Genomic DNA, 144179 nt, shown 5'->3' with positions numbered 1-144179 from the left:
TTTGACAGGTTGATCAAGTACAGTGTCTACACAACTAGCCCCACTAGCCCACTCCTCACCTGATGAATCTGTTGGAGACATAGTAGATTCGTCTGTAGAACTTTCCTTCTTCTTTTCTCTCCAGCTGGTTCTTGTGGACTTGGTTTCAATCTTGTCCTTGGATTTGAAGATAGGACGGGCTCGCCTAGAGTCCACTCTGCCAAAGAGGCTATGTGCCCGGCAGTGGGGACTCCAGGGAGCCCACCCCAAACCAGGGAAAAACCGGATGAAAAAACCCTGGTAGATCTTGATATGGATGGCAGTTGTTGCAGTCTGTAGAGAAATCCAGTAAGAGTGAAGGCAAGAGTATTATTGCCTACAAGTACCAGAAGGCACTGGTTGTTGTCGTAGTAGGCGATTGCCTGTTGTCCGGGTAGAGGTCCAGCTGGCGTGCGGATAACACGTGGATATAGTGGTACACAAGGAAAGGACTGTGTGTCAGGAACACACCGCTCCAACGGTAGACACCGCTCACAGAAAACAATGAAAGCTGGGGACCCGCCCAGCACGGGAGAGAGTGCAGCAGTAGCAGGAAGGGCTGAGAGAGATGCAAACAGGTTACGGCGACAGACGCCGCACAAGCGGAGAGGAAAGTAGCCCAGAACGGAAGGAGGCAAGGAGCCGTTCAAGTAGGAAGCAACCCACTAACAAACGACCAACAAGGTAGGCAGAAACCGGGAAGGGAACACAAGAGGGAGCGTAAGCAAACTTACTCGCGGGAACAAAATAAGGAAGTTACAACGCACAGGTGCTTCTCAACTGCTGGTCTTTAAGGTGGCTAATACTGGAAGACTAGAACATGCTGTGCGTTGCATGGAATAATTCAGTCCTTCTTCCATATCGACCATCTCCTCCATACTTTCCATGGGTGATATGTGACAGTATGACCCCTTCTCAGTAGACATCCTCCTGGTTTTCCCGGGTGCAGTCGATGGAACTTCTGAATGAGACGAGGTGCTGATATATGTCTAATAGGTTCCCAAGAGCTCTCAGACATTGGGTACCCCTTCCATAGTACCAGATACTGCAAGGTGCCATTCTTGTACCTGGAATCAAGGAGTCTGGAGACTTCGTATTCCTTGGTGCTTTCTTTCTGCTGGAATCGGATTGTCTTTTTTTATTTTTATTTTGTGTAAGTCCTCTGTGTATTCTTTCAGTAATGAGGTGTGAAATACCAGATGGATTCTTTGTAGATTGGCTGGCAGAGCCAAGCGAAAGGCTACCGGATTGATTTTAGCCGTGATCCGGAAGGGTCCAATGTAACGGGGAGAGAACTTGCCTCAGTGTATCCACCTGTGTAGGTATTTGGTTGACAACCATACTTTGGTACCAATTTCCCATTCAGGGTTGGGTTGTCTCTTGAGATCCGCCCACCTTTTGCTCTTATGAAGTGCCATCTCAAGGTTGGCTCGTGTCTTCCTGTGAAGATCTTGCAGAGTATTCATGAGCAGATCAACGGAGGGTACATTAGAAGAATTCTGACCAAACAGAGGTAGGTGTCGGGGATGGAATCCATAGGTGCATGAGAAGGGACTCATGCCTGTAGAGGAATGTCTGATGGTGTTGTATGAAAATTCTGCCATGGCCAGAAGCTGATACCAATCACTCTGTTCTTGATTACAAAAACACCTGATGTACTGTTCTAAAGTGGCATTGAGACGTTCGGTTTGTCCATTGCTTTCCGGATGAAACCCAGACGAAAGGGATCTTTTTATTCCTAGAGATTTGCATAGAACAGTCCAAAATTTTGATGTGAATTGTGAGCCGCAATCTGATACTATGGTCTGGGGTAGCCTGTGTAATCTGACCACGTCTCCTCAAGAAATCCTCTGCAGTAATGCCTGCTGTGGGTAACCCTTTTAAGGGTGAGAAATGAGCCAATTTGCTGAATGAATCGACCGTGACCATGATGGCTGAGTACCCGTTAGAAACGGGTAAGTCTACAATGAAATCAGTGGAGATGTGTTGCCACGGACCTTCTGGAGGGGTTTCCTGCTGTAGAAGACCCAGGGGTTAGCAATATGCGTACTTATTCTGTGCACATACAGGACATGAGACGACGTAGTTCCTGACATCTTTTGCCATCGTGGGCCACCAGAATTGTCTAGAAACCAATGTCTAAAGTGGCATTTTGTCCCTTGTGTCCTGCTAATGGTACGTCATGACACCAGGCCATTGCTTGTTCTTGTAAGTCGGTCGTAGGCAGAAACAACGAACCTTCTTTGAATAACAGTTCTCCCCTTTGAGTCATACCCTTGTTTAGAAGGTCCTTTTCTTTTCTCTGGGCGGATTGTACTTGTTGCAGAAAAGTGTTCAGGGTATTAACAAACCGCTTCCCTGCTAAAAGAATCTCCTGACCCTGATAACCTCCACAGTCTCCTTGATTGCATGAGAGAGCATCAGCAAGAGGGTTGTCCTTTCCTGGTAAGTATGTCAGAACAAAGTCGAACTGAGAGAAAAAATAGGCCCATCTGGCATGTCTGGAATTCCGACATTCCATCTTCTGGAGTACCTTCAGATTTTGGTGGTCAGTACGAACCTGAAAAGGATGAATGGTTCCTTGTAATAGATGTCTCCATTCTTCGCATGCTTGCCTAATAGCCAGGAGTTCTCTTTCCAAGACAGAGTAATTTTGTTCACTTGGGCTAAGCGTACGAGAGTAGTAGGCGATGGGGTGTTCCAATCCATCCTCCTTCCTTTGTAGTAGTGCTGCCCCAATTGCACCGCCTGAAGCATCGGTCTCCACAATGAAAGGTAAGGACTGGTCTGGTTGTCTCAATATGGGAGCAGTCACAAAAGCTGTCTTAAGTCTTTGGAAAACTTGTTCTGTCGTTTGGTCCCAAATAAATGTAACACCCTTCTTTAAGAGATTAGTAATGGGCAGGATGATTTCTGAAAAGTTGGGTATAAATTTACGGTAAAAGTTGGCAAGACCTAAAAATCTCTGTATGTCCTTTACTGATGTGGGTACCGGCCATTGAGCTATTGCTTGTGTTTTGGAGGGGTCCATTTGCACACTGTCTGCTGAGAGTATAAACCCTAAGTAAGGTACGGTTGTAGCTTCAAAGACACACTTCTCGGGTTTTGCCAACAGACTGTTCATTCTCAACCTGTGTAGTACCTCCTGAAGATGTTGGCGGTGTTCTTCCAGAGTGTTGGAAAAAATGAGAATATCATCCAAATACACGACAACCGAAGAATATAAGACATCCGCAAATATTTTTTCCATAAAACGTTGGAACTGGGAGGGTGTGTTCACTAAACCAAAGGTCATAACTCTGTACTCTTAATGTCCAAGAGGTGTTCTAAAAGCCGTCTTCCACTCGTCTCCTTCACAGATTCTCAGAAGATGATACGCTCCCCTAAGATCTAATTTGGGGAAAATTCGGGCTCCTTGGACAGCCTCTATAATGTCTTTCATCAATGGCATGGGATACCAGTCTTTTATGGTTAGACTTTAAGTCCTCGGTAATCGATACATGGTCTTAATTCTGTCGTCCCTTTCTTTGAAATAAAGAAAAGGGATGCCCCTGCCGATGAGGTGGATTCATGGATTAGTCCTTTCTTTAGATTTGTGGCTAAGTATTCCTTGAGGGCCTCCTTTTCAGCTAGTGATAAAGGGAACATTCTTCCAAACGGTACTTCTGCGTCTGGAACCACTTTGATCTTGCAATCCTCCTTTCGGTGAGGTGGAAGATTCCGTGGTTGAGTGTCTAAAAACACATCAGTATATTCTTGGTATTGGTCAGGTATCAAGCTGACACTGTTTATGGATCTGTGTACCATTGTTTGTAATTTCAACTTTGCAGGTTCTGGAATCAAACAATGTTGACAGCAGTAATGGGATTGAAATTCAACCGAGTTCCAACACCAGTCTATGCTTGGGTTGTGTCTTCGAAGCCATGGTATGCCCAAGATAATAGGAAAATGTGCTGCTCTTATCAAATCAAAGGATAGATGTTCATGGTGATTGGACATCTGCAGCTTTAATTCCTGTGTCTCTCGACTGATGGGTCCGGAGGTTAACTGGGTACCATCAACCTGTCAGTCTAGAAATCTAATTCGAGACCGCAAACGTATTTTGGTGGCCGTGGGCCAACCGTCTCATGCACGATACGACAGAATATAGGTTTTCAAGTGTTCTAATGAACAGCCATTTTGATGTAACAAGAATCGCCATTTTGTTTTATAACCATTGCTCATTGCTTTCTGTTCCTATTGCTTCGCAGTATATTTTTCGCTTACACTGCTCGACTGAGGAACAATGCTGTTCCAGGGCCGAGAGGATAACAAGAGTTTCACTGAAACACAAACGTAGGCAGCGCCAGGAAGAATGCCCGGCTCCCTCAATGTAGCCTTGAAGCAGAGCCGCAGGGCATTTAATCATTTCACAGCTGCCAGCCAGTCTCGTTATATGGTAGAATATCTTAGAATAATACCGCTAAAGGCTTGAATTATGCTTTTCTAACGGCCCCCCTTTGCTGAGCACGCTAAGAGCATGTCGGCTCCCAGCACGCGAATAGCACCTGATAGATAGCAAGTTCCGGAATGTAACCCCCTATGCATGTAGCTCGCTTCCAAGAACAGAAGCGCCATGTTCTATTCAATAACCGAAAGATGCCTACGCACTCACAAATTGCAAATTGTTACTAGAATAGATGTTTCAAGGTGTCATAGTGGCCGGAGATGTCCATCGTCACACCAAGTTCAAAGAAACCCAATGAAGAGGGGTGTTAACCATGACATAGCTGACTGTTTGATATGCATTTTGTATATATGTAACTGATGTACGTAATTCGCTCTCTTGCGTCCCACGAGGTCTAGAGATACACGTCGCGGGGCGTTGAGACAGAGTTGGCCAACTGAGACTTTTGCTTTGCAATAAAACCCTAGCTTTGGGAATACAACCTCGTGTCTGGCGTCTCTATCGTGTGTGGTGACTCGCCTTGTTTCCATAGATGTCAGGGTCCCCTAGGGGCCCCTTTCAAGATGGCGCCCGATTAGGGACCCTCCCCCACTTGTTCCTTCACGTAACGTTGTAATTGAGAAAGGCAGAGGACAGCGAGGTCGGGACGATTGAGCCGGGATCAAGAGGTGTTCGGGGCGCCCTGTAAAAGTGATGAGAGGCTCCTTTGCAGATCTGCACACATCTGATCCCTGATCGACGTGCCTGGCTAGAGAACAAGGAGGCGAGGGTCCCGTAACGAGGCGGAAGACAAGAAACGCAGACACAACGTCCTTTGGTGCGTCAGTATACAGACAACTTGATTTATCAGGTGAGTCATTCCCCGATTCATAGCATCCTGATATTGGTTGAGAGTTGACTTTGCAAAATCAAACGCCCTAGGTAAGGTTGATTAACCAATGGGAAGGTTGAAACATGCCTGGGGTGTTGTCCACCTTAGCAGGGTTTTTCCGCTGTGGTAGACACTCTTTGGAAGATGGCCAAATTGTACCACCTGGGGGAACGCCGGCGTATGAGATGCATGTGAAGTATGGAGTGGGTGCGATAATATTCTGCGAGACTTGGCATAGGCAAACCAGAAAGCAACAAGACCACCAGTGGCCGATTAATGGTAGTTTTGAGATGGCGAGGATGGATAACTTGGAAAGGGTGTTGATAAGAAAGAAAGCGCGCCCTGCGGCATTTGAAACTATTAAAGACTGGAGAAAGGAAGCAATGCTCCGATTTAAAAGCAGATCAAAGCATGCGCGCAGGCATAAATCAAAAGGTGAGGTAGCGGAAGAAAAAGAAGAGGTGGAGTGGACTGAGAGTCTAAGAAGGGCAGGCAGGCGTGACCAGTTGAATATAGAAAAGATATACCCACAACGAGAATTACACATGACAGATGAATTGATAGAAAATATATTGACTCATACAAAACAAGGCCCAAGATCAGAAGAAAAACCAGATACGTTAGTAACTATTGCCCAGACCCCGCCCGTAGCTCAAGCTCCCCCTCCGGTAGCTCAAGCCCTCCCACAGCCACAGACCGCGCATGTAACACTTCCTACTAGCCAACCAGGCCCACAACAGACACTCGCTGTTCCCATTGTCCCATCCGCACCTTCCGCCTTAGACATAGACTCGGTACCCTCCGTTCCTCCCCGGGTTGAAGTTGAAACCGCGGGGGCAAGAGGTGGGACTGACCAACGGCAGTGCACAAGGGTAACCCGCAGCGCAATCAGCAAGGAGAGGAAGGTGGAATTGTAGCAACATGCAGAGATGTATATAGATGGGAATGATGGGACGGCAACATTGGCTTCGATATATGACTTTCGTAGAAGCAACGAAAGACAGGTAGTGTTGGAGTGCATGGGTGAATATTTGGTGGAGAGATGGAAACAGTTAATTGGGAAATTACCACCACATTGTTAGATCTGAATGCATTCGCACGCTGTAGGGAGAGGGATGAAGAAGTAAGAGAACATGTGTATAGACTTTTTGAGTTAAAGGATGAATTAGATAATGACTATGCCGAAATGGTTACTGCACCCGGATATAGGAGTAAAGATATTGGGAGAAATAGGAAGGAAACTGTAGAGCCATATATACAGCGACGACATTCGATGTCATCAGTACAAAGGGGCGACAAGTTAAAAGTATGTATGCGAGAAGCGTCTAGATGGATGTCAGATCCTAGTATCTCCACAATGGAGATACACAAGATATTTAATGAATATTCCATGCCTATGAAAAGAAAAGCGCTACAATCGATGGTTGAACACTTATTAGATAAAGATATAAAAAACGATAAGGCCAGCCCGCCTGAAATAATGGCAGTATTTAGGAGAGCATTAGAACGAGGAACAGGAGAAAAAGCCCTATCATTGGATCTGGGAATATTGTTGCATCTAAGAGAAGGGGGAGGGACGGTAAGTGGGGCATTCCCTATGAGAGAGGTCCCACCTACCTTTGTGCCCAAAGTGGAGGTTCCCGCAGCGGGCAATGTAGCGGCGCAGGTAACACCAGCCCATTACACCACCCAATACGTGCATGTCCCCTTTTCCAGACAAGAGGTGAACAACATAAAGCAGACGATTCCAGATATAAGAAAGAATCCTGCAGGGTTTTACAAGGAAATAGAGTCCTGCCTACAGTCATCCGTGCTTACCATGGGTGATATAGACCTAATATTCCCGGTGATCCTGCCAGCAGATATATGGAAACAAATAAGGAAGGTAGATGACACAACTGCCTTTGGCGCCACATGGGCAGATTTGATGATAGAGGATAGGAATAAAGCGGTTGGAGGAGCACCAGGACCGAACCTGGTGGCATTACCAGCACTTATAGTGCAGAAGTTAAAAACAATTGTTCCAGAGAAAAGAATCCAATGGGACAAACTGACTGCATGTGTACAAGGCAAAGATGAGTTGGCTACAGATTATTTTAATAGATTTGAAGAAACATTCACAGACTTCAGCAGGCAGGATGTGGGTTCAGAAGCAGGGAAGAGGTTATTTGTTGACAAATATGTGAGGGGGTTAAGACTTCCAATTCAGGATCTAATAATGACATCAGAGAGTGCATGGCAAGCAAAAACGTTGGGCGAAGTACTGTGCATGGCCCAATATTATGAGCGCAGAGTGACTGCAGGAAAAGAAAAAGAAGAGAGGGATAGGGTAAATCTAAAGACACGGGTATTAATGCAGCAATTAGTAGGACATAATAGAGGGCGAGGGAACGCACAAGTGAGGAGTATTTCGAATATGTATGGGGGAACAGTGGGGCCAAATCAGTGTGCATATTGTAAAGAGGAAGGACATTGGCGAGCGCAATGCCTGCATTTACAGAACAGAAATGGGTCTGGTCAAAGGAGACAGCATAGAGGACACCCAGGAGCGAATGGACCAAATAGGAATAGTATGCAGCAGCATCATAATAATGGAGGTAATCAAAACCAAGGCCAAAACCAAAATGCCCCAAATCAGAGTCAGGGACAGCAAAATCAACAATATGGAACTCAGAATGGGGGAAATAGAGGAAAGAGTGGAAATGTCTTTGAATCACAGCCAAACACGTATTACAGTAATAGTAATGATTACACATCGGACGATGGGCCTCATTACGACCCCGGCGCTAAACCATGGTGCTATTAGCACCATGGTCCATGCCGGGGTCCGCCATGGTGAATGGCGGAATTACCGCCCCATTCCAAGGTTGGCGGGGCGGTAATTCCCCATTCACCATGGCCCCTTCCCCATTCCCATTTTTGGCCCATAGAGCTCAGTGGGAATGGGGAAGGCGCTAATTACGGCACCGTAAATTACGGTGCCGTAATTAGCTCCTAGGTCCCGTTGCAGTTTGGTTTTTTAACGCCTGCTAAAAGCAGGCATTAAAGTGCTACCCGCAAAGGGACCTCGTAATCAGGCGTTAAGGGTTTAACGGCGCCGACACCTTTTACGGCGCCGTAACCCCTTAACGCCTGGGTTGTAATGAGGCCCGATGTGTTATTTCCCCAATAGGACAGCCCAGGACAGGGATCGGAACCAGTGTCTAATCCCGTGAATCAGAGAGGACCCTACGTAGAAATGAGAGTCGGGAATGAGGAACACCGCTTTCTTGTAGATACAGGAGCACAGAAGTGTTCAATAGACCATCACTTGGTTCCGAATATACCACTGTCAGGGCAAAAGAATATTTCTGTAGGGTTCGCAGGTACACCAGTCATAAACCCAGTGTCCAAATCAGTCCCAGTTACCATAGGACCATTCACTGAACATTGTCCTTTCCTTCTAACAGAAAATTGTGGAGAAAATTTGTTGGGATTGAATTTGTTGAAAAAACTAGGTTCTGTTATACATTGCACGGCAGACGGAGTGTTTCTAACGATATGGCCACACGATGCCCCTGTGTCAGAATTCATGTCCGAAACATTACCAGGGGAACTAAGTAAAGTACCAACCTGTATATGGGCAATGCATGACAACAATGTGGGATGTTTAAAGATAGAGCCAGTAAAGATTATTTTAAAAGAAGGTGTTACCCTACCGCAAATACCCCAATACAAAATTTTGGTTGAAGGTGAGAAAGGATTGAAGAGTATTGTTACCGATTTGGTGAAATTAGGGGTAATAGAGGAAATCACAGCAGTACATGTAACAGCCCGATTCTTCTGGTTTATAAAAAAGGAGGTAATGAGGTACCATACCGTTTCATAATTGATCTACACGCATTAAACAAGGTAGTACATCCGCAATTTCCTTTAGTGCCAGACGTCACTACAATATTGACAATGATACCTGTTTCAGCAGAATATTTTAGTGTAATAGATTTGAAGAATGCATTCTTTAGTATTCCAGTCGACAAGGAGAGTAGATACTTGTTCGCGTTCACATTAGGAGGACGATCATTTACATTTACACGGATTCCACAAGGTTACACGGAAAGTCCAAGTATTTACAGTAGAGTATTAAAAGAGCAGCTAGACATGCTGGAATTACCCGTGGGTTGTGTACTTTTGCAATACATAGACGATTTATTACTAGCTGCAGACACAGAGGAGATTTGTAAAGAAAGCACTGTATTACTACTGTCACACCCAGCGGCACATGGCCATAAAGCTAGTTTGAAGAAATTTCAGTATAATCGAAAGGAGGTAGTTTATTTGGGCTACCTACTTTCGAAAGGAGGGAGAAGACTAACGCCAGAACGCATAGAAAGTATTTCTTGTATGCCTATTCCAAAGACACAAAAAGAAGTCAGAGCCATAATAGGCATGGCTTCATATTGCCGACAATGGATTTGTTAATTTTGCGTTGATTGTGAAGCCATTAGTGAATTTGACTAGAAAGGATGCGGTTATGCCTTTGCAGTGGGATGAGGAATGTCAGAGAGCATTTGATGGATTGAAAACTGCATTATGCTCGGCTCCAGTTTTGGGTACGCCGAACTATAAGAACATTTTCAGACTATTTGTGTGTGGAAATGAAGGATGTGCATTGGCGGTTTTGACACAGGAACAAGGTGGAAGAAATAGGCCGTGTGGCTATTTTTCATCTGCGCTGGACCCTGTAGTCGCGCACTACCACAATGTTTGCAATCTGTCACGGCGGCTGCTGCGTCAGTGAAACAAACGGAAGGGATAGTATTGGGGCACACTTTAATTCTGATGGTGCCACATGCCATAGACGTTCTATTAAATAGGACACAGACGCAACACCTCACCTCTGCTAGATTGACAAGATATGAGATTATCTTATTTGCGCCCCATATCCAAATTATGAGGTGTAGCGCTTTAAATCCTGCAGAACTAATGCCATTAACCATAAAAAAAATTGGGAAGAATGAATCACCCCCCCCACGATTGCTTAATGGTCACTGAGGAAGAAACGAAGGGGAGAGTTGATTTAAGTGATATTCCACAGAAAGAGCCGGATGGAGAGTTATTTTGTGACGGCTCATGTTTTAAATTACCAGATGGCACGACAACTGCCACATACGCTATAACTACCCTAGAGAGTGTTGTAGAAAGTAAAAGAATCCCCTATAATTCAGTACAAGCTGCGGAAATAATAGCAGTAACCAGAGCATCCGAGATTTTTGAAAATGTGAACGTGAATATATATACTGACAGTCAGTACACGTTTGGAGTGGTTCATAACTTTGGACGACTCTGGGCTGAGAGAGGGTTTCTGACATCACATGGTGACAGAATTCAACATGGCCATTTGATTGTACGATTACTGTCTGCACTCACGTTTCCAAAGTGCCTAGCAATAGTGAAATGCGAGGCACATAAAAAAGTAACATGCAAAATAGGAGAGGGAAACGCGTTTGCAGACAGGATTGCGAAACAAACTGCCACTGATTTAAATACCAAGATGATGACGGTTCAGACAGAGGAAGTACCCTGTATGATAGAAGATGGAGCTGCGACTGTCAAAGAAATGCAGGCCGAGGCTACTGCCAATGAAATACAGGGATGGGCAGAGGGATCTGCTGAGTTGGATTTGGAGGGTTGTTGGGTGGACAAGGGAACTAGAAACTGGATGTTGCCAAATTCATATGTGACTGCAATGGTCACAATGGCCCACAGTCCTACGCACATCTGTGCCAAGAAAATGATACAGCACCTTTCTACAGTATGGCAGAATGCAAACATAAAAAAGAATGCAGAAATGTTGGTGCAGAACTCTATCACATGTTTACAACACAATGTAGGAAAGGGAACAGTGACACCAACTTAAAATACGTCTTGGTGGTAATCTGTGCATTCAGTAAGTGGGTGGAGGCATATCCTTTAAAAGACTGCACAGCGATGAGTACGGCAAAAGTAATGTTGAAGGAGTATTTTTCCAGATTTGGCTTGCCCCGTGTCCTATGGTCCGATAACGGACCACATTTTGCGGGTGCAGTGGTGTTGCAGATATGTGCAGGTCTCCAGATTGATAAGAGAGTCCACAGTTCAAGGCATCCGAGTTCTGCCGGTCTTGTGGAGAGGCACAACGGGATACTTAAATCAAAGATTAGCAAGATTTGTGCAGGAAGCAAGTTGAGTTGGGTGGAGGCATTACCAATAGCACTATTATGCATACGTACGCCTGTACAGGCTAAAACGGGGCTCTTCCCATACAAGATCATAATGGGGAGGCCAGCAAATGTATGGTGCGCACCTCAGCCAAAACAACTCAGTGAGATAGAACATCCTGTGCTTAGTACTTATTGTGGCCTTTTAATGCAGAAATTGCGTTTGAATCATCAGCAGGTGCAGGAGGCATTACCCGTGCGGTATACCTGTCCGGGGCACGCGCTGGAGCCAGGAGACTGGGTGCTGCTAAAAAACTTCGAAAGAAAGTCATCATTAGCACCCAAGTGGCGCGGGCCCTATCAAGTACTTTTGGCGACGCAAACGGCAATCCGGGTGGATGGAAGGAAGTCGTGGATCCATGCCACCCATGCCAAGAAGATTCCAACTGCACTGAAAGTCTTGACTGACACCGATGACTGGAAAGAGACAGCGGTCGCAGAGACAAAAGAAACTGTTGCCAGTGTGCAGCCACCTGATCTGCCAGAACATGAAGTGAAACTCGAAACAAAGCCTGAGACGATTGCCAAAGAGGGGGAAGGGCAAAGAGTGCCCCAACGTTGCCCAGCAGAATCGACATCACTGCTGACCGACGTAAAATCTGCCTTGCAAATACCAGCAGAAACAAATCGTGTACCCCTTTGGTGCCCACCAGCACTTGCCAGCACGCCAAAGACTGAATCTGCATTATTGGCGTGGCGCACACCAGCACCTGCAGAAGCGCTGCATGCTGACTTCAAGCCTGAATCTGAAAGTGCACCGGCACTGTTCACGGATCATACGATACCAGGAGCAAGGCGATACAACCTGCGGCCTCGGAAGACAAAGTGATCTGCATTCTTTTTTTTTTTTGGTGTTTATGTCAACCTCTGGTTCAGCTCATGGACGGAGACGGAACCAGGGGTGTAGAGGAGAGAAGCGTGAGAATTGTGCAAGTCGGACAATTCAAGACTTGCGGCTCCTCGGTGTGATCATAAAAGTACATGTGTCCGGAACCAGAGCGGACAAGCTGGGCGCACATGGTACCATGGCAAGTGAGATAATTGATTAACAGTACATGTGTCCGGAACAAGAGCGGACAAGCTGGGCGCGCATGATACTGAGGCGAAAACTGATCAAAGGTCCTCTGAGCTGTATAAAAAGGGACAAGGGATCTCGCCTAAAAACAAATAATCGAATCCAGGCTAAAAAAAAAGGACAGGCAAAACTGAACTGGGAGAATTCCATCGAACTTATAGACATCAGAGCAAACGCGACGAAGAGAGATATCCACAACGAACTGTGATAAGGAAGAAGAAGGACGACGAGAAACATGCCGGGACCGGTTCCAGCCTCCTCCTGCACCAGCACTGCTGAAAATGAGTCTGTTATAAAAACTATAACTTTAAGAAAAACGCATGGTAAAACAAATTGTATGCTGACACTAACGATAATGATGTGCTTTATGAGCGTGGTAGCACCAATATCAACAGCCCTAATATTATGGTGGGTAGAAACAATACACCCATTAGTAAATGTTTTTACCAATAATTAATATATCCACTACCGAAAGCTTGGTCCAGGTGATCACTTATACCCTACCCCCAATGGAAGAAAAACACAGGGAAGGTTTTGGGAATAATACATTATTATTAATCATGAACTTGACACATGCAATCCTGAACATGTACAGCCATTACCATTAAGTTCTGCATGTAGTACATCTTTAGGTGCAATGTTCTATGGGAAGTGGAATAAGAGTAATATGGGTCAATTAGACAGAACCAACATGAATGAGTTTGAGGAGATAATAATGAAGCCTGTGGGTTGTTCCATTTTCCATAAAACACAAGTAATAACCCCAGAGCCCACGAGGAAAAGCACACGTAAAATAACACGACAAAATAGACGAGATAGATTGTCCCCTCCAGAAAAACATCTGTAATGACGTTTTGTGTAAGAACAGAAGGGAACAAAGATGCGATTCCCCCATCTTACACCGTGAATTATAGCCCAAGAACCGTCCCGTTTTGCCTGAAAAAGAAAGGATCTTTTTCGGTCGGAAAATATACTGGTTGTATGAATATGGTGGTACTAAAATGGGGAATAGAACCAGTATAGGTAGGTGATCCAGTTTATTTTATATGTGGAGAGAAAGCATACCCTTGGTTGCCCAGAAACTGGGGAGGTACATGTTATCTTGGGCTATTGTTCCCAGGAGTATTCCTCTTGGAAACAGCAGCAATGGCCAAATTATCCAGAACCATAGTCAAAAGGACTGAAGAAGGTGTTTTAATAGCAACTGATGTAGCAAAATCATTTGTTCCATTCTTAGGACAGACAGTGACAGATAGTGAACTCCTATAATATAAGGCAATTATCCAGAATCCTAAAGAATACAATGAACACAACAACAGATATATTATTCAACATGACGTTGGAAGAAAGAGGAATCAGGTTAATGACGCTGCAAAATAGAATGGCTCTCGATGTAATCGTGGTTGATCGTGGGGGAATTTGCAAAATAGTGGGATCAGCATGTTGCGTTTATGTCGATGACTATTCCCCCACGATCTTTGAAGCAATAAAGAAAATGCGCATTCTAAGCTCTGAACTCCCCACGGGAGAAGGGAGCTGGGAAATAGGATCTTGGTTTTGGGGAATCCTACGATATTGGGGATGGAAGCTGATCTTGATACTAGTAGTGGTGTTCGGAATATTCCTAACGTGTTGTTGTTGTATACATTGTTTACCCAGAGTTTGTGCAGAGGTAACTGAGGGATGTACGGAAGGATGCATGCAAATGATAACAAAGAAAAAACAACCTCATGATCGAACTAGCCCAGACCCAAATGAGATGAGAGTAATGAAAGAGTTGATGGCAATAGATATTACTGAAGGCAATGATGATCACGATAGCATATGAGACTCAGACATAAGTACTTCAGATTCATCATCACTAGAGGAGGTTTCAATAAATAGATGAGACGTTTGGCATACTGCCAAAGGAGGGTTTGTCAGTCTAGAAATCTAATTCGAGACCGCAAACGTATTTTGGTGGCCGTGGGCCAACCGTCTCATGCACGATACGACAGAATATAGGTTTTCGAGTGTTCTAATTAACAGCCATTTTGATGTAACAAGAATCGCCATTTTGTTTTCTAACCATTGCTCATTGCTTTCTGTTCCTATTGCTTCGCAGTATATTTTTCGCTTACACTGCTCGACTGAGGAACAATGCTGTCTGTATATGAAAAGGACAAGGCCACAGGGCCGAGAGGATAACAAGAGTTTCACTGAAACACAAACGTAGGCAGCGCCAGGAAGAATGCCCGGCTCCCTCAATGTAGCCTTGAAGCAGAGCCGCAGGGCATTTAATCATTTCACAGCTGCCAGCCAGTCTCGTTATATGGTAGAATAGGTTAGAATAATACAGCTAAAGGCTTGAATTATGCTTTTCTAACGGCCCCCCTTTGCTGAGCCCGCTAAGAGCATGTCGGCTCCCAGGACGCGAATAGCACCTGATAGATAGCAAGGTCCGGAATGTAACCCCCTCTGCATGTAGCTCGCTTCCAAGAACAGAAGCGCCATGTTCTACTCAATAACCAAAAGATGCCTAAGCACTCACAAATTGCGAATTGTTACTAGAATAGATGTTTGAAGGTGTCATGGTGGCCGGAGATGTCCATCGTCACACCAAGTTCAAAGAAACCCAATGAAGAGGGATGTTAACCATGACATAGCTGATTGTTTGATATGCATTTTGTATATATGTAACTGATGTACGTAATTCGCTCTCTTGCGTCCCATGAGGTCTAGAGATACACGTCGCGGGGCGTTGAGACCGAGTTGGCCAACTGAGACTTTTGCTTTGCAATAAAACCCTAGCTTTGGGAATACAACCGCGTGTCTGGCGTCTCTATCGTGTGTGGTGACTCGCCTTGTTTCCATAGATGTCAGGGTCCCCTAGGGGCCCCTTTCAAACCCCGTCAACTGGGATAGGTTGTATCTTGGAGCGCCTTGGTATCTGATGCTCCAGGGCCCACTTATCGTCCACAAAGTTACCAGCTGCCCCACAATCCAACATGGCTAGACATTCAACAGGATTTCCAATGTTCCAGTCAATAAGAATCTTGATCACCATTAGACTGTTGCTGTCAATTACAGCGGGTTGAGCTAATGCACAGGGATTAATTGTACTTACCCCTTCCTTTTCCCTGTTCAAGGTCGGGGTCTTTAGTTTCCCTGTCTTCTGGGAGGTACCTCGGCACAGTCCCGTAACAAATGAGTATTGGAGCCACAGTACATGCACAGCCCGAGATCTTTGCGTCTCTTTCGTTCGCATGCAGTAAGCGGTCCTCTTGCTGTTCCAATCTGCATAGGTTCTTCAGTTGGAGTCTTTTCAGGTGTCAGGGGTAGGCTAGGTAGGGCAGAAAAAGAACGGGGTCTCTTTTTCTCTGCTCTTCATTCGGTCATACGGTGGTCTATCTGCAAAACCAAGGCCACTAGTTCCTGGAAAGACACAGGCCTGGCCACTCTTGCCAATTCGTCTTTTAAGTCTTCATGCAGACCGTGACGGAAAATGGCGTGTTGAGACATCTCCGGCCATCCGGCTTTGGTTGCTACTTTCTGAAAGTTGGTGACATATGTCTGTAGGTCCAAGGTTCCTTGACGAATGTCCAGTAGATTCTCAAAAGTTCAATAGAAGACTTCGGGTCTTTCGAATCTTGTTTTCAAATGTGTTACAAAGTTGCCATAGTTGTTTAAGGCTGGATCTGAAGCAGTCACCAAGGGAGTTGCCCAGGACAGGGCGTTACCTACCATATTGGAAATCAGAAATCCCACCTTAGCCCTGTCCAGCTCATATGTTTTAGGGCGAAAGGTAAAATGTATTGTACTAGCATCGAGGAATTCCTTCACCTTTTTTGGGTTGCCATCAAATTTTCCACAATGTAGGGAAATGGGAGGTAAGTCTCCCTTGGTGTCTTCTCTCTGTTGAACTTGCTGTCTCAAAGCGGCGTTATCCACTCTGAGGTTTTGCATTTCCACAGTTAGAGCCTGTATGGCATTGGCCATTTCCTGATATTGCTCGAGGCTAGCCATCTTCTTCTGGCATTGCAATCTCTCAGTTTTGACAGGTTGATCAAGTACAGTGTCTACACAACTAGCCCCACTAGCCCACTCCTCACCTGATGAATCTGTTGGAGACGCAGTAGATTTGTCTGTAGAACTTTCCTTCTTTTCTCTCCGGGTGGTTCTTGTGGACTTGGTTTCGATCTTGTTCTTGGATTTGAAGATAGAAGGACGGGCTCGCCTAGAGTCCACTCTGCTAAAGAGGCTATATGTCCGGCAGCGGGGAGTCCAGGGAGCCCACCCCAAACCAGGGAAAAACCGGATGAAAAAACCCTGGTAGATCTTGATATGGATACTAGTTGATGCAGTCCGTAGAGAAATCCAGTAAGAGTGAAGGCAAGAGTAGTATTGCCTACAACTACCAGAAGGCACTGGTTGTTGTCATAGTAGGCGATTGCCTGTTGTCCGGGTAGAGGTCCAGCTGCCATGCGAATAACACGTGGATATAGTCGTACACAAGGAAAGGACTGTGTGTCGGGAACACACCACTCCAACGGTAGACACCGCTCACAGAAAACAATGAAAGCTGGGGACCCGCCCAGCGCGGGAGAGAGTACAGCAGTAGCAGGAAGGGCTGAGAGAGATGCAAACAGGTTACGGGGACAGATGCCGCACAAGCGGAGAGGAAAGTAGTCCAGAACGGAAGGAGGCAAGGAGCCGTTCGAGTGGGAAGCAACCCACTAACAAACGACCAACAAGGTAGGCAGAAACCAGGAAGGGAACACAAGAGGGAGGGTAAGCAAACTTACTCACAGGAACAAAGTAAGGAAGTTGCAACGCACAGGTGCTTCTCATCTGCTGGTCTTTAAGGCGGCTAATCCTGGAAGACTAGAACACGCTGAGCGTTGCATGGAATAATTCAGTCCTTCTTCCTTATCGACCATCTCCTCCATACTTTCCATGGGTGATATGTGACACAGTGTGACAGTCCAGGATTTTCCGCAAAGTACTGCACTTACCACTTTCAAGACATGGAAAGTAAAAATATTGTGAGTTCGTTGGTGGTGCAGGTGTCCGAATGTTCATCATCTGTGGCCATGTAGAAACATGGTTTCATAAAATCAATTCAACTTCTGCAATGCAGGGGAATGGGAATAGCCCTGATAACCACTGATAGGCAAGTTTCAATAGCGAAGGCCATGCGAGAGCAGTTTCCACACATTCAGCATCAATTTGATGTATGGCACGTTGCAAAATCAATCAATAAAAATATTACAGCTGCTGGGAAAAAAGAAGGGTTTGGAAAACCTTATAAGATGGTGTCGATCCATCAGCAACCATCTTTGGTGGAGCTCCAAAACTTGTGATGGATCTTTAGAAATTCTACTTGAGAAATGGCGTTCATTGATGCACCATTGTTCCAATGTACACTCATGGACAGAAAACCAACATTTCCGCGAATGTGCACATGGACCTTTGTTGAGGGAGGAGGAATGGAAGAAATGGTTGGTGCCATGTTCACCTCCACACAAAGCACTTGAAAATATTGTCTACGATAAAATGCTTTCAAGAGACCTGAAGGGACTCATAGAATTCTGTCACACTGGAGATTTAGAGGTGTTCCATAATATGTGCCTAAAGTACAGGCCCAAAAGGTTTCACTTCGGCATAGATGGTATGGAGGCTAGAACAAGACTAGCTGTACTTGCCCATAATGACAACTCAGGGAGGGAACAAGCGAAAACTTCCGGAACATTCGGGATGCTTCGTTGCCTCAAGGCCTTTACAAAACGAGGCAAGCAATGGGTGGCCAAGCCAATATACGAGGAAATGGATTTTGAATTTGTCAAAGATCTGACATTGACTGTGTTGGCCAAGCATACTCATGGACTGGATGCTGATTTTGTTCACAGGGCACATACAATGCCACAAAACATTGCAAACAAGCCTTGTCCTCCAAAAACAGAACTTGTCGAAAGGTAGACTTCTAGATTCAGATGATTTGTAGCTCTCTTTAAAATGCGCTCACAGTAAAATGTTTCAGGTGTTCGCACCTTGAAACACTTGTGTACAGGCGCATTAGAAATGTCATATCATAAATGCCATATCATAACATTTGAACTCGAAAGAAAGTATAATTGAATATTACATCCCAAGGTACAACTCCCCTATGATAAATGTCTTATCCCTCATCAGAGTTACTGGTTTATACTGTGCCTAGTATCTGAGTTTCACTAGAACGTACACATATATTGTCCAGTTCATTCTAGTATGTGATTTCTTACAGAATACAAAAAAATATCATGAACGTTCTCTGAATACAGAGTGAATGTTGGTGCCTTTGGAAAGACCTAGAGAGAACCAGTGCTCTAGACACAGTAAGTATCTGGGTGACGGTGAGATAATTGGAGCCACACTGCTCCTGGATAGCTGACAGACAGTTGGAGACATTCAATGTTGGCCGGGCTATCCTGCGCTCCCCACGTATTCTCACCCTTCTGACGCCAAGGGAACTCCCTTCTCGAATAGTGGGAATCAATTCTTCATCGCGTCATGCCCCTTCCTGACTTGACACAGGCTTCCCAAGAAGACACACTTTTTGATTCAGCGGCATGATTGTGCACTTTCACCAGCTACTGCAATGTTCAGAACAAGTTGACACACTGCTCGGGTCTGGGCTATGTCACCTTGCTCGAATGATGGTTACAGAGAGGGCTAACTCAGGTGTGCAAGGGAGTATGGACGGACATGCATGAATTAGAGTAAGCGCTACACAATTGAAAGCTGTCCCATTTTGCGCTCACCCCACAGTGAACAACCCTCTAGTGAAAGAGGGCAAGAGATAGCTAACAAGGATAACACTGTTTAAATGTACAGAATACAAAAAAAATCACAGAAGTTCTCTGAATACAGAGTGAATGTTGGTGCATTTCGAAAGGCCACAGCGCCAGTAATGACATCACACACAGTGTCTAAACATGCACTGTTGATTGGTAAGACAGTGTACATAACAGTATTACATAGGGGATGGAAGGCTACAATTGGTTTTTTGCTCAGCTGTCTGTATATTACAGCGTGTGTAGGCTTGGCTCATCTCTCCATGTAGCGAAGGTAAGGTCTATCTAACTCTCAGAAGTAACATTGTGAAAAGTATGATAATGCTAGAGCTGCCTACTAAATCAACACGGAATGCGCTTGGTGGCATGAAACAGTTCTGGACGAGGGTGAGGTGGGTTTATATACTATTTCCTTTGAGGGCTTATATATACCCATGCGTTGCAGCAACACACACCATTCGGGAATGTTCACATGTTACGTGGCGCAACATATTTTTACATGGATGTTTGAAACTGTCCCTCCTGTTCTGAAACACTGGTAGGTATCATTGCCTTGTACGTTTTTTATTTTCTGCATTCTTTTTCATAATCGAAACCTAAACGTCTCTGCCTTCGAACAGGACAAGTGCCTTTTTGTTATTTGGCCTTGAACACTAGTCAGCAACTGCTCAAAGGACGCAAGTTGTGGGATAGCCACAAAAAATGACAACATTTACTATATGGAGAGTGCACATTCCAAAGTTAGTTTACACTTGTGCGATACATTGTACAGAGCAGTTGCTCATCGACAAAACATGACAATGGAATTTCCAGAAATTATGTAAATTCAAATTTACATAAAATTATTATTAGGATTAAAAACGACTAAGGTGCTGTATACATAATAACTAATTAAACAAACACCACCCGTATGCAGGGTAGTGATATCTAAACCGCTTTGTCCCACGGAACATCCTGTTGTATCCTAGAGTTTCATAAAGTCGGTGCAGGGGGCGGAGGGGTAAATATTGTCCGTGTGCACTGGGATCGCTTTTCAATCAGTAATCTTGCCAGCTTCGTTATAACGACATCTGTCTGTGGTTCAACCTAAAAGGTTGCTATCTTTATTGTTCTTTTTCTCCATATGGTTCTCCATCCCATTGAGAGCTATGCCCGCTCAATTTGTACGCATCTCTTGGTCTCAAGTACTACACCATGTTTTCATGCGTGTGTTCAATATGTGTGGTTTGTGCTTAGGATTAGGTTTCAAACAGTTATGAGTTATATGGTAACTTGTTATATTAGAGTACAGAACGGCTACTGAAATGTATTTTTATTGTGTTATGTTTGCATATATTTTGTACCGTACTGCCAGTGCCATAGTTTCCAGGCACCAGCTGATGGATTCTTCAATCAACATTTGAAGATTACCATAAAGTGTGTTTCTTGAATCAGCGTTATGTCGGATGCCTGACATGGACCGATCTGTCCTTTGGCGGTTCAGGCAAAAAGGAGCAACCTGTCGGCATTCCTGATGTGCAGAAGCAAAAGCGTTGAACTTGAAAGTTCAAAGAATCAATTTCTTCTCCCACACGGACCACCAAGTGGGTCATTCAAATGTTTTGCTGCTGTACCATATGGAAACACAAGGACACACAAGAATACACAAGAATTATCGTTCATCGTAATCTGCGTATCTTGAGAGTCATGCGATGTTCGTTAGTTCTAACTTACATGGAGAAAAAAATATTGTTCATTTCGTGGACTTTATAATCTCTTATGAACGTTCTTTGAAAAATGAAAGCACTTGTTACATTGCAGACTATTGATGTATTCTTAAAAAATTCTATATTCAAATGTTATTTAGGGCAAGACAGAGAAGGTACGCTCTGTGTGAGGATGTCTGTGTTTATGGTCCTGTTTCTGCGTGTGTGGGTGATGACATGGCACGTTGGGCTATGCTGGCCATGAACGTAATGAAAATAGGTGGATCAGATCGTTCTGACAAATGATGTCAGCTTCAGGGGCGGGTGATCAGTATTATTGCCGCAAGGGCAACTGAAATTAGGGCGATCGATCCACAGATAAGATTAGCAAAGATGGCCACGTCCAACACGTTTTTCCATGTGTAAAGGTGAGGAAAACTAAGGTGAGATGCATAGGAAAAAATGTTATGATCGATCCCAGTATGCTTAACACGACATGCCCGAACGATTGGGACAATAACATCTTTCAGCACACTTCCCCTTTAAGTGAAAAAAGGAAGATTACAAATAGGATATTGCTTCTCGAAGTTTGGTTGAGGTGTAAACACGTCAGTAGCCTTCTAATTACATGGCATGTGTCTGATCCCAAGAAAAAACAAGAGTATCAATCGACTACACCTCCCTTCTAGCACAATACTATTCGCAACATGGACAGAGGACACTGTTGCACAATTTAATTATACATGCACTGGACCAGACTCTCACACCATGTCATGAATTCAAAATGTTGTAATATTGTTTCTCTTAAAACAAAATCATCATTTCAAACCTAAAAACGGATCGTGTGAACCAGACACGATCTGTAAGCAATAGTTCTAGGGGGTTAGAAAAGGTGCCCAAAAAATGAGTACATAAAACAAATATAAACATAAACAATGTGGGTGTCTCTACTCTTGTGCAAACTCAGTTGAAAACACAATTAGTTACATAATGGTCCGTCCACTCGTATGCTCCAACACTAATACTATATGTAAGAGTAGAACTCCCAATGTACATGTCATTTCCTACATTCAGAAATAGAAAATCAATGGACAGTGACGCCATTCAATAATGGTGCCTAAAAATGCCTGTCCATGTTAATGCTCTAACCTTCACTTGTGAGTTTTGGTGCTCGGACTGAGAAATGACCAGAAAAAATGGTTCAATGTAGAGCTTTCATATCGAGATCATATACACTCTGTTGTATGAGATAGCTGATAGCATAGCTTATTGAATTAGTGTGCCTGCTGAACAGACTTGTATGCAACCTGAAAGTCATAGATCCACACCCCAGCAGGCTTACCCAGGCTTGGTGGACAACAGTAGTATTTACAAAATACCATGATTTGTACCTCCAGCTGCATTATAGGATCAAGGGAATATATCTGCAATAGTATTCCGAGGGAATACTGTGGGATATGGATCCATACCTATTACAAACTACATTTTCAACCTGAAAGTCCACCCTCTTTTTCCTCCACCTCCGTGATTGAATTGAAATTGCCATGCTGTATGTACACTGAGGGACTGACCAATTGGGAAATGCCAAAGTTATTTTTATTGAATTGGTTCAATATAATGAAATTATGACAAATAATATAAGGACCAGAACAGAAGAAACGGAGCAAAAACAATACTATAACAGCAAGAACATTTTTTGATAGACCATGAAGCGGTTCATAGTAACAGTCAAGCAAAATGTGAACATTGCCAGTCAAAATCAGGTCCTTCCGTTATAAAAGTTTAGATGATACAAACGTGGTGTGGGAAGGTTTAAAAAATTAGAAAAGACAAAAAGTGTGATAAATACATGGAAATATTTCCATGTACGTTAGTATTCCTCTGGTTGTAAACAGTGAGCGTAGAATAGACTGTGTGGGATACAGCCAGAGAGGGCTGCGCATGATCTGATATGGCATTTATAAGGTGCCTATACACAAGTGCTTCAAGGCGTGATTAGGCAAGGGGTAGGCTAGGTAGGGCAGAAAAAGAACGGGGTCTCATTTTCTCTGCTCTTCATTCGGTCATACGGTGGTCTATCTGCAAAACCAAGGCCACTAGTTCCTGGAAAGATGCAGGCCTGGCCACTCTTGCCAATTCGTCTTTTAAGTCTTCATGCAGACCGTGACGGAAAATGGCGTGTTGAGCCATCTCTGGCCATCCGGCTTTGGTTGCTACTTTCTGAAAGTTGGTGACATATGTCTGTAGGTCCAAGGTTCCTTGACGAATGTCCAGTAGATTCTCAAAAGTTGAATAGAAGACTTCTGGTCTTTCGAATCTTGTTTTCAAATGTGTTACAAAGTTGCCATAGTTGTTTAAGGCTGGATCTGAAGCGGTCACCAAGGGAGTTGCCCAGGACAGGGCGTTACCTACCATATTGGAAATCAGAAATCCCACCTTAGCCCTGTCCAGCTCATATGTTTTAGGGCGAAAGGTAAAATGTATTGTACTAGCATCGAGGAATTCCTTCACCTTTTTTGGGTTGCCATCAAATTTTCCACAATGTAGGGAAATGGGAGGTAAGTCTCCCTTGGTGTCTTCTCTCTGTTGAACTTGCTGTCTCAAAGCGGCGTTATCCACTCTGAGGTTTTGCATTTCCACAGTTAGAGCCTGTATGGCATTGGCCATTTCCTGATATTGCTCGAGGCTAGCCATCTTCTTCTGGCATTGCAATCTCTCAGTTTTGACAGGTTGATCAAGTACAGTGTCTACACAACTAGCCCCACTAGCCCACTCCTCACCTGATGAATCTGTTGGAGACGCAGTAGATTTGTCTGTAGAACTTTCCTTCTTTTCTCTCCAGGTGGTTCTTGTGGACTTGGTTTCGATCTTGTTCTTGGATTTGAAGATAGAAGGACGGGCTCGCCTAGAGTCCACTCTGCTAAAGAGGCTATATGTCCGGCAGCGGGGAGTCCAGGGAGCCCACCCCAAACCAGGGAAAAACCGGATGAAAAAACCCTGGTAGATCTTGATATGGATGCTAGTTGATGCAGTCCGTAGAGAAATCCAGTAAGAGTGAAGGCAAGAGTAGTATTGCCTACAACTACCAGAAGGCACTGGTTGTTGTCATAGTAGGCGATTGCCTGTTGTCCGGGTAGAGGTCCAGCTGCCATGCGGATAACACGTAGATATAGTCGTACACAAGGAAAGGACTGTGTGTCGGGAATACACCACTCCAACGGTAGACACCGCTCACAGAAAACAATGAAAGCTGGGGACCCGCCCAGCGCGGGAGAGAGTACAGCAGTAGCAGGAAGGGCTGAGAGAGATGCAAACAGGTTACGGGGACAGATGCCGCACAAGCGGAGAGGAAAGTAGTCCAGAACGGAAGGAGGCAAGGAGCCGTTCGAGTGGGAAGCAACCCACTAACAAACGACCAACAAGGTAGGCAGAAACCAGGAAGGGAACACAAGAGGGAGCGTAAGCAAACTTACTCACAGGAACAAAGTAAGGAAGTTGCAACGCACAGGTGCTTCTCATCTGCTGGTCTTTAAGGCGGCTAATCCTGGAAGACTAGAACACGCTGAGCGTTGCATGGAATAATTCAGTCCTTCTTCCATATCGACCATCTCCTCCATACTTTCCATGGGTGATATGTGACACAGTGTGACAGTCCAGGATTTTCCGCAAAGTACTGCACTTACCACTTTCAAGACATGGAAAGTAAAAATATTGTGAGTTCGTTGGTGGTGCAGGTGTCCGAATGTTCATCATCTGTGGCCATGTAGAAACATGGTTTCATAAAATCAATTCAACTTCTGCAATCCAGGGGAATGGGAATAGCCCTGATAACCACTGATAGGCAAGTTTCAATAGCGAAGGCCATGCGAGAGCAGTTTCCACACATTCAGCATCAATTTGATGTATGGCACGTTGCAAAATCAATCAATAAAAATATTACAGCTGCTGGGAAAAAAGAAGGGTTTGGAAAACCTTATAAGATGGTGTCCATCCATCAGCAACCATCTTTGGTGGAGCTCCAAAACTTGTGATGGATCTTTAGAAATTCTACTTGAGAAATGGCGTTCATTGATGCACCATTGTTCCAATGTACACTCATGGACAGAAAACCAACATTTCCGCGAATGTGCACATGGACCTTTGTTGAGGGAGGATGAATGGAAGAAATGGTTGGTGCCATGTTCACCTCCACACAAAGCACTTGAAAAGATTGTCTACGATAAAATGCTTTCAAGAGACCTGAAGGGACTCATAGAATTCTGTCACACTGGAGATTTAGAGGTGTTCCATAATATGTGCCTAAAGTACAGGCCCAAAAGGTTTCACTTCGGCATAGATGGTATGGAGGCTAGAACAAGACTAGCTGTACTTGCCCATAATGACAACTCAGGGAGGGAACAAGCGAAAACTTCCGGAACATTCGGGATGCTTCGTTGCCTCAAGGCCTTTACAAAACGAGGCAATCAATGGGTGGCCAAGCCAATATACGTGGAAATGGATTTTGAATTTGTCAAAGATCTGACATTGACTGTGTTGGCCAAGCATACTCATGGACTGCATGCTGATTTTGTTCACAGGGCACATACAATGCCACAAAACATTGCAAACAAGCCTTGTCCTCCAAAAACAGAACTTGTCGAAAGGTTGACTTCTAGATTCAGATGATTTGTAGCTCTCTTTAAAATGCGCTCACAGTAAAATGTTTCAGGTGTTCGCACCTTGAAACACTTGTGTACAGGCGCATTAGAAATGTCATATCATAAATGCCATATCATAACATTTGAACTCGAAAGAAAGTATAATTGAATATTACATCCCAAGGTACAACTCCCCTATGATAAATGTCTTATCCCTCATCAGAGTTACTGGTTTATACTGTGCCTAGTATCTGAGTTTCGCTAGAATGTACACATATATTGTCCAGTTCATTCTAGTATGTGATTTCTTACAGAATACAAAAAAATATCATGAACGTTCTCTGAATACAGAGTGAATGTTGGTGCCTTTGGAAAGACCTAGAGAGAACCAGTGCTCTAGACACAGTAAGTATCTGGGTGATGGTGAGATAATTGGAGCCACACTGCTCCTGGATAGCTGACAGACAGTTGGAGACATTCAATGTTGGCCGGGCTATCCTGCGCTCCCCACGTATTCTCACCCTTCTGACGCCAAGGGAACTCCCTTCTCGAATAGTGGGAATCAATTCTTCATCGCGTCATGCTCCTTCCTGACTTGACACAGGCTTCCCAAGAAGACACACTTTTTGATTCAGCGGCATGATTGTGCACTTTCACCAGCTACTGCAATGTTCAGAACAAGTTGACACACTGCTCGGGTCTGGGCTATGTCACCTTGCTCGCATGATGGTTACAGAGAGGGCTGACTCAGGTGTGCAAGGGAGTATGGACGGACATGCATGAATTAGAGTAAGCGCTACGCAATTGAAAGCTGTCCCATTATGCGCTCACCCCACAGTGAACAACCCTCTAGTGAAAGAGGGCAAGAGATAGCTAACAAGGATAACACTGTTTAAATGTACAGAATACAAAAAAAATCACAGAAGTTCTCTGAATACAGAGTGAATGTTGGTGCATTTCGAAAGGCCACAGCGCCAGTAATGACATCACACACAGTGTCTAAACATGCACTGTTGATTGGTAAGACAGTGTACATAACAGTATTACATAGGGGATGGAAGGCTACAATTGGTTTTTTGCTCAGCTGTCTGTATATTACAGCGTGTGTAGGCTTGGCTCATCTCTCCATGTAGCGAAGGTAAGGTCTATCTAACTCTCAGAAGTAACATTGTGAAAAGTATGATAATGCTAGAGCTGACTACTAAATCAACACGGAATGCGCTTGGTGGCATGAAACAGTTCTGGACGAGGGTGAGGTGGGTTTATATACTATTTCCTTTGAGGGCTTATATATACCCATGCGTTGCAGCAACACACACCATTCGGGAATGTTCACATGTTACGTGGCGCAACATATTTTTACATGGATGTTTGAAACTGTCCCTCCTGTTCTGAAACACTGGTAGGCATCATTGCCTTGTACGTTTTTTATTTTCTGCATTCTTTTTCATAATCGAAACCTAAACGTCTCTGCCTTCGAACAGGACAAGTGCCTTTTTGTTATTTGGCCTTGAACACTAGTCAGCAACTGCTCAAAGGACGCAAGTTGTGGGATAGCCACAAAAAATGACAACATTTACTATATGGAGAGTGCACATTCCAAAGTTAGTTTACACTTGTGCGATACATTGTACAGAGCAGTTGCTCATCGACAAAACATGACAATGGAATTTCCAGAAATTATGTAAATTCAAATTTACATAAAATTATTATTAGGATTAAAAACGACTAAGGTGCTGTATACATAATAACTAATTAAACAAACACCACCCGTATGCAGGGTAGTGATATCTAAACCGCTTTGTCCCACGGAACATCCTGTTGTATCCTAGAGTTTCATAAAGTCGATGCAGGGGGCGGAGGGGTAAATATTGTCCGTGTGCACTGGGATCGCTTTTCAATCAGTAATCTTGCCAGCTTCGTTATAACGACATCTGTCTGTGGTTCAACCTAAAAGGTTGCTATCTTTATTGTTCTTTTTCTCTATATGGTTCTCCATCCCATTGAGAGCTATGCCCGCTCAATTTGTACGCATCTCTTGGTCTCAAGTACTACACCATGTTTTCATGCGTGTGTTCAATATGTGTGGTTTGTGCTTAGGATTAGGTTTCAAACAGTTATGAGTTATATGGTAACTTGTTATATTAGAGTACAGAACGGCTACTGAAATGTATTTTTATTGTGTTATGTTTGCATATATTTTGTACTGTACTGCCAGTGCCATAGTTTCCAGGCACCAGCTGATGGATTCTTCAATCAACATTTGAAGATTACCATAAAGTGTGTTTCTTGAATCAGCGTTATGTCGGATGCCTGACATGGACCGATCTGTCCTTTGGCGGTTCAGGCAAAAAGGAGCAACCTGTCGGCATTCCTGATGTGCAGAAGCAAAAGCGTTGAACTTGAAAGTTCAAAGAATCAATTTCTTCTCCCACACGGACCACCAAGTGGGTCATTCAAATGTTTTGCTGCTGTACCATATGGAAACACAAGGACACACAAGAATACACAAGAATTATCGTTCATCGTAATCTGCGTATCTTGAGAGTCATGCGATGTTCGTTAGTTCTAACTTACATGGAGAAAAAAATATTGTTCATTTCGTGGACTTTATAATCTCTTATGAACGTTCTTTGAAAAATGAAAGCACTTGTTACATTGCAGACTATTGATGTATTCTTAAAAAATTCTATATTCAAATGTTATTTAGGGCAAGACAGAGAAGGTACGCTCTGTGTGAGGATGTCTGTGTTTATGGTCCTGTTTCTGCGTGTGTGGGTGATGACATGGCACGTTGGGCTATGCTGGCCATGAACGTAATGAAAATAGGTGGATCAGATCGTTCTGACAAATGATGTCAGCTTCAGGGGCGGGTGATCAGTATTATTGCCGCAAGGGCAACTGAAATTAGGGCGATCGATCCACAGATAAGATTAGCAAAGATGGCCACGTCCAACACGTTTTTCCATGTGTAAAGGTGAGGAAAACTAAGGTGAGATGCATAGGAAAAAATGTTATGATCGATCCCAGTATGCTTAACACGACATGCCCGAACGATTGGGACAATAACATCTTTCAGCGCACTTCTCCTTTAAGTGAAAAAAGGAAGATTACAAATAGGATATTGCTTCTCGAAGTTTGGTTGAGGTGTAAACACGTCAGTAGCCTTCTAATTACATGGCATGTGTCTGATCCCAAGAAAAAACAAGAGTATCAACCGACTACACCTCTCTTCTAGCACAATACTATTCGCAACATGGACAGAGGACACTGTTGCACAATTTAATTATACATGCACTGGACCAGACTCTCACACCATGTCATGAATTCAAAATGTTGTAATATTGTTTCTCTTAAAACAAAATCATCATTTCAAACCTAAAAACGGATCGTGTGAACCAGACACGATCTGTAAGCAATAGTTCTAGGGGGTTAGTAAAGGTGCCCAAAAAATGAGTACATAAAACAAATATAAACATAAACAATGTGGGTGTCTCTACTCTTGTGCAAACTCAGTTGAAAACACAATTAGTTACATAATGGTCCGTCCACTCGTATGCTCCAACACTAATACTATATGTAAGAGTAGAACTCCCAATGTACATGTCATTTCCTACATTCAGAAACAGAAAATCAATGGACAGTGACGCCATTCAGTAATGGTGCCTAAAAATGCCTGTCCATGTTAATGCTCTAACCTTCACTTGTGAGTTTTGGTGCTCGGACTGAGAAATGACCAGAAAAAATGGTTCAATGTAGAGCTTTCACATCGAGATCATATACACTCTGTTGTATGAGATAGCTGATAGCATAGCTTATTGAATTAGTGTGCCTGCTGAACAAACTTGTATGCAACCTGAAAGTCATAGATCCACACCGCAGCAGGCTTACCCAGGCTTGGTGGACAACAGTAGTATTTACAAAATACCATGATTTGTACCTCCAGCTGCATTATAGGATCAAGGGAATATATCTGCAATAGTATTCCGAGGGAATACTGTGGGAAATGGATCCATACCTATTACAAACTACATTTTCAACCTGAAAGTCCACCCTCTTTTTCCTCCACCTCCGTGATTGAATTGAAATTGCCATGCTGTATGTACACTGAGGGACTGACCAATTGGGAAATGCCAAAGTTATTTTTATTGAATTGGTTCAATATAATGAAATGATGACAAATAATATAAGGACCAGAACAGAAGAAACGGAGCAAAAACAATACTATAACAGCAAGAACATTTTTTGATAGACCATGAAGCTGTTCATAGTAACAGTCAAGCAAAATGTGAACACTGCCCGTCAAAATCAGGTCCTTCCGTTATAAAAGTTTAGAACATACAAACGTGGTGTGGGCATGTTTAAAAAATTGGAAAAGACAAAAAGTGTGATAAATACATGGAAATATTTCCATGTACGTTAGTATTCCTCTGGTTGTAAACAGTGAGCGTAGAATAGACTGTGTGGGATACAGCCAGAGAGGGCTGCGCATGATCTGATATGGCATTTATAAGGTGCCTATATACAAGTGCTTCAAGGCGCGATTAGGCAAGGGAGGCGAAACAGAGTGAGACAAAGACAACGACCTTAGTAGGCCTAGTGACATTGCGATCGCGCAAGTACAGGGGTTAGGGGTGGGGAAAAGTGCCAGGGGAAGGGGAGGATGGGAGAGTGCCATACAAGGGATCAAAAACAACAAGTAGTGCGGCCAGCAGGTGGCAAGTGCGAGGGTTAAAGTCCAATAATTGCAGGTAAGGGGACTGTAGGGTTGCAGATGCAGACCCAAGTGCAAGGGTTGCCAGGAGGCAGTGCGGGTGTGCAACTGGACGCTCAGGGACCTCGGCCCGAATTCAGAGGGTAGCCAGGTGACCAGTGCAGTGTAAGACAAGAGATCAGCAGGGGAGAGGAAGAGAAGGCAGAAGCAAAGAGGAAGTCTTGAGGTGCTTCCGGAACTGGAGATGGTTCTACTCAAGTTTCAGAGAGGCAATGAGGCTGTTCCAGAGGGCGATACCAGCCGAAGAAAGAGATCTACCCCCAACTCGTTGCTTGGAGAACCGACTGACCCTGAGGGAGTTGACTGTGGAGGAACGAAGAGCTCGAGTAGGAAGATATTTCTGAAGAGAGAGTTGGAGGTATTCTGGTCCCAGGCCCCAGAAAGCCTTGTGGACAATGCAGAGGGTCTTGAACTTGATCCTTGCAGCCACTGGGAGCCAATGGAGAGATTTCAGGGCTGGAGAGCTGGGATCCCTGTGAGGCCAAGGACAGTCTTGCAGTCCTGTTCTGGATGATCTGTAGAGGGCAGAGAATAGAGGCAGGCAGATTTCAAAGGAGGCTGTTGCAGTAGTCCAGCCTAGAGAGAACCAGAGCTCTGGAGGCAGTGAGCTTCTGGAGGAAGGTAAGGAAAGGAAGAATACCTCTGAGGAGGTGCAGTTGGTAGTTTGATTTCTTAGAGACGTCAGAGATGTGCGGAGAGAAGGGGTCAGGCAGAAGAGGGTTTTTTTCAGTGTAGAAAACACAAATGCATGATCCACTTTTACAGATAATGTGCTCATGAACATGAAGAGAACTACAAGAAACACAAATGCTGATTTAATAGCGCCTTTTTCCAAGTATAGGCCTGACTTTATTTTAAAAATAACTATTCAGCTTCATATTTGGCTTCGGCTGAATATGTGACGAACTATACAGTATTTGGCTGAATAGTAAATATGTTAACTGGTACACCCATAAAAATAACAAATGTACATTTTGATCTGTCCTACCGCTCCACCTCACAAATAAATGAGACTGTACAATGCGTAAACATTTCATGCATGTTTTTTTATACCTTCATTACTTGCATCCTGAAAGCATCAAGTGACATCAACCATTCCACACCACAGCCCCTCTCCCAAAGTTCCCCTGACATAACTATCCTGTACTTTTACCAAACATATGAATTACTTTCTGTTGGAGATATTTATGTGGTAACAGTTCATTTGGGGAGTTGCCTTCCCCTCCCAATGAAGAGCGCCACACCAATTGAGAATATTTGGATTTTTGCCCAACTATGCTTTTGACTCATATACTGCCAAAGTGCACCAACCCCTTCCATAATATAGAATCCAAGAACTAGGCCGATGTCCAGAAAGAATATAGATTTATTAATAATTAAATACAACCATAATCACAGTATGGTAATCGAAATAAAAGCACCTTAATACGTGGCACAAAACCTTTCCTTCCTAACAAAACTTCACTTTACAGACAAATTGAAAACAGTTCATTTAAGATATGAAAAATACCAGATTCTGTAATACAAAAACACTTACATTTTACATTTTTACTTTCCATTCCCATCTGTTAATATGTAAAAAGAAAACCCAGGTATAAACAATACTTCAAAGACTTGGGTCACTCATGAGGATCCCTTAATGTAAGGATCGTTAATGCAGCCACCTAGAACCTGACCGTACCATTGTACTTTTCAGTAAACTTTGTATGGGGTTTAATTTAAATGCAATGTAGCACTCTTTTATTGGGCAAATAAATACAGATGCACAGCGCTCTTAACTTTTCAGCTCCCTATGCGCTTTCCCTTTTAGCAACATCCTGACACAACAACATTAACAGAATATTTTCAACAGATGATGAAACCCTTTTCCTTTGCCACTATGCAATTGAAATGTTCCTATTCAATTTGGAGTACCTTGTACCCTGTGTCTCTAGAGTATGCTTTTAAACCAGCAATGTCCACTTTGCTTAACCATGAAGATACTTTTCTGAACAGCACTGAGCCAGATATTCAGTTTACCATTTGGAACCCCTCTGCTTTCAGACAGGGTCCAGGGATTGGTGAACAGTTGGGAATTTTAAATGCACCCCTCCCCTTAAGGGGATTTTCTGTTTGGCAAGAATAATGTAGGGATACCCAATTACTTTAAAAGACTATGGGACTCATTATAAATTTGCCGGTTCTGGAAATTATGTGCTGTTAATAACATTTACCTGCACTTTTCCGGACTGGAAAACGACAAGTTTGGCAGTGGGATAGCCCGAGTTACCTCCAGCCAAGAGCTGGTATTATAATCGGTACTGGAAATGCCAGCAATCCCCCCATGGGGTCCTATGCACTCCATGGAATGGGGATTAAACTACCATTCCCGGCAACTGCAATCTGCCGGTAATTCCAGCAGATCAGGCACTGTAATGTTATTACTGGTTGCTGGTATCCTAGCGGTAATACTGCCAGGATACTGGCAAACCTATAAAGAGTCCCTAGATCTTTATCATCACTTGGGTAGATGTTGGGGATTTGAATTTCCCCAAAATCACTTCAGTGTACATTATGTATGTGGGAATTCATTTCCTTATTTATTAGTAAGAAAATGCTAGGGATCTACTTTTGTATGCCCATCCAATTAATATGGGGAAGGTATTAATTAAGGTTTTATTCATGATTTCAGTGGCTTTTGCTTTCAGAGCCCGGGAGACTCAAAGCGAAAGCCACTACAATTATAAGTACAACATATTTGTATTTATGATTTCCATGGTTTTCTAACCATGGCAATCATAAATACAACAATGTTGTATTAATAAAAGCACTTCTCTGCCCTCCGGCACTAATGAAGTAAAAGTTGCTGTAATAAAAGCTACTGTCATGATTCCTGCCCCTCATGTCCCCAGCCCTCCAAGATGTCAGGCTGGAGCCAGGCCACAATCACCTACATGGCCCTCAAGGGCCTCTCCATCCCTCCAAAGACCCACTTGGAGTCAGACTTGGCGCTTGTGGCACCAGACTCACTCACTCCCGTAGGATAACATTGGGGATTGGACTTGTAGTGCATTGATGGGGACAAGATGGATGCCCCCACATATTTCGGTTATGTGCAGTCTAGTCTTTTGGGTGTGGTTCAGCCCAGAGACACCTGGGATACCCAGAGACTATTTAAGCCATGCCCAGGCTGAGAAACATGCTTTGTGTTTTCTGCACCTGCAACGTGACACTCACCGTGTTCGGATCGGTCTCCAGTAGGCCTGCATCTTTCTTCTGCGCTCAGCTCCTGCAAGAACAAGAACACTGTTAGGAACAGCCTTACCTTGCAGCGCTTCTGCCCATCATTCATCGCTTCTTCTGTACTGCAGGCATCTTTGGCGGTGTCATTCCCATCCCGGCATGCCGCTTCCTAAGGAAAAGGGAAAAGAACAGAAAAAAAGGCATTAGGAAGCATTCAGCAAATCTTTGCTTATTTTTAAAGACTGTATGAGCTTCAAACGCTTACCTGAATCCCAGCTGCGCTGGAGGAACTCTGTCTCCGGAACTTCTCATCCATCTGCAAGAGGGAAAAGACACTCCAGGTTAGCGTGGAAACATCTAGAGGCGCCGCATACCGCGCTTAGTCACCGCATTTCTTCTTCATAACCGGCCACGCTGAAAATGTCGCGCCACCTAAAAGACACAGAAAAACAACTCAGTTCAATACAAATACGAAAGGGTCGAATCCTCGAATCGATTGGCGAGCAAAAGAATTGGCCTTTCCCGAGACTTGCGCCCACACATGTTATCGCCAAGAGAAACAACCAATAGACACCAGAACCTCCACGCTTGAGTCTGTGGCAATCAGCACCCTGCCAGGTGAATACCAGGACTTTCAAGATGTCTTTCAGAAAGAACAGGCTAATACCCTGCCACCGCATAGACCATACGATTGCCAAATCGACCTGATACCCGGCGCACAAATCCTTTGTGGGCGAATTTACGCACTCAGGGAACCAGAAAACCAGCACCTGAAGGCCTATCTTGACCAATACCCGGCCAATGGGTTCACCCGTCCCTCGAAGTCTCCAGCAGCCAGTCCTCTATTCTTCGTACCGAAAAAGGAGGGGGACTTGAGAATGTGCATCGACTATCGCGCACTGAACCAGATTACCGTAAAAAAATGCTACCCCCTGCCACTGATCCCTGAATTGCTTGATCAAGTCAAAGATGCCCAAATCTACACAAAACTAGACCTGAGGGGGGCATATCACCTTGTTCGCGTAAAACAGGGGGACGAATGGAAAACCGCTTTTTGCACCAAATACGGCTTGTACGAATATCAAGTAATGCCCTTTGGCCTTTGCAGTGCGCCTGCAGCATTTCAATACTTCATGAATGATGTCCTACGGGAATTGATTGATGTCTGTGCTCTAGTGTACATCGACGATATTCTAGTATATTCCGCATCAAAGCAGGACCACGTTAAACACGTCCGATCCGTATTGGAGAAACTCTGTCAACACCAGCTCTACGCCAAGCTCGAAAAGTGCTCATTCCACGTCTCCGAGGTGGAATTCCTGGGCTTTATTCTCAGCCCGAATGGAATCCGAATGGATGTACACAAGGTAGCTGCTATCCTGAAGTGGCCATCCCCAAATTCATTCAAGGGGGTTCAAAGTATGCAGGGTTTTGCAAACTAAACTTCTACTGCCAGTTCATCCCAGGATTTTTGCAAATCGTGCATCCCATCATGTCATTGCTAAGGAAAACCAACAAAACGTTCCAGTGGACAACAGAAGCCGAGGAAGCTTTCCAGGAACTCAAAGCAAGATTCACATCTGCCCCAATCTTACGGCACCCTCGCCCTGATCTTCCATACCTGGTGGAACGGAGGCCTCAAGCATGGCTATGGGAGCCGTCCTCTTACAAAAGGACCCCGAACAGGCCAGTTACACCCTGTTGTCAAGGAGTCCCCCCCCTTCTCACCTGAGTCCGATCTTTGCTGGATTTCTTTGTTGATGCCTTCTTGCGGACGGATTGGGTCTTGAATAAGGCTGCATGAGTCTCTTCCGACTCCAGTGTGCGTTCAAAGTTCTGGGATGCAACGATCCAGGAATCCGGGAAAGTAAGAGGGTGCACTACACAGCACACAAGTCCAGGAAGTAAGAGGGAAAGGAGAGGGACTAGGAATGGAGTTTAGAAGGGACAGAATCAGGGAAAACAATACCGCGAGCTACGGAGCACACGTCTGGTCGCTACTTCGCAATAGCATTGAGACGCGTAGAGCCGCAGGGGGCGTAGTCTATTAATAGAATACGCTATGTCCAACGTGTGGAGCGAGGAAGGTGTTTCACGCTGGACGGCCATGTTGGGAGTACCAGGGAGTGTAAGCCCCGCTGAGACAAGGACCAGGAAGTCCAAAAGGGGCGCGTTCTGTAGGTCATGACAGCATGCCTCCTCCGAAGACCCGTTCCTCCAGGTTTGCCCGGGTGTATGAGGTGAAATTTTCTGATCAGTCAAGGGGTCTTGAGATTAGAAAGTGTTTCCCAGGTTCTTTCACTAGGAGGATATCCCTTCCATTCAACCAGGTATTCAAGCTGACCCCGTTTATAACTGGAGTTGCATATTCTGGACACTTCATATTCCAGTTGGTTGTTGACTAGTAGAGGAGGGGGTCTGCAGGATTTCCGGGAGGATTGGATGTAGGGTTTTAATAAGGACGTGTGAAAAACTGGGTGAATTTTCTTCCAGGAGTCTGGTAGTTTGATCCGGTATGAGACTGGATTTATAATTTCTTTGATGGGAAATGGACCATAGTTCCGAGGGGCCAATTTGTTTGGCAGTAGATGTCGGGGTAGTAATTTCGAGGACAACCAGACTTGATCACCAATTGCATAAGAAGGCCCTGGTCAGCTTTTGGAATCTGCATATCTCTTAGTCTGTGTTCTGGCCTTCTCTAAGTTTTCTTTGGCCTCCTGGTGTACGTTGATGAGGGTTTCGATCCAGGAGTCGACAGTAGGTACCGGCGTGGGATGAGAGAGAACAGAGGGTAGAACCGATGGATGGAAACCATGTCTACAATAAAAGGGACTGGTCTTAAGTGCTGAATGATCAGAATTGTTGCAGGCAAATTCAGCCACGGGTATCAGGAGCGACCAGTCATCCTGAACCTTGGTGGCGAAACATCGAAGATACTGTTCCAGGGTCTGATTAGCACGTTCTGTGGCCCCGTTGGTTTGGGGATGATAACCTGATGAGAGGGCTCGTTGGATTCCCAAAATGCGACAGAGATGTTTCCAGAATTCTGAGACGCATTGAGGTCCTCGATCAGAAATGATCTTGGAAGGAAGTCCATGCAGACGGAATATGTGTTCCAGAAAGATTCCAGCAAGTTCGAACGAGGATGGTAACTTACACAGGGGTGTAAAATGAGCCATATGAGTGAACAAGTCAATGGTAACCATGATGGTCGTGTATCCTCGGGAAGGTGGTAATTCCACAATGAAGTCTGTAGCAATGAATTCCCATGGCCTTGTTGGCTGTGTAGGTTGCAGTAGAAGACCCGCCGGTCTCTTGTTATCATGTTTATGTTGACCACCAAAACTGTCTTTGTATGAGGCGGTGAGTGTTGGTTATGCCACGATGTCCGGAGTGAAAGGTATCATGACAGAGGTTTATTATTCTTTGTTGTAATTTCTGTGTGGGAATGACCAGTGCATTGTCCTTAAATAAATATCCTTCCTTGACTCTTAGATTCCATTGATTCTTCCTTGAAATATCCTTCCACAGATCAGAGGATTGGGTTTGCACTTGAATTTCTTCCAGGAGATTGACTGCTTGAGCTACAAAGATCGTTTGGGGAAACATCTTAGGGTAGGCCTTATCTTCAGTAGTTACATAGTCAGGACGTCCAGATAAGGTGCTGGAGGAACTCTGTCTCCGGAACTTCTCATCCATCTGCAAGAGGGAAAAGACACTTCAGGTTAGTGTGGAAACATCCAGAGGCTCCGGCTACCGCGCTTACTCACTGCATTTTTTCTTCATAACTGGCATCTACGCTGAAAACGTTGCGGCACCTAAAATACACAGAAAAAGAACTCAGTGTCATGATGCCTACCCCCAGGCATCCGGACCAAGCCCATCAGCCCCGGGAAAAGGCATCTAGACATTTAGTAAAACCTCAGCAGCCTCGGCAAGGGGCTATCTGGGTTCAGTCCTGGCATCCCTTAGGCGCCAGGCTCATAGTAGAAATCAGTCCTGGCGCCTAAGGCGCCAGGCTCATAGTCATACATACCTCAAGGCATACCATGCTGCAAATGACTCCAAACCAACATGAAGCCTGAAAGGGACTATTTTTCTACAGGGACTATTTTTTACTCGGGTGTGGTTCTAGGGACTTCTTACCTGGGACTACTTCTGAGGCTATTTAAACCACGCCCGACCAGCAACACAGGTTTCGCGTTATTCTGCATCCAGCAGCGTAACGCTCACCGTGCCTGCAGCCTGCATCCAGTCTTCTGCCACGCCCGGCTTGAATCCGGAGCTCCTAAAACAAAGAGGAAAGAAAAGGGACAAGGTTAGAAAACAAACTTATTTCTATTCCACACCTGATTCTGGATCCATCTCGTCTCCGGACCTGTAAAGAACATCATTTCTGCACGCACCTCCAGCTGCAGCGCCGCGCCATACTCACCAGTCTTCACAGCATCCTTCGGGTCGGCGCTGCCTCCATCATTTCTTCGCCTAACTACGGCAACTAAGAGACAAAAGAAAACCACAAGGTGAGCCGAGGGAACCAACAAATATAATTCTTACCACCATAGACTTACCTGATTTACCACCGGAGGCATCCTTTTGTGACTCTCGATATTTTCACATGCCGCATCTGTAAAGAGAGACAAAACAACACGTTTTCCTCGTGCAACATTTACTGGACAGCGCCGGGTAATACAGACTCTTACCTGAGCGCCACCAGCTGCCACAAGAGCATCTTTGCAAGACAAGAAAGGAAGGGGGGAACAAGAATGAACATCGGACATATTGAACTCTATGAACTTAATACTTACTGGTGCTCACCAGGAACCTCAGAGTCAATACTCTCCGGAACTCTCCCGAGCCTTCAAACCAGTGAAGTAACTGGAATCAACGCGCCCCTGCAAATCCACGCAGGATGGAGAGCTCATCTTTCAAGAATATAAGGTGAGATTGCTGTTAGGGTATTTCGGAGGTGATTAGTTGGGGAGGACTGTGGGGGTGCCATCACTTGAATCCACAAGTGGCTAAATCCATCTCTCCACTTGCAGGAGAATATTTCTACGGGTTAAGCAGACAAGATTAGGAGGGCAGATCCAGTCAGTCATAGCTGCACTACGCATCACGTGGGTGGACACCGCAGCTGTCCGGGTCCGACCGACGCCCCTGTGGGAGCCAGGTGAGTGTAACACTCAGTTCAATACAAATAAGAAAGGGTCGCATCGCGCATCGCGCTCTCACTCACCTTCAGCGCTACTCATCTCAGCAGCGCGTCTCCATCCCCGGATGCCGGCGATCCTCTAAAGAAGGAAAGGAACAAAGTTAGAGAAGTGTTCAAAAGACTCATTATATTTACCTGTCGGACTCTTGCCAGTGAAGTAACTAGGCAGCATTGAGCCAGCATCAATCAACGCGCCCCTGCGCTGAAAGCAGGACAGAGAGCACACTTTCCAAGAAAACAAGGCCCAGTCTCCAGTCGAGTAGACTCCAGGGAAGGGTTTGAGGTCGTAAGAGGTCAGAACAGGCTGAGTGACATCCCCGTGGATACCAGGTGAGTGTTACAGCTACCAGCAGGTGGCTTATGCTTCATTATTGCCACAAGGGCAGATAATAACACAAGCACAGGAGGCTCATCCATTTCATAACATGGATGCCTCCTAGTGCTTGAAATTAAAGGGGTTTAAACATTATTTGTGCAATATTTACATAGGAACTTTCTTTAAAAAGATGTTTAATACATGTTTTTTATTATTGCCCATCTTTTAAGACAATCACATTTATGAGCACGCTATTCCTTTAAAACCCAAAAATCTTTCCTGTTGCTGAATCACTTCTAATACCGCTGGAACCAATGTCCATTGATTCCTGAGATGAAGCAAGATGTTGTCCTCCTTTCCCCCACCCTAATCCCCTCCACACAACGATCTACCCGTACCTTCTGGGTCAGAGGTTCCAATGAGCATCCTGGCCTCGTGCCTCTGGCCTGGCCAAACCTCCTAGAATAACTTCCATTTGCCACAACACAAGCATAAGGTCCTGAGTAGATGGCTTTAACACCCCTCCGGACCATTTCCCCGTACCCAAATGTATTCGGCACTGCCTCCAGAAATTCCCAGTCAACTCTATTGAAAGTCTTCTCTGCATCAAAATAAATCTATATAAAGGAAGGTCGGATCCTCACCCTTCCCCCATGATGACTCCATAAGATGTAGTGTCTTCCTCATCGTGTCAGCACCCTGGCGCCCCCTAATAAACCCGACTTGATCAGAGTGGATCAGTCCAGGCATATACACATCAGGTCTCGAGGTGAGGACCCATGTAAATAACTTAGTATCCACGTTTTGAAGTGAAATAAGTCTATAAGAACCACACAAGCGGCCAAGGAGCCCGCCCTGAAACTAAAATGTTCTTAGATTTTCACCAGGTGTGGAACCAGAAGAGCAGAAAATGACTTATAAAAAATAGATGTATAGCCATCCTCCTCCTACGTCTTACCCAACCGTAGTCTACAAATTGCCTCAACAGTCTCCTCCTCCCTAATAGGGGCCTCCAAACTAGCCATATCTTCAGATGACAAAGCTGGGAGAGTGACCGAGCTCAGATAACCTTGCAATCCCTCCAAATCCACCTGGTCCTCTACCCATAACGTTCCTCATAAAAACCTGAAAACCTATTCACAATTCCCTAAGGGGTCTACGTTACTCGACCCTCCGCTCCCTCCACCTCAAAATCCACCTCTCAGCATGCTGTCCACTTAGACAGGCTGATAGCAGTCCATCGGCCTTATCCCCTTTCTCATAAAACTTCTGCCCCAGGAACTGTAGCTTCCGTACCACTTTAACCGCTTACAATGACTTAAACTCCTGCTGTTTATTCCAGACCTCCCCAATCAATATTTCTGCTCCCGCAACTAATTCCCGAATTCTCTCCTCCAAGGAGCCAATTTCCCTCCTGAACCGGTTTACCAAAAACATTTGCTCCCTCTTCTTCATTGCTCCTTCCCTATTCATCAATCCCCTCCAGGACACCTTATCCGCATCCCAAATGTGTCCACCTCCCCCATATCGTTGAGCACAAAGAGCTCCCTGATGGCCCCCTACAACTCAACCCTAAATACCTGATCCTTCCAAAGGGACGCGTTGCAGCACATTAAGGTGTTGCACCTGCACAGCCCCAATGATAATTCCAGGCTCACCAGGATTATCTCACAACCCAAAGCCAAGTCCCAAAGCTCTCCCGAGAGACAGATGTAATCAATGCGGTCTGAGAAACATGATGGTATTCCCCCACCTACTCCCCTGGGATCTTCCATTCAGGTGGCCAGGGAAGGGCCATCGCTTTTGGATCCCGGCCCTGGGGGTGGAGAAGCGAGGGAGGATTACCTGAGTGGAGGGTCATGGGGGATTGGTAGGAGAGTACAAAAAGGTGAGACATGGTATCCCCCCTTTCCTCACTACACACCAACCACTCTCCCTCAGCCCTAATGGGTATTTTCAATCACACCCCATCTGCCCCACCCCATTTCCAACAAGTACTGGAACGAGGAAGAGGCGACCACGAATAATGAAGATTACCCATAGCAACAACATAGGGCTACAAAGTGAGGCCTACCAAATAACACCTTTGAATTGTTCCACTAATATAATCCGCCAAGGTCAGGCACTTTTCCCCAACTCTGCACACCTGACTCCCATTAACTCTCACCTATAACATATAAAGGGTGATTCTGCCAGGATCATTGAGCGAGCTGGGGTTGCTGACTGGAACCAGGAGGCCAAGGATCAGAAGGCAGCAAGGAGAGGAGCCCTGACGAACCAGTGGAGTGTGGGATGCCAAGTTGCTGGCCCGGTGTGTGTGAAGGGCTGCAGCATGGCGAGGGAGCTGTGACTCCAGTGAGTGGGACGGAAGGCAGCTTGCCGGCCTTAATTAGGCCAGTGCTTGTTCCACTGAGACATGTGCGGGTCCCAGGAGTGTCTGAGGGGCACGTGGTGAGATGCTGACCTCGACCCAAACCCATGTGACCTGTTCGCTGGCACTGTGCTACTGTGGATGAGTTTCATGAAGCAGAGAGAGAAACTCAGTAGTGTGCGGGTAGCCAGAGCAAGAGTGCTATGAAAGGAAGAGCCTGCTGAAGCGACAGTGGAAAAAGACAACAAAGCAAAGCGAAAAAAGGTAATAGCAAAGCGAAGCACTCGACAGCTGGAAAGAGGCAAGAGAAAGAAAGCAGAATGTAAGAAAAGGTTTGCTAGAGGCACAGATGAAAAGAAAGACAGAGCAAGTGTGCTGGAGGCACAAAAGCAGCTAAGAAGGGGGTTTGAGTGACCCGAAAAAGGAGAGAGGCACACGTGATCCAAAGCAGAGAGGGAGAGACAGTGAATGGAAAATTGACAATCATGAGAGGGTGAAAGCAACCTGAAAATGAGAACGGGTTGCAAGCAGTGCTCCAGATTGGATTTTCATGTGGGAGTATTTTACTCCCTATTTTGAGATTTGAAGAGTAAATCCAAATTCAAGAGAGTAAAAATGAGTATTGTCCAAAAAGGAGCTTTCAAAATGGTGGGAGAAAAAATATATATAGAAACACATTAAAAGGACCACAACCATCAGTCTCAATACCTATCCCACCCCTTTCAACATCAGATGTGGAATCCACTGGTGAAAGTGAAATGGAGCAAGAGACAACATCAGCCCTTACCCCAATCACATTGGAATGTCCTTTTTTAGATGAATACAAGAAACACAAACATGATAGAACAAACAATACATTTCAATACTCCCCAGCAAGATGCTACAAAACAGAATATCTTGACACCAAGAAACTGCACAGTGGGGGAATGAAGGGGGTATTGCCAAACCAAGGAAGTGGCGCTGTAGGAATTCAGACAAGATCCAGAAAAACTGGCTACAACAGGTAGACCTAGTGGTCAACCTTTCAAATATACTCATTACAGAGGATCTTTCGTCAGCTCTCAATAAAGGTTTATCTTTTAGCCCCTGAAGTTCGATGGACTACTTTCAAACCAATTTAGACCTTTGCAAATTCTGTAGACGTTTGAAACTTAAAAAACACTCTGAAAACCTCTACGCAACTAAGAGGAGACAAGGAAAAACCAGTCACCTTCAGAATTAACAGTACAACAGTAATTAACATAATTAACTACATAGGATACCATTATGCTCCTAAATCTACAAGAGGAGGAAGTAATCTATACATTAGAGAGCTTTGCTAAGGAACTACATATCCCTATGTATCTATCTGAAGAGACTTCACTGAAACCCAAATCCATGCCGATTCTCTCACATGAAAACGTGATATACCTTTTTTACAAAGCAATTTCCATGGATTTGAGAGAATACTATCTCTCCAGCAGAAAACCTAAGTATAACCATAATCTGATGCCCAAAGAGAGACAAGCACCAATACAACTTCCAAAAAATGAAGAGGTCATACCCAAAAAGGCAGACAAGGGAGGAAAAATAGTAATTATGAACTCAAGCAATTACGTAAGATCAGCGGAACTACACCTCAATGATACCAAATGGTATAAAAAGCTTGCAATTAACCCCATTCAGTCACTAATGAATGAATGGCATATTAAGAGCCTAAACTGGTTTGAGAAGGGGATACTTACAGAGGATGAACACTATTATATGAAAAATCAATTTCCTATAATGGCAACGATGAACTTTATTCCAAAAATCCACAAAAAATTCCACAATTTCCACCGTGTAGAGCAAGAATCAAGGCAATAGGCTCGCATTTTTCTCTACATAAACCTGTATTTACAACCATTAGCCTCAGAGCTGGCTTCGTATATCAGAGATACAAAACATGTAATACAGCAATTGGAACTCATCTCCTGGGAACCCAACTTCGGACTAGTCACACTGGATGTAACATCTCTATACACCAGCATACAACATGACAAGGGCATTGAAACAACTAAAGATTTTTTGAAATCAAGATCTATTTCTTATAATTCTCAAAATCAAATAATACTTGAGATGCTTGACTTCACACTGAACAATAAAAAATGTTATTTTAATGACCAAATCTATCGCCAGAAACAAGGCGCAGCCATGGGAGCCACATTCACCCCATTCTATGCGAATCTCTTCATGGGACCTTTCGAAACAGAACTTGCATGGCAGCAACCTGCATTTACCGACAATAACCAAATAGCCTATTGGGGCTGTTACACTGATGATATTCTCATCATCTGGGATGGAGATACATCATCACTTTTACAATAAGTCAACTATCTAAATACCAATGAATATAATATTCAGCTGACAATGAATGAGAGCACATCAAGATTAAGCTTTCTGGATTTAGAACTTTGTGTAGACAACAAGACTATTCAGACAACTCAATACACCAAACCCACAGCGGGTAATAGTGTAGATCATGCCAACAGCAACCACCCAAGTCATATTATAAACAACATTCCCTTTGGAGAACTTCTGAGAATCAAAATTAATTGCGCTAAGAATGAAGAGATCCTGAAACATGCAGAAATAATGATTGACAGATTTAAATAGAGAGTTTATGATAAGAAAAACTCGAAAACAGCATTTGACAAAACCAAACAAAGGTCAAGAGCAGAACTACTTTCCAACAAACCTCAACAACACACAGATGAAACATCCAAAAAAGTGAGATTTATCACAACCTACAGCTCAAACATACACCAAGTTAGAAAACTTCTAAAAAAATAAATTGGGATATTTTAAAACTGGACCATGACATAAGCCAACATATTGACTCTGAACCATCAGTAACATATCGAAGAGCAAAAACCATCAAGAACATTATATGCCCTACACACTTCAATCCTAAGCATAGCCCAACAACTTTACAACAAATGTGGAAGTTACCTACCTTACAAAGCAACTACAAATGTGGTAAATGTAGAATATGTATACAATCTGAAATCGGCAAAAATGAAATTCAACTACCCAATTGAACCACCAGAAAAACTGCACAATTCATCAACTGTAACACAAAATATGTGATCTATGATATGGAATGTTTATGTGACAAAATCTATATAGAGAGCACAATACGCCATCTCAAGAACCGAATTATGGTACATTTGAGAGCCATTAAGAATAAGGACTAAGCCTATCATTTCGTAATGCAACACAATCATGAAAACATTAAAAATATTAAATTCTATGGGATGGAAAAAATGTGTATGCACCCGAGAGGAGGTAACAGGGAACAGATTTTAAGACAAAATGAAGCATTTTGGATAAATAACATGGACACCTGTAATTCAGGCCTGAATTGCGATACTGAAATGAGCTATTTCTTATGAGTATCAGATGTGCACACACAAGAAATACCAGTTATGTACTTATGACACCATTCAAAGCAAGTTCTTTAGAGGTTACTCTGTCACTTCAGAAATGTAGTTTGCTTAATATTGTTTGCTTTAATAGGCATGTTTTTAAAATGTATGGTTAATACATAATTTGTATATATTTTCTGGCTGTTCTAGAGTCATCTAAACCATTCTACTAATTATTAAATACACTGATGGGTTTTGTTGCAAAACCCATCAAGCAAATGAAGTCCTTTAATCTATAATACCTAGACTATATCCAAGACCAGAGTAGTATTATACTCTGTAAGATTGTGATTTCAGAATATATTTGTTTATAAAACCACGTAATTACAGAACCCAACATAAGATGGCTGCTGCAGCACAGCAATGTGATGATGCGATCGCAACAAAGCACACGGTTACATCATCACCTGTTCACGTTTATAGGCAGCCATTTTGTATTTGCACTTTACAACGCAGATGCAAAATGAGCCGGTGGACAATCGTATCCAATACATTTTCCTACAAAATGGAATGGTGAGTTATAATAATTGTTACTCTGTATCACTAGTCAATTTGATTACATTCTCAGATAAAGTCTGAATGCTAAAACATAGATATCCTCCTATTCATAGGATTATTATCCGCAATGAAAAAAACCAAGCAATTGAAGAGCTACAAGCCTGCACAAACCAGCAGGGTGAGTTGCCTCTTCATAATCACTTTTCGGAAGTACAATAAATGCAGCAAAAACCAATTAAGAGTCGCACATAGCTAATGTGACAAGGTTTCTGAATTACTTTATTCGAAACTAATGTGCACCCTCTGTCCTGTATAATTTAGACACCCCTTTTGGTTTGTATACATTTCATATTTTTGTTCCTTTCATTTTCTTTCCCATTTTCTTTACTTTAACCCAGACAAAATATGAATGCCAATAGAAGATTAACCCTCCTGATGACCCACTGAGTATCAAGTGGGGAAACACGTGTCAAGGTTTTTCTATAAAAAGAGGTTTCTCTCAAAACAAGAGATTCTTTAAAAAAAAGTCCTTTTCCTAATTTTGACAATGCAAGTTTGCCAGTTCTTTTTCACCAAGGAACAACAACACAGCTATTTGTACAATGCAAGTTTAGAACAACTGAATAAAACATTATGGGCCTGATTCACAGAAGTGTTTTATAATGGTGCATCTCATTGGAAAACACTCTGTGAATCAGGTCCTATGTTTTGAACAAACCTACTACTTTGCAAGCAATTTCTTTTGGCAAAAACTGGATAATCCAACCCAAAATACATATAAAAATGAGTATTCACCTTTGCAGGAGAGTAAAAGGTGTTCGACATCCATGCAATATGTGCATGAAGTTAAATGTTTGGAAAATACTAGAAACAATATAGTAGTATTTAATGTTATCTGGATACAAATAGTGTATTACAAAAAGCTCTCTCACGCAATACCGTGTAGGTGTGCGCTATCCAGCTGCATCTTCATGACATTAGAACACAGGACCTCTTAAGAATTTACTTTAGCTACATAACCATATACAAACTAGTTGGGTTTTCATAAATAAAGTCCCTTTCTCTACCAGCATCACCACTATGCCTTTCCTCTCTGTTGCTGCCTCGTTACCTATGTTTCTTGGACTTTTCCTCATATTCTGGCTCTACCCTTCCTGTTGCTACTTTGTATCCATGTCTCCCACTTGGTTGCTCTACCTCTCACTATTGAGTGTTTCCATGCTTGTTGTGGTCCATTGCACTGTATTGCTCAGCACAGCCTGTCTCAGAATACTATTATTGCTGTTTCTCTCCTCTGTCTTGCTGTCTCCATTGCTGTAACTCCAGTGCCTCTCGCTCGTGTTAATTCCTCCATTTTCTTTCACATTGTATTACTCTGGCTCTCCCTCCTTTCCATTGCGTTCTGTGTTCCGTCTGCCCATACTTCAGCCCTTCATTGTTCTGTGTCTCTGAGGTTCACAATTGCTCTTCCTATCTTCATTTTATTTGGCATAGCGATAATAAGTGATACAAGCTGAAAAGACATGTTCCATCTATAAACATAGTTCAGTTTGAAAATTAGGGGGTGGTTCCTTTTAAATGTATGCAAACTTGCTTTTGGAAGTTAGGCTGGACATTGAAGATTTAGAGTTTCCTATCAGCAGATGCTGAATTTGTTTCCATGCAAACGCTTTGCCTGAACTGAATGCCAAGTATGGCAGCACTGATGAGATGTGTGAGTTCTGAACCATGAAACATTAACCCTCCAGAAAGCTAAGTCAGTTCTGCTAGAATTCAAACTGTTTATCTCCATCTTCAACACATATCATTGCACGCAGATGCATGAGCTCACTGACCTATTGACAGGTTTGGAATTCGCAGGTGAAACACTGATCTGTGTGGCAGGTTTATCAACCCACTGAGCCAAGTTTCCTAACAGGCTTAGTCAGGAAACTAACTTGTTTGAAAGGTTTGTAGGGTTGGGACATTGGCAGTCCCATGCATTGCTTACCCGACATAACTGGCTCGTCCAAAGCTCCATGCCTCTGCCAATGAACTATCCTACACATAAAGCAGGAAATATATAGGAGGTACTAAAGATTTGGCTGACATGGAAGAATCAGAGTTTAGAAAAAGCGCAATACTGAGAGCAGGATGGCTTGAAGCCTAACACAGCAATGCAATTTTTCTAACACTGTCCACCAGTGTGCATACTACCACCTCAGGGGAATGGAGGGGAGAGCTTAGAAAATGCTTCTCCTCAGTGTTTTAACTACATACCGAAACTGCAAACACGTGTTGGTACTGCATCATTACATTGCCACTGTTGAAGAATGCAGGTACTGTTCGAAAACACAGAAGTCCTGCTAGGAAATCTGGTTATGATGCCACTAAATGTGCCTTATCCCTGCTGTGAATAGTTTATTTCCCATATGGCAGCTCTGCTGAGCAGCTAGGGTACTGTGCTTAAATATATAGCAGATATGTTGAGAAGTAATAGTACAGTCAATCCTACTAAAATATATACAGCAATATTGGGAAGTGTTGACCTGGTCTCATTTAAAAAATAATTGCTAATCCTGATGGGGGAAGGTCTGCTAATGTAACAAAGGGAAAAGGTGGGCACTACCACGCTATAAAATAATTGTATTCAATCTGTGAATAGATTCTTTATATAAAATCAATAAAAATATCTCTAGGAGACAGGTAAAAGAATCCTTAGCACAAGGACAAATCTATACAAAAAAAAGGGATCAGGGAAAAACCCTGGTCCAACCTGTTGCTCATAGTATTTAAGTATTTAAGCTATCATAATATTTGAATTACTCTGGTATATTACTTGCTTTAATCACTTAGTTTAACAACATATTCCTTTACAAAATACAATGGTTAAAACTCAGTGGGTATTTATTACATATTTTCAAAATGCAGTATGCAGTGCAGAAGCCAATGCATTTCAGAGTGTTCTCCGTCTTCAGGGCAAACAACTATTAATATAGCTATTCAAGAAATAATATATACAACCAATATAATGTATTGTGGTACAATGTCATCATACATAGTCCACCCAAAGGAAATGCATTGTATGTACAAAATAGATAAATGCAACAAACGAGAAAAAGAGAAAATTGGAGAAAGGAAATTGATAATTCTCATTAATATCCCTATCTTCTAATTAGAACTAATTTGTCCACGTAAATGTATTATACTGTTCTTATTTACCTGCGGTCAAAGCATACCCGCATGTGATACTACAAAAGTAAAAATAAAACACAGAACAAATTGAAACATAGAGGTATCAACTGATGCCTATTCGCAAACATTGACAATTAGGAATAAAATTACAGGCAAACTGTGAACAAATTTACCTGAGTCTTGTCATCCCACCAAATGGTGGTTATTCTAAAGCGCGGTGTATTAACTACCCAAAAAGAAAGGAGGAAAAAATTACAAAATAGAAGCATAAGACATCCAGAGAGAATCTCTGTATAGTCTATATGGTCAATGTGTGGTTCAAATAATTACTTGGTGCTTTAGACAAATACAGACTGTAAGGAGAGTCAGTATATTTTGTATGAAGGCCGTGTGGGAGAATCGGCCAGATCTTCCTGAAAGATTAAGCGCCGTTCGGCGTGTGATGTCATCACATTTACATCATGCGTGACATCACTGTTGCGGCCATGAAAGAAAAGCTGCTGGAGAATGTAGTTAAAGTGTTGAGTATGGCAGAAAAGAAAAGAACATCACAACCTTGCCTAAAATGTGGTTGGACGTGGATCATATAAAGAAGAAACCCTTAAATGTGTCCAAATAATTATGAAATTAGTACACATATTGTGAAGTATGTGGGAATCCTAAAAAAGGAATACAATGGACAGGTAATTAAATTACTGATCGGGATACACCAATTATGGCAATCCTAAAACACCTTTGGAATATTGTTGAGCAAAATATAAAGCAATGTCAGTATTAACACAATACAATTCAAGACAGTCCAGAAAAACCTTTGCAAAATTGTTGAGCAATATAAAAAACTATTTCAATATTAACACAAACACAATACATTGAACATGAAACCCTTAAACAAAGTATGCATTTTGTGTGAGTAAATTGAGGTGTGTGTTTCCCATGGGACAAATGTGTTGTTATAGTGTAAAAGAGACTAAAGATGGAATATACCAAATTGGTGTGAATACTGGCACTCAATTCAAGATCAACCATTTGCCAGAACTGTGATACCTCATGGACCACCTCACCGAAGAGGTGTTAGAGCCCTTGTAACAATTAATGTACACCTTATTAGGATAGTGTGAGAATGCAACTTTGGTTACTCCAAAAAACACAAGTAGTTCACTTCCTCATAAATTCCGTTCGGGGATAATGATTCCAGTTTTTCAATCAAGAATGTTTCCATTTGGTCTAGTCATTTTTGTCAGATCTTCATGGGCTTCCCTTCTGGTGATGACATCCACTACTTGAAATCAGATCTGTGACTGGTCATGACGTTTTTCCACCCAAAGTCTGATACTGCAGAATTAATGTTCTGGGTCCTTATGCATGAGTGATGTTCATTCCATTTTAGCTTGCATGATCATTTAGATTGTCCCACGTAGCAAATCCCACATGGGCTATATAGATAACATTCTTTGTGTTGCACGTAGCACAATTTTTATCTTAATTTGTTCAACTGATCTCGAGTGGTTAACCAAATTCCCTTTCGTTACGAACCCGCAGTTGGTGCAATGCAGGAACGGGAAGGTACCAGTTTATTTTATTGATAGCTGGTCTTTTCGGATCTGGTCTGGTTTTAACTAGGCGGTCTCTAAGATTCAATCCTCTCATATAAGCAAAAACAGGTAACTCACGAAAAAAAACTCTTTTTTTGAGTCGCAAGTTAGTCTTTCAATTTTTCTCAATGGCAGATTGAATCCGTCCACTTGGTGTGGAGTATCTGCATACATACACACGTGTAGGGAGTTTCTTTTCTTTGCGAAAAAGCTTTGATTAGGATCACTCACAATCCTCTTTACTCTGAGCATTTAGCTGAAGGGTACATTTCTAATCAGGATAGGTTGATTTAAGGTTTCTACACTCTCTTTATGTGTGTCCTGCAGCCCTAAAAACTAAATTTCTCGCTCTACACTAGCCTGTTAGTATGTTTTAATCTCATATTTAAGCTGCTCAATGAGGTTTTCATGTTTTAACTCCAGAATTTGGTTTTGCCGTAATTTATCCTCCAACTTCATGACTGATTGCTGGGCCTGTAGCATACTAGCACCTTTATATGTCAATCCCTCTTCTATCAATTGCAAATGGAAATACAACTGAGCCGTGAACTAGGACATTTGAATTTGTTCCTCACAAGCATTTAGTAGAATTCTGTTAGGGATTTTTATAATCCACCATCATGTCAAATGTCAGTGCCTACTTATGTGACTTCCTCTACCATTTTGGTTTGCCAACACCCGGCCTCCTTCTCAGGCCAGTCTCCCGGAATTAAGAGTTTGGCTAGGAGATGTTTCCTGACATGTTCAATCTCTATATCACTCATTGTAAGAATGGCTTTTTCACACTCTTATCAACTCTTACTACCACGGAACAAAAACTGTGCACTTTATTCCTGGTAGATTTTACAACAATTAATGCCAAATCAAACTATTTTTGCCTTAACACTACACAATCATCTTCTTCTTGGACACCTCCCTGATGCTCAGGGGTCAAAGAACACATTGGTGCTTTAACAATTGCTCCAACAACCTGCCTTCAAAATCTCTGACATTTCATTGCAATGAATAGCCTGTTAACAATGTAATTGTCATAAATAAAATCAGAAAGCTAGATCCCAGCACAAGCACCCATTACCTTGGCAGATATTTATGGGGCAACAATTAATTCAGGGAGTTTCCTTCCTCCCCAATCAAGAGCACCATACCAATTGAGAATATTTGGATTCTTGACCAACTCTGCTTTTGACTCATATAATACCAAAGGGCACCCACCCCTTCCACTAGAAGCCAAGAACTAGGCCAATGTGCAGAAAGATTATAGATTTATTAATAAGTAAACAAAATTATAATCACACTATAGTAATCGAAATACATGCCACTTTACTCTGTGGCCCCAAACCTTTCCTTCCTAACAAAACTTCACTTTACAGACACATTGAAAACACAGTTCATTTAATATAATAAAAATCACAGATTCTCTAACACATCAATATGTTCATTTTTCATTTTTATTTTATATTCCCCCTGTTAACATGTAAAAAGAAAACATAGTTCTAAATAATACTTCAAAGAATTGGGTCACTCATGAGGATCCCTTAATGTAAAGATCATTAATGCAGCAACGTAGAACCTGACCATACCACTGTGCTTTACAATAAACTTTGTATGGGGTCTAATTTAAATAAAATGTAGTACTCTTCTATTGGGAAAAATAAATTGACATGTGCACTGCTCCTAATTTCTAAACTCTGCGCATTTTCCTTTTTAGCGAGATCCTAGCACAACAACATTAGTTAACAGACTCCTTTTAACCCTTTTAAATGTTCCCATTCAAATTTGGAGTAACTTGTTCCCTCTGTATGCTTTTAAACCAGCTGTGATCACCTTGCTTAACCATGAAGACACTTTTCTGAACAGCACAGACCCAGATATTCAGTTTACCATTTGGAACCCCTCTGCTTTGAGACAGGGTCCTAAATGCACCCCTCCCCTTTAGGGGATTTTAGGTTTAGCTAGAATAATGCAGGCATACCCAATTACTTTAGAAGACTATGGGGCTTATTATGACTTTGCCAGTATCCTGTCGGTAAATGTGCTAGGATATCAGCAAATGGTAATACGTTTACCGGCACTCGGTCCGGCAGTATTACCACTGGATTACGAATGCAGACAACAGTTGTACATCCCTATTCCATTGTCTCCCATTGGACTCCATGGAGGAATTTGACAGAATTACCAGCATTGGTAACACCAGCGCCAGTAATACCGGCTATTTTTTGCTGGTAGGGTGCCTGACTTAGCTGAAGGTAAATCATTCACCTCAATGGCAAACTTGTAGATGGCCGGTGTGGAAATGTGCCAGGTATACAGTAATACAGGCATGTTCATTCCGCACCGGCCAACTCATAATGAGGGCCTATATCTATATCATCACTTAGATAGATGTTGGTGTGATGTTGGAAATGCATTTGAGGGACAGGGCCTCCATGTCATTGTCCTGTACTCCCTTTATCATGTGTGTTCTGTGTTATTTTCTGCACAGGAGTCCATGTGGGTCTCCTGGTAGTGAAGCTCTTCCTCTTTTTGGTTTGGTGAACAGACCCTTGGGATACCCTTAGAGCACCCATGGGTGGGGGTACAACACTGTACCCCTAGTGTTTTTTGTGGGCACCTGTGTGTGGCCCAAAGAGCAGGGTATGGGCAGCTCCATGCTGAATTTAACAGGTGCTCTGAGTATTCTCCATTTTGGGATTCCCAGTCCCTGCCTTTGGAATCAGTTTATTCCTGATAGGAGACAAGATGGCCCCCGTGGCCTCTTGCTCTGTATTGCCTGTTACCTTGTTTTCCCAAAGCCCTGGGAAGACCTAACTCTGTCTCTTCCCCTGACTGACTGTTGGGTAGAAGTTCCATATATGGTATTGTGTGGAAGTCAGGCCAGACTGGCTGGAGCCTTCCCAATGACTGTATGTTGTGGGTACGCCTGTGGGGTGGGACCTGGGTGAATGGAGTGTGTGACAGATATACATTTCATGTTATTGGTGTCAACATTCTAGTGTGTGACAAAATGAATGAGACCACACGGCATTCATACCATTTTCAGGCACAGCTGAGTGCTGAATGCTTGGGTGCTAGTCCCAATCCACATTCCTTGTTCTGAGTGTCTGGATGGAGAAGAATGGCCTGAAAGCACTGTGAGTCTGATTGGCTGCCTGCCTGCCTGAATGCCCTTCTGAATGATTGGTTGCCTGAGTGTCACCCAGCAGAGTTAATGAGAGACCCAACAGTATAACTGGGGACCTCTCACTGATGGAAATCGTTCAGAAGCTAAAGTCAAAGCTTGATGCTTAACCTTGACACCCAGCTGGAAGAAGAAGTCTTTGCTACTGCTTTCCTTCAACACAATCCGAAAGCTGTTGTGTCTCCAAGAACTGATCCAAGAGAGGACCTGGCTAGGAAACCTCTTCCCAAGCTACGAGGGAACATCGTGCACCAGCTAACCTTCACCAAGGCTCCCTGGAAGTCAGTCCTTGAAAGGCTGCTGACCGGAGATGGGGAACGCTGAGGAATCGGAAGCGAAGCGCCCGGACATAGAAGTCCATCGCTGTCGACGACCAACATCACCGACCAGAGCCGTAACGCTCCATTGCCTAAGACATTTAAATCAAGGACTCCCTTGCTCATCACCGTTGACCGCTTTGTCCCGCCGGAGAAAGTCAAGGTTGCTGACGAACCAGGGAGAGTCTGCAGGTGGGTTTCCCGCCACCCGAAGTCCTCAAAGACGCCGAAAAAGATCTGAAAGTCAGCCGTGGTCGAGTCCCGAACGCTGACTACCCGATGCCCTTGCTGGGCCTACGTTCTTCATTGACTCTTTGCGGCAACGAACTATCGTCGTCGAGGTGCACCGCACGCCTCATCTTCACAAGATGTCCACGACCAATCGTCGGCATGCACCACAAGGACCAAAGCTGCTGCCTCGATGCCATTGTTCACCTTTTCTTCGAGGAATCTCAACATTCCGTAGCTCCTGCATTAAAGGGAGTTAACTCAAGAACGATTTGTCGACAACCCGTCGTCGAACTCTGATAAACCAGGTACATTGGGGTAGTAGAACATTTAGAGAAGGAAATAAGACTGCTAAGCAATATATGGATTGATAAGGTGGGTTTTAGGCTCTAGGAATGGAACCTGCCAGTGCTAAGCTCCAATTATATTGTTGTTGCAAGTTTAGGCAAGATCACAGGAGCGGTCTTGGGGTTTAGCCTAAGCCCCAGTTTGGTAAGTTGAAAGAGAAGGGTTTGTTGCTCCCGGCTATCTTGCTAAAAATAAATATTTTCAACGCTTTGGTTGGTACGAAGTTAATTCGTTTATTGTTCGGTGTTTTCCGGTGATTGTTTCTAAATACATGTGTTTATGAGAAACACTATTAAGAACTTTGTTAAGCAAGTTGAGGTCAGCCGACACGTGTTTCGACCTTACGGTCGTTCTCAAGGCTGAACAATATTCAATTAGTGATCAGGTAGTGAAATATTACAATTTTTCAGTCGTGGTGTTTTAGGTGATGTGCAAACATAGTGATAGGTAACAACATGACATCAAAACACATTGATGTGTTGATATATAGACATTTTGAAAAGGGAAGAAAAACATTGGAAGAAAAGGAGGGAGGAAAAGACGAGAGAGGTAAGTAGCTGGTTAGAATTGGGCTTGTGGTGAAATAGATTGAGGTAATTGCCTCTTACCCAGTTGCGGTTTGCTGTGTGCCCTCCGTGGGGTTCTGTATTGTAAACTGTCCTTTACGGCAGTCCTGGCTCCTGTTGGGCCCTGAGAGAGAAGGAATTACAAGGGGTTGAAGGGATAGGTGGGATCTTGAAAAAGGGAAAGGATCCCCTCATGGTGCGTCACTGTTCCCATTCGTTTATTTTAAGTTTAAGTTGGCTGTGATCATTGCACAGGAAACCGGTGGAAAACATCAAGGGCTTTTCCTGAATAGCCCTTGTGTAGTTTCACCTGTTGTGCGCGTTGGCAGTATTAATAGTAGTAATATCTAATTGGATGGTCCTAGATGTACATCAGGGGCCCTTTGGACGAGTGCTCCTGTGTGTACCCAGCCATAGATAGATCGCAGTTATCTTCCTGTTGTTGAGAAGTGAGAAATAGTGAATTTTTTTAAAAATAAAAACCTGCGCTAATGCTAAACATTGTCCTTGGGTGAGCAAGGATGCGTGCTGTCCCCAGATTGGGAGGCTCACCTGTATGCTTTGTCTGGCGTCCCCGGCGGTGCTCTGCTGCTTCTGCACACCGCGCCGGGCGGCGCCATAAGAACTGTTTGTTGACTCACGTTGGTCTCCGGTCGCGCATGCGCGAGGGGTAGTGTCTTGGCGCTGGTCCCGGCGCATGCGCGTGGTAGTAAGCAGATTGCGCATGCGCCGCGGATCAGCGAAAGACCTCGCGAGTGCTTGTGAGTTGGGATTGGGGATCGGGGGTGGGTTGGTCCTAGCCAATGGCTATGTAGCAGAAGGGATCTGGGTGGAATGGCTTGATTGATGGTGTATTGAGAGTCTCTGGGGGTCGAAAAGTGGAACCTGAGTGGGTAATACCTTGGAAGAATCAATATCGATTATGTCCATTGGTGAAGTGCATAATTGTGAATAAGCGCGTATTGTGGCATCAGTTACTATTTGCCCAATTGTGGGGTCAATTTGGATTATGGTGTGTGTGGCATGGTCGCTTATTGGGCCGTGTTGTGCCCATGACTAGGATCAATGGTCCCTGTGGGGGTTGGAGATTAGAAGTCAGAAGTCAGAAAGGATGTAGGAAAGGAGGAGCATGAAGTTTACAGGAAGACATTTAAATCATGGTCTTTGTTGAGGCCATTTTTCACACATCTGAAATGACAAATTAAACGTGCTTCCTCTTGTCTCAGTTTTCGGATTCTGTCTCCTCCTCTTGGGCCCAGCCGGACCGTCTTTAGTCCGATGAACCTTATGTCACTTTTGTTTTCCATTTGGTGGTTCCTCTGCCAGTGGTTTGCCAATGGCAGTTTGGGGTCCTGTGAATATATGCTGTTCATATGTTCTCTAATCCTGAAGCGTGTCTCCCGGATGGTGCTGCCTATGTATATTTTGTTGCAAACACAGATAATTGCATATATTACAAATTTGCTTCTACAATTAATGTGTTCAGTGATGTTGAAGATTGGGCAGCCTGAGAATTTAGCACATTGAGTCTGTGTCGCATACTTGCACATTGAGCATGTCCCGCATTTCGTGAAACCAATTGGTGTTGTTTTACTGAGCCAGTCCTGTGCCGTGATACGTTTGTCTACAAGAAAGGAGGGGCTCAGTAAGGTCCTTAGTGTAGGTGCTCTGCTATATGACATGCTGGGAAATGTTTCTAATTGCGACTTGATATGCTCGTCCATGAGGAGTAGTCCCCAGTGTTTCCTCAAAATTTTTTGTAGTGCATAACTGTCTTTGTTGTATCTTGTTACAAATCTGATTGTTGGTTTGTCATCATGTCTTCTGGGTTTTGGCGAGAGCAATGTTGATCTTTCTAGCAGACAGGCTTGTTTTCTTGCTTCTGCCAGGTTTGCATGGGAGTAGCCCCGACTACCGAATCTTTCATCCAGCAGGTTGCATTCTTCTATGAATGATTCATCTGTGTTACAGTTCCTTCTTGCCCGAATATATTCTCCTTTCGGAATGTTGCGAATGACACTTTTTCTGTGGCAACTTTGTGCATGGAGGGTGGAATTTACTTCCGTTGGTTTGCGGTAAGTTCTGGTAGTGATTTTATTCTCTTTGATTTCAATCTTGAGGTCCAGGAAGTCAATTTGAATATTGCTAATGTGGCTGGTTAATTCTATACCAAAGTCATTGGTATTGAGATAGCCCATATATTCATTTAGTTCTTCTTTAGTTCCCTTCCAAATTAAGATGATATCATCTATGAATCTGGCCCAATTGACAATTAGCCTGGTGAATTTGTCTTCTTTCATTGCATGTTTGAGTTCATAGGAGTGCATAAAGCAGTTGGCTAGTGCCGGAGCATAACTGGCTCCCATTGCGATCCCTTTAGTCTGCTTAAAATATTCTCCATTGAATATGAATATATTGTTCTTGAGAGAGAAGTTCAGGAAGGCTTTAGTCATTTCAACCTGGTCTAGGTGTGAAGCTGATTCATGTCTTAGTAGAAACCCCATGCTGGTTATGGCCAATTCGTGGTCAATCGATGTGTACAGGGCTTTAACATCAAGCGTAGCCATTAAGAAATGCGGTTCCCATTTGATTTTGGCAAGGATCTCTAAGGTGTGCATAGTGTCCCTCAGGTAGCTCGGTATTTTCATGACAAATGGCTGTATTACATTATTGATGTAGCGGGCTAGTGTTTCCGTAATTCCTCCTATGCCACTCAGGATTGGTCTGCCTTCTGGAATCGTGTTGAATGCTTTGTGGACCTTTGGCAGAAAATAGATGGTTGGCATAGTGGGATGGTCTGTCCTAAGGTAGTTGTATTCCTCATCTGTTATCAGCCCCGTTTTTTTGTAGTTGATTAATAGTTCCTGATGTTCTTTCAGAATCTTAGCCTGTGGGTTATTGTCCAATTTGACATAATTGCCGGGTGTTTCCAGGTGGTTGAGTGCCATTTTAATGTAATCTGATTTGTTCATTATTACTATGTTACCACCTTTGTCCGCCTCTTTGATTATGATATTGGTTTCTTCTCGTAGGTTTTTGAGTATGATCTGTTCTTCCTTGGTAAGGTTGCCCTTGGTCTCTGTTTCGTGAGTCCGTTGATCTTCCAATTTGTGTAGATCCGTGGTTACTGCTTGGTGAAAAGTGTCGATATAATTCTCTGCATAGAGTTGCGGCGTGAATCTAGATTTGGTTTTAAGTTCTGGAGTCATCATTGCTATATTTTGGATGCCCAGTTCTTGTAAGCATTCTTGCTTGCTTTTGTCGTTTTCAGCCAGTGTGCTGAGGAGATGAATGTCTTCAACATCCCCGATGGTCAGTGGGCTTGGTTTAGGTATTATTTCCGGTGGTTTGTATACCGATGTCTTGGTAGCAAAAAATTTCTTAAGTTTAAGGCGTCTTGTAAATTTAAATAGATCAATTTGTATGTCTACAAAATTGTTCCTGCTGGATGGTGAAAATGAAAGTCCTTTGTTGAGCACTTTCTTTTCAGGATTTGTGAATTCTCTGTTAGACAAGTTCATGATTAAATTTTGTTCTGTTTCTGCCCCATGGTTTTCTGTGCCTGGGATCTGGTCTGTCTTTGCTCTATTTCTTCTTCCAGCTGTCTTGCGTCTTCTGACTCTTCTTCCTCCTCTGCTTCTTCTTGTTGGGTTCCTGTATTTATCAACGGTTTTGCGAAGGATACCGTTTTTTTGTTGTTTTTGGGTTGTGATTTCAGACGACTTGCTTTCTTGTGTAGTTTGATTTGATCTAAAAAACTTCGTTTTGTTGGTGGTGCCTCTGTCGTTTTCCCACACAGATCTGGTGTTTCGTCTGATTCACTTCAACCCCTTGTAATTCCCCTCTCTCTCAGGGCCCAACAGGAGCCAGGACTGCCGTAAAGGACAGTTTACAATACAGAACCCCACGGAGGGCACACAGCAAACCGCAACTGGGTAAGAGGCAATTACCTCAATCTATTTCACCACAAGCCCAATTCTAACCAGCTACTTACCTCTCTCGTCTTTTCCTCCCTCCTTTTCTTCCAATGTTTTTCTTCCCTTTTCAAAATGTCTATATATCAACACATCAATGTGTTTTGATGTCATGTTGTTACCTATCACTATGTTTGCACATCACCTAAAACACCACGACTGAAAAATTGTAATATTTCACTACCTGATCACTAATTGAATATTGTTCAGCCTTGAGAACGACCGTAAGGTCGAAACACGTGTCGGCTGACCTCAACTTGCTTAACAAAGTTCTTAATAGTGTTTCTCATAAACACATGTATTTAGAAACAATCACCGGAAAACACCGAACAATAAACGAATTAACTTCGTACCAACCAAAGCGTTGAAAATATTTATTTTTAGCAAGATAGCCGGGAGCAACAAACCCTTCTCTTTCAATATATGGATTGAGCTTGTCAATACATCTTTTATTTACTTGTTTCCCAGGTGGGGGGGACCCACCCACAAAACTGGGGGGGACCCACCCACAAAACTGGGGGGGACCCACGGGGACCCACCCACAAAACTGTGTCTAGGTAAACAGGGCCAGTATTCTGCCAACTGTCTAACGAACTTGTTTTCCTCCTCAAGTCTATTGTTGGTTCACATTATTAATTGATTTGTATGTCTTTTGAAACTGTCTACAGTTGATGCATTTTAATGGAATCTAAGAAGTAATCGTGGTACCAAATAGAGACTTTTTATATTTATCATTATAGAATTGCCTGAGCACAAAGTGTGTTATTGTATGTGTACATAATCAATGCCTTATTTATATAAAGAACTGTGTTTTCACTAACATAGTGTGTGGACATTCCTTTGAAGGTGTTTGGGGACTACGCTTTACTTAAGAACCAGCCTGTATCACCTCCTGAGAACTTATGCCTTGTTTGCCCGTCCTTTGCTACCTCTTAGAGAATCTTGGCTGGGGTGTTCTGTGCTTCTACTCTGCATATAGAGGGCAGGAGTACAGATAACCCCCCTCCAGTCTTTACAGTTGGAGATTTTGAATTTCCCCAAAATCACTCCAGCATACATTATCAATGTGGGATCTGCTTACGTATGCCCACCCAATCAATAAGGGCAAGGTATTAATACAAACAGATCCCCACCAATGGTTTGTCTAATTTAAATCACTCTCAGTTTATACTCAGGAAATGTCATCTTGCCTCCTGGGTCATCTCATGGGATGCAGAGGTACCTGGTTAGACTGCCTCTTCAGACTCAGTTATGGATAGCCCCCAGCATCAACCCCTCTGTTTGCCTCCCCATGGCTCTGGTAATGGATGGCCCGGCCTCTGCCTCTCTCTTGGTTCCCTCCAGGTTTTAGTCCATTTGTTGATTATTCTGGTTGTCCATCTTTTGTTTTTCCTCCTACACAATTCTTGCCCCTTTCCTCTAAATGATCATTAGGTTTCTAGGTTCCATCTCTGGGAGTTATGACTCCACCCATATCGAAATGGCATTTCTGAACAACAGATATAAGGTTAAAATCTTCAACCTGATACTCTTTGTTCAATTTACAGATATGTGTCACAAACTATGTATTTCTGAATTTGGTCTGATCATGCCGGTCACAATGCCTGTGTCTGGCGTCGGAACGTGGTTGCCATTGGGAATGGCAGATTTGTATGATTTCTTCAAAAAGAATACAAATTAGCATCATGAGATTTTATAGACCGTTATCTGACTCAATAAGATACCATATTCACAAATCTCCTATCCATAATTTATTCTGAGAAGCTGTAATCAGATGTTAGCTTAAAACTCTTGTGGCCAAGGTCAAATTTTTAGGGGTGTTCTATCATTGGGTAGGGCTCTTCATGTGTTTTTTGTATTTCTGAACCATCTGCTTAGCTCTCACGGCGCCCAAGTTAATAGACAAAATATGATTTCCCATATGATCATATGAGACCCTTTAACTATATGCATATTATTAGTTCAATACAACAGCACATTTCTCTTTGCTAAACATAGGTGTAGGATGGGTCCTCTGGTGTATGTTGACTTAGTCTGCAATAAAACACTTAACATTTATCCCATGGCCGATTGACCATCTAGGTCCTTATCATTTTGAGCAGAGGGGATAACGCCACCCCCTTACTCATTTGATATTCTCCTATAACATGTCAATTGTCATCAGCCCCTGGACCCACCAAAGGGATTTAATTCTGATTATTATACAGATTTCAAAACCCATGAGCAGCATCCTTGTTTATTCAGTGTTGTCATTCCATCCCCAACAACCCTCTTCCCAGGCACAAGCTCCACCCCTTTCCTCTCTCTGCTGAGGCTTCAAAGAGATTTCCAAAGAGAAGGGTGAAGGGGGTTTGAGCTTTGCAATCTGATGAGGAAGCTCTCTGGGCTAAGCACAGCTTTACTTCACTTCTTGTAAACAGCAAAAATAAATGATACTTTTGAAATTGCTGCATTTTCTTTACACACGAGGCCTGCATCACTATCTTGTAATACAAAATATACATTTTGCTTCATCTTCATTTTCCCTGTACATTTTAATACATTTTTGATAAACTGTCTCAAATGTCCTTAATGTGGGCCTTTGAATTTACTTCTGGCAACAGAGTTTGATCTTTTAAATGTTCATTGTTCCAAGCTGCAGAACACACACATTTCTCCACGGCAACTCTGTTTTAGCAAAGGTGACCTTCAGTGCATCTGTAACCTTTAAGGGAAAGTAGGCCTCATTTCTTTCGGCCTTGTCTCTTGAACAAAGATCACAATTAGTTTTATATTTCTGAAACAGCATTTTGACATTCGTCAGTTGAAGGTGAAATGCAGACCCTTTTTTGTCTGCCAATCAACAGTGTGCTTTTCTCATTCCTGCACCTTGGGCCTAACTTTTAGCCTGATGCAGTTCACTTATGCTGGGGTGAAAATACCCCACAAATGGACTATCATATGCAACAGCAGGAGGGATGTGGTGCACCTGCTGGGTAGGCTGTATGCTCCCTCACTATCAATATGAGGAGATCCCCTCACCCGACCTTCTGACACAGGCATTTCTTCTTATTTCACTATCGCACATGAACTGAAAGATCAGCCACTGACACTTGATTAAATTGATTGATCTTGGAGTGAGTTACGCTATCACCCAGGAAAGAGATTAGCTACCAGTGATAGACACTTGCCCTCAAAGAATGAGGCCACTGCTTAGTGAGGGACCATGCTGAACTCTCAAATTGTCCAATGCCATGTGTAAGACGCTCCTCCATTTCTGGATTATTCTTTTCATTCTACTACTTGTAATTTCATTTTCCCACTACAAATGCACGATGACAAGTCCTTGAATGCAAACACAATAAACAGCACTGCCTGGGTTATTCATGCATAGCCTAGGACATTTGGAGAGCTCCCAACTTGCAAAGCAATATACTCTCAAGGTACCTGTGAAAAGAGTTGAATGTTTGTTATGGCTTAATGCCCAACTCACTCCCGTTTCATGGATTTCATCCTCGTTGGAATCATCTTCACCCTCCAAAAAAGCCAAAGCAACCCATACTTCTCAATGTGATCCCTCTCCCAGAAAACACCAATCGTTCTCCAAAAATGTGTTTGACTTAAATCATTTAAATGTGATCTTAGGTCGGCAGATAACGCCATGTTATCTGAACACAGATTCCGCTCTTGGGATTGCATTTATCAAAACCTTTTTTTTCAAATGTCAATTATTTTGTGCATAACAAATCAACATATTTTGCAAGCACAATTCATGACAATCAAACAAGCACATCTCTCGAGAATAAGAGGGGAACTTCCTGGAGATACAGGGCTAGTAAGCATCCATTGCCCATGTCATTAGGAAGCTGCTCATAAGCACGGTTCACTCTTTGCATTCTCGGATATGTAGTTCCGAGGTTATGGTGGGAAAAATTAAAACGTTAGTTGGCAAAGAAAAACAGAACTGGATAGCATTTACCACATGTCCAGGTACATTTTATGTATGTCTTATTGGCCACTGATAGTGTAGGCTGTTGAGCCTATTGTGTAATTCCTCTTGATGCCCTTCACGCCCTTTTATATTTAGAATATGCAAGGGGACTTCCCAGGTCCACCTTGATTTCATATCGTTTGAGCTTCTCCGGGCATGTTGTTCAATTTAACAAATGATTACTATCAGATGCATTAGACTGTTTGGTTCAATTGAAGCGGACAAGAGACTATTTCTCCCAGAGTGTATCTATGTCTGGATATTTGAAGGCGATTTACTAAGCGCAAACCTACCTATGAAAATGCAGACTGATTAATGTAGGGGATACACCCTGGGGATTACAGGTGGAGTGTGAGGTAGCAGGGATGGGTAGGAGTAAGGTTGAGTGGAGAGATCAGTGTTTGGTGAGATAGATATTATTTGAAGAGTGGGGTCTTTAGGTCCCATCTGAAGTGCAGGGTGGGAAGGTCACTCTTATGTCTGTTAGTAACTTGCTCCAGAGACAGGGTGTGTAGCAGGGAAAGGAATGTTGCATAGTTGTTTTCCCTCTCTTGTAATTGTTTGTTTACAGCCTGGCAATGTAATAGCTTCTGGTGGTTGGCTGCAATGTGTAGATGGTGGGTTTCTCAGAGTAGCAGAGTGGTATTTTCTTTGAGACTGCATTGTAGGTGATCAGGCATTCTTGAACATGAATGACATTTTAAAGGTATAGCCATTCGTTGAGGATGGGCGAGATGTGGTCAAACCCACAGAGTGCTCTATTTTAGGAAAACGTTTGTCTTTGCAACTTCCTTGGGCATTCAATGGTTTGTGAGGTATAAAACAGTAAAATATTTAATTAATTCATGGATTCCATAGGCAGTGACTGCAAAAGCAGAATAAGTCCAGGACGGGATGAGCTATTCGCAGCATGAATGGTTAGGTGATGGTGGTAGTAAACCAACTTGTTTCCCAATGGTCTATATAAAAAAATGCATATTACACAGGAGGAAACCCCTTCGGAAAAGTACCAGTGTTATGTAATATAGCCTTATAGACGAGGGAGGGGTCATTATCACGGGATAATGACTGGAGGACCATACGTTTGGGAAGGGTAATTATTCCAAACGATAATGCCCCCCACTCACACCCGAGGAATACATACCTCTCCACTCACATGCTTTTAGCTGGTCTCGCCCACCTTGGAATCAGTTCTTTCAACCGCAAAGCTCCTTACACGTTCATTCACTTTAATAGGCTCTTGTCCGCCCAATACAAAATCTGCTGTTTTTCATCCACCCCAAGGGACTAAAAGGGTTTGAGAGGTATGGGTATATAAGGCTATTAGCACACAATGGTAGTTGCAATATGTATGTTGAAACTTTGATGCTGAAGCAAGAAATGTTAGTTTAATAATGAGAAAGAAAGTTGAAAAAAGTGAGTGAGTAAATTAGTGTGGTTTTATTTTCTAGTTTTTAACGAAAAAGTTTGTCTTCCTACGTTAAGTATTTATTTAATTTGCAAACTTGTTTCAACTGTAGCAGTTCTAACAGTTTATAAGTTAGTGAAAAGATTGTTCCATCTTTTAACTTTCTCGTTTCTGTGCTAAATAGGATGTTGCAGTGAAAAAAAAGTCTCTTGGATTAAGACATCTTGCCAGGAAACTGCATTGTTTCCCAGTCTGCTTTTGAAGCCAATGTTCAGAAATCGTTCAATACTAGTAGTTATTGACTGCAATCTGAACATTCTGATTGGCTAAGAGGAGGTCAATATTGATCTCCATGTGCTAATATATATAAGGCCTCATTACGAGGAAGGCGGTGGGGGTTAACGGGGCTGGTAGAGCTGCCGGCCCCGTTAACCACCTACCGCCTCAATACGAGGTTTCGTCGCAGCACCCGCTAAGGATGCCTGGTAAAACCAGACGTCCTTAGCGGGTCCCGAGAGCAGACCAGGATGCAAACAACGGGCCTGTCATTAATGGGCCCGTTGTTTGCACCCTCCCCATTCCCATTGAGCCCTATGGGCATGGGCGTAATTTTAGGGGGGATAGGGGTGTGTGTCCCCCCCAACTTTCATGGCACACCATTTTGTGCCCATTCATTTGGCTGGGGCACCTTTTCTTCAGATGTCATGGCCCCCCAACATTTTCAGCAAAGTTACTCCACTGCATATGGGGGCTCAAATGGGAATGGGGATGTACCGGGCATAGCTCTCAACCATTTGTGTTGCAAAGGCGGGTGAAATCACCCGATTTTGTTTTTGGTGGGTGAGACGCCCATTGGAATGAATGGGCGTGCAGGAGGCTTGGCGGGTGAGGCAGCCCTTTACAAGGCGGGTGACACCCGCCAAAAGCGTGTGAGTTGAGAGCTATGACCGGGTCCGGGTTCCCTGAATGGGTAAATATCGGACCCTTCAAGGTTGGAATGGCCCGGTATTTCCGCATTCAGGGAACCCGGGCCGGTACCCAGAATGGGGGTAGCCATGCTGCAAAAAGCGGCATGGTTACCTCCAGGGTCGTAATGGGGCCCATAGTGTGCTGTACATCTCCAGTGTACCCTGGTCTTCCACTGTCTTCATGCGCCTTTTGATTACCGATTGGCTGTGTTAACTTTAGTGCTGCACCCCTCTTCTGTAGAGATGTGAGATGTCACAGGATCGAAGCAGCAGTGTACCAAGCTGTGTTCTCTTGTGCACCTTTTCTTCTCAAAGTTCTCGACAGTGGCAGCTTCCTCCTCTGCTGGTGCAAGCTTCTAAATAGGTGGTAATGGCAACCCTAGTTTAATTAACTGTTACAGCCGCCGAATAATGCTTACATTTTCCAATTCTTTTCCCAACCCGGCTGGTTTTTATTAGAAGACATCATCTATCGAAGGCAATGTTAAAAATAACTTTCAAGATGTCTTTTTTTGGCTACGCTTATGTCGCTTAGTTTGTTATGCCAACAAAGATTTGTTAAGTAATCACACTTAGCATGTTGTGGTGAGGAGAGTCTCACTGGCTCTCTAATAAATGAAATGCTCCGGGCACATGTTGAGCATGTTTCGGTAACTAGTATCTTTCTACAAAGCATGCGTAGAAAATCATGTCTTGGTCATACTTTGAGCATGCTTTGGTAAAGAGTGTCTATCTAGCAAGCATGCGTAGGAAGCAATATCTTTGTCATATGTTGAGCATGCTTTTGTGAAGAGCGTACACCCGACGAGCATGCGTAGAAGGTCCTGTTGGGGCATATGCTGAGCATGCTGTAGTAGTTAGGGTTTCTCTTACAAGCAAGCTCAGTTATTGGGGATCACATCAGACGGTGACCTGCTCTAGTGACTCCGAGCCTGCCATAAGCAGTTCATTGGTACGCGTGTGCTTCTTATGAACAACGGAGCTCTGTGAATATTGGGGCACTGTCTTCACTCTGTAAATGACTTTTCAAAGGCAGATAGCTGTTATCTACCCTTCCCACACGCCAGTGACAGTGTGTGTGCTAAACTTTCGCCTAAAGCTGTTCTAGGGAGACCGGATTTTCTGGGCAGGGTGGCAGCGTCGGACTGGGACAAGAAATAGGCCCGGACACCCCAAAAAGAAAGTGGCCCACCCCTTGCCTCAAAAAAGTGGCCCACCGCTCGCTCCTTGACCTCCAATGACATCACCGGAAGTGATGTCATTTGACGCCACCCCAAAGTGACATCCCGGGAAGTGATGAAACACTCCCTTTCACCCCTTGACAAAACAGGATGTGGCATCAAATAGCATAGTTCATAAGTATACTACGAAAAATATGATTAGGATTTCACTAATGTGATATACATTTCATACAAGAATGGATCACCATATGTATCATTAATATCTGTGGGTATAAATCCATATTGTCAAATTACTGTGAATGCAAGCAGACGTCCAAGGCCAAATGATAATGTTATTGTATAGCACTTAGCTCTTTTTTATAGAACAAATATTCATACAATATCACCCAACCTGTGTTGGTACTCATTTCTCGACCTAAAAAGGATGAAAGGTTGAGATGGCCTTGCTGAGATTCGAACCTGCAGATCACACACACAATGCAGCAGTGAGCGTTCAACCCACTGAGCTATCATATCGGTTATAGTTAAATGAGCAATTATTCTATAGTGGATACCATTAAACTGGTAACTGAGATTTAACAGCAGACCGGTTAAGTTCATCTGCAGGTCTGGTGCAAAGCTGGCCGCATGTCAAGCCTGCATGCATCTACTTTCAGGCTTCAGAAGTTGGCAAAATAGGGAAGCAGCGCACACACAGGACATCCCATACTCTGAGCACTCGTTATCTCAAACATGCAAACAAACATCCTGAACAGCATGCCAGGGAGATGGGAAAGATAGACATATTACAACAAAACATTCATTGTGGCAAAATGAAGTCAATGGCCACTTGATGTGATATGGTCAAATATTTCTACACTGTACAGAAGCTTTTAGACACAAGAATGTTGTCAAGTGACCGAGGACACCGAGATGGAATGTCTTGTGATGATAGTAACAGAGACAACGGCTGAAAAAAAACATGCTATTACTGCAACTTGCGAAAAACAAAATACATTCTGAAATGGATGCTTAATCTACTCTAAAATTGGTCGTATATCACTAATGCATATTTATCACTAATACAACAGCACAGCCACTCCAGGGGGCAATGTGCCCCCTGGAGTGGCGGCACAGTGACAGCGGTGGACCCGGCGGCAGCCCCGGCCCCTCAACTTTGCATGCTGCAGCAGCATGTGAATGATGCATGCATCATAATTTATGATGCACATATCATGCATGCACATCAATCATCAAAGCAAGGTAACGTGTTCCTTGCTTTGATGAATTATGCCATTGCAGGTGTTTATTTTCCATATTTTCTTTTCCACATTTTTTTTCCCCAAATGGGCCCAGGCGTGGGCAGAAACCAGCCCCCACTCCCCATGGACGATTTCAGCCCGGCCACGGGCCGAGGGGCCATTCCGACCCTGCAGGCTGGCAGAGTTCAGTTGAAGTACGTAATTTCTTAAAACAGATCTGCTGGTGTGCCTATTGGGATGTCTATTACAATCAGTGGTGGAAATTGACTTTATTTTATACTGGAGGATCCTAAAAAGCAAGATTATTGAGGTAGCAGTTAAGGTATTTAAGCTTCTTTAAGTACCTTAAGTAATCAGGTGTCAACAGGACATAAACTCATTAGGAGATGTAGCGGAGCACTGGCTCCCACCACCTAGGCTACATAGCTCCAACTGACTCGGCTGGAACATGTACTCAAGAACAAACATTCCAGACACTCGCAGAACATTCTCTCATGACATCACATCATCCATGCAGGAAGGGAGACAGGATATAACACACCTCCCTTCAACATACCACAGAGAAACACTAGCACACCCAAGAGATCAAGACACAATACACCTCCCTTCCTCCAAAATACAACCAGGAGGTACACGCATGCACATACCACCATGCATACATCTTCATGTACCATTGCCTGCAGGATCGAAATATGCGGTTGTCCAAACCATGCGTAACTAACATTCAACAGAAGGCTGCGCCACAAATCTACATTCACTACCACCATGCATTGCACCTTGCACCTTATTCCCACCACTGACACCAGTGGGACTCAATCCTGCCACGCTTGAGTGCAAACCTGCTCCTTCTCGGGCCTACTACCTGACCACCAGGAACCACCAGAGAACACTAAACTCATCATCAACCATCGCCACATGGAACCCTGGCCTGCCACAACAGAGCACTGACCGGCCCTTATTGGGCTGGCATGCAAGCCTGCTGCAACAAAGCTAATACTCGCTAACATCCAAGGAAAACCTATCTCAAACTTAACATGACCACGCACAGGAATCCAAACAACAGCAAATACCATGCCTCTATACAGTACACCATGCCATCACTCGGCTAAACCACACCCACACAGGTGACAACACTGCAAGCTAAAGATTCCACTGAAAGCTAACATCTCTACGACCCATCCCACAATGCTGGGCATGCAAATTAGGAACCAACAATAAACTCCACAGAGAAAACACAACTACTCCACAAACCACTGAATCAATTGTAACCAACAAAATGTTTTTCTTTTTTTGCAAAGATGACCAACACAAGATGGAGTCCCAGCAATACCACTTGGATGAAACATTACTGGAACCGCTGAGAAGGTTTGTCAAAACAATAACGCCAGACTTTAAATTCCAGACAGGACTCAAAACTGCATGACTTTAGGCTAAACTCCAGCCATAAAATTCCCACAAGAACACATTTAAGTCCCAACTACACCAAGTCACCCAGCACTAAACCATGCATTACTCAACGCTGGCAACTTGAGCTAAGGTATACTTCTACCAGGATAACCACACAGACATCCTGAAAACACTCACCACACAGTGAATTGCAACCATCCCATACAATCCTTTACAATACCATAAGCATGTATCCCAACTCCAACAATGGCTAGAAATACCCAAACATCTCATTGTACTACACTGAAGTGTAGCAGGCGTCCTAGCCCACACCAGCATAACCTCAACAGGACTGACATGTGGGAGGTGTCCCACCCACTCCAGACATATCAACATCACATCAACACATATTCACCACGGGATGCAGCACTAACTTCACATCCCCATGCATTAACACAAAACGTCATTAATCAAACCTGCTAAACAGTTCTCTGAACAATATGCATGTGCGCATGTATATGAATATCTTCATCCCACCCAACAAATTAATTCCCTTGAACATTTATAAATGTTTTTCCATACATGACCATTACAACCTCAAAAGCCTCAAAGGCATTACTAGAAACATAAAATGCAAATGTGACACATTGCTAAAAGTTAGTGCTTCTTAAGAGCAGCTTGTTCCTGCAAATCTTCCACTTATTTAATACTGACTTATAAACCATTCCACTCCAAAATAACACACAATCACCACAACACACGCCTCTCCCTCTTAAATATATTATGGTCACATGCACTAAAGGTCCATGCTGCTTAAGAGCAGCATATTCCTGCGAATCCTCAAAACGTTAAACAACCTGGGCATGTTTCCCTCATAGTATTGATATAGTTCAAAAGTTGCCCACATAGAAAAATGATCACAAGCAAATAAGTAAATAACATCTTGAAATTGCATCAAACATACAAACTGTCCCCTGGCAGAATAGCACAAGTCATCAGCTCGCCGCGTCCATTGACTCCCTAATGTAACGTAACGGCAGCCCAGCCTGCCGCCCCACATGGAGGGATTGCATTTCCTCACAATGCTTGAATAACACGAACGCACAGTGGAAGCGACCCAGATCAAAGGATTCAGTGAGGGGTGTGTGGTGGCCCAATCAACACAGGATGCTGGAATGATTGTAAGGTGTTTATTAAACACACCTTGTAACATGCAGAGCACTGGACATACTCACAGTTGAGTCCTTGGTGAATCAGTGCAGTTCTGCCTGAAAGTCTTAACCTATCTACATGAGTTCCCACGAGGCCTCATCATACAGCCATGGAATTACACTCTGGACATGAGTCAATGCAGCACCAGGGAGTTTGGCTGCTAAGTGGGGGTGTAGAGCCCCACCTCAGGAGGAGCAAAGGCACGACCGTTCTCCTGGCAGTCCACTTTCCCGCTTCGTGGACACTAGATCTTGCGGGACGAGTCCCCACAGGGTGCCTGCTCTGCATGTGAGATTGTGCAGGGTGAAGTCTGCAGCTGCTCAGACTGGCATCAGCAAAGTTAGAGAGCTCAGTGGTGAAGAGAGTGGCAGCATACCAGAGTATCAGGCGGGGCATGTGCGCAGAGTTGGGTGATCCGGCCCCTGGCAGAATCGAGAAGTGGTAGGAGGTCACAAAGCTGCACCTACCTGGTGTCGCGGCTCTGCACTTGCAGGCAACCGTTAAAGAAGCTGGCAAGGGGGTGGGGACACAAATTATACCAATGCTGCAGGAGGGGAGGGAAGAGGAACAGTCCTGGAAGATCCCTGGACGCTCGCAAACCCCACAAAGCGGGTCTATACATTCATATCTTGTCTCCATGGCACGTCTTCTCGTATAGATCACTTTATGGAATCCCGAAGAGTATTACAAAACATAACTCTTAGTGACATTCTACCGGGTGGGGTCTCAGACCACTGTGCTATTTTCATAGGGCTAGACATGTTGAAATCTCAAAACAGAGCGTGCAGATGGTGGAGGAACATAGGCCTTCTTAGGTCTACTAAGGAGAAAGAGGAGCTATGGAAGTTGATTGAGGAGTATCTTGCAGATAATATATGTTCAGTAGGTTCATGGCCATGGTCTGGGCGGCAGGGGATGTGTTAATCCGGGGTAGGCTGATATAGAAGGGGGCCCTGAGGAAGAAGGCGGATTGGGAGAGGGTGGAAGCCATAGAGAACAAAGTGAAGGCGCTGATGTGCGGATATGTGCGGAAGCCCACAAAAGAGAAGTTAGTAGAGCTGTGTAAGGTGACATTTTAGCTTAACTCCCTCACAAGGGGTCACAAAGGGGTCAGTCTCGGGCTCCTCAGGCCAAGTGTCCCATTTGGTTTGCGCCAATTTTCGGATCCGTATGTACCAAAGGAACTGGCCAACTGGAATACCATCTTCCAGTTGCAAAGAGGAGAAGTCTCGGAAGGAGCCCTCGTCATATAAGTCCCCCCAGGTGTACACTCCCAGCCGTTCTCACTATCTAATGGTTGCCAGGTCGACACTGTTATGACACAGGTCAGAGGGGAGTGGGACCTCTGGGGTATATGCGAACTGCAGGTGAAGGAGCGCCCTTGTCCTGTGCCATATCTGCCTTCCCAGGGTGGCTAGAAAAGGAAAACCACCCGTGAGGTGCCGGGGAACCCAAATAAGTTCCTTCAGCCGAATTGGGGCTATTGAGTGTTGTAGCAGGCTTGTCTCTGAAGTGACATCATCGGCCAACCATTTGGCTACAAAGCTGAGCTGGGCTGCCAAATAGTACCTCTCAAGATTTGGGAGCTGGATGCCAGCCTGGTGGTACGGGAGGACCAACGTGGATAGTGCCAATTTGTGTCTGCTTTTCCCCCATAGAAAGTCTTTGAGTAGATTCTCGAGCAGCCGGAAGAAGGAGGCCTTAATGTAATAAAACACGTTTTGAAACCCATAAAGAAATCTGGGGAGTACAATCATTTTAATGATAGAGGCCCTTCCCATCAAAGATAGGGGAAGCCGGGACCAAAACCCTATTGACTTGCGTAGGGGAGTCAATGCCGCCGCTGTGTTGTTCTCATGCATGAGTTTCGGTGTGTGGTAAACGTTGACGCCTAAGTAGCGAAATGTGGTAGGGTGCCAGATCACCTCCAGGGGTGGCAGGTTGTCCAAGTGCTTATTTCTTAGGCCACCCAAAGGGAACAGGCAGGATTTACTCCTACTAAATTGTATGCCTGATACTCTGGCAAAGTTGTTGAGGACGTCCATCATGGTCGGGACGTTCAGGTGTGGGTCTCTAATATAGAGCAGAACATCGTCTGCATACAAGGATATTATATGGTCTGTTCCATCCAGTTGGATGCCTGCATCAAAAAATTGCTTCCTGAAATAGATGCCAATGGGCTCCAGCCCAAGTATGTAAAGCATGGGGGAGAGCGGGCAGCCCTGTCTAGTGCCCCTTTGTATATCCCATGCTTCCGAAATAAGCCGACCGGATTTCACTCTTGCCCTTGGTTTAGCATACAAAACCTTGACCAGCCCACACCAGCATAACCTCAACAGGACTGACATGTGGGAGGTGTCCCACCCACTCCAGACATATCAACATCACATCAACACATATTCACCGCGGGATGCAGCACTAACTTCACATCCCCATGCATTAACACAAAACGTCATTAATCAAACCTGCAAAACAGTTCTCTGAACAATATGCATGTGCGCATGTATATGAATATCTTCATCCCACCCAACAAATTAATTCCCTTGAACATTTATAAATGTTTTTCCATACATGACCATTACAACCTCAAAAGCCTCAAAGGCATTACTAGAAACATAAAATGCAAATGTGACACATTGCTAAAAGTTAGTGCTTCTTAAGAGCAGCTTGTTCCTGCAAATCTTCCACTTATTTAATACTGACTTATAAACCATTCCACTCCAAAATAACACACAATCACCACAACACACACCTCTCCCTCTTAAATATATTATGGTCACATGCACTAAAGGTCCATGCTGCTTAAGAGCAGCATATTCCTGCGAATCCACAAAACGTTAAACAACCTGGGCATGTTTCCCTCATAGTATTGATATAGTTCAAAAGTTGCCCACATAGAAAAATGATCACAAGCAAATAAGTAAATAACATCTTGAAATTGCATCAAACATACAAACTGTCCCCTGCCAGAATAGCACAAGTCATCAGCTCGCCGCGTCCATTGACTCCCTAATGTAACGTAACGGCAGCCCAGCCTGCCGCCCCACATGGAGGGATTGCATTGCCTCACAATGCTTGAATAACACGAACGCACAGTGGAAGCGACCCAGATCAAAGGATTCAGTGAGGGGTGTGTGGTGGCCCAATCAACACAGGATGCTGGAATGATTGTAAGGTGTTTATTAAACACACCTTGTAACATGCAGAGCACTGGACATACTCACAGTTGAGTCCTTGGTGAATCAGTGCAGTTCTGCCTGAAAGTCTTAACCTATCTACATGAGTTCCCACGAGGCCTCATCATACAGCCATGGAATTACACTCTGGACATGAGTCAATGCAGCACCAGGGAGTTTGGCTGCTAAGTGGGGGTGTAGAGCCCCACCTCAGGTGGAGCAAAGGCACGACCGTTCTCCTGGCAGTCCACTTTCCCGCTTCGTGGACACTAGATCTTGCGGGACGAGTCCCCACAGGGTGCCTGCTCTGCATGTGAGATTGTGCAGGGTGAAGTCTGCAGCTGCTCAGACTGGCATCAGCAAAGTTAGAGAGCTCAGTGGTAATGAGAGTGGCAGCATACCAGAGTATCAGGCGGGGCATGTGCGCAGAGTTGGGTGATCCGGCCCCTGGCAGAATCGAGAAGTGGTAGGAGGTCACAAAGCTGCACCTACCTGGTGTCGCGGCTCTGCACTTGCAGGCAACCGTTAAAGAAGCTGGCGAGGGGGTGGGGACACAAATTATACCAATGCTGCAGGAGGGGAGGGAAGAGGAACAGTCCTGGAAGATCCCTGGACGCTCGCAAACCCCACAAAGCGGGTCTATACATTCATATCTTCTCTCCATGGCACGTATTCTCGTATAGATCACTTTATGGAATCCCGAAGAGTATTACAAAACATAACTCTAAGTGACATTCTACCCGGTGGGGTCTCAGACCACTGTGCTATTTTCATAGGGCTAGACATGTTGAAATCTCAAAACAGAGCGTGCAGATGGTGGAGGAACATAGGCCTTCTTAGGTCTACTAAGGAGAAAGAGGAGCTATGGAAGTTGATTGAGGAGTATCTTGCAGATAATATATGTTCAGTAGGTTCATGGCCATGGTCTGGGCGGCAGGGGATGTGTTAATCCGGGGTAGGCTGATATAGAAGGGGGCCCTGAGGAAGAAGGCGGATTGGGAGAGGGTGGAAGCCATAGAGAACAAAGTGAAGGCGCTGATGTGCGGATATGTGCGGAAGCCCACAAAAGAGAAGTTAGTAGAGCTGTGTAAGGTGACATTTTAGCTTAACTCCCTGCACAAAAAAAGCAGAATACAACCTATTAAGGCTACGTCTAGTGGCTTATGAACAGGGGGAGAAGGTGGGTCGCCCACTAGCATCTCAGATGACACAGAGGAGCAGCAGGGGATAGCGGGGATTAGGTGTCAACAGTCTGGTGACCTTGTTGTGAGCCCCAACGGCTTATTGGATGAATTCAGACTCTTCTATCAAGAGCTTTACAGAGTGAATCCTGTGGTGGGGAACTAAGAGGAGAATTCCTCCATGAATACTCTACCAGTCCTGAGGATCTAATGGGAAGACCAACAAATGCTAGGGGTTTCCATATCAGTGTAGGAGGTGAGAGACAGTATCAGGAACATCACTGGAGGAAGGCGCCAGGGGAGGATGGTCTCCCCATTGATTTTTACAAAGCAGGCGGTCTGGCAGTAGCAGAACCTCTGACCTAAATGTATAATGAAGCAGTGTTAGAAGGGATCATGAGAACAGAGCTTAATGCCGCCATCATCACAGTTCTTCACAAGGAAGGCAGAGACCAGCAGCTGTGTGGTAGCTATATACCGATTTAGTTAATTAACGTTGATGTCAAAATATTAGCTAAAGTGCTTGCCACCTGATTGAAGAAGGTGATTTCAAAGTTGATTTATCACTCGCAGGTGGGATATGTGCTAGGGCCAGCAGCAAAGGACAACATGCACGTAGTGCTGCATTTGATGAGCCACGAAGCTGAGGGTATGGATGCAGCGATCGCGCTCTCACTAGACGCTGAGAAAGCATTTGATCGGGTTTAATAGGGACACTTGTTTCAAACGCTGCACAGATTTGGTTTAAGTGAGGGATTTATGTGAAAAGTAAGGCTCTAAATGCGAATCCAAGCGCCAAGGTAAGTAGAGGCAGGTACTTGTCAGCCTTTGATATTGGGAAAGGGACCAGGCAGGGATTCCCTCTATCCCTGTTACTTTTCATTTTGGTGCTAGAGCCGCTAGCTTTGGCCATCCGAGAATATGGGGAGATTTGTAAATATGCCGGTGGAAGAGTTCAAAACATTCCTGTTTGCAAACGATATACTGCTTACACTGCTACACCAGACACCGCAATCCCAGCTCTGAGGAGGGTCATTACTGCTTACTCAGGTTTCTCTGGCTGCAAAGACAACTGGGAGAAATCTGAAGCCATGCCACTGAACAGTGGAGCACACAAACATTGCATTGGGGATGGGCGGATAAAAATGAGTTGAAGCTGGGCTTAAGTATCTGGGAATTTTCTTGCATAGGGATCTGGAAGATTTGGTAAGGGTCAATGTGAATGGGGAATGGGACAATATTTAAGTAGATTGCGTAAAGTGGTCGGCTCTGAATGTTTCCATGTGGGGCAGCATGAAAATGGTAAAAATGGTAGTGATAGCGAAGTTGAACTACATCTTCGGCATGCTCCCTTTGGAAATGCCTCCCACGTTCATCAAGGAGTTGATGAAGGTTCTGCTGCTGATACATAAAAACACCTCGGTCTGTGTCAGATTTGGAGACCAGGGACAATGTACAGCTTCTTTTGAGACTTTTTTGGATGTTGGTCAGGGCTGTGTGGTGGCCCCAGTATTATTTGCCATATATATAATTGGAGTATATCAGGCCCTGGTTGAAACCAATGCAGATTTTATTAGGGTAGGTGGAGTTCCTCTTCCAGTATTGGGGTATGCGGACAATATGGTTATAATTATCCACACCCCCATTGCCTTACAACTATTGGTGGATGCCTATACTCAGTTTATGTCTAACCACAAAGTGGCAGTGAATTCTAATAAATCGGCAGTTATGGCGTGTAGAAGCACAGGGGGTAAACAACTTAGAATGTGCACAATTTGGAGTGGTGGAGAGCCCACCCAGGGTCAGTAAATTCGAATACCTTGGAGTTTGTTTTAGTGAAAACTGGCGGGATCTTGGTCATGTGGAAAAACAATGTTTGAGAATGAGGCAGGCTCTTGGGGGCCTGACTCGGTTTCAAAATGTTTGTCTAGGTCAGCCCATTTATTTATTTTTAAATCTGTTTATTGGCATTTATGATAGGTACAACAGCAGTGTAGCAGAAATGAGCCAACTGTAGTACAAAATAAATCATCTGAATAAGCCTATTACTCAATAAACTATAACAAGAGAAAAAAGAAAAAGGGAACTCAGCAAGAAAAAAAAATGCAATTACAACTTTAACCTTTAACAGTAACACCAATTGTCTCCAATTGTTCTGTTGGTGAGCCTTATTGTGGGGGTAGACACAATGGCGGGAAGGAGGAGAATAGAGAGGGGACGAGAAGTGGGGGGGGCTTCGCAGAGAAAAGGAGGGGGGCCTCAGGATCTCGAGGCAGTGGTATATACGAGAGTCTTGTAGTAAATAAGCCGGTGAGCCAAAGGTGTGTATCGTTCAGGGAGGTTTGTCATCCTTGGAAGGGTGGAGTAGCTCCCATGTGAGTGCCTTCCAAGCAGCCTCCAATGCTCGCCTCGCGTCATCAGGGGAGTTGGCAATGCCCTCTTCCCATGCCGAAGTCTCAGCCGCCACCCAGCGTTCGAGCTCTTTGTGCCACACATGGAAACGTGGTTCATCAGGTCGCTTCCAAGCCATGGCAATAGTTCTTTTGGTGAAGATGCAGGCCAAATCCATAAGCCTCACAGTGTGCTTTATTTTAGATAGTCTAGGATAAGTACCTAAAAGGCATTCTCCGGGAGTCCAATTGTACCTACTCATACCTGCAGGTCTGCTCGACCTCGGCCCAGAGTTGTCGGGCCTTTGTGCACTCCCAAAACATGTGCATAAGATCAGCTTTATCCCTGTTGCACCAGGAGCAGTTGCATTGGGGTTGTTTATAGATCATCGCTATTCTGTGCGATGTTAGGTACGTGCGATACAGTATGTTGAGCTGAATCAGTCTGAATCTGGAGTTCCTGGAAACCTCTTTAGGGAACACCAGCGCCCACTCCCATTCTCCATCCGACATCTCCTGACCCAGGTCTTTGTCCCATTTAAGTCGTAGATCAGGGCAGCGGGGGTTAGGTTTGTCTATGAGGTGACAATATATTTGAGATACTGATCTCTGCCCTTCTCCCAGGTTGTATAGGAGCGTCACAAAGGGGTTAGTCTCGGGCTCCTCAGGCCAAGTGTCCCATTTGGTTTGCGCTAATTTTCGGATCCGTATGTACCAAAGGAACTGGCCAACTGGAATACCATCTTCCAGTTGCAAAGAGGAGAAGTCTCGGAAGGAGCCCTCGTCATATAAGACCCCCCAGGTGTACACTCCCAGCCGTTCCCAGTATCTAATGGTTGCCAGGTCGACACTGTTATGACACAGGTCAGAGGGGAGCGGGACATCTGGGGTATATGCGAACTGCAGGTGAAGGAGCGCCGTTGTCCTGTGCCATATCTGCCTTCCCAGGGTGGCTAGAAAAGGAAAACCACCCGTGAGGTGCCGGGGAACCCAAATCAGTTCCTTCAGCCGAATTGGGGCTATTGAGTGTTGTAGCAGGCTTGTCTCTGAAGTGACATCATCGGCCAACCATTTGGCTACAAAGCTGAGCTGGGCTGCCAAATAGTACCTCTCAAGATTTGGGAGCTGGATGCCAGCCTGGTGGTACGGGAGGACCAACGTGGATAGTGCCAATTTGTGTCTGCTTTTCCCCCATAGAAAGTCTTTGAGTAGATTCTCGAGCAGCCGGAAGAAGGAGGCCTTAATGTAATAAAACACGTTTTGAAACCCATAAAGAAATCTGGGGAGTACAATCATTTTAATGATAGAGGCCCTTCCCATCAAAGATAGGGGAAGCCTGGACCAAAACCCTATTGACTTACATAGGGGAGTCAATGCCGCCGCTGTGTTGTTCTCATGCATGAGTTTCGGTGTGTGGTAAACGTTGACGCCTAAGTAGCGAAATGTGGTAGGGTGCCAGATCACCTCCAGGGGTGGCAGGTTGTCCAAGTGCTTATTTCTTAGGCCACCCAAAGGGAACAGGCAGGATTTACTCCTACTAAATTGTATGCCTGATACTCTGGCAAAGTTGTTGAGGACGTCCATCATGGTCGGGACGTTCAGGTGTGGGTCTCTAATATAGAGCAGAACATCGTCCGCATACAAGGATATTATATGGTCTGTTCCATCTAGTTGGATGCCTGCATCAAAAAATTGCTTCCTGAAATAGATGGCAATGGGCTCCAGCCCAAGTATGTAAAGCATGGGGGAGAGCGGGCAGCCCTGTCTAGTGCCCCTTTGTATATCCCATGCTTCCGAAATAAGCCGACCGGATTTCACTCTTGCCCTTGGTTTAGTATACAAAACCTTGACCCATCTGATACATTTTTCACCAAAGCCAAATTCTCGGAGGACTGTCAGGAGCCACTCCCAGTAGATAGAGTCAAACACTTTGATAGCGTCCAAGGAAAGCAAGGCGTAGGAACTTCTGTCTAGTGTGGTTTGGGCTAGGACATGTTGGAGCCTGCGCAAGTTGGCAGTGGTATTGCGGCCCGACACAAAACCATTTTGATCAGGGTGCACCACCTCTCCTATCGCCCTGGCAAGTCGCTTAGCCAGGATTGTTGTCAGAATCTTGACATCATAATTGAGCATTGCCAGTGGACGGTAGGAGTTGCAATCATCGGCTGGCTTGTTGGGCTTAAGCATCGGAATCACCAACGTCTCGCGTATGCTCTCGGGAAGGATCCCCAGTTCATAGGCTTCTTGAAAGACCTCGTGCAAGAGAGGGGTTAATTTGGGCTCATAGGTTTTGTACAATTCAGTGGGGAGCCTGTCACTGCCCGGGGACTTACACGTGGCTAAGGATTTGATTGCTTCAGTTATGTCATCCTTAGTGATATCAGCATCCAGGGCTTCTTTGTGTGTACTTGGTAGTTTAGGCAAGCCTATTTCTTCCAGGGTATCTAAAATCTCAGTCAAGGGCAATGAAGTGTCGTGGGAATATAGCTGTGCGTAGAATAGTTTGAAAGTGTCATTGATGCCCTGTTGAGTCCGATGTAGCGTGCCTTCTGTGTCTCTCAAGGATATGGTCAGGTTCCTTGGATGCTCTTTCTTGCACAGCCAGGCTAGCAGTCTGCCGGGCTTCTCCGCCTGGGCGTGGGCCCTGTTTGTTCTGGTGGCGTAGTCAAACTTGGCTAGCCTGTCCCAACCCTTTTTGCATTCGATTCTCGACTGCTTGAGCTCTTCCTCCGACTGCCGGGACTCTCGAGTGGCAGACTCTAGCTGTTCCATTTCGGCTTCGTGTTGTTCCAGTTCTGATCGTAAGTGCCTCCTGATTCCTCCTGCTTTGGATATAATCACTCCTCGTGTAACTACCTTTAGGGCCTCCCATATTGTGCTTAGGCGGTTAACACTATTCGTGTTTTCCAGTACATAGTTCACAAAGGACTCACCGAGGTCCTCTCTGAATGCAGGGTCCTTTAGCGCTTCAGTAAGCATTCTCCATGTAGGTATTGGTGGTCTGGGCCCTGTGATGCACCATTCTATTGCTAGAGGAGAGTGATCAGAGATTGTCCTTCCCCAGTATTGCGCTGCGTCAATTTGAGGGAGGCTTTCTCTGCCGATAAAGATGTGGTCAATCCTGGTGTAGTCTATGTGGGGATGAGTAGTAGAAGTAGCCCCGGTCTTCTGGATGTTGTTCGCGACAGACGTCCACCACGTCTAGGCGATTCAGCATAGTATTCAGAGCAGTGGTGGATGCCGGTGGGCCTCCGGGGAAGGGGATTGACCTATCAAGGTCTGTGTTGCAGACACAATTGAAGTCGCCCCCCCAAACAAAAAATCTGTCTCTGTATTGGGTGACCTTGGCGTACATCAGTCCTAAATGCGCTGGTATGTTGTTGTTGGGAAGGTATGAGTTCACAATACATATTTCAGTTTGTTCAATTCTGCCCCATAATATTACAAAACTCCCTTCCGGGTCTTTGTTGAGTTGGGGACTGATCCATGTGAACACCCCTCTGGCGTACATGGAGTAGGAGGATCCATACCCTTGCCCTCCCCAATGAGCCTGAAGCGTTGCGGTGGACTCCTTTGTTAGGTGGGTTTCCTGCAGGAGGGCCAGCCCTACTCTTTTCCTGCGGAGGTAGGATTTAATTCTGTTGCGACGTAAGTAAGTGCCCAGACCCCTCACATTCCAGGTTACAATCTTAATGCATGTGGCCATGATGCAGAGAAGTAAGCCTTAGAGTCCTCTCTTGGCCTGCCCCTCTCGTCTCCCCATTGGGGGTATATTTCAACCAACCACTTGTGTGGTTGGTTAGTATTGGTGTGTTCTCTATTCCCTCCTGTGTCTTTGGTGATTGAGTTGCTTTAGAAATTGGAGACATGATAACAAGTTCAACTCCCACTCGAAATAGTGGACAAACAATGCAGAACAACTGTGAACTGCCCCCAGCAGTTGCTTCAGAGGAGCAACGCTCGGGGGTTTCCGCATCCCGTTGGCCTGTCCAGGTCATGAGACGCAGATGTAGTTCCAGCGTGCTGGCACTAGTTGTAATGGGGTGGGTTGTGACGGTGTTCATGTGTGGTCGCCTGAGCTCCCGTCCGACAAAGCACATTCAGCTTCTTCTATGCGAAATCATCGTTACAACAGTGACTAAATGACTTAATTGGATGGAATTTCATTCGTGGAGATCGCGGTTTCTTCATAGACCACCCGCCTCTGAGTCTTGATCATCACCATCAGCTAGGTTGTTGTTCTCCATCCACATGATGGCTGCTGCTGGAGATTCCATGAAGACCGCTTTCCCTTTATAAAGGATCTTGAGGCGTGGGTGGTGTAGGAGCATATATTTAAGATTGAGCTTGCGTAGACGGGCTTTAATTGGTATAAAGGATTTCCTGGCTCTCTGCACATTGGGGGTGTAGTCAAGATACATGACTATCCGACAATCATTCCTTTTGATCACACCTCCTTCACGGGAGAATTAAAGTATTATTTCCCTGTCTCGAAAATTTAAGATCTTTGCAATCATTGGGCGTGGGTGCGATCCAGGTGGAGGTTTCTTTTGTAGAGAGCGGTGGGCTCTCTCAACTGAGAATCCCTGCGTAAGTTTGCCGGCCCCAACTTCCTGGAGTATTAAAGATTCTACAAATTCTGTTGGGTTGGTGCCCTCCATCTCTTCCGGAATTCCAAGAATCCGTATATTGTTGCGGCCCTCCCTTCCGCTTCCTCCGATCTTGCCTCTAGTCGAGCAACCTGTTTTTCAAGCATGCTTACTTTAATTTCCAGGTTTGCAGCAGCGTCTGTGGTATCCTGCAGGTTCAACTCCACCTTGCTTACCCTCTCCGTTAGGTTGCGGGCATCCTGGCGTATGAGTTGCATGTCAACTCTGAGTTCATCTATCTTGGTCTCCCTGACTGTCTGGAGTGCTGCAATTGCCTGTAGTACCTGGGTGTTTCTTGTGTCTACGTCGGGCGTGAGAGGTTCAGTCTGCCTAGGGATCTCACGTTGGGGGTGCTGCTTGGGTTTTGTTCCTGAAAAGGAGTCCATGATCGTGGACCCTTTGTTCTTATTCCGTGAGGCTGACATTTGTACTTCGTTACGTGGACTATACTAGTAGTTGTTGACCCAGTCGGATAATATGTTAAGTAGTCCTCAGTGGTGTCTTGCGCACCCGCAGTCCGGTGCTTTAGGAGCTGGTCCTCTGTCTCATAATCTGGGTGTATGCTGTATGTCACTTGAAAGCACAGGAGGGTGTGGTCAAAGATGCTCACTTCTAAAAAAGGGGGGCCCCCGTCCTCTGGTTGTACAATGGGGCGCCCTACGATCTCCCAGCTCACTGGGCCACAGCCTCACCACCCTTTGTGGCCCTGTTGTTGCTTGACAAAAAGGGGGGGGGGGCTCACTGAGCAGGGAAGTTAGATCTGGGGGCACCAGCAACTCCACGGCCAGCCACTTCAATGGTGTTAGGGTGGGCTCATTCACCGACTGTGATGAGCTTTGTTCAGAGGTGCGTCGGAGCTTCAGTGTTCGCGCAGGTGAGTGCTCTCCTAGGTCAGGAGCCACAGCACACGCGCCCCCTGCCCTTATCCCCCTGCCCCAGGCGAAGCCCCAGTTATCCGCAATGGGGGGGCCAGCAGGGCGTGTGGGAGTCACAGCTGGAGGATGGCGCCCAGGACTACACCTTCCCTTTTATATTGGCCTACCAGCAGTCTCCAAACTCTTCACTGCGTCCGGGGGAGCAGCGCAGCGTCCCACAACACGCTGATGCAGTAGCTCTCCCGCGCAGCGCCCAGTCAGCCAAACCTAGTCGTTGTGGGCCCAGCTCGTTGTGGGACCCAACTGCCGCTTTCTCAGAGGGCCGGAGTTCTTATCGCGGGCACACAGTGTCGGCGGCCCACAAGATCAGGCCACAGTGTGGGCCTCGGATGTTCATCAAGTGAAGTGCCCCAGGCCGCCGGCTCGCGCACAGGCTCTTTCTGCACCGGAGGTCGCAGCTTCGATTAAACTTCCTTCATTGTGGGCCGCCGGGCCCTGTCCAATATCGCGGTGTATCCAGTCTCACTCACCGGACCACATTGGCGTCGGCCATCTCCGCTCCTCAAGTTGCGCCAGGGGGAGTGCTGCTATAGTACGTAGTTCGCAGGCACAGCTACTCCTTCATCTGGCATGCGGGCAGTCAAGCCAGGTCGCGGCGCACCCAGTGCGACACGGGACCTTCGCTCGCCTGTTTCGAGGGTCCGTTGTGCTTCTGAGGTTGCAACGCCAGTGGTCCGTGGGGCCAGGCCGTAGTTTGGGCACCGGGCGCTTGATCGCTGGAGCACCGCAGGCTGTAGGCACACCATCAGGCTCCTCCCCCATCAACGGTTACAATTCCGATCAGGCCGCCGCTTCAGCAGGCCCCCAGGGACCCGTTCAGCGCCCCGTTTAGGGCAATGCAAGCCCTGATTTTCGTCAGGTCTTCTCTAAAAGTGTACAGGAACACTTATTCTAGCAGATGCTGTGGTCTTTTGCAAGGAATGCAACCTTCGGCAGAAGTAACAAGATCAGTGAAAGTTTCAGGACGGGAGCTCAGCCCTGCTGCTGCTTCTCTACATGAGCTCCAGCTACGCCCCCCTAGGTCAGCCCATTAACCTAATCATGGAGGTGTACAGAGCCCAAACTAAAAGCGCTACCAATCACGGGGCTGCACTATGGGGTATGGAGAAAGTTGCCAACATTGAAAATGTAGATAATACCTTCTTGAAGAAATTGCTGGGCCTCAATCGGCACCAAATTACGGTACGCACATTGGTTTGGGGAGCCCGCAAATTGGTGATGAGTGGTTGACGGCACACTTGTTGCACTTGTTCGGTGATATGGTCAAACCCCAAAGCCACGTTATCGCACACGATAGTATGAGCTCTGGTGACTAGCTCAGCTAAACAGAACATTCCGTGGCTCTTACAGATTCAGAAATGTTTACTCTGCTACACTTGAGAGTTTGTTATGTCCGCCAATCCTCTTGTCTCCCTGTTCAGTAATATAATATAAGCAACAATACAATGCCATTCTTGTGTCAAATAGGGAAGTTGCTGCTTTGGGGATCCCTACGAATATAAGGCATATCATTTTAACAACTACTGAGGGCATCCAGCCATCCCTGCTTCACAGCCATAGGCTTGCTGATCAGTGGGCGCTGACGCAGGCCCGTTTTAACTCTCTATGGCTTGGAGCACGAACTAAGAATTGTTCGCATAATGAACAGCCTACAACCTGTCCATGTTGCCGATGGCCCGAGGAGGACTTATTGCATTTTGTATTATTTTGTCCAGCCTATAGTGATTTGAGAAGAAAAATATTATTACCATTGCTCAAAATGTAGGCTTCACCCAAGCCAGACCTGCTTTCCTGTACCTACTGTCAGCTGCCACCATACCTGTGGCCTGGGGCTCTGAGGAATACTTGAGAAAAGCTGGGTATCGCCGAAACAAACTCCTCTTCTGTGCAAACTGATTAAGTATTTATAAAGTCAAGCTCAGTGGATTCAACCTTTTTACTGTGATTTGTTTGACAACATGTTTCTTTTTTAACCCTGTTTTTAACCTGTTTTCTCTTCTCATTGATCAAATTGGTGCTGATTTCTTAAACAAATTGATTGTACTTTGTAATAGATTGTGTATATATATTTTTTTTGTTCTCTTTTGTTTGTTGTAATGTGGTTTATGGTTATTTTTATTCCGAATAAACTTATTTGATCATGTTGATGAAAATGATGGATGGCATTAAGTCCTTTGTCTGGGGCAACATGAGGGCTCGATTGAAAATGGCAAAGCTATTTATGTCCAAAGGAGCGGGAGACCCGAGGTTATCGAACGTAGAACATTGCTACTTAGCCCATTAGCTGTCCCAGACAGCTGTATTTTTCTGGAAACCAGAGACATGGCCCCTCTGGGAAGGCTGGGAACAGGTCTTGTCTGGGCGAAAGGGGACTCCGTTAGTGTATGATCCGACTGCTCAGATGGTGGGGCACCCCATTCTAGGAGTTACCATTGCAACCTGGAGGAGAGCACATGCATTGGCCAGGGTGGATGTTCGCTGGCACCTAGAAGCACCCATATGGAACAATAAGGTGTTAAAGATTGGAAAGGAGATGATCCACTTGGCGAACTGGAGGGACAAGGGGATACAATTGGTAAATGATGTCTGGGAGGGTCATAGACCCAAGAGATTTAAGGTGGTGGTGGGAATCTTTTGACTGAGGGCCAAAGATTTATGGCGATTCAGTAAGTTGGGGCTCTGTCTAGTGGTGACAAAGATGGGGCAGGCCAGTGTGCCAGAGAGCTCCCCTATTGCAAAATATCAGTCAGTCAAGAGGGCGGTAAGGGACGGACTGGGGAACTTTATGCTATCCTTCTGCATTAGACATGTAACGTCCAGAGAAAAGCAGGGATAGTGAAGCACATGCAGGGATAGGAGGAGAGATGGTGGCATTTCCTAGGAAGCTATAAGAGGGGCACTAGGGAAGCCTGGCTATGCTTTCTACATTTTAAGATCTTACAAAATTGGTACTGGTTGCGGCACAAGTTACTCAAGGTGTGATTGGCTGGGGAAGATGTCTGCTGGAGATGCCAGTCGGCAGGTTGTGACCTCATGCACTTATCGTGGTCCTGCCCCAAACTGAGGAGTTATGGAGATTAAGAGTTCAGAACGCCCTGGGAAGGGAGGTGGGAGTAGAGCCGACTCTGAGCATCCTGCATGACTTCTCATAGATGGGTACATGCACAGGGGTAGAAGAGAGGTGGATGACTACGGCTTTGTTAATTGCTAAACAGATGATAATGTGATTGTGGAAGTCGCAAGTATGCCCTACAGTGGACATGTGGGAGGCAGAAATGATTAAAGCGAACTCATGGGAAAGGATCATTCATACAGCTATGGATAGATATGGCGATTTTGGAAGGGCGTGGGGCCAGGTTCTGCAGCTTTCCAGTGATTGAGAGTAGGTGGGTGGCATAAGTAAACAGGACCCTCAGGAACCTGCATTATCCCCTCATGCTCACAGTAGTTGGGAGCATCGTAGCATGAGTATTCATGGGCAGTCCAGAGGTAAAGGGCAAGAGAGGAAGTAGGCCATTGGGGAGTCAAGGCAGGTGTTGTGGATTGTTCTTTCTTGTTAGGTCCAGGTTCTGTCTGTTTCTCTCCTTCTTCCCTTCCGCTCTTACTCAGGGAGAGGGCAAGTACCCACAAGAATCGGGATGTCCTAGCAGCGTTATGAGTTGCTTGGCAGGGATGGCGGGGCAATGCTAACTAGTGATTGATATGATGAAGGAGAGAGAGGAGGCGAGTAATGGCTGAGGACCAAACATGTGTGCCTTGGTTAATCTCTGAATGGGCAGAGTTGCTATAGGATCTACACTTGTTGAAATATCTCAGGAGCATTTGGCCTCCGCACCTGTGAATGCAAAGTTAACGGAATCATTGCCATGCAGTAAAACTGGTAGGGAAGTGGGCATCAACAATTAACAGGATTGTACGGAAATGGGGATCGAATTTTGCAAATGTACGTTATCCAAATTCTAAAACGTGATTTGCAGCAGTGGGAGGCGGGTATGGGACTACAAATGGACATTGACTATTGATTGATCATATATTAATTTAGTTCATAAGAACTTTACAAATACATATACATATAGATCAATCAATAACATTATTTTGAACATCCATCAATATTCGTAATAATCAGAATTAATGTGCACTATAATATTCTCTAAAATATGTAAACATATTCCCTACAGCATTCTCTCAAACACATTTAATCAGTATCAATAAATTATAAATATAAGTCGCACAGTCAAAAATCTAAAATATCTAAAATATTTAATTCTTTCACATGCTCTAATGGTATTACCCAAATTGACCTTTTACAATTTACATTTTGCACAATTGACCTAATTATAGTGGTCCTAATTGACCTTCTGCACAATTGACCTTTATATTATTTTAGTTATTTATATATGTATTGGGTTGGTTTTGGATTATAAATAATATAAGGTGATTGGGTGGGGGGGTTGCAGGAGGTTTTGGATTGGGTGGGGAATTTCAGGGGGTTTCCCCCCGCATATATGTCCTAATTGACCTTCTCAATTAGGTCAATTCTCCCGAGGTCAAATCTCACATGGTCAATTGTGAAAAGGTCAATTAGTATACAAGCGCTCTAATATGTGTTTCCACAGGCAACAAGGTGCAATGTGTTGGCATTCAGAATCGGAGTTTAAGCAGTAAATCCAAAATTCATTAGTTTTGATAGAATTATAACAACTGAGAAATCGGCTCAATATACACATGTAGACATGTAGATGGATCCAAGCACTCTGCATCCTGTGAACATATGTAGATTCTTCAGTCCACATATTCGGAAATTTTTATTTTTTTGTTATGTTACTATAGACTCCTTGTTTTGCCAATAGCAGTAATTGATTTATACACAGCCGAAGTATCAAATTTCGAACTGCAGGGCTTGGCCTGGATAATAGAAAAGTTTGTGTTTTCAGGTAGATATGCATAACACATGCGTGGAATTATGCAGGGATTACAATTGTACATAGTTATTTACCAAATCCCAGCAAGCAGCTTTGTTCTTAAAACTAGTTTAAATTACTTCAAAATTGGATCCTTTTTCAAAATCTGGAGTCCATTCAATACGTGAAAAGAAATCAGCATTGAGCTAGACAAAGCTGATGGTACCCTGGGACTCGGACGCATAAGTGTCTGCCAGCATATTAAGTATGGGGCATAGTAGTTGAGTTTTTGATTTAATATACAATACCCCTCTACGCATGTCCGCCATGCAACCTAATGAAACCAGTCCTAGTTCCAGACATAGGTAAGCCATTGGGATTGATAGAGCCATGTTTGATATCATTCTTCAGAAATTACCCTCTAGCACATTCAGCCATTTCAGGTCACTCATTGCCACAGCCTCCAGTCCCTATAAAATGGCCAGGCATATATACATATTCAATCTTTCTAATTTGGGTATCTAGCACAACTCGATTTATTCTATGGCCGGCAATACCCATTGCTTTGGTTTGATTCATATTTCTGATCAATTCATTTTCCTGGGCATCCTCCAAAAGGTCTTGGAATTTGCCACAAACCACTCCTACCGTACGATCCATGAGGACTAAATCATCTGCATAAAGTAAGCAGGAGACAGGTCAACTTCCCAATCTAGCAGGGTTAAACAGGAGAGCCAGCACACATCCTTGCTTGACTCTCCTGTCTATCTTTATGACCTTGGTTAGCGAACCTGCGTCATCCAGTCTGACCCACCAAATTTTCAAGCAGCCCACCCAGGCAACCCATCTTTCTGAGTTGCTGCCGTAAGATTGAGCGATTTACTGTATCAAAAGCTGCAGTGAAGTAAACATAAATCAAGTACAAGACCGGATTGCCCCTCACTGCAGCCTCCTTAATCAGCTTATTGGTCCACCGAATATTGTGAACAGTCGCGGATCCAAGACGGAATCCTATCTGCATAGGATCGAAGATGATATTCTCCCCAACCCACCTTTGCAGGGCAGCCAAGACACAACGAAGCAAACAACTTTCTAGAAACATCTAGTAATGAAAGTAGTATATAGTTAGCAGGATTTTCTCTATCACCTTTCTTATAGACTGGTAGCATATTGCTTGTTGCCATGTTTCAGGAATAGTCATTCTAAGCACACTTTCTCAAATAGGATATTTAGTATTCTAGACCATGTCCCAGAGTCGGCTTTTCAAACTGCATTAGACAAGCCGTTAGGCCCAGGAGCCCTTGAGCTTTTTAATCAAAGAATTGCGGCATAGATCTTGCCGATACTTATATTTAGCACCCAATGGCACCTATTCCCACTTACATTTTGTAGATGATTAATCCACTTCTGCTCACTGATTGGATTAACTGTACGTGCTCTTCTGTCACCCATGGCAGCCAAGAGCATCTGCCATATCGCCCTTGGTTTTCCACTACACAGGGCTGTGAATATCTGCTGCCATTGTACGGTTTTATCCGAAAGCCGCTGATGCTTCAACCAGGATCTATATATCTGCTTAATTTTTCTAATCTCGGCTAAAATAGCACTCAACATGTCTCCGGCTCCTTTAGTTTTCTTAATATTTCTTCTCATCTCCTGCTTGGCATTCCTTATCACAATATCAAATGCATCTACATGTTATACTGAGATGATAGGATGAACCTCTGCCCACCTGTCCACAGAAGTTGTGAAATGTTTTAGACTCCCTTCTAGTTCATTCCCTGTTAGATGACAGAAGGAATTCAGCTCATTGTCTGTAAACTGCATTATTTATTTTTTTTCTCCAGTTTTATCATTTTTATTTTCACCAATAAAGTTTGCAATACAATTAGAAATAAACAAGCTTCATAAAATGACAAACCTGGTCACAAGATTGAGTCCAAAAGAGAAGAAAAAGAAGAAAAAATGATCTCATAATGCATAACACAACATAAATAAGGAGAAAAAGTAGAAGAAGAGAGAAAATTGAAAAGAGACCAGAAAAGGAGAAGAGAAAGAAACAGAAGAATATCTAACTGTATCATTTGGTAGAACAATTTATAAATAATCAATAAACACATCCCCAGGTAACATGGCATGATCTTGGCTAGCATAAGAGCAAATCAGAATACATTTCAGGGTAATAGTGAATTTGGACAAAACACAACAGCATATTGAGTCACCATGAGACTGTTACCATACACTTTGAGAAAGATCCCCCATATGTCCATAAACCTTTCAGTCTCTCCTTTCAATTTGCAAATTGCCTTTTCATAGGTGGAGATCGTAAGCAACTCATCCACCCATTCATCGATGCAAAAAGAGCTGGACGACTTCCAAGCCCTAAGAATCATCTTTTTCGCAATCATACAGGCCCTAAGGAACCACATTTTCTTTCTAAAGTCAACATCCTCTAACAATGACACATCACCCAGTACTAAGAGAGACGCAACCATTGGAATGGTGCAGCTCAACACCAAACCTAATCTCTCACAAACACCCTTCCAGAATACCTTAGTCTTGGGACAGAACCATATCTGATGACTTAAGGTACCTCTTGTTTGTTTGCATTTCCAGCCCAGATCATTTTCCAACAAGTGTCGCTTAAACAGACGCACTGGCGTCCAAAAGGCCCTAAATAGAAGCTTGGTTTGCGACACTCTTAAACCCCAGTTCATGCTCACAAGCGTCACATTACCACAGCAAGGCAGCCAGAATTTTTGATCAATCACTTCACCCAGCTCCTCTGTCCAAGCATTCGCCGTCTCTAGGTTCCCCTTATGACATGTTCCCAGGACCTTGTATATAGTTGCGGCTGGGTGAGCAGCATGTTTGCATATCGCTAAAGCTGCCCACGCTTTGCCCTGGACCGCCAATTGTGTGGGATCCATGTTTACAGAGATGATGCTCTTCAACTTTCTATACTCTGCGTAGGTGCATTCCGTTAGATCAAAAGTGCGGCAAAGTTGTGCAAACGGAATCCATTCCTCATCTTCAATTAGGTCTGCAATATATTGGATCCCTGCTAGGAACCATGCTGGCCAGAATAGCACTTTTACATGTAGCTTCAAAGCTTGATTGAGCCAGATCGAAGCCTCCGAAATAAGAAGGGATTGGGATTGGTTCCAATACAGTTAGACAGGTCACGCCAGCACTCCTTCAAAAAAGCAGTCAGGGGATTTCGCCTTTTGGACTGTTTTGACACTGTAGATGGGGGCCAAATGAGACGATGCATTGAAAAATTGAAAAGGTGCTATATGAGTAGACATTAACCTTCTCATGTGTTCTTAAAGTACTTTCCTTTCAGTTTGATCTCAGCTCATGGTGCACGTACATGGGGCAATAAGCAGGCCTCAAACACAAAAGTCATTTGTATACATGAAGACTAACTTTAATGTTATTGATATTTTCTGGTGATGTTGATTCTTTCTTCCTTACGTTAGCTTCCCTGTATGTGCCTTTCATTTGTATACATTGTGGGTCTTCATATGTATTGTTTGTACTAACATAAGTGTGTAGTAAGTCTTGAAATGTTAGCTATTTATACCATGTTTAACATTACTCAAAACTTAGATAAGGTAGCATTATTTAATAAACTACCCGAAATGACGTGATTAAAAATATTGTACTTCTGTAGTGCATGCTGCAGCCATTGCCTGTGTGTATGTATGAATAGGTTCCTGTATCAACAACACTCCAGTATAATGTTTTATTTAGATGACTACATTCTTTAATACATTAATTAGTTCATGAGAGGTCACCCGATCACCCCTAATATGCTGCTACCAAATTTGTAAACACAACCGCTTGTAGAGGCTTTTCATCAGAATTAATTTGATATGTGATGTCATCTTTGACATGTGTGATGTCATCTTTCATATCCTGGGTGTTATTCTTAGCAGTGCATGGTGGTGGCGCGAGCTATGGTTGCTTAGCTTACCATAACTGGTGAATTTCTCAGGGTTTTCGGTTTTACTTGTAACCATAACATCCCTTTAACAACATTTTCTCAATGGATTTCATAGGTTTTTAGTAGTGCAACTTAACCATAACGTCCCTTTAACAAAGGTGTTTCTGTGAATTTCATATGTTTTTACCAGTGCACCCTAATTTGCTACACCTTCCTAATATTATACTTATACCCAATATATCCGCATTTTCAGTCAATCCAGAAAGTTTCAAGTAAAAACTATTAACTTTCTGCAATTTATTAGCACCGTTTCCTGTTCACCGACATTCGCAGACGACTGACGTCACCGCGGACTGTTCGGACAGTGTCACATGAATGGTTCAGTTCTTTGCGAACAGTTAGAAACTGCATTTTCAGCTGATCTAGGAAGTTTTAAGTTGAAAATGTACCCTTGCACAGCTCCTAGACCTATTCTTCCATCTGCAATCCAGGAGAAAGCACATGCTTGAAACAATATTAGCGCAACTGCTAGTTAACAAAAATGACATCAGCCATCGCCATCCCTCCTCCCGAGGAGCCACTACCACCACCTGGAGGCCCTCCACAATGGAAAAAGCACACTCATGCTCAAAACAATCAAGAGGACCAGGAAGATGAGATTTTATAAGTGAAAATGTTCCACGATGTTGCATCATTGTATATAAGTTATTAATAATTCCTCTTTTAACATATATCAAAGAACTATAAACCTCCTTTAGCAAACATATTTTTTGCAGCTCATACTTATGTCAATTGTTATCGGCAGCGCATGCTGTGGATGCAAATCATCATTTAATTGCCTACGGCATGAGGCTCAACCATGACCCCAGCTACACCAAACCACCCCTATTAATTACTGCACATACCCTGCATCCTAGCTCAGTGTTCACTATACCCTAATAACGTGACTGACCAATGACAAGTGCTCCTGGCTCGCAGCCATGGCCAGTCCCCAAATCCATGGGGCATGGTCGGCCATGCTGTATTACACAATAAGCAAATCAGAGTACACATGTACATTTGCCGAGGGCCAGGGCTCTACCCAGACACCAAATCTATATCACTATTTGTTCCACTTACATTCTGACACTTTCGAAAAATAAAACACAAGACAGATTTCCAAAACCTTCTTTAGGTCCTTGCTGATACTTGTCACGCAATTGTGTTGTAATAACTGGCACATTTCTGGGGGTTTTCGGTTACAAAACGGGAGTAAGTCAGCCCACTTTATTCCTCACACTCCATACCATAACACTTCAAATTCATGGAATCAAAGATGTTCAGTCAATCCACAGTGCTCAGAACAGACCTTCAGCCAATGGATCCAAAAGTCCCCCAAAATCCATACAGTCTGCCTCCTCAACCACATAGCCATAGCCATCTTCAGTGCTCTAACCAAACAAAACTCCTGCTTCCTGTACACCACACCCATATCACACCAACGAAACCTGATTGGCTGATCCCCGGATGTCCGCGGACACCACGACTGTCTGCCGTCTGCAAAGTGCCCTTTCCATGCCAGGCATCCTCAAAAGACATGGATGTGGCACGTGCCATTCGCGGACTACCACAGTGTCCACAAACAGAAAGTCCAATTGAAGGGCATGGAGCAGCCCTTTTACCTTTTTTATTACTTATGTTTGTAACACTCCCTCATTGCCTGCTTTAAAACAGTCATGCATCCATCCACCCACCAATCACATCCAAAAACTCTACATGTAACGCTGTCATCTCAGTTCAACACTTGGGATGTACACATATCTCCTGTTAATCACAGCCATCTGCATCAAAAACTATTGTAAAACTCTCCAAATGTTCTATTTGCAGATTCAACAACATTTGCATCTAACAAGACATAGTACAGGTATGCTTATATTTATTTAAGTATTTTCTTCAACTCTTTTACAAATATATCTATACAGGGTTCCTGCTACTTACCCTGTTATAACCTTCTCAATAAGCATATTGTCTTTTTTAACCACTCTAGCAATTGCCATGCATTGCAGCATTTAGCACCTCCTCATATCAAGTAGCAAATACTTACAATGCTGTGCGTTTAGAAATATTACTTTTTAGGAGCCCTTTCACGAAAGGATAAATGAATAAAACAACAATGTAGCGCACACTAATGTTGTACCAAACATAGTACATAGAATGTACTGTTTTTGAGGGTCAAAAAAAGTAAAAGTATACGTAACAGAAAACGAACCAGAGATTCCAGCCTCGCTATTGTATACAACTAGGTAACCGTACCAAGTGTAAACAAATACATATTCCATAAGCACTATCCTCAATTGTACTATAATCATAAATACCATATACTTTCTACTCCCCCCTACAGTACCTATAATTACTATACACATATTACTATAATGGTTGTGGCCAGTGGCCAGATTCTTGGGGTCATGACCTAAGGCCATGCCCACTAGAAGGTGGCCACTGGCCATAACCAACACAATATAATGAAACCATATAAAAAGTACATAACAAAACTCGCCCTTAATCCCCTGTCATTAAAATTATGTCCGTGGACACCAGAATTGACTGCGGACAACGCAGCACCTGCACATTCTTTTTCCACCTATAAAAACAGCCTCATATCTTCATTCCACTTTCCCACACTTTACAGGCATTCTTTTGGCCACCAAATAACCCAAAATGTGTTTCCAGACTTTTTCCCCACTGCGCTATCCACAGACAAAGGCTGCTGTCTGTGAATCCAACATGGTGGCCGTTTCAAACGTTTTGACGCACCTCATGTTTTTCACCATCCAATCTGCGGGCATATCTGATGTCCACAGACATCACGTCGCCCCCTGATTGGCCCAGAGGCCTGTCTGCGGAGCGAATAGGGAAGTGAGTCTGCGGACCAAACCCAGATATCACTCATTGTGTTTTACCTACTTTTTGGCCATTTTAAAAATAAACTACTGGATGGATTTACACCAAATTTACAAAAACATGCTCTCAGAACCAAGCTACCGCTCCTGACGCAAATTTGGTGAAAATGTATCCAGTGTTTTGGCCTGTAGGCGTTAGCAATTTCTTTTTTCCATTACATCTATGAGGACCACCACACATTTTGGGGCCTCCCCTGTAAATCCCCCCTAAATGAAACATCACCACACTTTGCAGAATCAATCTGAGGGGGCCATATACTTTCTTTCCAAGGTTTGGTGAGGGTTCGTCCAGAGGGGGAAAACTTATAAGCTACCCAAAAAGTACTCTTCGTATGGGTTGAGCAACTTAACCATAACTACACGGCTGCTGCTACTATAAGTATTCACTGAAACAACTTTGTTAAAGGGACGTTATGGTTAAATTGCACTAATAAAAACCTATGAAATTCAATGAAAAAACTTTGTTGAATGGACGTTATGGTTACAAGTAAAACCAAAAAACCTTAGAAATTTGCCAGTTATGGTAAGCTAAGCAACCATAACTCGCACCACCACTGTGCACTTCTAAGACTAACACCCAGTGCATCAAAGATATCCTGGTGGTGGTGGACCAAAAGTGATTGATGAAGTTGCTGAAACAGTCAAGGCTCTTGGGGTTCAAGCTAACCCTATTTTCCTTGGCATTCACCACTAGATTTTTGCCAAGTGGCCTTCCCTGAGGTTTGACTATAAAATCGAGATTTAGGACCAGAATATCATGGTCAATACAATCTGAGCTCTTAATCTCAAAATAAATTGATTCATGCTTCAGTTCTTTGCAAAGGCCTCCAGAGGGCCTCCCTCTGTTAGGTCTCATAGGCCTCTGACAAATAGATGTATATCCATCCCATATCAGTGGCTTCATGGCATTTGTTTATTGTAGACACACTATATTAAGGGTGCTCAGGGATTCCAAAGAGTGTGAGTGTGTCATTAGCTAACCAAACCCTCTTATATTCCATGATACTAGTGCAATCTTTTGACAAGTAGGTTTAACAGACTCCTTCGTGTCTCCAGAAAGGTTAACAGTATGGTTGGCTACTCGCAAGTGGATAGGGAGGCCTGCTCCAGAATGCAGGACTGTCATTTGCCCCGCTCTTGAATCCAGACCAGTTCCCTCCATTCCACCCACCATAGCTTAGTTTGCCTAATAGGTCATTTTTCCAGTTGCCCATGTGGAAACCCTTGTTTGGGTTACAGGAGGGAGTGATCTTGAACCCCAGCTCTTCGAGTGAGGCACTCTTGTTTAGCAACATATGGTTGACTATTTGTGATGGAACATTTATCACTGCCGTGTTCAGTCTTTTACGGTCATGCAGTTTCACTTGAGTAATGTCTTTGCTCGATATCAAACGCAGCGCAGCGACTTCTTTAAATAGCGTTAGAATGTTACTGCAGTTTAGAACCAAACCTGGACACAAGCGGGGGTCAAGAACAAATTCAAGCATTAAATAAGTTGATACAGCACCCTCGATTTTGGGAGACTTATGAAACTGTGGACCTTTGAGAGTGAACTTGTGTTCAGGTGCAGACACTTTCCTTGTGTAGATGGCTACCCGTTAGTCGCTATGGACGTGATACACTGAGCCTGATGTTCCGCTTTTAGGTTGCAGGTTCACTCTGCCTTCATGGGCTTCCCCTGCAGTTGGTTTAAAATTGTGAACATTTTAATGAAAGGCACTTTGATGAAACCTCACTCCCTTGCTCCTCTCATAATTATTGTACAACAGTTCCCGACTCTCCCATTTATGTTTCCTATTCCATTACCCCATCCCTTTCTTGAATAAACATATTGTTTGTACTATAGATGTTTTGTTTATTATTTTTTAACAGCCCAATTATGAGTCAGTGGACACTACGACTGTCCGCTGTGTCTGCACTCAAAATGGAGGTGCCCCCAGACAGTGCGACTGGCCACGGACGGTTCCTCTAAAGGGACCCACCGATTACTTTTCCTCATTCTCAATCTGGCTATCCAGGGGATAGCATCTTCCAGCACCTGCTTTGCAGAACTTTCTTTGTGGATAGCATCATGGCATCTGTTCTGGCCACTTCTGCTCCCCAATGACCCCCACCACCACCATCTGGAGGGCCTGGACAGGCTAACAAGCACGATGGTATTGAGGAGGATCAAGAGGAAGACAAAGATGAGGTAGTGGAAGTGCCTACCTCCAGAACCTGGAGTGAGTCCTGGGTGTTGATTCTTTAAGACTGTGGTTGGGGTCCTGAAGGTGAAGGCTGCCCATGTTGAATGCATTGAGCGTGGGGTGAAACTCAGTCACGGACAACAGGGGCACTACTCCTTTGGACCACATCAATGTGCCGCCATGTCTGTTCTAACCACTCGGTTACAATGAGGAAGGCTGTTTTTTTCTCAGGGAGGAGCAGGCTATTTTCCTCTGCGCCATCTTCCTCAACTGCTCCTGCCAGCACACAGGATACTCCTATGGAGCAGAGGATCCTACCTCTCAGGCCATACGGGATGCTGTAGATCCTTACCTTTTGAGGGTCACAGTGTTTTGCATGTACTGTGACACACCGCTGTGCAGGGGGGAGCTGTTTTGCAGTACTTTTGAGGCAGTGGTCAAATAACATGAGAAACACTGTCCCCCTACTTTAAATTTAAGGCACACCCAACATCTTCCCCAGTCCACCTACCCATCCATCTCTGTGGTTGGTGCCCCTTCCCTCCCTTCACTTCCCCACCTTAACTTCCCTCTCCTGCAAAAAAAACCTGAAAAAAGCCAAATGAAAATACAAAACCAAAAAAAACACAAAAACAGTTCCTTTAGGAGCCGCCTTTCACAGTTAAAAAATAGAAGTAAGAAAAAAGTCACAGGTGCCTGTGCAGTCTGCATAGTCCGCGGACAGTGCGGTAGTCCGCAGACTTCTAAAAAATTCCAGGGGTGTGACAATTAGAATCATTTCAATTGTTTTGCGTTCAAAAGGGGGGGCTCTTAAAATAACATTTTTTTGTGTTTTTGGATTTTATAAAAAAAAAATTCTTGGTTTTACAAACTGAACTTCAAAAACATTTCACTGAATTTAATTATTTCTTCTCACTTTCACAAAAACTGCTTCAAAGCATTTTGAATGTTTTCCACAGAAATCTGATTACCCACATCAGTTAGAAGGACTCCATCTCGCCGAAAAATGTTGTGCCTTGCTTTTTCCATTTGTGGACCAAATGACCTGGAATGCATCCACATCTGTTGCTGGGCAATGCCTGACATTTTCTTTTTTAATTAGGGAACATTCAACTTTCCCAATGTCTCCTTCATTGCAAACTGCAATGAAATTCCAATCACGTTCCCCAAAATGTTCCCTCCACAATTAACAATAATATCTGGATGTTTCAAATCAACCATATTTGCACAAAATGGGAGCAAGTCCACCCACTTCATGTCTTGTACTCCATACCAGAACACTTCCAATTCAGGGAATCCAAGATTTTTGGCTATTCCACAGTGCTCAGCATACACCTTCAACCATGAACCCTGATTGGCTGCTCCTTCAATGTCCGTTGACACCACGATTGTCCACGGTCTCTGCAGTCCCTTTTCCATGCCAGGCAACCTTAAAAGACCTGGATGTGGCAAGTGGACATCGTAGCCACTCAAAGAGGTGGGGGGGGAAATTAAACACATTTTAACTTATTAAATTGTTTAGTGGTGGCTCTGAAAATAACCTTTTTTGGGGGGGTTTGTTAACAAACACCTTTTTTTGCTTATAAGTACAGTAGTACTGTACACTTTAAATCTTCCTTTACAATTTTCATACAGGACCCTTTTCAATGCATTCCTTACATTGTAAAGGAAAATTGCATTGCCGACATCTGTGCAGTGAACTCCTTCTTGACAAAAAAATTCACACCATTGTAAATTATGTTTTCATTCTCAAAAGATAACATTCCTGCAGCATATAAAAAAAGCAGATACAGCTTAATTGACAAGCTGCCTTGATTCTTCAATTTGTGGACTGAAAAGGTTTGTTGGACATCTCCATGTTTGCCTCTGATTTACTTCAGAAAAAAATATCTTAACAGCAGGAAACAGTTGCATTAGCCTTTTAAAGAAATCCTTCAGGGCAACCTGCAAAGACACTGGAGTCACAAACCCAAACTGCCTCCTCCACAATGCACAATCACAATGTCTGGATATTTGAAGTGAGCCATGCTCTCACAGAATGAAAATAAGCTACAAGCTGCATGACACAAAACTTCCACTTCTGCCGATCCAATATTTCTAAGGATGCCATGATTTTCAGCATACACCTTCATTGACTGAATTGAGGAGTCCCCCAGAATCCACACAGTCTGACTTCTCAAACATATAGCCATAGCCATTGTCAGTGATCTCACAACTCCTGCAAACAAAACTCCTGCTACCCTCTCTTCCTGTACACCACACCGAGCAAACCTGTTTGGCTAATCTCCACAGTGCCCTTTCCATGCCAGGCATCCACAAAATGCCCGGATGTGGCACATGTCGTCTGTGGACTGCTGTGGTGTCTGCGGACCCTGTAGCACAGGAGCAGCCCTTCTACCCTTTCCACTTTCATGTTCTCAACACCCCCACATTGGCTACTTTCAAAGAATCACACATCCATCCATCAATCACATCCAAAACCTCTACACCTAACCCTGTCATCTCACTTCAACACTTCAGATGTACACTTTAACTCTTATCTCCTGTTAATGAAAGGCATCTGCATCAAAATCTACTGTGCAACTGTCCAAGGTTTCTATTTCCAGATTCAACAAGATCTGCAGGTTGATTGCCCTGAATTTCTTGAAATCAAACCTAAGAGCACCTTTAATCCACCGGTCCAGAACCATATCTTGTCAGTATTTGAGAAAACTGTCCTTCAAGAATTTAAGAAATTGCATTTCATGAGAAAAGACCATGGGAACTTCTCAGTGAGAGAGAAACAGACATTGAAGACCCTATTGGATAATACTGACATAATTTTCAAACCGGCCGATAAAGGCGGTGCACTTGTCCTTATGGATAAGAAAGATTATATCAGCGAGATCGAAAGTCAGTTTACTGATTCCGAGACCTATAAGGAGATATCATTTAATCCCATGGCACAGGTGATGGACCTGATACATGAAACACTTGACGAAGCAGATGAGAGAGGAGCCATATCGGAGAAGACACATATTTTTCTAGACAACAAACACCCCATAACCCTGGTCATGTATATTTTACCCAAAATACATAAGCGGCTTGTTAATCCATCAGGGCGACCGATTATTGCAGCATCAGGCAGTTTGCTGGAACCTTTGGCTCAGTATTTGGATAAAATCTTGCAGCCCCTCATACAGAACACAGTCACGTATTTGAGAGATACGATGCAATTCCTGCAGAAATTTAAAGAGGTGCAATTTGTTGGGGGATGGGACACCCTCTTTACGATGGATGTCACCTCCGTCTACACAAATATAGTCCACGAAGCAGGCCTAGAAGCCATTGAATGGCTCCTGTTAAGATCAGTGAACTGCTTAGGGGACCATCTCCTGGTACTTACTCTGCTGAAACTGGTCTTGAACAACAACTTTTTAAAGTTTGGTGATAGGTTTTTCCTTCAGATTTCTGGGACTAGCATGGGTGCGGCTATGGCCCCATGTTATGCGAACATTTTCATGTATTATTTGGAACATGAACACGTCCTATCATCGCCAAGGTGGCAACAGCACCTCTCCTTATATATAAGATATATTGATGATATATTTGGAATTTGGACAGGTCCACCGCAGGAATTAAAGGCATTTTTTGATATGATTAATCAAATGCAAGCCAGGATTCGCTTTACAATGGAGGTCAGACAGTCTATCATCCACTTTCTTGATGTTGAAATTTATACCACGGGACATGGACTTGAAACGAGAAAACTAAAGATAGGAATAGTCTACTTTTAGCTACCAGCTTCCATCCTCGTAGAACCATTGACAGCATACCAATGAGCCAATTTTTACGTTACAGGAGAAATATATCGGAACCATCGGAGTACCAAGGACAATCCGCAACTCTCAAGGATAAGTTCAAAGCTAAGGGGTATGATGCTACATCAATACATGATGTTGCAGTGAAAGCAAATACCATAACGAGGGAGACCCTCCTCACTCCGAAGACTCTTTGGTTTATGTGACAACGTACTCCACGCAAAGCGGAAGGATCAGGAGGATAATTCAAAACAATTGGCAGATGCTGCAAATGGATCCTCGTCTACAACAACTATTTCCTCAAGTACTGAGATTTGCTTACAGAAACCACAGAGCACTTCGGTCGAGCTTTGTGAAAGCCAAAATACAGACATCTATGACTAAAACTACATACAAGGGGACTATACCTTGTTAGAACTGTCCACATTGTGCTAATGTCATTAGAGGAAATAGTCTTGCACATCCACACTCTGGGAAACCAATCTGGGTAAACATTTGTGCACCTGTGATGCCAGAGGGAAATTATGTGGATTGATTTGCTGGACTCTTTTAGTCCAAGGGATATGAATGTTGAATTTGACCTAATGTGCTTTATTTAAATCTTTATTTAAATCTTGATGATGTTCTTCTATCAAATATGTTGCCATGTAAGGGTTCACTGTGAAAAGCATGGCCACTATACTGTGAGCAGGACTACAGCCTGACAGAATGCAGGTTTCACCCTGGAAGGGGAATGTTGAGGACCTTTATTCAACATGGTCACACAGATATTGACGGGAGATCGAGATATTAACTTGACGGTTACTGTTCTGATGTTCTATATTTTACACATTTTGCCGACAGAGGGGCTAGAGCAGATTTGTTTCTGCACTCCCCCCCCCCTTGCTGGCTTATTGTGTCAAGTTCAGGAATTTGAACACACTCTGGTGCCGGAGAATTGCATTGCAGACACTCTGCCGACTTCAGCATGGGCTCACCATGGGGGTGGGAGGGACACTGGACCCACTCTTTGTCCGTTCCGGAGTTTGGATCAGAGATATGGATCTTCTTTTGGTTTTTTACACGCGAAGTTGAAGTATGCGCTTACTGTTCTTTTGACATCTTTACATGTCTATGGGCCTGATCACGACTTCGGCGGTAACCCTTAAATCCAGCGGTAGCGCTAATACCGCCAGATTTAAGGGTCCGCCGAATCAGGGCTTCAGCGGATTTCGCCCCAGCTCTGAGCTGGGGGGAAATCCGCGGAAACTTCGCTCTATTACCGCCGGCGGGAAATACGCCGGCAGTAAGAGTGTGAAAATTCCCCATTGAGCCCAATGGGAATGGGGCATTCCCGAATGGGCTCAATGGGGAATTACTTTACCGCCGAACTCGTGACAGCCAAGTCGTGATCAGGCCCTATGTCTGGTCGGATACGCTGAGTAAACGCTGATTTAGGTTTTGAGACCAGTGGGGTCAACAGGGGTTTTACTTATCCAAGATGGCGCTAGCCCGTACTTTTGGAGCTGTGGGCTATATTCCCACGCTAAAATGGCAGCCGGGCGGACATGCGCCTTGATGCGCATGCACGAGGTCGCCACAGCAACTAATTCGAGAGTCTGACGACTGGACGTCAACACAGTGTGTCCGCTGGTCGTTCCACATACTAACTCCTTCTGGTTGAATTGGGGTAAGTTACAACTTAAGTTTAGACTCTTTTTAGGTCGTGATTTATATGGGTGGATTTGCAGGATATGAGGATCGTTGTTTGTTATGACTGACACTATCCATACATTACAGATTGTTTCCATGGAGGTAGCCGCTCAGATTGTAATTTGTGAGACTGTGTGACTGAACTCCAGTTTCCGGTTCTTTCCCCCGCATTCGGTGGGCACCACTCAACATTTCCTTGCTTTGCGTTACAGTGGAGATTTTGGCTCCCCCCCTAACTGGGGTGAGTATGCTGTTGTTATCTGATGCATTCTAGATCTCGCTTTGTTGATGTCATGAGATTTGTTTAGGCTTATATGGCCACTGAGTTTTGTGCTTGTACTTGGTGCATTAGACTAGTTGTTTACACTTAGGGATTATAATTGAGTATGTTTGGGAATTGAACCACTAGTTGTTGTTGATATACGTTCTGTTGCTTTTGATTAGGTTCTCTAAACACAATTGAGTTCGTGGGTTTGAAAATTGAAGGTTAGTGCATTTTGCTTTTGAGAATTTCATTACATGTACTTTGGGGAATGAATAAAGGGGTTCCCTAACATATGTTTGTTTTACACCATTTTTTAGGTACACTTATAGGTTGTAAACGTCAATCTGAACAAAATAGGTTTTCCTTGCCTTGAGGATGGATTATGTTTATATCCAAAACGCGTTGGCCATACATTAGTATCTAGGAACTATTTTGGACATTCATGAAAAGAAGAATTCACAGCTTAGGTTCTCTTGAACGAGGAACACTACAAACCAATTGTGATTTTTGCTTTGTTAACACTATGAAAATTGTAAACAGTGATATTGTGAGTTTTTTCTTAGTAATTGGGAGTCTGAAAGCAAATTACTTTTATATAGATGAGGTTGTTATGATTTAGATTGTGTGAACAGGTGTTTTATAAGTTCACTGGGACCAGAATGTAATGGTCGTCATTAAATGAAGAGTGCTTTAACGAAATGTGTTCTTTATTTTGAATTAAAATTTCTTGCCATGAGAATATTTGAAGAGTCATGCCTATGTCTTTTGGTATTGTGCATGTCACATGAAATTTGAATTGGATGCTGTTTGCAATTCATGCTGTAGTCTGTTTTGGGGATACGGTAACAATTGTTGCTATTGCACAGTTATGGTTAAGTTGCTGTTTACATAGGAAGAGCACTTTTTGGGTGGCTCATAACTCCGCTGTCCCTGGACGAATTCTCGCAAAAAAAGTATATGGGCCACTCTGAATTTTTCTGCAAAGTTTGGTGATGTTTGGTCCAGGAGGGGAAAAGTTATAGGGGGTGTCCCAAAACGTCTTTTTTTCCCATAGACTGAATGGGGGAAAAACTTTGTGCATGCCTACAGGCCAAACCGCTGGATGGATTTTCACCAAATATACGGCAGGGGCAGGGTCTTGGTCCCGAAGGCGTGCTTTGATAAATTTGGTGACAATCCGTCCAGTAGTTTCCTTTAAAACGATCAAAAAGTATGTCTCTAAAAATTAGTGATATCTATGTCCGCTCCGCGGACAGGATACCGATTGGCTAAGGGGCTGGCGTCATGACCGCGGACACACGATGTCTCGGCCGATTGGCTGCAGTGAGCCGTGATGTGCGTCAGGTTGTTTGGATGCGCCCGACAACTTGGATCCGCCGACAGCGCGGCGGCCGCCAGAGACAAAATGCTGTTTCCAAAACTGTGTTCATGATGTATTCCCTATGCACGCCTTGTCCGGAATGTTTGTAAGTACTGAAAATGAGGGGTCTCATAAGGATAGTACTTCAATCCGTGCTGTGCGCAGGCAACTTGAAAGTATTCTAAGGACACGCGTGGTGTCAGCGAACATTAAAATTGGGTACATGCTGTACTTAACATTTTTATTAGTATGCGTGTGCTCCTCATTTATACGCCACCAGTGGGGTGATATGCTGCAGTGGTTGTAGCCAGCACCTAGAGCCTTGGGTGTAAGTTAAAAGCACTAGAGTTATTAGCCACTACGGTTTTCATACACAACACACCCACACCTTCAACTATTTATGCCCTTACACCCAAGCCTCTAGCCTCTGGTCACAACCACTTCAGCATATCACAGCTATAGATACACCAGGCCATGCACCAAAGAACAAAGTTATAAGCACTGCAATTATTTGCCACTGCACACCCATACATTAAAATATCTATGGACATACACCCAAGACTCTAGTCCCTGGCAACAACCACTGCAGCATATCACAGCTATACATACACCCGTATTATCGACCATCAAGGAGGTGGCCAAGACCAGATTTGTACGTAGTGCAGTTTAAAGCCACAATTGGTGTGATATGCTGTGGTGGTTGCTGCCAGCACCTAGAGTCTTGGGTGCATGGTCAAAGGCCATGCACCCAAAAACAAAGCTATAAGCACTGGAGTTATAGGCCACTGTGGTTTTTACATACTGCACACCCATACATTGAAATATCTATGGCCTTACACCCAAGACTCTAGGCTCTGGCCACAACCACTGCAGCATATTACACAGCCACGGTAGTGGCTGTGCAGTTACGGTTAAGTTGCTGCTTCCATAGGAAGAGCACTTTTTGGGCGGCTTCCATGTCCGCAGACATGTAGCCCCTTTACTGATTGGTTGCGGAACAACGTGAAGTGCGTGGGATTCTTTCGCTGCGGCCTCCATCTTTCCTTCGTGTTTTGGTGTACGCGGACATCGCCCCTAACACATACAAACGCAGCCACCATTGCACTTGTTACACTTTTGAAACACTGTTTCGGAAGGTGAGCGTTACTGAGGCTGGGATGGGCTGTGGCAGCAGGAAGTCAAATAGTGGTGCTTTCATGTCACCAAAGTCATACGGTAAAGTGGCAGTAGATGCTCAATATACGGTGAAGAATCACTGCGTCTGTCCTGCAACGCTTTAACAATACTATTGCTGTGAGACTGGCGTCCTACAGTTTAAATTCGGAGACAGCCACCTGCACTATTTACTGCCAACAGTGGTTCATCACGTGTATGGGAGTAGCGGTTCTCATGAATGGATTCTGATATGCTGTTGTAAAGTGAGAATGTATTTGCATTCTGAGTGAAGGTCACTTGCTTTGCTTTTTTGGTTTCGAGAACAGTAGGGCCACGCATCCAACTGAACCCAAAAGGGTCCATTGTTTTTTGACCTTGAGCTACAGGGAAACATCAGTAAGAATGCAGGGAGTGAAAGTTTGCAACACATAGCATTTGATAAGGTTATGTTTCAAAAACAAGATTTTTTGGACCAAAAACATTGCTGTCTGACTTTACCTAAACCAATGGAGGTGGTACATATCATGTAAGTTTAATTTTGATGACTGCATACCGCACTGAGTTTGAATTTTTATATTGCCAGAACATTGTTTTGACAATATTACTGATGTATTACCTTTTTATGCAGTTATTTTTTCCCCCTTACCGAGAGTGCAGATTCTCCGCATTGTCAGGCCATGCGTTCATTCACCCTTGTTGAACGCTAATATTTTCCCTTTAAAATGTCATGTTTGGCCATATCAGTTGCTGTATCACTTTGCACGTTCTGTTGGTCTTTTCTGAAATCACGAGGTGGCATTTGCAAATGCTTTCATTTTTTAAAACTTATAGAGAGTGCAAATTGTTGGCATTTGTAGCCTGTCACTACCTTTACCCATGTTGAAACCTACTATTTATTTAAAATGTTATGTATGGCGACTTCGATTTGTGTCTTAGTTCCTACGTTCTTTTTGTCTTTTTTTAAATTGTTTGGTAAAGGTTGGTTATTGATACGTGTTTTCTTTAAACTTTCCCGACCAGCTACATCCTTCCATACTGTGCATGTCATGGTTTCCAGATGCCGAGTGATGGCTTCTTCAGCCGTCAAATGCAGCTGCTGGTGACCGGCTAATTCTGTGGGATGATCACACCGGCCCACTTTGTCCAAACGCTGAGGTGTCTATTAGGAGTAACATAACATCTTTTACGGTGGTGTAGCCGAAAGCTCATGGCGACGTTTTGACAATGATTGCGTAAACAAAGGGGTTGCCTTATCGAAAACGCATAATTTGTGTTTGGGAAAAGAACAACGTGTGCTTCACCATTAACATTTTCAATGACGACCGAAGAAACAAATTTATTATGTGATTGAAAATGGGATTACTCCGATGTTCTTGCACAGTTTATTGTGAAATAAAAGTACTTTACAAATTTAAAAATGTTACTGTTTTTTTTTAAACTAGTTTATTACTTCAAAATGTCACGTGCTACGTTGTACGTTCCTGAGTGTTAATTTTCAGGTGCTTTGTCACGGCACGTAGGTGCTTATGAGCACATTTGGCTATGCTGGAGAGGATCATCAATGAGAAAGGTACTGCATATCACTAGGGTTGGTTATGTGAGGGTCAAGGGCAGCCAATATGCTTTATTGACGTCAGGGCCATTTATGTTAGCCAGCTGCAGCAATGGCGAAGATTAGCACAGGATGAACACACACTGATGTCAGATTTAGTATGTTTGTCAAAGAGGAAAAATGAGGTAAGGTACAGTGTAAATGTTTGTGATACATCAATGTTTCTGAAAACATACATGGTTGCATCCTCGGTACAATCATATCTTCTGACCTTTCCACCTGGGCACCTTATGAAAATATGTGTATGAAGGTGAGTGCTAATGCTCATGATTTCAATACGTCTGCCCTGATTGCGATTGAGGCCACAGGGTTTGTTGGGATTTTTTTCCACACATAATATGACAATTCATTTGGACAGTCATTTGACAGTTTTGGGGAAAAAAACTTGGTGCATTTACTGAAAGTGTGTCTACGGCTGATTGGCAACGCTGAAAAGCCTGGTGTTGGAGATGTTGCAGTGTTTTGGTGTTTGACAAGTGTCGCTCTTTAAATAAAAAACAACGCTACAACTTCAATGGCTGAGGGGTAGGCTGTACCTATGGGTAGTGGCCACACTGTCGGGGTCATGGTATACGGTCATGATGTGCGCAATGTGGCTACTGGCCATGACCAGAACGGAGAAAAGATAGCATTACAGTGGCCATGTCCACCTGGGACTGGCTTTGTGGTAAACTTGTTGCACACAACCATACATTTGAATGGGAATAAAAGTGTGCTCATGGCAATATGGTCACACAGTTTACATTTTTATTTTGCAGACTGCAATGGAAAGCTAAGAAGGACTATGTATGCAACACCCAGCTTCCCTTTATATGGTGGCCATCTTGGAAGAGGATTTTGTTTCTTAAAGCGGGACGCCAGAGGCGGCTCGCTTCAGGACTCAAAATCATCTGTTTTAATACCACGGGTTACTGCTTTGGAAATGTACATTGCAAATGGCTTGCATCCCCCATTTTAGGAGTGGAAGAGAGGGTAATAATCCAGAGACCTCATTATGCACTCTCGGTTCCATTGCCCTTATAACTTGCCCTGCTGGCACTTTGTCCACCGTTCCCGTCCCTGGAACGGAGGATGAACACTACAGTATTTCCATTAGCATAACAGAAACTATAAATGGAACTGTTTGAAAATCGTATAGCGTCTATGTACTTTACTACGAAATATAAAGCAGATGCAGTGTATGCTTTTTTTTCCCCTTCCTTTTTGTGACTGTGAATGGTGGGTCACAAAGGACCATTTCTTTTGTGAATGTATGGCTTTTGTTTGGGAGGATACCTAAGATCGAAAGTTGCGGACGGAACTGAGGAAAGAGGCAGCAAACAGTAATATGGAGGGGTAGGTGGACGGAGCAAAATGTAGTGGGTGTGTTATTTGTGAGCTTGGGGCAGTGTTTCTCCAGCCGTTTCTTCACAGCACTAGTGGTGTTTCTTGGGGAGAAGGGATGGCTTAAGCTAATGTCGTTTTAAGATGAATAGCAGTTTTGTTAAAAGTATGTGCTGTGTACTACATTGTTATAAGCTGTGTACGATTATGTGTTGGAGTTCTGTACGGATAATGTTGCGGTTGCAAGTTCACAAAGCAGCACAAAATGTACTTCCACACTGTCCACGAGGCACAGATCTTATTGTGAATTGTGTATGGGTTTTCGGACACATCACCATGCTGTGCGCCAGCATATGATCATGTGGCATTCTTCAGTCATGTCATCAATGACATTTGTGATGTCATCTTTGATGTCCTGTGTGTTAGTCTTGGCAATGCACGTAGGTGGCGCGAGTTATGATTGCTTAGCTTACCATAACTAGTGAATGTCAAGGGTTTTTTGGTTTTACTTTGAACCATAACGTCCCTTTTACAAAGTTTTTTTTACTGAATATACATATATATATATGGCAGTGAACAAAAACAAAGGGGCTACACATGTGATATCATCAGTGATGTCATCAATGACATTTGTGATGCCATTTTTCATGTCCTCGGTGTTAGCGTTAGCAGTGCACAGTGGTACGGGCAGGCATGGTTGCTTAGCCTACCATAACTGGCGAATTTCAGGGGTTTTTCGATTTTACCTAGAACCATAATGTGCCCTTAACAAAGTTTTTTTTACAGAATTTCATATATATATATATTACACAGCCACGGTAGTGGCTGTGTAGTTATGGTTAAGTTGCTGTTTCCATGGAAGAGCACATTTTCGGGTGGCTTATAACTTCGCTCCCCCTGGACAAATCCTCACCAAACTTTGCAAAAAAAGTACATGGGCCACTCTGAATTTTTCTGCAAAGTTTGGTGAGGATTCGTCTAGGGGGGGAAAAGTTATAGGGGGGGGCCCAAAATGTCTTTTTTTCCAGTAGACTGAATGGGGGGAAAACTTTGCGCACGCCTACAGCCCAAACCGCTGGACGGATTTTCATCAAATTTGCGGAAGGAGCAGGAGCTTGGTCCCGAAAGTGTGCTATTGTAAATTTGGTGCCAATCCATCCAGTAGTTTTCTTTAAAATGACCAAAAAGTAGGTCTAAAAAAATGTGTGATATCTATGTCTGCTCCGCGGTCACACATCCCTGTTCGCTCCGCGGACAAGATACCGATTGGCTAAAGGGCTGGCATCATGACCGCGGACACGCAACTTCTCTGCCGATTGGTTGCAGCGAGCTGTGATGAGCGTCAGAATGTGTGGATGCGCCCGACATCTTGGATCCGAAGACAGCGTGGTCGCCACCTGAGGCGAAATGTTGTTTAGGAAACTGTTTTGCTCTCCTAGAGTGCGTTGAGAAGGTTCACAGAGTAAGAGATGGGTTAAATAATGTACTTGTTTGGGCAGCAGGTGTTAATGATGTAGTCTCCATGCAAAATGCTGTTTAGAAAACTATTTTAATCTCCTATGGTGCTTAGGGAGGTTCAGAGAGTAAGAGATGGGTGAAATACTGTACTTGTTTGGGCGGCAGGTGTTAATGATGTATTGCCTATGACCACCTTGTCGGCATATTTGTATGTGCAGAAAATGAGGGCTTTAATAAGGGTAGTATTTCAGTCCGTGCTGTGAACAGGCACCTTGAAACTGTTCTAAGGACACACGTGGTGTTAGCGACCATTGAAATTGAGTACATGTCGTTATTACATTATTTTTTCCTATGGGTGATTAGTACACCGCCATTGGTGTGACATGCAGCGGTAGTTGTGGCCAGGGCCTAGAGTCTTGGATGCATGGCCGTAGGCCATAGGCCAAAGGCCATACTTCCAAGACTGTAGGCCCTGGCCACAACCACCGCAGCATGTCACAGCAATGGATACAGCTGTAGTATTGATTATCGATTAGATGGTTGTGGGGAGTGTGTACAGTATAAGCACTGGAGATATAAGCCACTGCACACCCACACATTGTAATATCTATGGACATACAGCTAGGAGTCTAGCCTCTGGCCAGAACAAGAGAAGCATACCACACCTATCGATACAACTGTACTTCCGCACATCACTCAGGTGGTTGTTGGCAGGATGTAGAGTTTTGGGTGCATGGCTGTAGGCCATAGGCCGTACGTCATACTCCTAAAACTCTAGGGGCCCGAGCCACAAACATTGCAGCATAGTAGACAGGCACGTTAGTGGCTGTGTTCTTATGGTGAAGTTGCTGTTTCCATAGGAAAAGCACTTTTTGGGTGCCTTATAACTGCGCTTCCATTGGACGAATCCTCACCAAAGTTTGCAAAAAAAAATATATCGGACACTCTGAATTTCTTTGGAAAGTTTGGTGATGTTTGGTGCAGGGGTGGAATTATAAGGGAGGGGGTTCTCAAAACATCTCTTTTCCCCTTAGACTGAATGGGGGGAAAAGTTTGTGCCCGCGAACATGTGGCGCTTTCTCTGATTGGTTGTGGAACAGCGTAAAGTAGTTTGCTTTCTTCGGTGCCCCAGCTATCTTTTATTCATGTTTTGGTGTAGGCGGACATCGCCAGAAAAACATACAAAACAAGACAGCATTGCACGTGTCACACTTCTGTAATACTATTTCAGAAGGTGACCTTTGAGGGGGGTAGGATGGGATGTGGGAGCACAAATTGAAAAAGTGCAGTTTTCTTGTCACCAAAGTCATACATTTAAATGGAAGTTAGTGCTCACTGTACCACTACCAATTAGTGTGTGCAGGTTAAAATGTTTTTGGAATTATATTGCCGTCAGACTGGCGTCCTAAGTTTTGAAATCTAAGGCCACCATCTGCACTCTTTGCTGGAAACAGCGATTCTGGAGGTGTATGGGAGTAGCGGTTCTCATAATTGGATTTCAATATGTTGATGCAAAGTAAGAATGTATTTGGCTTCTCAGTGAAGGTCACATGAGTTGCTTTTTTGGTTGGACGCTCAATACGCCTGTGCATCCGAGTGAATGTATAAGGGGCAATTGTTTTTTGACCTTGAGCGAAAGGGAAAGCTTTGAAGAAATTCCCAGAATGAAAGGGTCGAAAAAAATAGCAATTGATAAGGTTATGTTATAAAAAAAATGTAAGGGACATGCAATATCAGTCCATGAAGATGATTCGATGCAAACACATTGATGTCTGACTTGCAGAAAAAGAATGGAGGCAGTAAATATTATGTAAGTTTACTTTTGCCCACTCTACAGCAAACCGCGCTTTATTTTGACATTTCCGAAAATCTTATTGTGCCAATATAACTGACGTATTATCTTTCTGCGCTGTTACATTCCTCCTGTAATATTGCAGAGTGCACAGGTTCCGCTATTGTAGGGTATGACTACACTCATCCTTTTTTAGCATTAATATTTTTGTTTGATACGTTATGTTTGCCCACATAGCTTTGTGTATCAGTTTACATGTTCTTTTCTTCTTGTTTGCAATCACGAGACGTACATTTTTTTAAATTGTCCATTCATTTTGCTTTCATAACTGCCTTACCGTCTTCCTGTAATCTCAGTGTTTGTAGCCTTTTACTATAGGTACACATGGTCATTAGTATCATTTAATTAAAATGTCTTGTTTCACCAGTTACATTTGTGTATTACTTTGAACATTTTTGTGTCTTTTTTTTAATTTTTTGGTAGAGGTTGGTTATTGACACAGATTTTCTGCAACGTTTCCCGCCCAGGTACATATTGCCGTACTGTCTGTGCCATGGCTTCCAGATGCCGAGTGAGGGCTTTTTCGGCCGGCAAATACAACTGCTCGTGAGCGGTTACCGTCCATAACAATTATGTGGGATGACACTCTAAGTCCGCTTTGTCCATACGCTGAACTCGCTATTCGGAGCAGCATCACATAATTTGTGGTGCTGTAGGCTGAATCTCATGGCGCCTTCTTGGGAATCTCTTTGTAAACAAAGCGGCTGCTTTAACCAAGAACCCAACATTTTTGTATGGGAAAAAACCAACGTGTTCCTCATCTTTAACATTTGCAATGTCGCTTTTAGAAACATTGTTATCATTGCATTGAAAATGGAATTACTCCGATGGTCTCTGACAGTTTGTTGTTAAATAAACCTACTTTACAAACTCTAAAATGTTCACGTTTTCTTTTACAGTCCAGTCTATTATTTGAAAATGTAAGTTATTAGGTTGTACGTCGCTGAATGTTTATTTACAGGTTCTGCGTCACGTCACGTACTTGTGCTTTTTGCAGCCTATCATGGAAAGGGAAGAGGGACTATGCACAAAACAACCGCCTTCCCTTTCTATGGTGGCCATCTTGTAAAAGGATTTTCTTTTGTAATCCGACCCGCCAAAGACGCCCCGGATTATAAGAAGTAATCCTCCTTTTTAGTAGCACACATAACTGCTTTGCAAATTTAGACTATTACTGGCAAAGATTATTGTGTCTATGTATTTTACTGAGAAATATGCAATAATTGGAGTGTATGCAATTATTTTTTTAATGTATTTTACACTGTGGAAGGTCGCTATTAACGCATTATTAATTTGGTTTATGGGTGGCTTTATTTTTTGGTATGGCAGGTAATAAGGCAATTTGCAAACGGCAATGAGCAAAGAGGCAACAAATGGTAATATGGGTCGGTAGATGTACGGCGACAACTTTTGTGCATTTGTTATTTGCAAGGTAGCGGCACTGTTTCTCATGCTTCTTCATCACAGCAATGCTGCTGTTTCTTAGGGAGGAAGGATGCCTTTAGCTGATGTGATTTTCAGATAAGTACAACTTTTGCTAAATATATATAATGTGTATTGCATTGGTAATCGCTGCATACCAACACGTGTTGGCGTTGTGTAAGGGAAATGTTGAAAGTGGACGCTCCTACATCAATATAAAATCTATTTCCACACTGTCCACGAGGCATAGATCTTACTGTTAAGTGAGTACTGATTCTGGGACATCGCTGCATACCAATACGTGTTGACGTTCTGTAAGGGAAATGTTGAAGGTGGACGTTCCTACATCAATATAAAATCTATTTTCACACTGTCCACGAGGCATAGATCGTACTGTTAAGTGTGTAATGATTCTGGGATATGTCACCGTGCTGTACGCCCGCATATTGTCATGTGGCATTCTTCTCAAGGGGTATACTGTTTAGGAAAAGACCCTTGATAAAGGGATGTTATGGTTACGTTGCCCAACTGAAAATCTGTGACATTCAGTACAACATTTTTTTATTAACAAGACGTTATACTTAAATTGACCTACTAAAAACCCATAAAATTCACTCAAAAAAAACTTTGTTAAGGGGACGTTATGGTTAAGTTACACTACTGAACACCTATGTAATTCACTAAAAACACTTTACAAACATGCCATTATGGTTCAAAGTAAAACTGAAAAACCCCTGAAATTCGCCAGCTATGGTAGGCTAAGCAACCATACCTGCCCTCACCACTGTGCACTGCTAACACTAACACCCAGGACCTGAAAGATGGCATCACAAATGTCATTGATGGCTTCACTGATGATATCACATGTGTAGCCCCTTTGTTTTTGTTCACTGCCATATATATATATTTCAGTAAACAAACTTTGTAAAAGGGACGTTATGGTTCAAAGTAAAACCGAAAAACCTTTCACATTCGCTAGTTATGGTAAGATAAGGAAACAATAACTCATACCACCTACGTGCATTGCTAAGAATCCCACCCAGGACATCAAAGATGACATCACAAATGGGATCAGGTATCCTTTCAGCAACTAGAGGTCATCACTGCAAATCCAGGTCACACAAAATAGAAACCTAGTAAAATAGCGACGCGTTTTGCAGTATTCCAACCGCTTAATCATGTAAGTATATATATATATATATAGGGTTCCTGCTACTTACCCTGTAAAAAGCTTCTCAATAATATTCTCTCTTTTTTAACCAGTCTAGAAATTCCATGAATTGCAACATTCATTACCTGCTGACATGAAGCAGAAAACAAGTACAATGCTCTGCACTTCAAAATGTTTCTATTTATAATCATTGTGATAAAAGAAAATACATATGTGTATGTACAGCCGCCCTGTGTCACTGTTTCATAAAATAATGGAAAAGCAGATGAAATAGATCTTTAGACCATTTTAAGTGGCACTTAGTGTATGCCAGTTTAATATGTTGGCAGCACATACATACATCCCAACATCACCCAATCCAATCTATAGGTGCCAATTAAATCTTTAATTTTAGTGTATGCCAGTTTAATTTGTTGGCAGCACATACATACATCCCAACATCACCCAATCCAATCTATAGGTGCCAATTAAATCTTTATTTTTTCCTTTGTATTCTGTCACTTCCAATTAACTTTGCCCATTATAAAATTGTGACATGTATATCAAATAACCATATAAAATGCTGTGCTTTTCAAAATATTTTTTTTAAGCATTTTGAAGAAAGTTCAAAAATGCATATCTGCATTTACAGCAGCACTGTGTCACCTTTTCATAAAAGAAAGTAAAAGCAGATAAAATAGATATGTACACCATTCATAATTGGCACTCAGCGTGTGCGAGTTTAATATATTGACAGTATATGTATACTTCCTAACATAACCCATTCCAATATTCAACTGCTGATGCCGTCGTTCTTTTTTCTCCAGATTCTGTGACTTTCCCTCCAACTTTCACGATGGAAAAAGTGGAACTACAAGTCCCAGAATGCAACAAAAAATCTAGGACTACATAAACACCTACAGATTAAAATGCATCATGTTGGCAAATATGCATGTATACCTAACATATTAAACTTCCACACACCAAATGCAATTTAGAAGTACACTACAAATCTTTTCCAACAACTTTTCTTCTCCTTTACAAAACGTTACAGAGCTTCTACAAATCCACATAGGCATTTCTTAACTCTCATGAAAATGCTCCTAAAGGCAACTATTTTTAACCATCCACCAATTGTATTAACTGTTTTTTCCCACCATTCCTCCTTCCTTCATACATTTGAACCGTGCTTACTAAAAGTACTTCGGCATTACCATATATCCCCACTAACTTTCTTTTACAATTACAGGAAAGAAGCACATTACAGAAGACAATAACCGAAAACAAATACCCTTTGCATCCAACTAAGTAAGTACATTGATGCACCATGTATATGTTTGTGATAACAGCAGCACAGTTCCACAATATATTACCCCAGACTACTCTTTTCAAACCAATATTTCTTTCACTCTAGCCCATTATATTCCACCATTAACACTCTTACTATTCCCATCTACACACCGCCATTGCAATACCCACTCTGTTGCTCAAAACAGCACAATCACCCTACAGATTCCAACACACCCCACTCCCTTACTCACTAACCCAACACCATCACACCTCTGCAGACTCTTACAACCTTCCCAACCTCATCTAATATAACACCTCACAATCAAACAGCACCCTATTCATCTCTACAATCACACCCACCAACCGATGCACTATACATGCATATACATTGCACTACTTTCCAACACAAACTTTCTCTTTTCTCAACAGACACAAAAGGCCTACTGAAAAGCAACTCTGTAGAAAAGAAAGAAAAGATATAGCAGATAAAAATAAAACTACACCATATAGTCATCCACTTCTAAAACAATGAATAGAAAATATTAAAACAAAAGTGCTAATAACCTCAATCAACAAAATTAAACCAGCCATGACTAAAAAGGTTAGGCCCCTCTCGCAAAATCTAAAAGTAAAGAAATATGTAAAAAGAAAAAGAAGCAGACCTACTAACAAACCTAATCCTCTGACTACTAGTGTTAAGGTAGTCATGGTAAAGCAATCCGAAAAAGGTATGTTACAGAAAATGTTCCACCGTAGAATTCTTCACAATCTTATAAAAACGGCTGAAAAGTCACGATCTACCCTAAAAAACTACAGAAGGAAACTAATCATGCCAGGTGTAATTGACAGCGCTTTTCTAATAAAGAGCAAATTTTTTATATTGATTTTAAACAGAATGAAACCACTAACTAAATTCATCAATAAATTACAATAACTACTTCTAAACATGTGCAGTGTCAATATACAAACCTTTTCAAACTTCTGCAATGGTGAATGGATTCACACATGCAGCACAGAACCATATTTCAATGAAGAAGCTTATAAACAAGAACAACAAAAACAATTGCCATAGATAATAATGGTTGACGGTGTGAAATGGTAGGACACACTATTATGGCAAAAGAAATCCTTTTAGAAAAGAGTTCCCCAACAAACTTTGAATCAAATGCTCCTTTCACCCAAACAAACCATCCAGTGTACAAATGGACATGTAGCTCAATGTGTAATGTACGCCAACAATCCTTTAAATCTTTACGACAATTCCTCAATCACTATGCGAAACTAAAAGACAAAAGTAAAATGAAAACTTTATAAACCATAGTACGCAGCCACACTGGTCTGCAAGGACATTCATTAGCCTGCATATTAGGAGCTGCTTGCAAAAGGACTTTCCACCACATCAAAATGTTAGCGACACACCATTCTACTATACGGAATCATGTGCATCGACTTACTATGCAAAATGTCCTGCTCTAGAACTGCTAGATTTAAATAACATTCTCCTCCATGGAACAGCCAAAGAAATGCTTCAAAAAAATAGAGCACTTCCAACATAAATACTTTGTAACTAAAGGTGACTTAGAAAATTCTGTACCTTCAGAAAACATTACAGAAAACCTCATAAACACCAACTTCCTAATAAAGACATACAAAAAAGAACTAGCTACATTTCAAAACACATTTGTTGAAATACCAGACCAAATATGTGTCTGTTGTCGCAGAACGTTTTATAAAAAAGAACACAAAAATAGTAGATCTAGCCTACAAAAAAGAGAAGAAAATGAATAATCCCAATGGTTCCAATTAGCTCTATATCTATCAGCAGAAACTAAATACAAAATAACTGACCCCTCAACAGTTTGCACGTACTGCAATACAAAGCTTGACAGTAATCAAATGCCATCGCGTGAAAGCACTAATAAATTCGAAATATTCCTGCTTCCAAAAGCTCTCCAACAGTTTAACTTGTATGAGAGTATTATAATACAAACAGTGCACCCATTTCAAGCTATAATATGCCCACAACCAAAATCAGCCTAATTACCTCTATCCGAGTTACTAGCGGGCATCCGTGACAAAGTAGTATATTTGCCATTAGATCTAAAAGAACATGTACAAACTCTAGGAGTATAACGACCAATACATCAATCTTTGATTGTACTAGTTACTGGTGTACCAACATAAGACAAACAAATTTGACAACAACTGGTCTACTTAAACAGAGTTAGACAAGCACTACAATATCTAAAAAAAACAATGAATATTACAAAGATATAAACATAGAGGAAAACTTAAGAGAAATTATACAAAACTCACCAGCAACTGGCCAATTTGTATGTGTAGACCCTGTTACTGCAGCCAACATTTTAGACAAGTATACAATTCACCCACTACTCTCCAAAAACACAATTGACAATGCATTAGAAACATATCAAATGCAACAAGCCAAAGGATCCCCAATGATCATATGGGAAAAAAGTGTAGAAGCACCTACAGGAAAATGAGGAACATATGTGCATCAGAATATTGCTCTTTAAGAATGTATTCTAAAGAGCACAGATTCAGACAAAATATTGAATACATTTTCCAACTCTTCTCCGAAAGTGAACTAGCAACTCTATGTTATGGAGATGCACACACATTAAAAAAAGGCTCTAACATTTTAAACATATCCGCTACCCAACTGCTTCAAAAGATAAAAGACAAAGATGAAGTTTTGCAGTCAAGTATCACAAATCTCTTGGCAAACATGCATGGTACAAAAGAATACTGGTTCTGACGTCACGCTGATGTACGTTGTATGCTAAGGAACCTAGGCCCACCCAGATGGTTTGCTACTTTAAGCTGTGCAGAGTACACATGGGATGACCTGCACGGCTTCATACGTAGTACAAACCAAAATAGAGACAGAATAGATATAAAAATAGCAGGAGATCACTGTTCTCTTGATCCTGTCAATGCATCAGGGCCCTTTCAACATCACTTCATTGCCATGCTGCATTTTATCTGCAATAAAACTACCATTCTGCTTGGAGAAGTGCAACACTCCTTTTGGAGAATAGAATATCAATCCAGAGGAGCACCACACATTCATATGCTTTTGTGGATAAAAGATGCTCCTGAATTTGGCCATGATAGTGACACCACTGTTTTACAGTTTATTGAAAAATACATTACCTGCATCAGCCCTTCAGAAATCACAGATAATGACCTACATGCACAAGTACACACACAAGTCTTACGCTTCCAAAAACATAAGTGTGGCAAATAGATATTAAAAAAAGCAAATACTATACCAAATGTCGCTTTGGCTACCCTAGACCAGTTTGCAAAAAAGTAAATAACTTGATGTCTTCTGTTAGAAGCAGCGCAAAAGGCAAATCCCCTAAAAATAAATACAATATTACAAGGGACGAAGCATCAAAGTACATGCATTACAATGCAATCATTGCCCTCTTGTGGAATGCAAACATAGACATACAATACATTGCAGAGATTTCCACTGCAATTGCAAGATATGTCACAGGCTATCTCACCAAAGCTGAGAAAACAGAGCTAAAAGACCTCTGGGATGACATATCATCTGACAAAACACTATCACAAAAATTGTACAGCTTCGGTATAAAAATACTCGCCCATAGAGAATGCGGGTACTACTGTCATGATGCCTACCTCTAAGGAGCCAGGCCGGGCCCAGCAACCCCAGAGGCAGACATCATTCACTCCTGGGAAGTCTCAGCGGGCCCAAGTCGGGGCCCTTTGGACTCAGTCCTGGCGCCATAGGCGCCAGGCTCATGGTGGACCCCAGTCCTGGCGCCTTAGGCGCCAGGCTCATAAAGGAGGATTTATGTGTAAGTGCTTGGGTGCACACTTACCTGATGCAGACCTTGCTGCTTCATCCAGGCCCTCTTGAGGCCTGGATGGGACTACTTTACCTGTGGGACTACTTTCTACCCGGGTGTGGTCGGGGAAGGATACATACCAAATCGGTGGAAGGATACAAACCAGGAACTTCTTCCAAAGCTATTTAAACCCCACCCGAACAGCCACACGTGCTTCGCGTTGTTCTGCACCTAGCAGCTGGACGCTCACCGTGTCTGCTCCTGCATCCTGACTTCTGCCACGCCTGCCAGCACCCTGGATCATCTGCAAAGGGAGAAAGGGGGAGAATTGGAGAAGGAAAGACCTTACCTGCTAAATCTGCATCCCGGAATCATTTCTCCGACGATTCTGAAAAGGAAGACATCATTTTAAAGGCATTTCACTACGATCGCTGCAGCGCTGCATTTTACTCACCTTTTCCAAGCGCCTCCATCTTCAGCGGCGATCATCCGGATTTTGCCACGTTCCGGCGCCTAGGAGAAAAAAGGACAAGAACAAAGGTGAGAGGGAAAAAAGGAATAAGGAAGGCTCAATTTCCTGAAAACTTACCCGTTGGGTTTTTCCACTTCTTTTCGGGTCCTGCCGCTGCCGGACCCCGGCCCCTAAGGGGAAAAAAGGCTAAGACATTGAATGAGCGAATGCAAAGACATTACCTGAGCGCTCATCCCGAACTTACCTGTCATGTACTGAAGCTGCACGATTCACTTCGGGTCGGCGCCATATCTCCGGCATACCGAACCCCGGCCCCTATGGGGAAAAAGACATAAGAATTAAACGCTTGCTGCAATAAGACTACGAACATTATTAAGGCTTGAACTTTTGGACTGAACTTATACTGCGGCTTACCTGAACACCAATCCTCAATCCGTGAAGTAACTGGGTTTCAACGCGCCCCTGCATCAGAAGCAGGATGGAGAGCTCTTCCTTCCAGATCCCAAGGTGAGGCTTCACAGGGGAATCGTGAAGTGGTATCGTGGAGGGTTGGAAGGCAGTGGGAGGCTTGAGCACCATTCCGCCAGTGGGTAACACTCCCTATTCACGCACAGGAGGATATTCCTGCGTGCCTGAGAAGCTAGAGTTGAGGGGCCCATCCTGTTCATCTTTGAAGTCCGGCGCCCCACCTTAAGGAAGCATCAGCACCCGAAGCCGCGCCTCCGTGGGAATCAGGTGAGCGTTACAACTACGAAGCTGCAGACAGTTGAACATGTACAGCCTTATATGGCAAATCTGAACACATTGTTTGGCTGAACCTACTAAAATCCTACCAAGAGATAGAAAATATAGCCATAAATGATATAAATGATCCCAACAGCCAGGACATTTAAACACATTTTTTAATTGACACGTACTACCCAAACAGAGGTACTGCTTTGGAAAACTTGTTTCTGTATGACATTGCCCAAAACTACACCTACAAAAACAATGTCACACCAAATGACACAAGTGGCAAATATTCGGTCTTAATTTGTGAAGGAAGCCTAGTGAAAATCACCAAACCCAGTCTAATTAATCGTGTGAAGTTATCATTTAAATCTTCACAACATAGAGAACTGTATTATATGTCCCTACTCCAACTTTTTAAACCTTGGAGAAAAGAAATATAATTATTAGGTGACTGACTCATTTGAAGTTGCATTCAAAGCAAATGAAAGCATTATAACAAATGACAATTTCAAACAATACAAACAAATGTTGGACAATGAATGCCAACAAGAGGAAGAAATTGAAGCTCAACTAGACAAAGACACTTCTAAGGGCAGTCAACCTTTCCTTACCGGAAGCCAAGAACTACTTAGAGAACAACTCATTCTAAATGAAACAGAAATAGCAATGACTGAGGTAGAAAATACCATGTATCAATATAAACAATCTGAATAAGATGTGTCAGTGCTGGAATCACAGCTAAATGAAGAACAACTCACCATGTATCTAGAAGTCACTCAAGAAATTGCACATGGTTTTAAACATGAAACTAAAACCTGTAGCTGTATAAATTATAAATCTCTGCTCCTGTGTGTAAGTGGTTAAGCTGGTTCTGGTAAACCATTAAAATAATCAGCAAATGAATACAAAACTTAACAAACAACAACCTTTTGTCTGTAGTAACAGTCCCAACAGGTTAAGCTGCTTACAACATAGGAGGTGTAACTTTACACTGAATACTGCTCCTCCCCATAGAACACCAAAACAAATTAGAATACTACAAATTGTCAGCAGAAGCTGCTACTGAGTGTACATAGAATTCTAAAACAAATGAAAGTGCTCCTGATAGATGAAGTAGCTTGGTTTCCAACCTCATGTTGGCTTTAATTCATCTCAGAATGCAAGGAGTCCTAAAAACCAACTACGAAGAACTGTTTGGAAGAAAACATGTTATTGTTTTCAGAGACCTCCTACAGGTAACACCAGTGAAAGGTAAACCTATTTTCAAAACATTGGGACACAAACAATACTCTCAGCAGCACTGGAAATGTAAATCTCTGGCAATATTTTCACTACAGAGAACTAACTCAAAACATGTGCCTGTCTGCAGACCTCACCTATGCTAACATTTTAAAAAACATTACAGCTGGTCTGCTTACTAAAGATCCAAAATCCATCTTAAATAGTAGACTAATCTATGAGCTATATGGACAAAACACATCTGCTCCTGATGTCATGGAATAATGAACTCAACAAAATCTAAAATGTCTGTCCTTAATGCCAACCCTTGCAAGCTGTAGTATGAAAAGAGACAATGTTGAAAAGAGAAATGCAAGCCATACTGCTTATCAGCTCCACAGACGAACTAGAAGTGCCCGGCATGACACTTCCTATTTGTCAATAAGCAACAGCGCGACTAAATAGCTTAGAAAATCTCCAACGCAGCTGGATTGGAGGAAATATTGACTTTGTGTCTAAATTGCAGAGTAATTTGAAAACTTAACCTTGACGTAGAACAAGGTCTAGTCAATGGAGCAATCGGTACAGTTGGTGGATTCCAAACATATCCACATGACAACAACATTCATTTTGTCAATATCCACTTTGACAAACTTGCATGGGTTAATAAAATTGGCTGGACAATAGCATGTTTCCTTCTTTTCAGAGACATGTATGACGCAGAGAGCAATTTTCTCTAGCATATGCTGGCACTATTCACAAATCACAAGGTCTAACCCGAGATCAAGCATTGATTGACATTGGCAGCACAGTCTTTAAACAAGGTATGAGTTACGTACCACTTTCATGTCTGCGAAGGGTATATTCCTAGTTAACTTTGACAAAGTCAACGCTGACATTCCTTGCATCCTTGCATCCTGGAACACAACAGGCTATGGGCAATATACACGCCCCATCTAGATATGTACCCTGTACCTCAAAATAAGAAACCTTTAAAAAGATAAGTAATACAAACAGAAACTGAAGCAGATCTCCCAACAATACCGCTAAATGAACAACGACCAACTCCTTCTGCATCAAACAATACAACCACAAAACTGTGTAGTACAAAGTCAACTGCACATCCATCAGAAAAGAAAGACACAAATGTCTCTTCACCAGAAAAATCTGCAGAGCATCAAACGATCCACAAACAGAACTCTCTGGTCCATTTAAATTCAGCAACACAAGTGGAGTAAATTGTTATGCTAATGTGACAATGAATCTTCTCTTTCAATTGCCACCAATCAGTGGCGGCTGCTTTCATTGGGCGGGGGGCGCCGCCCCCCCATCCAGGACGCTCCCCAGGGAAGAGTGTTCGAACAACTTAAGTTGTTCTGTGTGCAGCAGAACAGATTCAGAAGTTCTGATCTGAATCTGTTCTGCTGCATTTCGTGACAGTGAGCAAAACAAAAAATATATATATATATATATATGCCAGCACCGACACTCGCTGACTGTGTGTGCGCTTCGTTGCCTTGCCTGCATATTCATCATGGGCCGGCTGCCGCAGGGGCGCGTCCCTTTTTACGCAGATTCTTTCTGCAGTAAAGTGTGTGGAGCTCGTAGTTCCACGCACTCTACGTAACCCCATCAAATAGGAGGCTGGCAGGGCGATAGAGGGGTGGCCCCGCCAGCATTAATATCATGTGCGCAAACAGCGCAGTGGATCTGATCATTTCAGTGCTGCTTTCAGTTAGTAAGGGGACAAGGGCGCACAGCAACAGAAATGTGATTGGCTGTTTGCCAGCCAATGACATTTCAGTATGGGTGGGGTGAAGGGCGCATGGTGTGTGCGTGCCACACTGCCACCTTAATTTTGTCTTGGGATGGATCCTGACAGAGCAGAGGTGTTAGAAGCCAACTCCGACCGGGCTCCCTGGACGGCCACCACTGTCGCTGCCGGTAAGCAACTTAACTTGTAGTGTTGCAGGCAGCCTGGCCTGGAAATCATTCCCCAGGACAGACTGCTCCAGGACCGGGAGGACCACCCAGAGACCTGCCCTGAGAAATGAAATGCGGGGCTTGCAGGGCTAGCAGGGCATTGTTTTGTTGGACTACTCGAGACTACGTCGCCTCTAGGCCAGGCGGCAGGCCGGTTGGCCCTGCATAGCCTGGCTAGCACTTGTGTGTGGCTCTCCTCTCCTCTGACTCAGACCGGTGAATCACGACAGTGTGAGTCGGAGGAGAGCCCAGCCCGGGCGTCATCGATGCGGGGCCTCCTCTGCCTGCTGTCGAATTACATAAGGCAGTCCTTATGACCCCGAGTCTTACTCCATGGGGCTGCTGCACTTCAGGTACGTGTTAGCGGAACAGTTTTAACATGCTTTTAACCAAAGCGAGTGTACCTAATAGACCACGGCTGTTGCTATATTTAGGAGAGCTGTAGGCTGTCAGTGTTGGAGGTACACACGGTTTGGGGTGTTCTTCCTAAAGCTTTTAGAAAAGGTACCAGTTTTAATAAATTGTGACTTTGATAAATTGTTTCTGCACACATTTAGCAAAACGGCGAGTTTATTTCCCGGCTTCAATGAAGAAGTGGGGACATGTAGCCGCCATCTGATACGACATAGGGCATTTGGACTAGTAGATATGGTCCCTGTGGCTCGTCCGAGACCATCCCATGGCGAAAGCTGCAAAAGAGTGCCTGCTGCCAAAAAAGTGTTTTATTGCCTGTGGCTCTGCGAGTTTCCTACTGCAGGCCGTCTGTGCTGAGTGTGTACTGTAAATGTTTTGGCTCTGACCACACCTATGGGCCAGCACATCTGCAGGCCCCGCCCCAAACACGAGTCTGTCAGGTACAATCAATTCATAACATTCATAAATCAGTGCAGGACCTGGCCATCCTTCACTGACTTATGAAAATGACAACGAAGAGGGACCAGCGGGGAGTTGCGGTTTCAGTTGATAGAGACAATCCCTGCAATGAGTCTATTTGTTAGTCTAGAACTCAATTCAGACCGTTTCCATGTATGTTACCTGCCAAAACGGAACATCGAGAGCACTTCTCTCACAGTCGGAAAGAGCAGCAGCCATTCACCCTGCTTAAACGATCCTTTGCCATACTAATCAGTTTTAGGTGAGATCGGCTATTCGGCTATGCAGGGGTGTGTGCTTGTTTTTTTTGGGGAAAGGGCATGCAAGCACTGGTGCATTAGCAGGCCACCAGCAAGCAGTATGGGACTCCAGCCCAGTTCAAGAGTTCCCTCCATCAGGCTCGGACTAGCCTATAGGGCAAAAGGCCCACGGCTGAACCAAAAACACAAAATGCTGGTGTGGGACACTTTTTTGGCCAATGTGGGCCAGTTTGATGAGTTACTTCACTATGTGGCTAGTAGCTTTGACCAGTGTTGCTGAATGTATATTCTTTAAAATGCACAATTTGCTTCACTTTTTATCAAAAAACTCTCCCTTTGGTACTATTCAAACAGTGTCACAAAAGGAATGAATAGCCTTTTGCAACTGTGGGCCACTTTTTAATTGGTGCCCGAGACAATTGTATGGCCCAGTCCGACCCTGCTCTCCATTGACCCCTGTGAACGCCTTTATGCACAGAAGTATTGGCACAGAAAAAGACGTTTGATCATTCCCCAAGAGAACAGTCCGCTCCAGGACCGTCCGGAGCCCTGCCCTGGGAAATGAAATTCACGGGGAAGTTGATGGCAGGATGCGCAGACGGCAGAATGGTCCGTGTTCCTGGGATTCTAGTAGCAGTGCCAGGCAAATGCCTAATACAATACACAATCCAAAACTTTTGGGTTTGCCAGTGCTTATTTTCAGAAGGAGTTCAGTGAAGGACAAATAGTGCTTCTAAATCGAGTAGCTGAAGGCAGACCTGGTAAAGACATTTTTATAAGACCAGTAGTGCGTTTAGAGCTCCAATTAAGTCATTAACTTAAGACTGCTTTGAAAAAACAATGGCAGGCACTTTGAGCACAAAGTCTGATGGTAATGCCGGAAAAAGCTATCTCAAAGAGCTCTCATGATGATGTGTTTTGCCCAGGGAAGGGCAGGACATGGGTGGAATGGCCATACATAGGGATTAGCTTGGCGATGGGCAGTCAATGGGTGGGTGAATAACCAAGCAACACCTACATACTTTCTATCCCTCCTCACATGCCATTTCTCCCTAGCTGTACAAATACAATGCTGTCTGGTTAGTGTGGTACTACTATATTTGTAGTTATTTTGTGGGTTATTTTAGAAAATGAATAAAATCACACCTTAACAAGAGGATGAACACATGTTTATGCCAGTAATAGCATGACAAAAAGATATTTTTCCATCATTACTGGCTATCTATATAATGAATGTCTTTATGCATACAGCATAGTACCAGATATTCTCAATACAAGCTGATGTAAAATACACCATCAGACTTGCACACGTAAGAATAATGCACCCCATTAGTACGTAAAACCTGATGCTTTTTATGTTGTATTTCTGTGGGCTTGGACAGTAAATTGCACAGTATGGAAGACATTTTTCAAAATATTTTGCGGGGGAGAACCCTCACGGACCCCCTTGGTGTGGTGTGGTGTGGGCTTGCTCGCTGCACTCGCTCGCTCCCAAATTCTCCCAGAGAAATGTACGCCCCACCATCTTTCAAAGTCACCAGCCGCCACTGCCACCAATTGTTCACAACATTTACTTAAACCTCTCGGACCAGTTGTGTTTGCAAATGCTCATCCTGCACAGAAATGCCACAAATAATTCTGACAACACTTGATTCACAGAAGTGTTTTATAATAGCAAACCCCCATTGGAAAACGCTCTGTGAATAAGGGCCTTAGTGTCTCAGGTATAAGGCAAGAATTGGACTACTGTGCAGGAATGGTCAAATTTACCCTAAACACACAGGAAGATCCACAGGAATTCCTAATGTACTTATTACAAGTACTGGAAACCAAAAACATTCCTATAAATTAAATCTTCCAGATTTCATACACCTGGAAAAATACATGCACTCTCTGCAACCATGTTTCACAAGACCAAATCCCTAATGTACGATTTGTATATGTATCCTACCAAATTCGGAATACATTTTATTTCACCAGCTTCTGCAGAATACAAATCATGGCATATATGCCCTTTTTGCAATTCAGACAATCGTTCCACCATACAAATAAACTCACATAGCCAATATGTCATACTTTTGCTTTTAAGGTGCAATGCAGATGGGCCCAAAATAACTGTAAGCTTACAGGCTTCACACACGGCCAAGTATCTCTTGGAAAGAAAACCTTCCCAACAGTACGTAGAGTATACCCCACTGCCACAATCACTTCAGGGCACTACACTGCATATGTCAACGCCTAATTAATATTCCTTGAACCTGAATTTAGTCACTAAACTATAGCACAATTAACAGTTAGAATATGCCAGCAGGTATCTAACTACATCCATAATACTACAATAGTACTTTTGAAAGTCAATCTAGTTAGAATACGCCAACAGGTATCTAACTACTTCAAGAACCCCCTAATGACAACATACTGCAAACAAACATACTATCACCCTTACCCTCATGTAACTGTAATCAGGTTTTTTTTTAATCCAGTATGGATTTTTTTCCCAATGATTATTTAATGTCAAAACAACAGCAGTATGTCATACACTAATGTTGTACCAAACATAGTAGTTACAATGTACTGTTTATGAGGGTCTACAAACTAAATGTATATGTAAAGTTGTATACAACTACAGCTTTTAAACTATCTTGCTTAACAAACTGGAGTTGTTACTGTCTTGCTTGTACTGTTTTTTCCACAGAAAATAAACCAGAGAACCAGCTTGATAACGCTATAAAACTAAGTAACCATAGCAAGTATAATCAAATACATAATCTATGAGCACTATCCTCAATTGTACTACAATCATACGTACATATACCGTTCAATTACATAAGTCCTCCATATTACAAACACTTTGTACTCCCACTACATTACCTATAATGACTATGCACATATTGCTACTATGGTGATTCTGGCCATACTTCTACTACTTTACCTGTAACTACTATACATATATTACTACTGTGGTGGTTGTGGCCACTGTACATATTCTTGGGGCCATGGCCTGCAGCCATTCCCCCCAGAATCTGGCCACTGGCCTCAACCACCACAATACAATGAACTATGTAAGAAGTATGTACCATACACCATAAAGTGATACAACTCACCCTGACCACTCGCAATGGAAATGATGTCCGTGGACACCAAAATTGACAATGGACGTGGCAGCATTTCCAAACCCTTTTTTACCTATAAAAACAGCTCCAGGTTACCTTTATTCCACTTGCCTACCTCTTTCAGCCATCAAATAATGCCAAATGTCTTTTCCAAGCTGCCCGTTCACAGCAATGTCCGCAAATTACCACAGTGTCCGCTGACAGCTAGGACACCTGCCCAAACTTTTTACACCTACAAAAATATCCCTATACCATCTTTTTTTCCACTCCCTCACCCTTCCCAGCCCCTCTTTGCACAACCAAATAATCCCAAACGGGTTTTACAGACTTTTCCTCCAGCATGCTGTGCGCAGACACCGGTGACTGTCCGTAAATCCATCATGGCGGCCGTTTACAAAAATCTGACACACCTCATGGATTTTCACCAAATTTATGACAGGGGCGGCAGGTTGGTCCCAAAAGCGTGATTTTGTAAATTTGGTGTAACTCCGCTCAGTAGTTTTTCTTAAAACGACCAAAAAGTAGGTAAAAAAAAAATGTTTGATAGCTGGTTCCGGTCCACGGACTCACTTCCCTGTTCAGTGCATGGACAGGCCTCTGATTGGCCCAGGGGCCGACGTGAGGTCCTTGGACATCGAAGGCACCCACTGATTGGATGGTGAAAAGCATGAAGTGCGTCAGATTTTTGGAAAAGCCCGCCATGTTGGATTTGCGGACATCTGCTGGTGGCCGCGAACATCGCAGTAAAAGCATATTGAAAAACACAACATTGCACTTGTCATACTTATCAAAAAATCTTTGAGGATTTGAGGGGTCATGAGGATGGGATGGGATATGGTCTTAAAAAGCCAAAAAAACAGGCATTGTTCTTCTCCGCAAACATCTTAGATGTTCAGGGGCATCTATGCTTATTTGTGAATTAGAGGGTTGGTGAAAAGCAGTTTTTGGATGACTTATGACGTTGGTGCCACTCAATGAAACTGCATGAAATTTGGGAAATTAGCCGAATGTAGTCATATAACTTAGCCCCCACTTGACAAAATCCATTCAGACTTTGCACAAACATTCAGGGTTGGGTCTCTAATCTTTCTGAAAACCTTTGTCCACATTTGTCAAACAGCACCAAAGGTATAAGCCATCTACAAATGTTGAGCCCCCCTCTAATTTAGCCCCCTCTTGACAAAGTCCCACCAAACTTTGCAAAAACATTTATGTCCATATCTAAAATCTTGGTGCAAGGTTTTTTGTGCAGATACGTCAAATGGCATCACATTTATAAGCCTTTACAATATTTTGAGTCCCCCCTCTAATTTAGCCCCCTCTTGACAAAATCCGACCAAACTTTGCAAAAACATTTATATCTACATCTAAAATATTTTCCCCAACTTTTGTGCAGATTCATCAAATGTGACCATATTTATAAGCCTTTGCAGTATTTTGGGACCCCTCTCTAATTTTGTTCCCTCTTGACATAACAGCACTACACTTTCCGATACCATTCAGAATCAGGTCTACAATGGAATTCCAGAATTTCATTCAGTTTCATTGAGTGGCGCCAAACTTACAAGCCATGCAAAAACTGCTTTTCACCAAGCTTGTAATGCATAAATAAGCATAGATGCCCCTGAACATCTAAGATGTTCGTAGACATTTCAGGAAGGACTGTTTGCTGATATTAGAGAAGAAAAACGCCTGATTTTTGGCTTTTTAATGCCTTCTCCCATCCCATCCTTATCACCCCTCAGCTCCCCAAAGATTGCTTGATAAGTTTGTCAAGTGCAATGTTGTGTTTTTCAATATGCTTTCACCGCAATGTTCGCGGACACTGGCGGATGTACGTGAATACAACATGGCCATGGTTTCCAAAAATCTGACTTCACGCTTTTCACCATCCAATCAGCGGTTGCTTCCAATGTCTGCGGACCTCACGTCAGGAGGCCCGTCCGTGGACTGAACAGGGAAGTAAGTCCATGGACCGAACCAAGATATTACTAGTTTTGTTTAACCTACTTTTTGCTCGTTTAAAAAAAATGACTGGATGGATTTACACCAAATTTACAAAAGCACGGTTTCGGGACCAAGCCACCACTCCTGCCGCAAATTTGGTGAAAATCCATCCAGCGGTTTGGGCTGTAGGCATGAGCAAAATGTATTTTCCATTGCGTCTATGGGAAAACCACACATTTTGGGACCGCCCCCTACAACTCCCCCCCCTTGACAAAATCTCACCAACCTTTGCAGGATCAATCTGTCGCACCCAAATACTTTGTTTGCAAAGTTTCGTGAGGATTCCTCCAGGGGGGTGAAGTTATAGCCCACCCAAAAAATGCTCTTCCAATTTAACCATAACTACAGGGCCGCTACACACACACACATATATATATATATATTTTGTGTATGTCCCACCAGTTACACCCTCGTAAACTGGCTTACCACTTGTTCTCATGTCTGTGTTATTGTACAAGACACCCTTTGTGGGAATTCCTCCACCATCTGCAAATGTGCTGTTGTTAGTTATTTCTGTTAGACATTGACATCCCTGTTATTCAAATAACTACAAATTCCTCAAAGTATGTCCAGGTAAAACATCAAAAACATATTCCTTTGTGCCCAGTTATCACATCATGATATTCCAGTTAGCACAACACTTCCAAATTCCTTTATGGATATTTGGTGCATAATAACCCAATTCTATTAGTCTCAGTTCGCAAACAATGGTCAGATTTAATAAACAATGTTTAGCACAAGATAGTTAGCATGTTTACACCAGAATGAATAGTTCCAAGTCTGATAAATCAGGCTTGCAAGTGGATTACAGTAGTCATCATGGGTGTTGTAACATGCGGGAGGATCTCATGGGGATAAGGTCGCAAGTCTGAGATATGGCCCCTTTAACTCCTTGGGCTGATACCAATACCCCAGTTCACTGGATGTAGGGTAAAGTCTGAAACAATGTGTTATTGTAACATTCCTGACAAATCTATTAAAATAAATACATAGACGAAGAAAAGCCTGAAAACGCAACAGTCCAGCTGTAAGCAATTGGACCGACGTTACGCTGGGGCTGTCCGCGCTACTTAAGCTAAACAGCAAAGAAGGACATTATTCTTGCCACCCGATGATGAGAGTGGAAGCAAGTGATCTTTGTTGCAGTGTGGCCCATCCGGCCACGGTTTGCAGAGAGCAGGAGAACCCAGTGAGCAAGAGGGCCACCAGCGAGCCTGCAAAGCTGAATGTGGGCTCTGGGAGACTACAGAGAGGCAGGTCTCTGGAATTGCAGAGGTGAGCAGCGGGATGCCCGGAATGTCTTGTGGGTCGGTGTGAGGCCAGCATACTGAAAGTGGAGAGAGGAAAAGGTGGTGGCATGACCTGTAATGGGTGGATCATTAGGTCCAACAATTGCACCGAAACGGCTAGTCTAGCATGAAGCAGCGTAGGTGACAGAAGTGAGAAGGAAAAAGACTGAGATGGTGGCGTGCCCTGTTGTGGGTGGACCAACCGGCCCAACAACTACGCCAAGACCTTCAAGTAGAACAGTTGGCTGCAGAGAGGAGTAAATCGTGGAAGTAAAGTGATAGAAGTGGACCTGGGAGCCCTGGCAAAACCGGTGAAGAGGTTCCCCGGAGAAGGTAACGGGAGCCAAGATCAGTCTGGGAGGGGGCCGGGAATAGTTGACACTGTGAAGTATCTTGAGACAATAGTTGATCATTTTTGTCCACAAATCCCTGGCCAGTTCCACAAATGTGTAGTCCTGGAAGGTCAAGAAATCCTCAGGGGTCATCTTCCTCGTCCCAGTGGGGTCCAATTTAAAGTATCAAAGAACGTAGAAGTTATGGACATTTCCAAAAGCGAATTACAAGAGCTGATAAACAAAAGAAGAACAATGAAGAACTAGCTAGGAGAAGGGAGTCATTCTCGTAGCCCTTCTGAGAACTTTTAGGGGAGCTGGTTTGGTTGCTGGAACTCTTTTTGTTGAACTTTCAAGAACTTTTGTTTGGAAAGACTTTCACATCCATGAGAAGGGAGCCATTCTCCTCGGCTCAAAAATTGCTTGTATTGATCAATTGTCATATTTTATCTTGTTGATGAAAAGGATGTTCATAGCATTACACTTTTCTTTAGAGTCAGGGATTACTGGGTCGGGAAGTGGGTTCAAGAGTATTTTACTGCTGTGAAGAGAGCTTTACTATTGTTGGTGGTGGACAAAATAGTTGAGGAGTCATATGCTGTTTTGACTTTGATGATGAGAGACAGGCAAGTACTGCGTAAGGCCTTGAAGTTGAGGAGGGCTTTATTTCTCTATGTTTTACAGCAGTGTTTTTTGAAAGACTGGATAGCAGAGTTATTGTTGGTTATTTCTTCTGTGTACCAGGGGATGGTGAGTTTATCCCTTATGTGAAGCAGTTTAAAGGGGTCATGCGCATCAACCAATTCCATTATAGTTGTTTGAGAGTTAATAAGGAACTGTCAGCATTGTAGGGTGGTGGAGTTAGAGTTGCTAGTTTGCGTCTAGTGCTTCCAAGGGGAAGTCCTCAATGGAGAAACGCAAGGACATGGTCGTTTGACAACAACCCTTGTTGGACGGGACATTAGAAGTAAGGAGGATGAGGGTGGTAGCGTGGTCTGTCCAGTCATGTGCAATAGGGTTAAGAATGTGTATAGGAAGGATGCTGAGAAGACAAGGTTGAGTATATTTCCTCTGATTTCAGTGGCATTTAGCGTTCATTGTTTTATATCCAGGGGATCTATGAGGTGGAGCTGAGAGACCCCAGTGATGTTAGTGGATCCGGTACCTAGAAGATTCAAGTCACCAAGGAAGATGTTTGCGATTGATGCTGAGGTGATGGGGTCAGAAGTGTTTTAGAGGAATGACCCACACCTGGGAGGTGGGTGATAAATCAGATGAAATGTAATGATGTATATATGCCATACTAGAAGGTGGCAAGAGAGAGGCAATGGGGATTTCCTGGCAGTTTAACTGAGCATGATATAGGTTGAGTCTGATTTGTGGATAACTGCCAAACCTCTCCTTACCTTCTCTGTGGGGTCAACATTTTGAATGCTGTACTGCTGTACCCGGGTGAGATGAGAACATCAAAGACATTGGTAGAGGAGGGGGAGGGCCATGTTTATGCGATAAAAATTGCATTGAGTTTGTTTTCAGTGATGAGGTTGGTGATGTCAACAGCATGGTGCATGGCCTGGTGGGAATTAATGAACATTATGTGGCCAGAGAGCCAGGACTGTGCAGATGATATCCTAACGAGGGAAAGAGAACGTGGCTGAGATTTAGATGATTTGCGGCTCAATGACGCGGCAAACGTTTGTGAGTTTGGGAATGGACTGTGGCTTTTGGAGACACATTGTAATGTCTGCCTGTTGGAAAAGCAGAGGTTTCCCCTGTCCGTTCCCTATCCATTACAAACAGGTAATGTTCTTGTCTTCGTCCTTAGCGGAGGATGCCAGCAATTAGGACACCCAGGCAGGGCTGGATATATGGAAGGGCATGTGGCTTGTGATTGGCTGGTGGGCTGGAGGCGACTAGGCTGGCAATCTGACACTGAGCTCGGTGGTAGAGCACAGCAATGTATAAAAAGGCCAGGCCCTTAAGTAGTATCTAACATGTGATGCACAAAGATATCACGTGTTAGACGAGTCTATGTGTGCTCTGTGCCTATCACAGGTGCAGATCCTTCTCACATTAGTGGCTCCATCTGAACTTTATCTATCGCAGGTTGACCATGGAGCCATTGCAAGTCAGTGAGTCTCTCTTTTTTATAACCATTACATGTTATGCACAGAGATATCTCATGTCAGCGACTCTGTCTGCTATGTGTCTGTCAAAGGGAACACAAAGAGTTGTCATGTCAGCAAGCCTGCCTACTCTCTACCAATTATAGAAATACACTCCCATATTAGTGAATCCATCTGCACTTCATCACTGGTTAAACACGGGGGTCCTCACAGGTCAGCGAGTCTGTGACTTTTCTGTCTATCACAGTATATGCACACAAATATCACACAAATATCACAAGTTAGAAAGTCTCTCTGCTGTGTACCTATCACAAGTGAGTGTGCCTGCAATGTGTTTATCACAGGTGGCACACAAAGCCATTATATGATAGAGATTCTGTCGGCTATGAGCTATGTGCCTATCACAGTAAATACAAAAAACAATCATATGTCAGTGAGTCTTCTATGTGCCTTTCACAGGTGGGGCACAGAGCCATCACACACCAGCAAATCTTTCTTCTATGTATTGCGATGAATCTCAGGGTATCGTCACTGCTTCCCTGGGCGGAGCCCCTTCTCGTGAGGCCAGGTGGGTGAGTTCAGTACCAGATAGTCCCCCTGGGGGTGGTACTCAGCGGGAGCATTGCATGGTGAGGGAGACCAACTAAGAGACCAATGACGACCCTGGGAGAACGTGGTATCCCTGTCAATCACCTGACCCCAGAACCCTTGCCTACTATGACCCCCACCTCTTCTTCACCTTCTCTCTCTACACCTTTACCTTCTTACACTATGTGTTTTGGTAGACCAACCAAGGTAGAAAGTGGTGAGGTGAGGGAGATCCCTAGTGATTCACAACATCATGGCCCACTCAGTACAGGGACGAGGAGGAGGTGCAGAGCAAAATAGAGTGCCTATTAGAACCAGAACATGCACTCTAGAGGTTCTTGACAACCGATCAAGTCAAGACAAGTTAAAAGGGAAGAGGGACTTGACAAAGTGTCAAGCCCGCCCTGGAGGAAGCGTGAGTCGGAGAACAATCAGGGAAGAAGGAAGGCAGACCAGGGAGCCGTGGAAGGAGCCCAACACTGTCCTGCTGGTGTGCAGAGACCGCGTGGTGAGCAGCAGGGGAGGCACTCCTGGCAACCCTGAAGGTTAGAAACTGGAGACCGACGGTCCTGCACCGATGTACCTGGTGCGATGGAGCCGCTGAATGCCAGAGAGGAGAGAGGAAGCAGGGGAAGCCCCACCACTGACGGCAGGCATGCAGGAAGCATCAAGAGCATTGCACACCAGCAACCAAGATACGTGGAAGAGAGGAGAGGCGCTGGGAGCTCTGTGAACATAACGAAGGTCAATTACACACAGAACAGAGTCTGTAACCCCTACAGTTCAGGGGTAGATCAAGAAGGAAGAGTTTATGTGCAGAGGGAACCTGACCTTGCAGTTCTGGCTGGGCTGCTACCATTAGGGGCAGTACCTGACTGATTTGCATATGACTGGACCCATTTTGCAATGGTACAGATTGGCTAAAAAACGGTGGTGTGAAAGGTTGCCCAGAGCAATGCCAGTGGTACAGATTCATTCAAAACCTTCTACCCATCACTTTTGTGGTTATAGTTTGTCTCACTATGTGTGAGATGGTATGCCCAGACGTGGGTCTCTTGCTCGCTGCGCCATAGGGAACCAATCTGCACCTCACTGAGGAGGCCCAACAAGGCCGAAACATGTCTGGGATTGCTTGTGTTTCTGTGAAGAGGGGACATGGTCTAGCAGTTCGGGCTGGGCTGCTACCATTGGTGGCAGTACCTGACTGATTGCATATGGCACAGACGGGCTAAAAAGATGTGGTGTGAAAGGTTGCCCAGAGCAATGCCAGTGGTACAGATTCATTCAAAACCTTCCACCCATCACTTTTGTGGTTAAAAGAAAGAAGAGTACCTGATCTTCCTTGAACAAGTACTTGGTCAGACAACAAACCAAGTCATGAGACTATAAAGAGAACTGGGAAAGCAATACCTATAAGCATAGTATTTGGCAGGAGAGTAAACCAAGTCTTTGTTTGTGTGGCGGCATATGGTAGTGGAGGAAACCGGATCTGCCAGCCAGGGTCGGGGACCTACCACAGCCTGGGAGTGCATCCAGGCTGTTCTTCATCGCAGTACCTGGTGGGATGAAACTAGGGCTTCCAAGCAGGGTCAGGGACCCACCTCAGCTTGGGAGTGCATCCAAGCTCCTCTTCTTCGTCAAAGTACCTGATGGAGGGGAACCAGGCCTGCCAGCCAGGGTCAGGGACCCACCACAACTTGGGAGTGCATCCAAGCTTCTCTTCTTCATCGCAGTACCTGGTGGAGAGAATCTGCCAACCAGGGTCAGGGACCCACCACAGCTTGGGAGAAATACATCTAGGCTGTTCTTCTTTATTGCAGTCCCTGGTGAGAGGAAACCAGGCCTGCCCATCAGGGCCGGTGACCCAGAGAAAGAAAGGAAATCCGAGTAGGGCCAACCAGAAATCAGAGGTTCCCCAACCATTGTTTGAACTTTGTAAGAGACTTGAAACTAAGACGGAAAAGGGAGGCATTCCCCAATAGATCATGATTGGACTATTGCAGAACTGTCTTTTGCCCTGGGGCAGGGAGTCATTCTCCTTGGCCTAGAAAAGACCCACTTTCATTTAGTTTAAACTTAGAATGTGAGGTACAGAGTAGGATTTTGACATTTGAACTTTTGCTTTGGACATTGTGACATTAGTATTTCAGTTGATGCAGCAAAACCCCTCTTAGAGTTAGGCCAATATAGGGTTTTCTTTTCCTTTTCGCACTTCAGTATAAGTCTATAACCACCACAATGACCCCTCCATGTCACAATCTTGCTTCTGTGCCCTTACAGTATGCACACATTATACACAGAGCCATCACATATTAGTGAACCTGTCAGCAATGTGCCTATCACAGGTGACACACATGGTCATCACATAGAATAGTGTCTGTCTGCTATGGGCCCATCATAGGTGATACACCACAATATCACGTCACTGAGGCTGTCTGCTGTGTGTCTATAATGGGGGATACACAGAGACATCACATATCAGCAAGTATGGCTGCTCTGCACCTGTCACATGTTATACACAGAACCATCACGTCAATGAGTCTGTCGGCTATGTGCCAATCACACATTATTACAGTAGCATACCACATCAACAAGTCTGTCTGTTAAGTGTTTATCACATGTGATGTACAGAACCAGTGCATCATGTATCGGTGAGTCTGTCTGCTATGTATCTATCACATGTTGTACACAGAGCCATCACGTTAGTGATTCTGTCTGCTTTGTGCCTGTCACATGGGCTATACAGAGCCAGGCCAGTGGGTCTGCCTAATATGTACTGTGAAGGCATCATGAAGCAAGACACAGACAACAGACTTAAAGTTCATTCAAAAGATATTTATTAACTTAAATGTCAGGATGGTTGAAGGCCTAACTTGCCATATAGTAAGGCGGGATTTCCGTACCTTAACAAAACTAAGGAAAGTCTGAGTCCAAGAGTTGAACATAAAAAGTCTGTCTGTGTCCAAAACCTATTCTTGTCCTCACAACTAAAGCAAAACAATGCGTAGGGATGTTACTAACAGTGGGATGTTACTAACAGAATAAATAATGCTTAAATCAAAGTCTGAGCTTCTTCCAGCTCTCAGGTTTCTTTCAGTTTCCCTTCCCCAAGTGCAAGAAAGTTCACAAAATTCTCAAGCAACACAGTTCCAAAGAATTTTCGGGGTTCCCTTACCCAAGTTCCAAGCAACGTGATAATCTGGGTATCACTGATCAGGCCCAACTTGGTTCCTTTCTTTCCTCTATCTCACTCTCCACTTGTGGTGTTCCCCAGGGGTCTAACCTCTCTCCCTGGCTTTTCAACTAATACCTGGCACCTCTCTCCCACTGCATTGTTGCTCTCTGCTCCGATTTGACTGTCTGTCGGCAATCCAGGAGTGGTGTGCCACCAACGACCTCTGCCTCAATACCAGTAAGACAGAGATCCTCCCCATCGGCATTCCTGCACCTTCCTTTCCTGTCACTCTCTGGCCGGCCTCCCTTGGCTTTCTCCCTATGCCCACCTGTGAAGAATTTGACTCAACGCTTTCATTCTCTCCACACATCTCTGATGTCTCTAAGAAGTCAAACTACCAACTGCACCTCCTCAGAGGTATTCTTCTTTTCCTCTCCTTTCCCCAGAGGCTCACTGTCTCTAGAACTATGGTTCTCTCTAGGCTGGACTACTGCAACAGCCTCTTCCTAAATCTTCCCGCTACTACTCTATGCACCCTGCAACTCATCCAGAACAGGACTGCGAAACTCTTCCTTGGCCTCAAGCCCATGGATCGTATCTCTCTTCACTGGCTCCCTGTGGCTGCAAGGATTAGGTAAAAGACCCTTTGAATTGTCCAAAAGGCCTTCTGGGGACTGGGTCTGCAATACTACTTTCTACTCTCCCTTCATAAATATCTTCCTACTCAAGCCCTTCGCTCCTCCACCTCCAACTCCCTCATGGTCAGTCGCTTCTCCAAGCAATGAGTAGGGGGTAGATCTCTTTCTTCGTCTGGAGACTTCCTTTGGTTCATCCACCCTGCCTCTCTGAAACTTGAGGAGAAGCATCTTCAGTTCTGTAAGCAATCCTTGCATTTGGACCTGTATCTGCAACCCTACAGTCCCTTTCCTGCACGTATTAGACACCGGTTGTCTGCGCCTTATTCTTGCTCTTGCCACCTGCTGGCCGCACTACCTGTTGTTGATCACATGTTCAGCACTTCCCTTCCCCCTGCACTTTCAGCACTCCCTCTCCCCTGCACTTGCACGTTCTCAATGTCACTGGGCCTAGTAAGATTGTTGTTTTGTTCCTCCCTTGCCTCGTCGCTCCCTGAAACACTTGTGCATGGGCGCAATATAAATAAAATATCATATCATAACATAGTTCCCAAAGTAAAGAGGTCTTGAGGCTTTGTCCTCCCTGAGACAGTTCCTCAAGTCTCAGGGTATACTTCCCCAAGACTTCATCTCCGTCAAGTTTATTTTAGTCTTTTCAAAAGCCCAACAAAACTTAAGGTCAACTTAGTCCTACTTCTGGTTGGCTTCAGCAGTTTATTCACAATATTTCTCTTTTCTTTGTTTACAAATTCATTCAGGGCTCACTGGTCTAGGCGCATTTGTCAGACCACACCGTCCACCGATCACAGGTCGTGCAACCAGGATCCCTAGGTTCTAGGCCACACAGATTTTCAGCTCCTACCCCTGTGTACCAAGTCACTTTCACTTAATTCCACTTTGCTGGCCTCTTGGCTTCATGTGCAAGGTGGCACTTTTTTGGCTTCTCCTTGTCATCCTTTTGATTCTGTCACCATGTGTCAAACACCTCTCGCCAGTCTGTGGCCTCGCTGCGTTGCATTTATTCATAAAAGTTCACCTTTGTGGGGTTTTAATCCTATCCCACCTTCTGTGGCACTCTTTCACACTTATACCCTTTTCCCGTAGTTTATTTTCACATGGGCACTTTAATTGTTCTTCAAGGTTTGTATTGTTCATAAAGTTTTTAAAGCACTCGGTATTCAAGATATCTAATTTAGGGGTTTAATTCAGTTTGGTATTCAATATACTTCTGTTATGTAGGATGTCACCTTTTCATTCAGTTCTGTGTTTAAAATGCATTTGTGAGGCTTAATTTGTAGTTTCCATTCAGTTCTGTAATTACAATGCATTTGTTATGCTCAATTGTAAGTTTTCATGCAGTTCGGTGTTCATAATACAAGCGTTATATGTAGTTTCAAGTTTCTGCTTGGTTCGGTATTCAATATGCATATATTGTATTTGTTTCAAAGACGGTTAACAATTACGGTCTGTTCGGAGCGCCCCGGTGCCCAAGTGTTCCTTCTGACACTCACCGGCTGATGGCAGCTCCCTCCAACGGGTCTCGCAGCTTCTCTCTGCACGTGAGGCTGGCGGGCCTTCTGATTCAAGCCCTGCTCGCCTGCCGGGAAGTCTTCCCTACACTCAGAGGCTTCTCTCCCGATGCAGACAGGGTTCTCTCTCTCTCCAGGCTTCTCCCAGAGCCCCTGCTGTACGCACTTTGCATAGGAGGCTCCCCCACCTGTGCCACAACAAGCCCCCTTGCCTTGGGCCACACAAGTTCTTCAGGGTCTCTGCTAGTGACCTGGCTCCTGCGCTAGTCCCACCACAGCTGCCTACATACATAAGGGTTCTTCTGCTGGTCTCTCCCAAGCAGCCTCCCTGTTGTGCTTCTCTGACCCTCATTTTATAAACCTGCAACCAGTTAACAGGTTGCAGGTGTGTGTCTTTACGTAGGTTTGCCTGACCATGATTAAAGGGACATGCCTGACTGTGTGCAGGCATCTTCTTCGTCCCAATACCAGAGTGGTAAAAGAAAGGTATAGTGTTGACTTCTCTCAGTATTGTCACAATGCCTACCCCCGGGCATCCAGACCAAGTCCATCAACCCCGGAAGCAGGCATCATGTTACCCAGAGAAAGCCCAGCAACCCCTGTTAGGGGCTATATGCGTACAGTCCTGGCGTCTATGGCGCCAGGCTCATATGGGGCATCAGTCCTGGCGCCATAGGCGCCAGGCTCATATGTTAAAACTTACCTGATGCAGACCATGCTGCAAGAGATCCAAGCCCATGTGAGGCTTGGACGGGACTACTTTACCTAAGAACTATTTTGTTACTCGGTGTGGTTGTGGAGGAATACTTACCTGGGACTACTTTGGAAGCTATTTAAACCACGCCCGAAGAGCAGCACACGCTTCGTGTTATTCTGCATCCTGCAGCGTAACGCTCACCGTGCCTGCAGTCAGCATCCAGCCTCTTGCCACGCCCGCCTCGAGTCCAGAGCGCCTAGAAAGAAGGGAAAGAAGAAGAAAGGTTAGAACAAGAACATTAATGGGTTTCTTACCTGATTCCGGATTCATCACACCTTTGAACCAGAAACAGACTTTATTTTAAACACGTCGCATCGCCAGCAGCAGCGCCGCGCCATACTCACCGTTCCTCGCAGCATCTCTACGATCTGGCATAGTCTCCATCATTATGTTGCCACATTCCAGCACCTAAGGGGGACAAGAAAATAACAAGGTGAGCCGAGGGAACAAACAAGGACAATCTCTTGCCACCATATACTTACCCGGTTTTACCGCCGGAGGTATTATTCACCAGCATGCCAAATCTTCTTACGCCGCACCTGTAAGAAAAGACAAAGCAGCGAGTTAAACCTTGGCATCATTTAACAGACAGTGTGGAATAACACAGACTCTTACCTGAACGCTGCCACAAGACTATCTTCTTTTGGGTCTAAGCTGCAAGATAAACAAAGGAATTGGACAAGAGTGATTATTCAGACATTTTTGAACTCTTAAGAACTATATACTTATGGTTCTTCGCCAGGAGGTTTAGAGCCAAGATTTGTCTAGAACTCTTCCAATATCCTGAAGCCAGTGAAGTAACTGGCCATCAACGTGCCCCTGCGTTCCTCGCAGGATGGAGAGCTCATCATTCAAAACTATAAGGTGAGCTTTGTGAACGGGAATATTAGAGGTGATAAATGGGGACGCAGTGAGGGAGCTATTATTCAAATCCACGGGTGGCTAATTCCCTTTCTCTACCTTTAGGAGACAACTTCTACGGGTCAAGCAGACAAAGCTAGGTGGGCCAGCCCAGTCAGTCATCTCTGCACTATGCATCACGTTGGTGGAGACCGTGGCTGTCCAGTTCTGCTCGACACCCCTGTGGTAACCAGGTGAGCGTAACAAGTATCCTCTTCCTTGTCCCAGAAAATGTAAGAGTCAAATGTGGGGAAATAAGGGGAGCAGTCTTGTAGTAGCCCATAAAGGTTGGGCGAGGGTTAAGTAGGTCATTTTAGGGAAAGGGGGATACCATGACCCTCCTAAGGGTACCACAATCATGGCTACTCTCCTTTTCCCCATCCTCTTGCTGCCTATAGACGTGCAAAATCTCTCATCAATGGGATAGAGGTAACAATATCCCATGATATGGGATTCTTTTTTTTTTTTTTTGATTTGGCTGATATATGTCAACTTTACAATATATTACAATTCAAATATACAACACACACTAAAATAAAATGAACAAAAGATACGAAAAACTTGAAAAGAAGAGGCAGAACAAAGAAACACACAATCTTGCTAATTACAGTTCACAACTTAAAACTAAGCAGGACTATGACTCAAAAAAATGAAAAAAAAGAATAGTGTACTCATACTATACAGCACATCAAATACTCTCTATACAATTAAAATAACTTGACTGTGTGTATTTAAGTCTCCTTTAACTTCAATTCGTGTAGAAACCCAATTGGTCCAATTCTCATCTGTGTGAGAGAACCAGAGGGAATCATTTGCCATAAAAAGTCAGAAGTCATCTCCCGATATCCTTTTAGAACTGGCTTCAAGTGTCTTATTGTCATGTCAATCAAGGCAGAACAATCAAACAGTAAATGTCTCAATGTTTCTCGCTGTGAGAGATTATGTAATCATTTTGCGTCTGGCTAATACATCCTTAGTAAGCCAAAGATTAAATCACAACCGCAAAAAATCCCCTCTGTGTGTAGCTGAGGGATGTTTCAGTATGTACCTCTCAGGACTGCTGTATCTTTTCTTTGAAATGGATTCTCCTTGAAGTCTCGATATAACTCACATTTGGCTTTGGTTCGAATCCAGTCAATCTGAAAGAGTTTCGTCTTAACTCTCATAGGATTTTGTATGAGAACCAATATTGATACATCTGCATCTGCCAAGGCATGGATATCCAATCTCCGCCACTTGGAAATACATTCATCCTTGGAAGAGAAGACATAATTAGAAAAAACTCCTATTAGCATGGTTGACTGCAGTATTAAAAGACATTTCCTGAATAGAGCTATTATATGCCATAAGTAACGGGCATATAATGAAATCAACCCGAGTTTGTTCTGGATCCACAATATAGGGACTTGGTTGGCAATTGCCAATATTTGCCCTCCATTTTGACCCAAACATTCTCTGCTAATACCGGTTTTGTTTCTGAAGCGTACAAAAGGATTGGTGTGACTTTTTGTAGGTAGTAGGTAATAGCTGAAACAGTGGTAAATTTGCCATATTTGACTTGAATGAGCCTACCTTGGGAGATGGAGGTTGTTAATTTTGTCCTATGGCTTTCTTTATAAATTTCTGTTGCCGCTTGATTTGATATTACTATACCTAAATTAGTATAACGAGTAACACATTCCAATTTTATACCCTTCTTAGACCATGGTAAAGATTTAGTTCTTAATTTTTTAGTTGTGTTATAGTTCATCACTTTTGTTTTGGCCAGATTTATTGTAAGAAGGTTATCCTGGAAATAAATTGCTAGGGCGTCAAATAATCTTTGGAGGCCTTTAGGTGTTTTAGATACCAGAACTAAATCATCTGCGTACAACAATGATGTGACTGTCTTATTGACCAACTTCGGAGAATCAGTGATGATGTTCTGAAATGCATCTCCTATGCCCGAAATGTGTGTCTCAATCGGAGGAGTCAGTTTACCATCTGGTGTCAGTTTTACTTGTATAGTATTCTCTGAGTGTAATAAGTCTCTAATAAGTGAGACTATGTATGACGGGCATCCTTGACAAATCAGTTTCTTCAACAATAACTGTCTTGAAACCGAATGAAATGCGGCACGCAAATCAACGAATACCAAGTATATAGGCTGTTTTAGAATGGCATAATGCGATACGATAGAGGTTAGAGTTAAAACATTGACAGATGTGCCCAACCCTGAAATAAATCCTGTTTGGAATGGATCCCGTTGTGAGTTTTCTGATGTCCATTTATTAAAGTCTCTGAGAATGAATCAGGAAAATATTTACCCGGTGCGTCAAGGAGCGCGATCGGTCTATAGTCAGAGCACAAGACCGATTGCCTCTCTTGAAGATTGGAACTATTACCGAGCAAGGCCACGATGCTGGTATTACATTTGTTTTAATGATTTGCTTAAAGATGTTATACAAGATCCTAGCCCATAGACTCGGATGCTGTTTAAACATATAATTATTCAAACTGTCTGGGCCAGGTGCTCTAGAACTGCTTAGTTTGGTGATACAAAGCAGAATGTCCTCTTCAAGGATTTTCATACCATCACAGTTAGGCGGCTCGGGAGTCATTTGGTATTCACTTGAAGGTGGCAAAGCATACATGTCAGTATAGTACGCTACCCATTCATTCTTGTTGACTATTTGCACCGGCTTTTGAGCTGAGTGGTTAGCTATGTTTATGAAGGCCCAAATTTCAGCTGTTTTTTTAAAATATGGAATGAAGCATTGCTTCTCCATCAGATTGTAATAATTGGGCTTGATGTGCTCTGAGCCAGTTTCTATATTTACGCTTTGCAGCACAAATGGCCCTTCTTTTATCAATTGATGATGATGTTTTAATTGCTCTCTTCTGCTTTCGCAGCATAGCTTTCATCATTTGATTTTCTGTATCAAATTCATGTCTTGGTTTAAAGTAAGTATGAGTCAGTGTTTTTGAATAGGTTTGATAGAAATGTAAAAATGCTGTATTTGATTGATTCGGATTGGACACATCTGTATAATTGCCCTCAATGTTTATATTAAATGATGTTAATGCATGTGCATTCCAGCAAAATCGTGTCCTGGCATTGTTCACGGTTATACATTGCTGGAATGTCTGGTTGTTGGTGTTCGTTGGTACATATTCAGATGACCATTGAAAACTCAGCAGTTCGTGATCACTACGCAATTAATTTATCACTTTGAATGCTATGGATCTGTTGAACGTATTTTGGTCAACATAAATATAGTCGATGATGGAAGCACTCTGATCTCGGTGGCAAGTGTT

Source organism: Ambystoma mexicanum, chromosome 3q (genome assembly GCF_040938575.1).
Source record: "Ambystoma mexicanum isolate Mex_15411 chromosome 3q, UKY_AmexF1_1, whole genome shotgun sequence".
Lineage (NCBI taxonomy): Eukaryota > Metazoa > Chordata > Amphibia > Caudata > Ambystomatidae > Ambystoma > Ambystoma mexicanum.
Note: the sequence above shows the minus strand (reverse complement) of the source record.